The sequence below is a fragment of the Perna viridis genome, chromosome 7, assembly GCF_037379345.1.
Source record: "Perna viridis isolate PV_CMFRI_1.1 ecotype Kerala chromosome 7, ASM3737934v1, whole genome shotgun sequence".
In the NCBI taxonomy this organism is placed as follows: Eukaryota; Metazoa; Mollusca; class Bivalvia; order Mytilida; family Mytilidae; genus Perna; species Perna viridis.
Window position 1 is genome coordinate 9,355,342 of NC_142451.1, and position 144,179 is coordinate 9,499,520.

Here is a 144,179-nt window from a genome sequence, read left to right on the forward strand (position 1 = left end):
TGTATATATATTTCTTAACAAAAAGTTAGTCATTTTATAGCGTTATGTTTGCTCTATTTTATAGGAGAGTTCATTAGTGATGTCATATTCACTAATTTGCATATCATTAGGTTGGCAAATTAACAACTAAATAAACAATTGACAATTTTCAAAACTTTATAACTTTGCTATTATATATCCAATTTTGGTTCTATTTTTGTATAAAATTATGATTAAAATCTTATGTGTATATAGTCTAATTACTGAATATTTATTTAAAAATTCCATGGATAAAAAGAAGTTTATTTGCGATGTTGGGAACCAAAAGAATTTTTCAATTATCTTTAAAAATGAAAAAGTTATGATGATTTAAAATTGATGCCCCATGCCACTCAATGGATTTTTTGCCAACCAAAACCTAATCACAGGTAAGTGATGACATGAAGAACTCTCCAATAAGTCACTGTTCATATCTTTTGACAAAACAATTTGTATAGAGGCAAAAAGGAAACACTATTTTTACACCCTCCATGTTTTGACGTACACCAGCTCAGGGATATGCAATGAAAGACTGGTACCTAATTTCATTCTGTTGAAGTATTGAATTCTAATTTTCTAACTACAAACGAAAGCCTGCCAAAAAACCCAATTATTTTGAGTGGGAAAATACTGACTGAAAAACTTTAATAACACTCCTGCAGAAATGATGCAAATACACAGGAGAAATTCAGGTCATTCTAATTTAGCATACATGAAATAAATGGTTACACATCTCTGTTTCATAAATAGTAATGGTAACCATGTCTCTTGCCAGATGAGTATAACTGATATAACTTTCAAAACCAAATATGAAGTAAACCTGCTTAGTTGTTCCAGAGATGAGTTTTTTTTTAATTGCCACAACATAACATATGCCAGTAGCTCACATGAACCTTTGGATAAGATCAGCTAAAAAGTATAACCTTCTTCCAAATTAAAAAAGGCACTTAATTCAAAGTGTTTTAAGTTGTTTATCAGAAAGACTGACTGAAAGTAATATATCAGATGGGCATTTCAAAAGTTAATGTTGTGCTAACATTTTTTGTTTAAATAAAGTAGAATCTAAAATCATTTTTGTCTCCATTCAATGATACTGAACTACTAATACTTGTGAATGTTTTAATTACTTAATTAGATTTACAATTACATGACAAATTAAAACTTAACATTTTCATCATAAAATATATCTGGTTACAATAATAATTAATGTAGAACTATATCTTATTCATTTATAACATAAATATTCAAAAGAATATGTAAAACAGAACTTTTCTAACAACAACTATTATTTACATAATTACAATTACAATATATAAATTAGATTCCAGAAATAGTGTTGTAACTAAGAATTCAAGAATGTAAATCTTTAATACACAGTTTTGGGCATTTGTAATTACTTTCCCTCAAGAGCCTCTGAACCATATCTTAAAGGTTTTTTTCTCGAAATTAGCATTGCAAATATCAAACTAGTACAGAAAAAGGGAAATAACTCAATATGAGTTAACAGTTAAATTTAAGAAAACAAGGTTGATAGGGTAAAAATATTTACAAATTTCATGTATCACTAACAGACATGCAAATAAAAACAAAAGAAGGTTTAACCATGCTCTTAAAGGGTGTTATAAAGATTATCCATATGATACAGGGTGTAATGAAGGGTGCGGCGTCACAATGTTTGATACATGTCAAACATTTTAGACTTAATCAGATATTCAAAACCGCTGTATTTACTGCTAAATATATGATAAATAGGTATAAATATACATAGTTCTTTAAAAAAGTGTTTAATTAGTCATTTAAGTATAATTATGATAACTGAATATAAAAGTGAATTATCAGTACATTCTATGGTATGTTTATAGGTTTCATAATAAGTGAAAGTTGAATAGCACAAAATATACACTCAGTAATTTGGTTTCAACACCATAACTAACGAGTCTCAGTGAGTTTGTTATGAAGTTGAAATTGTATCACAACACTATAAAGTGCAAGTGTTTGTAAGAATCAGGCAAAATGGAAAAAATCAGGAAAATGCATGTCAAAACCCCCACCGATCTGACAATAAAATATCACTCATCGATGCTTTCTCTATTTGAAAAGACCATTATTTGATCTCTGCATCACTGGCTTAGCACAGAAATTTGTCAATAGACTCTTAGAAAAATGAGATTTTTGATGGAGTTATCTGCCCTTGAAATGTTCACTTTCAGTGCATTTTAATGAAATTGTAACTCAATGGTCAAGCATGATATGGAAAATATTGTCAGTTTTCCTTGATTCAGATGGTGCAAATAGTAAAATTACACTATCAAAATGATGGGTTTTTTTCACACCATGTTTCACCTACAGCCTGATTCTTACAAGGACTGATACTTAATATCTTTCCAATGTATCCTACAATGTGTGGACAGATTGATCAAATGAAATGAAGAAAATTAGTGTTCAAGTTCCTGTATTTCTCTGCTTGATCTTATGATGCTGGAGAAGATTACAGAAGACAGATGACATGTACTTATCAAAAGATGTCAATGATAATTAAATATACAAAATTTTTATGGAGTCAAAAATCAGAGGAACTGTGTCTTAAGAAATGACGTGTGAATGTTTAGATATCTCCAATCTAACACATGTACATGAAGTTAAAAAATAACAAAATCACTTTTGATTAAACCCAATAATCCACATGGCTATAAATGTACATTCATCTAAGATTTGCTGCTTAGGATATATTTTTTGGTCATGGTACTTGAAATGGTATTTTATATTTCAGTAAATGTTCACCTAAACAGTCATGCAAAAAAGAAAAAACAAAAAAAAACCGAATTGAGTGATTGTTTGAAAATAGTCACACGTATGTTGATGGAATGGAGTATGATTTTTTTATATGAAACCTTCTAGTAAAAATATTTGAGGTAAAGTGGTGGCAATATCAGAGTTTCTTTAAAAGTCATTGATTTATTTCCTGTCACTAAAAGACAGATTATATGAAATCATTAGTAAAGCATTCTTAACAACATATAAAGAAACACCACTATTGGACAGCTACTTAATGATTATATAAAACACAGTTCCTGTTTTTAAAAATGAAAAGATGTTTGTTTTGTGTGATGCTCTCAATACAAAATTAATGTCACATATCTGGCAAAAAATACATATAAGAAAACTTAATTAAAATACATCAGTAAATCCCACAAACTGATATACACAAAAGCCATTAATTTTACTGATAAAAAGCATTAAAATATGTATATAATGAAATAAAAGTTTGATTTTAAGCAAATAAATTATTTTATGAGATGGAGTTATCAAACTAACCCAACAATAATGAAAAGCAAAACCTTCATTTACAAATTTAACATTTTGAAGACAATGCATTTCTTTCATATTAAAAATCAAAATTAAAAGACTTTTAATACACTGATATTATACAACCTATGTTTTTCAAACAGATGAATAAGTCTAAAAATATGCCAAAATCAACTTTACATGTATATACTGGGGATAATTATTGAAAGTTTAAAAAAGTAAGAATCCTTTTAAGAGATTTACTAAAATAAACAAAAAGAATAATTATGATAATAATAAATGCAAAAAATTATGACTATTATACAAAAATATTTTAAAAAAAAACTGAAAAATAAATGTACAAATAATAAGCTCTCATTAGATTGAATATATATAGATTCACCTTCAGTCATGAGTGGTTTGTATAATTTCTTAACTCCAGATGGTAAAAATAAAATTTTCAACATGCAAGCATAGCAAGCATTTTAAAATCTTACTTTAATCATAGAGAGTGGAGAAATTATTTAAATAAAGAATATGCTACAGGAGAATCAGTTTCTACCATGAAATCTGCAGAAAGCTTGGAAAATGTGAAATGGCTGTAAAACTCTTGCAGAAATTTAAACCCTGTCTAATGGTTAAAAAGTCATATGCATTTTAACCACTGGCTATGAACTGGAACAAATTCCATTCTTTTCATTGCAAATTATAATATAATTGAATGCATTTTAAAAGCTGTACAAGTCAACAATTAAAATTCACATAAACTCATTTCTACAATTTGCAATTTTATATATTCTACCTAAAGCAAAGTTCTAGTATTCTGCCAACAGTTTCACAATAAAAAGCCTCACAGAGTGCAGCATGATATAACCACAGTGGTCATACCCTGAACAGTTGGGGCAAGTGTGGACACATTATTAGTTTTTGACACACTTAAGCTTAGGACTTACAATTCATTATGGACACGGTATAGCACAAAACTTTAAATTCAATTTCAGACCAAAAAACTGAAAAGTAATTTTTTTTGTGGTGTGGCCTCTTTGTCCCATTATGAGTCAAAAACCTAACAAAAATCTGAAATTTGGTTGAAATATGCAGGCAGGGATTTTAATAAGGAATCCAAGAATTTTTCTTTTTCAAATTCAGACTGAAAATAAAAAGTAGATTTTTTGGGGTGTGGCCCCTTTGACCCGTTATTACTCAAAAACCATATGAGGTATCTCAAATCTGATTGAAAATCAAGTGTCTAAAGATGGCAGACATCCGCAATTTTGGGGTCATAAAAGTCATAAGTGTAAAATTGAATGTAAGTTCCAATGTCACAATGCTATACTCTACTGTGATGTCATTTACTCAAGACCTATGACTTGTTGTGAAATTGATACCCCTTAATGTTGACTTGAGCAAAATTATGATTATCCCTTATAAATCTGGAAGAATTTCAAATTCTGTAGATTAGTATTTTCTGAACCATATGCAGGAATGTAAGTAGTATTTTAAGTAGCAAGTAGACTGATGGAAATTTTGCAAGAGTTCAATTATTTTTTGAAAAGACAGAATAGTCATCAAAAGATGAGCAAGTAGCCACCCAATTTTGCTGGTTGATGGCTTCTATTGACATCCCTGATATTGTGTGTAATCTTTGGACTATAAAGCATTGGTAAATGCCATGAGAAAGCCCTACATATATACAATGACCCTTTGTATTTTAACATTTAATGTATAGTATATACATGTGTACCTATACTTTTGACAACTTCAAAAACTTAATTAAAATTGAACATACATGTTCATGTGTATGCACATCTATACTTAAAAAATATTTAAAAACTTTTTTGTGACAACTATGTGCAAACAATTCAAGCTCAGGTACCACAAAACTTGAAAAATTACTTATGTTTGAGAATATTCTTAACTGTTTGTAATGGAATTCTAAGAGTTTTTTAGAAGTTACCATTGAAGTTGAGAATACTCTCAAACTTTTAAAAAAATTTAAAACTTTTACAGCTCCCATACCAAGTTATGATACATAAAAGTGGATTTAATGACTAACAGCATTAAGTATCTTCAGGCTCAACTTTTACTTGTACAAGAAACATATCATCATCATTTTTGCGATTTTTCATGCCGAGGAATTCACTATCAGATTCAACTTCATCAAAGTAGCTGAATTCAGTAGATGGGAAGTCTTCTGAGTTATTTTCTGCAGGTTTAGGTGTACTTGATTTCCCATTGTATCGCATATCATCACAGCCAGAATGATCAAACTCCAGGAGATGCTGTTCTAAATTTGACTCGGTGGGAAATCTGGCACTACACAAATGACAAGCAAAAGAGGCAAGATCAGAATGCTTGACAGCCATGTGTCTTGACAGACTGCTGCCATCACCAAATGAACGGGTACAATGTTCACATTTATGAGGTTTGTCACCAGTATGAGTTCTTACATGACGTAAAAAGTTATAGTTTTTTGTGAATTTTTTTCCACAGACGTCACATTCCAGTAAATTTTTCCCAGTATGCAGCCTGAAATGTGTGACAAGTGTTCCCTTCTCACTGAAAGACTTATCACATTCACTGCATTGATATGGTTTCTTCAGTGTCTTATCTTGCTTCTCCTCCTTAGTATGAGTTTGCATATGCTGCTTTAATATTTTTAATGTTGGGAATGGTTCAGAACAAACATAGCAAAGATGTGGCCCCTCTGCCTTATTTTGTAGTGAGTACACATTCAAAGAGCTCTCATCACAAATATTACTACTGCTGTCAAGGCTACTGTCAAAGCTCTCAAGATGTGCTTGGTCCTCAAGGCTTGTGTTACCAATGTCTACCATAGATGCTGATGATTTCTTATCATGTGACCTTCTGTGCTGTAGGAAGCCATTTTTACAAGATTGCATATGTCTCTTGTAGTTGTAAAGTTTAGGAAAGATTTTCCCACACACCAAGCATTCATGTACATTTTCACCAGTATGTAAGCGGAAATGTTCTGTAAGGGAATATTTGTTACTGAATCCCTTGTTACAGTGAGTGCAAGGATAAGGTTTGGGTTTTTTAATTGGCTGACCATTCTCATCGAAACTCGTTTCAATGAAGTCATTACTCTCATTTACTCCGTTTTTAGTCTCACATGACCTTAAATGCCTAGTATAGTTGTATTTTTTTGTGAAAATCTTGCCACAAATTCCACACTCGTGTAAATTTTCACCAGTGTGGATTTTGAAATGAGTTGTCAAACTACTCTTTAAATGAAAGCTCTTGTTACATTCGGTACAAGGGTATGGTTTTAATTTGATTTTCAACTTCAAACTGTCAAATGTTATTTTCTCCTTCAACCTTTCATTTGTTCTTTTCTGAACTATAGTAGTATGATTTGGAAGGACCTCATTAGTCTCATCTTGGTTAACTGAAGATTCTCCCTTCATGTTATCATATTCTTCAGGCTGAGAGGCACCCAAGGGAAAATTGTCAGTGCTTCCATGTTGGACATTGTTCAGATCAAACTGATCTCCAGCTACAAACTGTCTACCCATGTAATTTTGATTTAAACTTGTCAATGTATCAGACAATGTCTTTTCGAAATGGTCCATGTCAATATTTTGCAAGTGATGTTGATTGCTCATTTGGCCGTCCATATTTGGTAGTTTATCAAAATCACCAAATCCAGCCATTGGACAGTCATGCTGCTTTAGACTCTCCACATCTACAAACATATCACCACAGTTTTTACAAATTTCAAGTTGATCGTCTCCTATATCAGTGGCATTTTCTATTTCCGCAATTGAACTTTTTTCTCCTTTCATTTTATCAATTTTGTGAACCTTTAGGTGGCACTTCAAATGTGCAACAGTGAAAAAATTCTTTCCACAGGTGCTACATGACAGCTTCTTATTGCCTGTTCTATTATGTGATTTGTTGTGACAATACCAGTTGCTATAGTTACTGAAACGTTTGTCACAAATGTTACATTTGTATGGTTTTTCCACCATATGCTTTGTCATATGTTTCCTTAAATTGTGCTGAGAATGAAACTTTTTACCGCAAGTAGTGCAATCATATAAATTTTCATCTGTATGCATTCTGAGATGGTTTCTGTAATTTCTACGATAGCCAAATTCTCTATTACAAACTCCACATTTGAATTCTTTTGAAGTTTCACCAGTATTACCATGTGGCCTTCCAGCATATGTTTTGACATGGCGACGGAAACTGCTGGGATCATTAAACTGTTTGCCACATTCTTGGCATTGATGAGGCTTTTCACCAGTATGTGTCCTAATATGGACTTTCAAGTGCTGTCCTTTAATGAATGCTTTACCACAAAATTCGCATACATGTGTTCTCTCGTATGTCTTTTTGGGGCGCATCTTTTTTATCTCTTCCGGTGTTAACCCATTGATTGCTGCCTCTAGAATGGCAGCCTCTTCATCATGAATTTTGATGTGACGACGCATGCTGCTTTTATCATTAAATCCCCTACCACATCTTTCACATGTGTAAGGTTTTTCACCACTGTGTATTAGGAGATGGCCTTTGAGATGATGCCTAAACCCAAAACCTTTACCACAAGTTGGACATTTGTATGGTTTTTCACCTGTGTGTGTTCTCATGTGTCCGATCATCTCAGCTTTACGGTTCCATATTTTTCCACAAAGCTCACATGGATATGTCTTAGGACCAGTATGGATTTTCATGTGCCTCCTCAAGTCCAGTTTTTTAGCGAAGCTTTCACTACAGGTGGTACAAGTATGTACATTCTCCTCTCTATGTGTTCTAAGATGGCTTCTTAGAGTCTTTTTGTTTGTGAACTGCTCACCACAAACAGAGCAGATATGAGTTGTATCTTTAGTATTATGTATTTTATTATGGGCTACAAGGTCCTTTTTCAGAGTAAACCTGGCATCACAAGTTGTGCATGTGTAACTAGGGTACACTTCAATGCCAGTATCAACTTCCTGTTTTACAATCTTTTTTGGTACAGCTCCTTTTCTTTTCCTCCTATTCTGGTTTTGAGGTGGTTGTGCCTGTTCAATCAGATCTTTATCAATGTTACAGATATACATAACAGGTCCATCTTGTTCTGTTTCTGAGTTGTCTCTATTTATGTCCATTTCTTGACTTTCAGATTTTTGCATATCTGTTTCAGAACAAAAATAATTAATTATACAATAAATGCACTATCATTTTTAACATTTTAACCCTTCTCTAATTTTGTTGTAGGCAAATAGATCTTGGGGTACACAGATGAGGTTTTGAAATAAAATCTGTAATTGATGAAAAGAACCATTAGACTAAAAGGAATAAATTTATTTTATTTGCCTTCTTTGTCATAGAATGCTTGTTCTTTGTTTAACAAAGTATTTGAGTACACCACAAAAATTTTAATTTCTTGGTGCTGAATAAATACCCTAGTCTACATTGAAAAATGTGCATGTACTTAAATAAAATTCTTTAGGTCTAGCCCAAACTTAACTATGTTTTATTGAAGGGATCAGGTGAGGAAATCTCTATTTCACCAGTAAAAAGGAAAGCTAAGAATTTTACAATGTAAACATAATTCTGATCTATCTGTAATAAGTAACCTCTTTCCTTTTATAACATGTTGCCTGAACAATGTGGAGAAAGTGCATACTTGAGTTGATTGGATTGATTGTCTATTTTTTAGCTGTAGGCATTCATTTATGAATACCTGTATATGGTACTAAGTTTATAGTGTTAGTGCAGGAACCAGGCCTTAAATGATTTTCTCAGTCTTTATCCATTACTCTGCAATTATTACATGATTGATTGATTGTTGGGGTTTAACGCCTGAGCAGCAATATTTCAGCTATATTCAGGTAATGCAGTTATTACAAATGCCAATCCTAACTCAATAGAGCATTAATTAGGAATTCTAAATGCATTTGAGATAATTCTAGATTTTCTTCTAACTTACTCTGCTAAATCTCTATCAAAGGTTTATACTGTACCTTCTCCAAGGTCCTCAGTTGTCCACTGTTTAATTTCTTCCTTAACATTAAGGACTCCAGGATCGTCATCACTGTACTTGGCCACCAGTGGATCTCGAGATGTTTCATTCATTTCCATATCACTCTCATCCATTGTATTGGGTGTAGAAGCATCAGAACATACTGTCTCTGTACCATTTTGATAGTTAACAATTTCAACACCATCTTTAAATAGTGTTATCTCTGATTTGATTTCTGGAGTTGGTTCAATCTTGGAACTGCTATTTTTAACCTCTGAATTTTCATTGATGTTTCCTAAAACCTGTTTGTATCTTCTTGTTTCCTCTGATTCTTTCTCAACGTCATAGTTGTCTATTGGAATATAAGACTCAAAGCATTAACATCATAAAAACATCGAACAAAATATATTTTTATGTTCAGTGTTGGAAGTCAATAAAAAACATACATTTGAAACTATCCTAACAATCACCTACACTGAATGCTACTTTCTTTCTAACCTGATTGTTTTCCCTACATAGTTTAACTCTATTCAGCAGTCATCTCTCTAATGCAGACAGCAGTCAAACCTTTAAATGTATATAGAAAAAACCCAAACACAAACACTAAAATATAACAAAAAGTTTTACAATGGGAATATATACTGGTAATAAAGATTCTGTGAAAGTTTCATTCAATTCCATTCAGTGGCATAGAAGGGGTAAGGGATGAGATGGGTCCCCCATGTCCCAATATTCACAAATGACAAAGTCAGTGTTTTCTTATGTAAAACCTCCAAATTGGATCAAAATCTAACATAGGAGGTGCACAATAGGAACATACATGTAATAAAGATTCTGTAAAAGTTTCATTCAATTCCATTCAGTGGTGTAGGAGGAGTAACAGAAAAGAGATGCTTCCCCCCTTGTGTAACGAAAGTAGGTGGACACCTCCATCACTATATACCTCCACTTGCAGGAATTTAAAATTCATGAGTAAAATCATCAACAGATGTGAAAATCTACTAGTTGACAGGTAATAAAAAATAAGATAAAATTTCTTTGAGAAAAGATGTCATAGTCAGGTCAGAAAATATTTACTCTTGACAAATTGCACAACGTCATACCTGTAACTTTCTTTTGTTGAACAATATACATCACTATGAAAGAAAACAAAAAAGATCCACGGATAAAATTTGTGTTAGCCAACTTTTCATTATGAACTTAGTAGATCTGAGAATTTTACTAAATCTCTTTTGAAAGGTCACCTCTTTTAAAAGGTCAATTTTAACATTTCCCAAAGGTGACAGGTTAATAACAGATGTTGCATGGTACATTCTTTGTAAAAAAAACATACCCAAAACTCTTTGCTTCTTAAGTTTTCTGAATGTTCATTTTTCTTCTTAAGAATTGTTTTCATTTTCTTAATTAAAATTGTTAAAATGATTTTTAATCTTTAATTAGCATCATTTTGATTTTGATCATTTCAGTACAAATTTATATAAAACTCTGACACTGCCCATGGTTAACAGATAGAGGTGATTCACGGTGCAGAAAAAACATCCCAACAAACAGTGCTTTTTTAACTGTGCCAATTTCATGTACAATCTAAGTACTTTTTAGCTAACAAAGTGAATAAAAAACTAAGACTTGTTATGTGGTGTGTAACTGTTCCTAAGTAAGAAATAAAAGTGAATTTTGTGGGTTTCTGACACCCATAAATCACTTCTTGTCAAACTGTTATATTTATATTCTATTTAACACTGTATAGTGCCTAATTTGTAACTGCATGTAGCTATAATTTCAGGTGGTAGTCTGTCTTTCACCTTTTTAGAACTAATGGTGAAATTCTGAATATACAAGTGAGCTTCAGGAAATCTCACAAATCATTAAGTTACATGTTGTAATTAATCTAATTGACAAGCACCTCTTGTATTAGGACAGGCCTGGTCATTACTGATTACATGCATCTCCATGGTATCCATGCCTTTTTATCAGTCAATCAACAGAATCATGGGTTGAAATGAATTTCTCTGTCTTTATCCATCATTCTGAAGAAAAAGAAACTCATCTTACAATTTATGTAACAATTGTGATTGTAGTATTGTTGCTAATACACTATTGATTATTGCAGGAAAGGTCCCTCCTTTTTTTTTTTATAAATTACTTCTATACCGATGTGCAAAATTTCCCCTACTTTTTCCTATCCTAGTTCTGTTGGGCTGCTAGAATAAAATTGAAAAGAAAAATGCTTACTTTCTGTCCTAAGTGTGTACAATAGTAACATTTGCCTACAGAACTCTGCTTTTATCTTACTAGGTACATATGCTTTATTCAAAGTAAAATTAATCAGAAGCTATTTGGAAATAGCAAGTACACAAATGTACTTTAAATGGACAGAATTAAAGTGTAAGTCAATGATTTTTACATATTAGGTTCTATTGATTCATTAATACACCAATAGCAGTAATTTTTTTTTAACTCTTCAACAAGCCATGATGGTAAAATTGGCAATTTTCAGTTCCATTTAATCCTTTGAATTTTATGTTTTTTTTTCTTATTAACCAGAAGTAATATCTAAAGCCCAGTAAATGAGTTCTACAATACATTATTATAAAACTATAGGCTCTAGAGAGCCTGAATTGCTCACCTGGTTAAAAATAGTCTTTATAGCTTTCTAAAGCTGGACTCATGACCTTACCATACTATTGTCACAAGAATCATTTAATTAATACAGAGCATCTTAGATATCCATCCAGTTTTCATATTATAAGATAAATCTCTATTTGTCATTTTTTTTCCTTCAAGGAAAATAACTCCAACATTGAGCAACTGATCTTTATGAAAATCCTAACAAACATTCATGCAATGTTTGGTTACAATCCATCCTACAAGTTGTCTAAGAGGAGATTTAAAAAAAATCATTTCAGGACCCATAACTCATTCATTTGTCAACAGATCTTTCTGAAAATTTTGGCATTCACATACATGTACGTAATTTTATCATGCTGATTAATTTTAGTCCCAGCCAGATTTAAGCTAAACCCAACAGGTTTTGAGTTATTTGCATAATTCTTCAATTTGAACCCCTATGGTCTATTTTTAGAAATGGTGGCCATGTTTTTCATACGATCAAAAATCCATGCACATAGATTGCTAACATACTCAACATAATATTCATGCAAAAGTTTGTAACCCATCCAGTAATTTCCGAGGAGAATATTTTCAAAGTTGGAAATGTAAAATTCGGGGAAAAAACCATTTCACAGGACCCATAACTCATTCATTCGTCGACAGATCTTTTTGAAAATTTCGGCATAGGTCCATCCCATCATGCTGAACACTTTTCACCCTACCAGATTTTAGCTAAACCAAACTGTTATTGAGTTAATTGCATAATTCTGAAATTTGTTTGTGGACGACAACGACGACGGACACATAGTGATGGCAATAGTTCACATGGCCTTTCGGCTAGGTGAGCTAAAAAATGCTTGGTAATTACATTGTAGGGAGGCTTATAAATATTAAAAAAACTCAGTAAAATTATCATTATACTGTAAGTTTAACAGGTTAAAGTATCATTTCATATATTGAATTGATGTATCAAACTACTATTTCAGTTCTTAATAACATAAATCTTTGTTTCAAAATATTTTCTACAAACACCAAGAGACTTACATATCCATGTTACAAATAGGTATAGTTTACTTAAAATTTTTCTAAAATGTATGCATTTTAATGTTTTGCGGAAAACTCCGTTTTATCCAGAAACATTCCCTTTGTCACTGCTGAAAATATACACAGCACTCAAATAAAAGATGGTCTGGGTTATGGCATAGGGGCTTCCTCCCATTATCAAATATGTAGCCCAACTAGTATAAAAACACAAAAAAGGGTGATCCCAATTTTTGGTGTGCATGGCTTCAACTAAATTTTTTTTCAAATAAATTCCAACACATTGCTATTCATATTACTATGGCACTTATCATGTTGTTTGAAACAACACTAAGAACACTAACTTTCCCATGCTTTTTTTTCATGTTTATACAGTGTGTATACTTGTCGGGCTGCATATTTAATAGTGGAAGCAAGCTCCCATGGTTACCGTTGGTTACTGAATTTATTTGTGGGTAATCAGATATATAGTCATTAACAGTAAAATAACTTTACTCTTCAAGATTGTAAAAAAATTACAATAATGAATGTAAAATGATTTTTTGTAAAAATTAAGCATTTTAGCAGGAATAGAAAAGTACATGTATATATAGCAAGTCTATTGGCATTTGTAATGCATACTCAAATTTTGAAATAAATTAGAACTTAAGACTCTTTAAAAGATTTTTTTTTTAATTTTAAATTAAAAGAAGATATATTGTACATTTGTTGGTGCAACAGATTGAATTAACTTTCAGAATTATACATGTACATGTAGTATACCAAAGTTAGCTGAAAGTGTAAAAATTGTGTCAACTTTCTACACCTCCCAGATTTTTAAGTGTCATGATGTCTGGAAAAATTCAAAAGAGAATTGCATTGGAACATGTCATTCCAAAGCAAGGCAGGAATCTCTTTACTATTCTGGGAGAAAAATAAAAAGTGTCTCTGTTCCATGAAAAATGGCTTAAAGTCCAAAATTTGTAAATTCTCCATGTTGTTACTGTGTATAATGTTCATATGCCATAGGTGTTACATTGTACAATGTACATACATGTATGTCATCTAGGTGTTAACTATTCTGATTTCTGAACTGCCTCTCAATATTTCATAAAAAAATTCCTGTTCTCTGTCTTTTAGCAGTATTTTGACCAGTGTTGTCTCTCAACAAAATGGTGCCAGTTGAGAAAAAAAATTGTCAAAATCTTTGAAATCTATCGTATACTAGGTTACAAGCAAGTAATTTTATCTGTCGTTTGTAGCAATGGTTTAAGACATGATACAGAATTAATGTTCTTCACTCCAGCTTACAATATAATTGGTGTTTCATCGTTATGAAACGTGCAAAGTTGTTGTGCAGTGTCTTGGGTAAATTTATCTTAATACTGAAAATTCGATAGAAAACACAAACATTTAAATTGATCTTCTTGTATCGGAATGAAACAGTAAGTTTTCCATTTCAGCCAAACATTGCTTCAGCTTGAGACAAGTTTGTACTGACAGCTTCTGTAAGTGTCAACAAAGTTTCAAACTCGATTTGTCACTGAGTAATAAATTTTGAACATGATTATTGATACTCTTGATCAACTTATCAAGATACTTGATATTTGATCCAGAAATCTTTATAATGGATTGAGTAGACCAGGGAAAAAACAGAAACAAAATGGAAATACTGAAAGAATTGTCTCTGCCTTAACGCAGTGCTGTTAAAAAGGCAAAATCAATAGATCATACACAATGCTTTGCTCGTTCATATATAAATTTTGCTGTAATAAATTCGGCAAGGGTTATATACATAGAATTTCAATTACATGTTTATATAATACAGTCAATCATTCAGTCAGCTTTCATTTTGTTCAAAATACTAAGTTACTTACACACACATGTATGTAGTTCAAAGAAAAGGTAGAATCATATAACACATATTTTGCATAACTTTAAAAAAAGCATAAAAATGATGCATGCACACATTCACTTCTACCTGTCCACTCCTCACTTCCCACTGATGTATCCCTGAAAAAGAAGTCACTTCTGCCTGTTTTTTTCTCAAGTAATGTAGCTTGAGCCCTGCTTTTTGAATAATTTTATTACAAAAAATAATAAATAATATATGAAAATTGTTGTAACATCAAATCACCCTCTTTTGGAAAATTTAAACAGTGAGATCGGTCTCTATTTAAGTTTAGTTTCCAAAGATTAATATGTATATCATATGCTAGCTGAGCTTCAGTCATGCATTTGCCCTTACTGGCCTTAGTTTGTACCAGATGCAAAATTAGGGAAATAATTAGATTTACAACAGAATATATATATATATCATAAACAATAAAAAATAGTATTAATATACTGGGAATAAAATTAGACAAAATTCAACCTACAAAATAGTGTGCAAAGTCAAGTAGTATTCTTCCTGTTGTCGGGCAACACACAAGGGGAGAGAATTCATAGTTTCTTCAAGTCATTTTCGAGAATATTGATGACAAAACTTTGCAAAATTTGTAAAAATAGATAAAACATAATACAGTTCAATATACGAACTAACTAGAATGTCATGAAACCACAGGAAAATATGTCAAAATGACAATTTCTTTGTGATATCCCGGAGCAAGCATCAACCGGAAGTTCATAATTCAGTGTAAATGTCCGTTCGTTGTCGGACATTCCGGGTTTTATATATAGTTTTTGTTCGTACCTGCATAATGCAACACAGGGGGTGTACATGTATATAAAGTCCCCGTACTACTCGAAATGGTAATTATTTTGGTAAATATAATTTTTTTCATGAAATACAACCCATGGAATGTTATTGTAGTGTAATATGAAGTCACTGCTTAGGAAAGGCAGATTCTCATAATGAAACACACAAACCATTTAACTTTCTTGAGGGACGATTGAGCCTTCAGAATTTTTGTTATTAGATTTTGTATACTTTTCCAATTTACGAATAAAAAACTGATCATGGCCAAAGAATTTTATAAAATTATTAAACAGTATACTTAACAAACATTCTTTCATATCTTAAAAGACTTAATTGACACCCCCCCGCAAAAATAATATGCTCGGTGTATTAGAATCGCATAATGATATTTCTTAATTGAATTCAAGGGGTGGATCTAGACACTTTGAAAAAAAACAACAAACGTGCAAGTCGGGCTTCCTAAGATAAAGGGGATGGAAGGACATTGTTTGCATTTTTTTGGTCAACTTTACATATAAAAATGACAATTTTTCCAATAAAATGCACACCATCTGGATCCACCACTGAATTAATTTTCATAAATAGGCTCATGACGAACCAGAAATATTTTGTCAATGCAGACATGGAGTATTACAAGGTCTAAAGTGCGGGCGTTACAAAAAATATGTTAAACACATTTTATGCTTGCACACACACACACCAGAAAAATTTTGTCAATGCAGACATGGAGTATTACAAGGTCTAAAGTGCGGGCGTTACAAAAAATCTGTTAAACACTTTTTATGCTTGCACACACACACACACACACACACACACACACACACACACACACACACACACGTTATTTTCATAAATTTTCAAATTCAAATCACTGGGTCCGCCTCTGGTTGAAAATGGTTATAGTAATAATCATGCTATCTTTGTTAGGCTAGTAGACAGATAATTTTTCTATGCATAATTTTGGAAGAGGGGTGCTATATGGATTTTTTTTCAGGTATCTACATAATTGATTCAGGTGTGTGGTGACTGGAAAAGTGAAGCTTTAAAAAGATATCTGAAAATGAATTTAGATAACAAAATTTCGGTGGCAAAAAAATGAATAAACATATTATGATGCAGTTAAGTTAATTATTTTTAGTTTTCAGGGGTATTTACTGAAAAAGAGCTATTTTATTGTCAGCTTCTATACCTGAATATGTCAGTGGGGTGCATGGTTGTTCGGTTAACGCCTTTTCCGTGTGCTACTATTGACAGGCTTGTTGATTTAGTTTCTTCAGGGAGAATAGTATTATATTCTTTAGATTTTGTTATTATTCATGTCGGCATCAATAATTACAGGATACTTAATTGGAAAGAGTGAATAACCGAAATATTATCACGAGTACCGAAGGACGCCTAGATTTAACGAGTGTGTAGAATTTGTTCCGCGCACGAGTTAAAAACTCAAGCGTTCCTGGCACACTGCCACAAGCGATAATATTTTGATTATTCATGATAACAAATTGATTATATATTTATTATATAGATTTTCTTCATAATGTATCGATGTTTTCAATATGAATTTTAAATTCTGTGACTGGCAGATTGATATCAAAGTTGTGAAATTTCGGTGGGAGAAAGCGCGAGAGTGAAATTACCGAATTTATTTCACAGTGTAAATTATCGAAATTTATTACACTGGGATCATTCGATTAAACACTGCTATCTATATAGGCTAAAAACCACTAATTCCACTTTCCATAGGCTTCTATGCTAATTTCACAATATTCAATGGCTTCTCTGGACTTTACCTTAACTTTAACCTGCAGAGGACTATATATCAGCATGATTCTACATATGTCAGCTCACAATCCTCAGAATGGCATGTGGGGTTAGCAGACTTGCAGTGCAGTACTTGTCACCGGAAGTGAAGGGTCTATAAATAGCATGGGAAATCCCAGTGTTTTCACAAGATAGGGGTATATTTAAAATCATTATGGAGATTAGGCTTCACATCACAAGAAGCAAAATGCACCTATAAAATGTACAGAAATGTTTTTCCTTTCAGAAACTGTTTAAATTTTTTAAATAAGATGAGAACTTTTTTCACAGCACTATGAGGAACAGGGGTAATTTCTGCGTAGGACTATTTTTGCCTACGTTCCAAATGCTCATTGGTTGAATTGGTGGTCTGTAACCTAAATAATAACATATCTTCTTCTCAGTCACAAAACACTGTTATTTCATATCATGGTAGTAGTATGCATGTGGGAAACGTTCATCATTTTTCAGGAGGTGCACCCCCATGCGCACGCGCGTGACGCCACATCTGGTGGCCGTGGACCGGAAGTGACCAGTAGAGGGAGGGGGCCGGAAGTGAACCTTGGGTATGACCGGAAGTGGTCTTATATGGGGGACCAATAAAGGGAACATAGGAACCCACTAATTTAGGTAGGGAGGGGGTTGAGAGGGAGGAAACGACCACCATAGGTATCCTCATTAAGTATCCTAATTAGACAGGTAAGTATAAAAAAGGGGATGTATCATGACAAGAGTTATCTTTCTTTGTTTATATTTTTTTTTATTTCTACATTTTCATTAACGTTAATTGTTTTTTAATTGTTTTTTGTAAATTATTTGTAATTTCATTGTCTTTGTGTAATAATGTCAAATTAAATTGGCACTTTGAATGGATTTTAACTTTTGATTTGAATTTCTTTGTGTTCAATTGATTGTGTATATGGTAGACAGTAATTTGATAGGTTTCACTATATTTGTTGTTTTCGTTTTTATATTTTATTTGTAATTGCTTAGGCTAATAAAGATGGTTTCATGGATATTTCAATGGAACTGGTTATCAAATAATTATAGTTTATATTTAATTGACGATTTACGGTTATATGACTTCTTGACCGATGACTATTTCTGTGGTTCTGTTAAATTTTATCTCACTGTATTGAATTCAAAGGGTTTTCCATTTCATGGTTGATTTGACCGCTATCTTTCTTTAAATTCTATTGGATATATTTTGCAGGGCCTTTTTTTCCCTTGTAATATCCAGACATCCAGTGTCATTGTTAGAAATAAAATATGTAACCCTACCCTGTCTCATGATGTTTTGCGCCCAACTTTAAGAGCGATTACATGTAATTTGAATAGATGTCTCACGGATTAGACAGATGTTTTCAACTTCCCATTTTACTGGTGATTTCAATAGATATTGATTTTTAATCGTTTTTTATTCTGCTTTATGAATACATTACAGGTGTAAGGACGTGCTGTGCAATGTTTACCCCTCGGACATTAATTTTTATCGTTGTTTTAATATTTTTGTTTAATTATGTTTTGTATTTTTTGTATTCAGCTTGAAATTTTGACTAACCGCTAATGATTATCCTGACAATTGTAAGATTTACATTTGGAACGTTAATAGCTTTTGAATGGTGTATTACTTTTCATTTCTGATTTTATAGCCGACTATTTCATCACCTATTACAGATCCACTCAACCTTTTCATCGATTTTATCGAATAGGCCTGCAGCAGCGCTAAGCTTGTCGTAAAAGGCGAGTAAATAGTGCTCAGAAATCTAGCCGGGGGCTAGGGCGATTTGCCCACAGAGCTACTGGGTTGTGTGCCCCAGGTGGTGGAATGGGGTACCCCTAGCGTGTCACATGCTGGGGTTGTCAGGTTATAATACGGAAAACCTGACCGCAAACCATAGTGGTGCACCGTGTTGGGAAAGATGCCACGTTCCTCGCACGTTAAAAAAACCTTACTGTGGTATTCTCCCGGAGTAGGAACCATAGGGCTCCGCCACAGGAGGCTAAATTGCCCGACCCTACCCACCTCTCCCTATTTCCACTGGCAATAAAAATTTTTCGACCCCAATTGTCCTTGTGTTCCATCCCATTTTTCATTTCATCATCATTTCATGTTCATTGTATCATCCAATTCATGTTCATCGCCTGAATATTGCTGAAATATTGCTGCTCGGGCGTTAAACAAACATCGATTTTATCCTTGTTATGGGGCTCTATCGGGTAAATTCCTTTTTTTCAAACTTTAAATGTTTACATGTGCACTAGATTTGACTCGTTATGGGGTTCTATAATTGGGTTGACCATTGATTTGTTGATTTTTTTCTCTCCATATTTTCATTCGTAGTTTGTTTCCTACGCCCTTTTTGTTAAAATTTGAGACTTGTGTGCTCATTTAATGTTTTTCTTATGTTATTATAAAGGAGATTGAATTTTTTACTGCTATAGTATTTTCGATATTTGCATGTCGTGCACACCCTTTGAACGTGTTATGAGGCTCTAGTGGGTAAACCGATTTCTTTTTTATACTTTCAATGTTAACATGTCGCGTGTACTATTTATGACCCGTTATGGGGATAAACCATTGAACTACGGAATATATTTTTCTCTCCATATTTTCATTCGTGGTTTGTTTCATTCGTCCCTTTTTTGTTTAAGTATTGTATGATGGGCTTTTTATAAGGAGATTGAACTTTTTATTGCTATAGTATGTTTTCAAGTTCCTTACACTTAAACTTTGACCCGTGTTATGAGGCTCTGATGGTAAATATGTTTGCTATGCTGTCGCTAACGGGGTTAATAGGTGTTATCGGTTTTGAGCTATCCTGTTTTTAAGGAGGTCTTTCTTTATAACATGACACTTATATTTTTATGGTGAGAATATTTCGTGAAGAGATGCGAGATATATTCAGTGATCGAATTCATCATATCGTCTAAAATAAGCAAGTGTTTCCCTATGGGATCCAAGGTGTCACGGTTGGGGAGTCCTTGTACAAAGTCGACATCCTCCATGGTTCCATAAATGGTCTGGTACACATCGTAGCACCACGTTATTCGATGGGGTCTAGGCATCATTATGTGTTTCATGTTTTGTACGAATCGACGTACAAACATCGTTTTTCCACTTTCGGTGGGTCCTGCTATGACACTGGTAAAGGGATGGGCCCAGGGCATGAAATGGTCGTCCAAGTATCCTTTGGGTTCGTCGAAAGCAAGGAGTCGTCTGTCGGATGTATGAAAAAGTTTTCGTCAGTTGTGCCCTTTGGCAAGCTATCTTGAGTTTCATCCTGGATCGATTGGCGTAGCCCTTTCTTTGAAGTGTAAGGATCTTGGCGTAGTCCATTCATCAAAGGATCTTGGTTTTCTTTCCTCTATGAATACTAGTGAAGTCCGGTCATCAAAGTATCAGTCCGATACGTCGGTTTGACTGGGTCTTATCTATGGGTAGAGTCTGTACCTTGTCGTATCTGAATTTTTATGGTGAACTAATCACATATATCTGTTTAAACTATCCATTCTACTCAGAGACTTTGAACAGGTGGAACAGGGGAACATGTTTACGACAGTCTACGTACAACTGTCACTTTTCCGGGTTAAACTCGTTTTTATATGGTTTCTAGAACATTGTTTGTTTGCGTGTGTGTGTTTGTACATGTGTGTGTTTGTATGTACGTGTGTGTTTGTGTATATACGTGTGTGTATGTACGTGTGTCTGTCCGTATGTGTGTTCGTACGCGTGATTGAGGTCAGATACAACCTAACCCTAACCCTATCCCTGACTCTTACCCTAACCTTAATCCTTGTTCTGTATGTTATTCTGTTGTTTTAACACCAACTCTATCCTTAGCAATTTCCTGTCAACTAACTCAATTCGACCTCAACATGCATCTCCTTCTTGAACTGTAACTTAATCGATAAACAATGTCTCACATTTATGGGCCATAGCCCTAACTCTAACCATAGGCCAATACTATGGCTTGACTCCAACCCTTAACATAAACCTAAGCCTAACCCTTTGCTTAATCATACCCATAACCCTAACCCAAACCTAGATCTAACGTTTAACTCTAACTTCCTTGACACGGGACCGTATCTGAAACTAACCCTAACCCTAGTTCTTTGACCAGTACGCTAACTTTCGAACTATTTTCCTAACACTGATCCAAGTCATAACCTTGAACCTAAACAAGTAACGAGAACTGACCCTAACCCCCATAAAAAACTCTAGGTCTGACTTTCATAAAGTTTAAGACCTAACATAGACCTAACTCTAGGCTTAGCCATAATCCTAGACAAATAGTAACATTTGACATTATTAGTTGACACATATAGTTTCAATACAATATTGAATATATTAAAACAAACATCATCATTATTTCAGGAAACGGCTTATATTTCCGCGAAAAAAATGTATCACATTTTCTATTATACATGTAATACAGCTTGAAACGTAATAATGCGACAATAATTATTTTATATAAATGCCATGTGAAAGTCATTGCTTTTTGTCGTGGCATTTCCACGAAAACCTTATTTTACGTAGGATATTTTATGATATGTTGACTTATCCTACATGTATTTGGCATGTTTTTATTGATACTTTTGATAGAGTTGCTTTTTGATTTTGAACTTACAAAAAGCAAGTACTCTTCCGAGTTAGATACAGCTTGTTGTCTTTTGTCTCATTTCTTGAAGTGTTTGTACTCTGTATAGATCTCAAGACTTAATTAAGAAATAATTAATTCCGGGGATAGATTTGTACGTAACATGGGTACGGCATTTATAATCACATTTAACATAAATAATTTTAAATAATCGAATATAAATGCCGTATCCATGTTAAAATGAGTACAAATCTACCGCCTCCACAAATTATTTCTTTTCTAATATGACAAATACGGTAATTTTTGTGACAAAAATTTCCCTACGCGTAGCCAAAATAACGGCTGTTCCGTTTAATCTCCCCAGTATGGAAGTTAGATTAAAATTGTATATTTATGTCATCGTATGTGTTAAATGTGTGTATTCGTGTAATTGATTTCAGTTACATAACCTCTCAGCCGTTAAATCATCGCGTAAACGTTTTTAAATCAGTGTTTTGTCTCGAAGCGACAGCGAAAGAAAAGAAACAGTGCGCAGCTGCTAAAGATGGGGTTGTACCGATGTATACTGTTTGACGATATGAAGACGTCATATTAGAAATCAGAATTTAACAGGTTTATTGTTGTATTTTCCCAACACTGCCCCAGGTAAGGGGGGATTGATCACTCACAAACATGTTTAAACCCGCCACATACTTTACATGCCTTCATTCTAGACCTTTCAAAATTTGGAACCGCGATTGAAATAGCTTTCCGATTCATCAGAAACATTTTTTTTTCGATATTATGCGGAGGTATCATTACTTTTAAAAGGTAGTATTCAAAGTTATCTGCCAAAACAACAATGTATCAAACACCGATTCCCTATCACTTAGATCCATTATTACTTTTTAGCTCACCTGGCCGAAGGCCAAGTGAGCTCATGCCATCACTTGGCGTCCGTCGTCGTCTTCGTCGTCGTGGACAAAATTTAAAAAATCTTCTCTGAAACTACTGGACTGACAGGTTTTAAACATGGCATGATTGTTCCTTAGGATGTTCTGCACAAAACGACCGTTGGTATTTTTGATCCATGAAAAAACATGGCCGCTGTTACTAAAAATAGAACATAGAGGTCAGATTGCTGTTTTTTGCAAATAACTCAAAAACCGTTGCCTTTAGCAAATTTCTGGCAGTGTAATATTGTTCAGCATCATGAGATGGACCTATGCCAAAATTTTTAAAACGATTGGTCAACTGATTTAGGAGTTATAGCCACTGAAACAGTTTTTTCTGTGCATTTTTTGCATGTGCAACTTTGAAAATCTTCTCAAAATCCATTGCACAGAATTCAATGAAAGTTGGCATTTATGTTTCATAGGGTATTTCACACAAAATGACCGTTGGGATTGTTGATTTATGAAAAAACATGGCTGCCGTTACTAAAGATAGAACATAGGGATCAGATGGCAGTTTTTTGCAAATAACTCAAAAACCGTTGCCTTTAGCAAATTTCTGGCATAGGTACTATTGTTCAGCAACATGAGACGGACCTATGCCAAAATTTTCAAAACGATTGGTCAACTGATGTAGGAGTTACGGCCCCTGAAACAGTTTGTTTTTTTTTGCATTTTTCGCATGTGCAACTTTGAAAATCTTTTTCTCAAAATCCACTGCACAGAATTCAATGAAAGTTGGCATATATATTTCTTAGGGTATCCCACACAAAATGACCGTTGGGATCGTTGATTTAAGAAAAAACATGGCCGCCGTTACTAAAAATAGAACATAGGGGTCAGATGGCAGTTTTTTGCAAATAACTCAAAAACCGTTGCCTTTAGCAAATTTCTGGCACAGGATAAAATTGTTCAGCATCATGAGAAGGACCTATGCCGATATTTTTAAGACCATCCATTGACTAATGTAGGAGTTAAGACCCCTGAAACAGTTTTTTGTTGTTTTTTTTTTTACATGTACAACTTTGAAAATCTTCTTCTCTAAAACCATTTAAGATCATTGAATGAAAATAAGCATAATAGTTCTGTTGTGATTTTTAATCCGTGAATAGATATGGCTGCCTATACTAAAAAATGGAACTTAGGGGTCATAAGACAGGTTTTTGAAAAAAATTCAAAAATTGTTGCCTTTAGCAAAATTCTGGTTCAGGTCATGAAAATGCTATGAAAAGCATTTCTTGCATTTGATAATTAAGTTGATTTTAACTTAGCTTGTCTCATTCCTCAAGTTTTTCAAATAAGCAAATAGTTAACCAGGTGAGGGATTCCAGCTCTCTTGAGCCTCTTGTTTTAAAATTTCCTATAAAAGGTGTCTTCTCACAGAAAACTATGTTTCCATCGTAATTATAGCATGACAAGTCTCGAATGTAAAGGTGTACAAGCGAACGCATCGAAATTATTTTGTGATTTTTTTTCTACTTTGGTCAACTGGTTTAAAATTTATATTTTAAGCTCCTCTATTATAAATACCACTTTTGGGATACTCAAGGTTTTTCTTTGCAAAGTTGAACAAGTCATGAGCTAATTGTAAATTTGTTTTTCCCAGAAGCACTTTTTCCTAGTTCTTTTCGGCATGTACTGACATCACCCATAAAATTATGACTCTTGTACCGTGCACTACACCCATCCGTTAATTCGTGCATTACTTTCATATCCGTAGATATATATTCTAAATAATTTGAAATTCAGTTTGGATAAAATACTGTCTATGACTTCACTTCGTTGAAAATATGCTGATTGTATTTCGGTCCTTACGGAACACTGATAATTCTCGGAGTAATCATGAATGCATATAGCGTGGTCGGGTGGAAGATTTTTAAGGAGAGTGCGGTGCATTTTTGTTTGCCAATAAGCCCGGTGTAGGTGAGCAAGGAAGGTTTCAGTTAAAAAATGTCTGAACATTTCACCTTGCTTTGTTGTTTTTTTGTGTAGGCATTAGTTTGTTTCTTGTTTTATTATTTTTCACACGCATTTTAGAATATTCGAACTTTTCCCATTTTATGTTGGGGGCATTTACAGAAATGTTTAATTCCTTATCATGAAAAGATAAGTCTGAAGCTCCACAATCTTTACAGGCTCGATTTAAGCAACAAGCTTTCGGAATACCATTGTTAAACAAAGTTTCGGCACAAACATCATTTAAATGATCGAAGACAGGAAATTTTTCAAAATTTTTAATATCTAAATGGAAGTTTTTTTTTCTAAATGCCATGCCTTTTTTGAAGACTTATCGTGCCTCAAGCTATTGTCGACAGCAACAAGTATTACGATCTTTTCCTCTGACCAATTTTACGTAAAATTGTTTGTTACCTTCGAATAAACGCCGAGAAAGTTTCAAGTTTGTATGTTTTGACTTCAAGTCAAGAAAAACTTCGGTTTGCGTTTTTTCAGTAAATGTACTTGATGAGAAACCTTTTCTTTTTAACCTAATCGGGATCTCTTCAAATCGTTTTTGGTTGGACTTATTCTTGACAAAGATGGAGAAATCCAGAATTTTGGTTGAGTCAGATTTTATATCGGATCGCGTTTTGCTTTTGGTAGATTCGTCGCAAAACTTTCCAGAACGCAAGACAGATGTGCGAATCTTTTGGCCGCATGACAAACGACGAAGTTGTAGGCTTAACTTTTTTCTACTTTGTTTTTCTCCTCTGTTGACATTTTTTCGCCACTAACAGATGCTGACATATTATGCATTGAATTTCGCGCGTCCGAATTTCTTTCCTGTTTTTGGATTGATATAAAAAGTCCTTAATATTATCTAAAACTTCATCTGACAGAGATGTTTTTTTTTCTGCTGATCAAGTATAGTATTACGTTTCATTGTTGGGGAGTTCTTATTGTATTCATTTAATAATATTACTTTTTTACCAGGATGGCAAAGCGTCTTTCAGTTTTTTTCAAAGCCATGTACTTTGCCATTTTATTATGAAAAGCCGGACTTCTTTCTGCAAACTGTTTCACAGCAATTCTTTCACGAAGATTTTGTTGCGCTTTACGCTACCTACGTTTATACTCTCGTTGTGTTTCCTATTTTCCTCACGTTTACGTTGTTCATTTCTCTTATACAAAGCGCCTTTTTAAAACTTTTTTGGGCTGCCTTTCCTAAATCTATTGTATTTCTCAGCATTTTTCATGTAACTTTTTTCTTTTCTGTTCTTTCCTTGTAAGTTTCCTCAACTTTCCGCTCTAATCGGCTAATTCCTCTTGTCTAAAATAAGCGTTTATAGTAATTTTTCCTTACCTGTCTATTTAATTAATCGTTTGTTCATGAGGTACATTTGCCTATGTGTCTTCTGGTAGGAGGAAAACGTTTGAAATGTTCAATTGTGAATATTAGACAAATTTCTAGACATTTGTTTTACTCGAAATTAATATGTTTTAAACTTCTTAAACAAAGTTTCGGCACAAACATCATTTAAATGATCGAAGACAGGAAATTTTTCAAAAGTTTTAATATCTAAATGCAAGTTTTTTTTCTAAATGCCATGCCTTTTTTGAAGACTTATCGTGCCTCAAGCTGTTGTCGACAGCAACAAATATTACGATCTTGACACTCCTGTTTCTGACCCACCTCATCATTATACAGACTTGCTGCCATCATTTTGGATATTGGTTTTCACAGTCTCTTTAAACCAGTTTGTGTGAAAAGTCAAGATGAAGAAAAACGATTATTTCTTCCACCACCGTTTGTCAACAAAGGTATAGATGCAATTAATTTGGCTAACATCCTCCATCACAAAAACGTTACCAACAAAATTCCCCCATATTTCTAAGATAAATCCATACCAATTATTTCATATTCCTATACTTCACCCATTGCATCCAAAATTTTCAAGTATAAAAGGCTATTGCAGAACCTCGAGATTGAGGACTTCAAGGCTAAACCACCTGACTGTTCTTGCAAAACCTCTCCATTCAAATATGGTCCTTCTGGTCACGTCGTTACTGGAGGTTCAACCAATATCAAAAACGAATCTCTGCGTAATATCCTTTCTAAAGGTCCCAAGTACCGTGAACCACGCTCCATAAATTGGAATTATAACTTTAAAGTTCTTATGGATGCCGTCGAGGACTATGCAAGAAAATGGATAAAATGAGAACAAGAAGACATTGATTCTCTGTCAGAGTGGTTAAAGGCCGTGAGGTCTTTAACTTTGAAACGAATAAAAGTTTTAAGTAGGTCAATGAGTGCCAAGGCTACATCAGTTTTCAAAAACCCCGATGTAGCAAAAACATTGTCTACTATACATGACAAATATGTTGTCGTACCAGCAGACAAAGCCCAAAACAACATTGTTTTGTCTGCAAAACGTTCCACATCCAATGTTTCTTTATCAGAGGTAGACGTAGAAAATAATAGTAGTGATAAGACCTATACTGCTACCACTCTCTCCAAAGAAGAGATTGTGGAAAACCATAAATCTGTGCTATCCTCTTTTGGTCTCTCTACCAAGGACGATGATTGTGATTTACCGTCTATGTACTGGATTCCTAAACTCCACAAGAATCCATACAAACAACGTTTCATAGCTGGATCTGCAAAATATACCACCTAACCTCTTTCAAAACTTTTAACTTCTATACTCACAATTGTCAAAGAGGGTCTGCAGTCTTCCCACAACACTTGTTACTCCCGTAGTGGTATTAATTCAATGTGGATCCTGAAAAATTCGAAAGATCTTTTGGAGACAATCAGTTCAAGACTATTTTCTGAATATAATAGCATTAAAACCTATGATTTTTCAACATTGTATACTTCTATGCCCCATACTCAGTTAAAATCCCGACTTAAAAACATTATACATCGTTGTTTTTCAAAAAAAAAGATGGTATACCTAGATACAAATATATAGTTCTTGGTAGAGATTCCTCATACTTTGTAAGAATAATTCCAAATCATCTTCCAAATATACAGAGGAAGATGTTTACAAAATTCTAGAATTTTTAACCGTCAACATATTTGTCCAGTGTGGTGGACGTGTTGTTCAACAAACGGTCGGCATTCCAATGGGAACAAATCGTGCTTCTTTACTTGCTGATCTATTCCTTCACTCTTATGAGGCTGACTTTATAGCTGATCTGATCAGAAAGAAAGAATATCGTTTGGCTAGATCCATCAATCTCAGTTTCCGCTATATAGATGACGTACTATCTTTAAACAATCTTAGTTTTGGGGATTTGATACATCGCATCTTCTCAAAAGAACTTGAGATAAAGGATACTACAGACACTGTGAAGTCAGCCTCATATCTTGACCTACACTTAGAAATCGATGGTAAAGGAAAACTATTGACCAAACTTTACGACAAACGTGATGACTTTTCATTCAGAATTGTCAACTTTCCTTTCATCTGTGGCAACATACCTTCGGCTCCTGCGTATGGAGTGTTCATATCGCAACTCATACGTTATGCCAGAGCTTGCCGAAACTACGCAGACTTTTTGTATCGCGCTAGAACTCTAACAAATAGACTTCTGGAACAGGGTTATGTTGCTACAAGATTGAAGTCATCACTACAGAAGTTTTATGGTCGTCATCATGATCTCGTGGATCGTTATGATGTATCCATCAGCACCAAGAAAACTGATTTATTCAACGGGTCATAGTTTTCCTTTCCTCGTTTGTCTACCCCGGACTTGACTTTTTATAAGCAACTCGGCGGGTGTTTCTAGAAAAGCAAAGGACGCTTACCCTACCGGTGCACCTGGTCCATGCTCCCAGTTTTTAGTGGAGTCCGAGTTGCTCATTTACTTTTGTTACTTTGTATTTATGATTTTAGTTACTTTATGTTCTTTTTTGTGTATGTTTGTTTTCCATGTCTGGTCTTTGTCCCTGGATTACATTCTTTTGATTACCGCTATAACCTTGGTTCCCTTGATTACTCTTTGAAAATGAAATAGTTGTGTTTATAAGTGTTAGTACAATTACAGAATACCATTATTTTGTAAAAAGAAATTAAGAGTTTGTTGTTGTGCAACTTTGGAACACTTTCTCAAGAAATATGCCAAACGTAGACTTTCGGCACTTCACGAAACATTTCCAAAAAGCCGTAACAGTTTTGTTTATACTCCATTTTATATCAAATGCCGGTATAAAAATACTGGAAGTGTGCACATTTATGTTAAAAAAATATCGGAACAGAAACTGTTTATAACTGAGAGCAACTTAATAACAACATTCGTTTACTTAATATAGAAATCTGACCATTGTCAAACACTTCCATTTTTGCTCAGATTTTTTTTTTCATTTAAGTAATACTCCAGCTAGGAATCATGCAAAGTGTGATTCATGATTGGAAAGTCTACAATTTTTTTTTGGATATTTTATTTAAAATGCTTAGTCTTAGTCTTAGTCCTCTTCACTCCTTGTGGAGCATAGGGCTACTACAGTTGCTCTCCATCTCACTCTGTTTTGGGCCGTTCTTTTCGCTTCACCTCAGCTCTTGCCAATCGTCTCCAGTTCCTTCAGCCTTGTTCTTTTTCAGCTGTGAAGAGGTCTGCCTTGCTTCATTTGCCCTTGAGGATTCCAGTCTAACGCTTCTCTGGTAATGCTGGTATTCGGTTTTCGCCATGTGTGGCTAATCCATTGCCATGCCCTTCTTTTAATGTGGCTATCTGCATGATCTTGGTTGGTACGATCCAGAAGTTGTTCATTCGTAATTTTTCTTGGCCACCACACTTTACAAATATGTCTGAGGCATTTGTTGATAAATACGTGGATTTTATGTTGAAGTCCAGGTGTTAGTCTCCAGGTATCACACCCACAAAAGGACAGATTTTACATTGGTGTTGAATATTCTGACCTTGGTGTTTTAACTAAGCACGTTTTGATTTCCAAACTGGTTTTAACATGGCGAAGACTTGACGGGCTTTGCATATTCTGGCATTTATGTCTTCATCTGTGCCACCAGTCTTACTAATGACACTTCCTAGATATGTAAACTGTTCAACTTCTTCCAGTTCGTCCCCTCCAATCGTCACTGACCCTCCTTTTCTTGTTCGAACTTTCATAATCTTTGTTTTTCTGTAGTTAATTTTAAGCCCTATTTTCTTTCCGATGTCATTCATCCTTTTGGTTTTGTCTCGGATGTCTTTAATCTGGTGAGACAGTAGGGCGAGATCATCTGCAAAATCTAGATCTTCTAACCTTCTTGTCATAGTCCACTGAATCCCTCTTGGTTTGTCAAATGCCTGCTTTGTTATCCAGTCAATCACCAGTAAGAATAAGGTCGGTGAGAGTTAACACCCTTGTTTCACACCTGTTTTCACATGGAAAGGGTCGGTGAGAGATGTTTCGTGTATTCTTTGCACTGTAAAGTCTTTATACAGGGTCTTGATAATATTTACGATCTTTGATGGTATGCCATAGTGTCTCATTAGTTGCCACATTCCATCTCTGTTAACACTATCACAGGCTTTTTCAAAGTCTATAAAGTTTATATACAGGGATGATTGCTATTCTACTGATTGTTCCACTATTATTCTTAGAGTAGCAATCTGGTCAGTGCAACTTCTATTTGGTCTAAATCCTGCCTGTTCGTCACGAAGACCTTTATCAATAGCGTCTTTCATTCTATTAAGAAGCACTCTGCACAGAATCTTGCTTGCAGCTGGCAGAAGAGCTATGCCCCTCCAATTTTCACAACAGCTTAGGTCTCCCTTTTTTGGTAATTTTACTATTAACCCTTTATTCCATTCTGTTGGTATTCTTTCTGCCTCCCAGATCTTATTAATTAATTTCAGCAAAAAGTCAGAGATTTCTTCACCTCCATGTTTTAATTCTTCAGGTGGTATTCCATCAATTCCAGCTGATTTTCCATTTTTCAGTGATGTCAAGGCTTTCTTGATCTCATGTTTCTTGATGTAATCTACTCTGATGTTTAGTTCTGACCCTGGTTCTAATGTTACTGGCTGATCTGGTTCAGGTCTATTTAGTACATTTTTAAAATGCCCATTCCACCTATCCATCTGTTCATTTAATTTAGTGAGTACAATTCCATTTTGGTCTTTTACTGGCTTAGACTTGCATGTTTTACGTCTGCTTAAGGTTTTAGTGATATTATAAAGTGTCTTTATAGCACCTATGTATTCTGTTTGTTTTGCTTCTGTTGCCAGCTGATTTACGTAATCTCTTTTGTCTTTCCTACATGATTTTTTCACTTCTTTGTGCAGCTCTTGGTGTTTTACTTGGGCATCATTCTTTTGCGCTCTTGTTTTTGCAGTGTTAACTTTTTCTTTCATTTTACGTCTTTCCTCAACCTTCTTCCAGCTGTTATCAGACATCCAATCTTTCTTCTTCTTGTTTTTTTTCCAAGGACTTTTTCACATGCATTCTTGATTATATCCCTTCCTGCAGTCCATTCTCTGTCGATCAAGTTCTTGTTCTTCGTTGTGCAGTGCAGAAAATCAATTTCTTAACTCTAGTTGGAATTCATCTTTGTTCTTTAGATCTTTAAGTTTATCGACGTTGTATTTAATCCTCTTGGTTTCAGTTTTCTTTTTTTTTTGGTAAGTTCGATTTTCACTTTTGCCAGTAGTATGATGGTCTGAGTTGCAATCTGTTCCTCTTAAAACTCTAACATCCTGTAGTGAACTTCTCCACCTTTGGTTTATCATGATGTGGTCTATCTGATTTTTCGTTTTTTCGTCAGGAGATTCCCCGTTATGAATGTCCTTCTGTGGGAAGAGACTTCCTCCGATCACCAATTCATTTGCCTCACAAAATTCAACCAGTTTTAAACCATTTTCATTTCTTTCTCCAATATTATATTTTCCCATTATTTTCTCCCTGTTTTCGTTGTCCTCTCCGATCTTAGCATTTAAATCTCCCATCACTATCTTGATATCTCTCTTTGGTGTGTTGTTCAGAGTGTGTTGCGATTTCTCATAAAAGTTCTCATTTTCTTCTTCATCATCGTCATTTGTTGGTGCATAGCACTGAATGATGGTAAAATTTTGACATTTGGCTTTTAGTCGCACCCACATTATTCATTCACTGGTTGGTTCCCATTCCACCAGACTGCGCTTTGCTTTTTTGGATAACATTATAGCAACTCCTTTGGTGTGATGATCATTTTCATTCTCATTGCCAGAATATAGAACTTCTTCACCTGTACTCAGTGTTATCCCTCCACTTTCATTCCACCTTGCCTTGCTAAAGCGTAGAACATCAATACTATGGTTTCTCAATTCTTTGGATATTTGTGCGCATCTTCCAGTCTCGTACATAGTACATACATTCCATTGGGCAACTTTTGTGACTAATTTAGGCAAAAAAAAACAGTGGCTTCGGTCTATTAAATGTCATTCTTTGTTTTGCGTGGCGGTCTTTAGTCGCAGTTTGAAAAATATCAGCTCCAACCGTTAAAGGGCAAGCATGATTAACATCTGTAGTAGCTTCTGTAATCACAGTTTTTTTACAGGACAAGGTGATTAACCCGGTGCCTAACCACCTGCCAGGAGTGCCAGAGATTTTTTTATTAAGGTTTCCATCCTCTAGATGAGTTGCCGTCCAAAGTTAATGACTCCCATCTAGCCATTTGTGTTTTATATGAGAGTTCACTTCTCCTAGAAGAATTGTCATCCAAGACCAGCGACTTCCGTCTAGCCGGATATTTACCCATAGCTTGGGACTAGGTTTGCAGGCATCAGGGCATATCCGCACTCTGGTGGGCCTGGCATGCCATGCATTTCGGGGCCTAGTCTCCTTCTAGACCATGTGTTTTAGCCTGGGGCCGCAAGGTACCCAGTTACCATCTGCTTCCTCGAGGAGGATCCTATATCTGAGTCACATAGGTCTTACCGTATGAGAGGCTATAATTGGAAGGGAAGACTGACAAATTGCTTCATTTTCACGGCAAGTTACTACCCAAATGGCGTGGCTGTAAACAACACACACACTGTATGCATCACACAGTCATTTGACAGACTTAAAATGCTTAAGTAAAAAGAAAATATTATGAGGTATCTCATAGAAACCGTGTTCTTATAAGAGGAAAATTATATCGAATGCACTGAAGAATTCAAAAAAGGGAAATAGCTCTGTAAATAACACTAACATTCAATAGAGACTATTAGTTTTTCCATGTGGATAATCTCCTTAAAGCAGACATATTGGAATGAATGATTATACATTTCATAATATAGACATATAAAGCAACTAAATAACAAAAATAAAAATATGTAGACTTTTTTGGTATGTATCATATTACAGAATTTGCACGATTCTTACAAAGACTAATACTTAAGTACCAGTCCGCATAAAATTCAGTCACACCCAATGGTAAGGTGATTCATGGTGCAGAAAAACCACCAAACAAACGATGCTTTTTCAGTCTACGTATGCTATACTTTCACATAACTACAGTCTTTTCTGCATTCAGACATGCACCATTTAAAAAATCATACATTCACCTCCCACTAAAATCAACCAAATGCAGTTAAATCAAGAACGATGACTCTTCCAAAGTGCAAAGTCATGTGCAATCTATTTAATTTTCATCTCAAAAGCGCAACAACCTAATATAAAACTAAGACTGGTTATGTGATCAGTAAACGTTTCTGAACAAGAAATATGGCTGAATTCGGTGGGATTTTAACATGCATGAATCATCATCAGTCTGATTTTTAGAAAGACTGCTACTTAAAAAAAAAACCAAGCAATTTCCATAATGACAACACAAGGGACATTGGACGTAATATCTGCATGAAAGATTTCGCGAATTTCATACCCGCTGCAACAGCGCAGTCACTTTTTTTGTTTTTGTACCTACATATTTGTAAGGCCTGACAGGCGTAGTTTTGAAAGTTTTTCGGCATGTGTAGTTGTTTATCAAGATCAAGAAGGGTCATGTTTTATAGAGATTCAGAAAAAATAATTTGTGCCGGTTCTAAACTTGTGTATCTTTCATGTTTTTTACAACATTTTTTGTTTACCATATCCATTATAGTTAAGGAGGGTGTGAATTTTTTTACATGGTCGCAACAGCGTAACGTCTTTGTGGTATGGGCTTTGCCCGTCATAAACCTGTAGAAGTTTAATTGTTCGTTGCTAGACTTTTGGTGGATAACTGTCTCATTGGCAAACATATCTCATCTATTTTTATATTATATTTTTAGTGTTTGAATTTGCGCGGAAGTCCACCCTTCTGTAGATAGCTTTTACTTTGTTTGACTTTTCTCAAATTAATAGACAAGTATTTCAGTAAATGTGGACATCCGGGGTCCTGAATTTCAAGTTAGATGACGTAAATAGTAATAAAGTCCAGACATTTGTAAGGCCTGAAGTGTACATATGTTGTAATTCAGTGTATGTTATATAGTCGATTCGTTACGTTTTCGGATGATAAACTTTTCTGTATTTTATTTGAGTCTTAATGATATGGATAAAAAGACTTAAATATTTTCTTTTGCAATTTGTTAAGATTTATGGTAATATTTTGCTAGTTTGACTGGACTAAGTGAATTTGTTCCACGAAACCACATATGTAAAGAGCGATACAATATATAATATAGTTATGAGGGTTTTTGCATTGATTTGCGTTCTATATCCTTTGTCATTAATAAAATCCTTATATTACGAAGTTAAGTAAATGGTTTTGGGTTATAAAGAACCATATGCCTTGAATTGAAATCTACAACCGGGCTTCGCGATCACCGAAAAACATTGATATACAAGGGTTTACCATGGTGAATACTCAAATAACAGATATCAGCTTTCCAAAAAAAAGTTTGCTCATCGTTACCATTTATTTTTTTATAGTGCAGGATTTTGTTTTTTTTTCTACATATGCATGATACCATTATACACCTCATATTTTGTTTTAGCATCCGAATGACTTTTTTTTTGGTTACATATCATGGAATCAGTAATTAGTTGGCAAGGCAGGAAACCAACTTCAAATCCGCAACTCCTCTGAAACCGCTGAATTGAATTTGATGAAACAATTTTTTATTACAATTTTGGGACTTTGTAGAGAATGCCATGCTTTCTGTTTTACGGGAATTGAATGTAACGAGCCATCGCGATCAGACCACAAATGGATTTTGTTTAAATCACCGTTTAGAGTAACAGCAGCTCATTTTGGGTTGTCAACAATAAGATAAAGCCTAGTATTATCGGCTAGTAATTTAATGGTATCATGCAATCATGCAATTTCTGAAATATGTGATACGCCCCTAAAAGCCTTCACATTTTTATTTTTGTTATTAAGTTGCTTTATAGGTCTATATGATGAAATTTATAATCATTCATTCCAATCTGTCTTCTCTTAGGGGATAATTCACATTAAAAAATCCAATGGTTTCTACTGTATTTTAGTGTCATTTACAGAGTTATATCCCTTATTTTTTAATTTTACTGTACATCCTATATAATTTATATCTTTTATGAACACGGGTTCTATGAAAATCCACGTTATTTTCTGTTTACTTAAGTATTTTAAACAAAATATATAAATATGTAGGGTTCCGACCATGTATCACATTTTGCACGATTCTTGACTTGAGTGCTACTTATAAATAACAAAACGTTGTTTCCTCGCTGTAAGTAGTTAGCAAACCATTCAAACAACTCATTTCAAATGCCAATATTCCTTAATAAAAAATCAGTCCACGGTGCCAAACCTTATCAAATGCTTTACTAATACTCTTATTCCTTTACTAGATCGAGTGATTTACCAAATTCATTTTTATATTTATTAATTGGCCCTGGTGTAAAATCCAGACTGGTTGCAAGTTATTTCGTTTCACCGAATATAATTATATAGATGATTAAAGACATCTTACCATGAATTTCCCCACGACTCTTATTAAAGATATGGGTCGGTAATTATGTACTTCGTTTTGAGAACCTGATTTGAATACAGGGTTATATATTTACCAGTTTTCAACTTGTAAGGAATCTACGTAAACACAAGGACATGTCACATGACTTGCATAGAAGTTATTTCACAACAGAAGATGATTGTTTTAGAATTCTTGGATTTGTATTGTCAAGACGAATGGCGTTACTTGTGTCTTATTTAAAACAAAGCCTGTTATGTAAGCCAGTACACACTGACTACAACGTGAGTAAAACAAAAGTAAAGCTTATCGTTCACAGGGTTTAGAACCAAAAAAGTGCTAACATGGAGACAAAAGTGTTTTTTACAAATCCTTTTAATGTCACGGAGATATCAGGTATCCCTTATGAGGTACTATAAATAGTTAAACATTTAAAACCCATTTCATAGCTGAATATTTTGTAGTTCTAAGCTTGAAAACACAGACATGGAAGGTATGTATTAATTTCTCTTCATCGGCGTTGATACACCGGGTAAACAGTCATGTAATCATTTAAAATCGAGCTGCAAGCTGTAAGAAAATCGGACATACTCAGACTTTTTCGTTGTTTTTAGACAAAAGGAACAAAAGCAATCTCCACCGTAGACGTACAGCCGCTTCTTGATATACATCACTGATAGCTTACAGATTCTTCTATACTCATAGGACATGAGCACTACTCATCATAAATCCACGAAGCTGAAAATAGTGGCATGATTTAGTACAGAGCATGGCAAGGGTGTTAAAGCTTTGAAATAACGAAAGTATCCACATGGGTTTTATTTAATTAGGCGATTTTTTAATCGTTCGTACGATCTTATAATTCGTTTTTTTTTCATCTTAAATTTCGCTTGGCTTAAAGTTCACGTGAGTAGTGGGTATTACTTACATGTGGTGCAAATTATTTGTTTTTGCATAACCAATTTTGATGAAACAGTTTACCATACCAATCAGTACCGTTTTACAATTTCTGGTAAACTATAAAGTGATTGTACAATACTGACTCGAAATGGTTTTAGACTACACCATAATGGTAGAGTAATGGCTTTATAGCGACGGTAAGACATATCGGAAATGACTTTGGGGGGAATGCAAAGCATGCTCACCTTATATCGGTTTATAGTTTCAGTGTTCTTGTACAGATCTAGGCAAAATGGTAGAAATTCACATTTCTTGTTGGAAAATGTTATTAATATGGTACAAATTCTGGACCAAAATGAGCTGGATTGGAACACACACACTGTCGAAGTTTCTGGGTCCCATGCTTTAAAACTTTAAGTTGCTTGTAATTTTTGTCTTGCCTAAATGTTCTTATTCTGAATTTTGAATATATCGCTTTTATATACTGAATTTAACGTCAAAATCTATATCACTAGCTATATCAACCCGAGACTCCTATATAACACAAGGGCCACCGGCCCGCGGGGTGATAACGGTCGAGTTGATACCGAATGTGACACAGGTTTTGATATGTCATGTTCAATTTAACCTAAATTCAAGTATGGACAATAAAGGGATGCGATAGGGGGAATGCAATATAGGTCTTAAGGTGTGATATTGCGTATAGGGTAGAAGATAGATGGTTTAAACAAACATCTATAATGCATTTAAAAAAATGTATTTAGTATAAATATATGATATATTGCTATACCCCATTGAATAACAAATTGTTCCTAAAATTTAAGGGCAATTTATCTATCAATAAAATACAATAATATGATCTTAACATATTTTTCTTTTATAGAAAATCCACTTTTGTTTCAAAAATACAAAAAACTCTCATATTATTTCAAATAATTTACAGGAAGCATGAACGATTTGTCAGTTGATGATATCAATCAGCACTTATTGGAGATAATGCAACGGAAGATGACCGATAAGAAAAACATTCACCCTCGTAACATCATGCAACCAAATATACTAGAATTCAGTATCTACGTTCAGCCAGTAATTTTCTTGGTGTCTTTTATACTACTGGCTGTGTTACATTATCTGCTTTGGGGACCGAAATTTTTCCATAAGTATGGTTACATGTCCGTCTATACAATAATAGATTTGACGAACCTATTTCTTCAGAGTGCTATCCTCATCATTACCACATTCCAGAACGATGATTATATTATATATGGCATGTGCTATCCGTTTATAATATTTACACTTGTGACACCATATGCATTGTACTTCTGCAGCCAGTGGGTGAAAGTTATACAAGCATTTCATAGATTTTTGATTGTACACTTCCCTATGTCCTACAGAGATTATTTTGTCAAGAAATTGATTATTTTAGCGCTGATATCCGTTGTCTTTATATCTATCGTTTTGTGTTCTCTCAGCGCTATGGCAACAGCTAGGCCAGAATCAGTGATCATATTTGATCATTCATCTAACAAGTTAGTTGACGTTTGCAGATTTTCACAGACTCCATTGGTTTCCGTTTCAGAAAATGAGATTACCCAACCAGTTAGCACAGCCCTATTCGTCCTTGGTGAAGTTATACCAGCGTCCCTTATGTTATTTTTCTGTCTTGGTTTGATAAGAAAATTAAGAGTACAAGATCGTTTTCGTAAACAATTCAGTCAAAATGGAGATTCTGATGCCACGAAAGAGAGCGAAAGGCTAAGTGTAATCGTGTCAATTACTACATTTTTTTATATTATATCGACCATACCAAGATTTTTTGAAATGATTTATACGCAGTTCAGCCAAAGCTACACTTGTGCTGTGTGTGAAAGGGGAGGAATGTCTTATATTTTTATTATAGACAAAATTTTTAAATGTGTAACCCCCATTGCGACATTTTTTCTCTTCTGTTGGCTGTCTGTATCATTTCGAAATCTTTGCAAAAACATGCTTCCACGTTTCAAGTAACTACGTCAGACAACTACAAAAAACAACTTAACAGTCATTAGGGAATACGAACCTTATCTACCAATTCAAATTTAAGCTTGATCTGAATTGGAAGTGAGAGTGTATATTGTCCCTGATTTAAAACATAACTATGATCATTCGTTGAAACTTGCTAAGCTGAGCTTTGCCGAGGTACATTTTTCAATTTGCATATTAATGACTTTAATACACGAGTAGCTTCTTCTTCTGGAATGTTATTTTAATTATTGTTATCTTGACTTCTGTATAAATAAATAATATAAATGGGTCCATAATTTGAAATAATTAGGTTTCAAGAAATTTATTTTTCTTCCTGCATTTAATTTGACATTTTCGTCACTTTGCAATCGGATACGACCCCTTTTCATACGAACACAATGCTGTCGTCATCGTCAGTATTCAGTTGGTCTTCAAACTTGAGTATAAGTGTACGGATTTCTTTGGTATTGTTCCATAAGATGTCAGACCACAAACAGAAGGCTGGGATTGATTTTTGGGGGGTTGCGACATAAATCGTTTAAGAATAATGATCGAATTGGCCAGAAACAAGCTGATGTATGGACAATAACAAGACTGTAAGTGGAAGGGTCTCTTTGATATTGCATCACAAGATCACATATCACAAAAGGTTAGCTAGGGTTGAATTTTGGGATTGCGACTAGAACAATTTATGGATAAGAGGCCAAAATGAAAACATTTTGAATCTGGTCATTTTTTTCCCGCGCCAAATAGTATATTTCTATTAAATTTTCAGAACTGTATCAAGCTTGGATGGTGCGTCTATAACTGTTCCAATGGTTCAGGGTTTGACCTCTGCGGTCGTATCAACCTGCATCCTGCAAAGCTTTTTATTGGTAATAGCAAAGTTATCACCATGACACTAATTGTACTATTTAACTTGAATCAAAGTGCTGTTATTTTTTTTTTTTGGTTTTTGGTGCTTGTGAAAATTTTCATTTTCCAAATTATTTAGAACTGTTTTTTTTTCTTCTAAAATGTATAAACTGTAGGTCAATTTTCCTAGTGAATCGATTATAGTTAAACAGTATCCAACACACATTTACAAATTTTTCATTTCACATTTTTATGAATTTCCAAATCTGTAAAAAAATAAATAAATAAATTTGCAATTACATTCAAAAACTATTTCAACACTGTATTTATTCTTATACCTTTATTATACTCAAACAAAAAAAAAATCAGCTTAAAGTAATTTCATAATGTACATATTTTCCAGAAACAGAATTTTTTTTTTTAATCAAATTGAGATTTCCCGTCATTTTCATTGGTTAAACTCATAAAATATTGATGAAAGGATGAAGAATTTGACAGACAAGCATGTTAAACGGGACATGTTTAAAACATTTAATGTTCTTGACAATTTTTTAAGAACTGAGTTTTCTTAAATGCAATTGTATAACTAAACACCTTTCAAGGCAAAATTGGGGTTCCCTCATATCTTCGTTATATTTGAAGACTAGATCTTAATTTTATTTGCAGTAATGATAGAATATTACTAAGCTGTAGTATAATTGGCTAGGAATGACATTTGGATAATTTTGTGTAGTGTTCAGAAATAGAAGGAAAGTTTTTGAAGAATTGGTGTTCTTGAAGGCTCAAAACCCTGAAATAAAATGAGTTAGCCTGGTACACGCATCCTAAAATCCTAAACACACCATTGACTTAAAAGACCTCAATTTTTTCCTATTGCTATATTTGTCCTTATCTTTTAATTTTGTATTCAGCAAAATATGTTAATACATTTTGGACTAATGCATGTTTGATACTTTTGCAAAGTAAGCTCATTGTATGATTCCATGAAAGAATTGACAAAGATGGTGTACACCTCGCATTTTGAATAAAAATATAATCACTGATGCAGAAGTCTCTAACTCTTCGCTTTAGTCACATTGATTTCATGTCACACAGATATAATAATCTTGGCAGAATGTCCTAACCATGAAGATGCATCAACACTAGCCTATAAGCCAGGGAAGCAGTACAGTTCATGATGGTCCACTGTATGTTAAACCAATTTTAGGATATTGCCCAACATTCTCTATATAATGCATTCAATAATAATCGGATTATTCAAACATTTAATTTTTGCAATTTTAATAGTAGCTAATTATAAACAAGCAACTCGTGTGCAAAAGTCCCATAAGTCCTGTAAAATTTGTCGAATCGAACTGGTGGCGCACTATTATCAACTACAAATGGTGACTAACAATCTTACAGCTTCCGAGGAGTTATGACCACAAGTGTGACCGGACGGAGGGAAAACACTTGTATTTCTTTGTCCCCTACAGCGTAGCAGCAGGGGACAATTATCACATTAAATTAATTCAATTACGGTAATTTAGCCTGCTACCTTCCCCCTTTAATACCAAAGAGTATTCAAGGATTCAAGGGAACCAAGACTCTAGCGGAAATCAAAAGAATGTAATCCGGGGACAAAGACCAGACATGGAAAACAGACAAACACAACAAAGAACATAAAGTACTAAAATAAAACATACAAAGTAACAAAAAATAAAGGAGCAACTCGGACGTAAAACCGGGGAGCATGGACCTGGTGCACCGGTAGAGTAAGCGTCCTCTGCTTTTCTAGAAACACCCGCCGAGTTGATCATAAAAGTCAAGTCGGGGGTAGACGAAAGAGGAAAGGAAAACTATGACACGTTGAACAAATCAGTTTTCATGGTGCAGATGGATACACCGTAACGATCCACGAGTTCATAATGACGACCATAAAACTTCAGGATTGGTGACTTCAATCTTGTAGCAGTATAACCCTATTCCAGAAGCCTAATGTAAGAAGTCTAGCGCGATACGAAAATTCTGCGTAGTCACGGCAAGCTCTGGTATGAGTTGTAAAATGAAAACGCCATAAGCAGGAGCTGAAGGGATGTTGCCACAGATGAAAGCAAAATTGTTAATTCTGAATGAAAAGTCATTACGATGGTCGTAAAATTGGGCCAATAGTTTTTCTTTACGATCGATCTCTAAGTGTAGGTCAAGATATGAGGCTGACTTCAGTGTCTGTAGTATCCTTTGGGGTAGATGCGATGTATCAAATCCCCGAAACTAGGATTGTTTAACGATAATACGTCATCTATATAGCAGAAACTGGGATTAAAGGACCTGGCTAAACCATATTCTTTCTATCGGATCAGATCAGCTAAGAAATCAGCCTCATAAGAGTGAAGGAATAGGTCAGCAAATAGAGGAGCACAATTTGTTCCCATTGAAATACCGACCGCTTGTTAAAAAACGCGTCCACCACACTGGGCAAATATGTTGTCAATCAAAAACTCAAGCATTTTGAAAGCATCCTCTTCTGTATATTTGGAGGATGATTTGGAATTATTTTTTACTAAGTAAGAGGAACCTCTACCAAGACTATATATTTATATCTAGGTGTACCATATATTTTTTTTTTAATAAACAACGATGTAAAATGTTTTTAAGTCTGGATTTTAACTAAGTATTGGGAATATAAGTAAACAGAGTTGAAAATCATAGGTTTTAATGTTATTATATTCTGATAAAAATCTTGAATGGAGGGTCTCCAGAAGATCTTTCGAGTTTTTCAGGATCCACATTGATTTCATACCACTACGAGAGCAACAAGTATTGTGGTAGGACTTGAGACCCTCTTTGACAGCTGTGAGTATAGAAGTAAAGAAGTATAGAAAGAGGTTTGGTTTGGTGGTGCATTTTGCAGATTCAAAACTTAACACTGTTTGTATGGATTCTTGTGGAGTTTAGGATTCCAGTGCATAGATGGTAAATCACAATCATCATCTTTGGTAGAGAGACCAAAAGAGGATAGCACAGATGTATGGTTTTCCACTATCTCTTCTTTGGAGAGTGTAGTGGAAGTATAGGTCTTATCACTGCTATTATTTTCTACGTCTACCTCTGAAAATAAACATTGGATGTAATAAATTTTGTAGGCAAAAAATGTTGTTTTGGGCTTAATCTGCTGGTACGACAACATAGAATATGTATAGTAGACAATGTTTTTGCTACATCGGGGTCTTTGAAAACTGATGTAGCATTGACACTCACTGACCTACTTAAAACTTTCATTCGTTTCAAAATTAAAGACCTCACAGCCTTTACCAATTCTGACAGAGAATCAATATCTTCTTGTTCTTATTTTATATAACTCCATTTTTAAAGTCCATTTTCTATTCGTGACATCCTAACACTAAATACTCCTGATTTCATGTTTGCTACCCATTTGAAGCAGATGAAATTCAACAGTACGTCAAAAATCAAAATTTACTTAAGAAAAAGGTACAAAAATGTCCAGTACACTAGTAATTTTACTGCAGAGTCGTTGTGCTTTCAACAGTAGTACTTTTGGTAAATATCTCCGAGTATTAAGTATTGAAACCTGCAAAGGTGTATGCAAAAAAAAAACCCAACAACAACAAAAAACAATAAATCTATCAACTCTCACTCCCACACTTTCTTATACATGTACATAATATCATCTGAGGACTTTCCATTGTTCACTTTTGCCCCTTGATGAGGTACATGTATGCCTCCCAATGTCAATTTTTACCCATCAATGAATTGCACTTAGGCTAAAAAAGTAATAGTCTTGTTTCCTGCTACCTGACTTACCTTACTGTTTTGTTGTTAACTGTTAATGTTTTTTGACTTAATTGGTAAAAACAATCAAATATTCTGGATGTTTGATGTCTTTACTATCTTCGGGTTCAGGCACTGGTACTTTTGATAACATGGCAGCAGCCATATTGCCCATCAGTGTACTTTTGATACTGTGAGAGTGTTGAATGAGTGCACACACAAGGGAAGACAGTTTTTTAAAGGATATTTTTACATATGACATGTCAAAATCATATCACTGAAGAACACATGTATAACAAGAGGCTCCCAGAAGCCTGAATCGCTCACCTGATTAAATTTTTGCCTTTCAAGGGCAATAACTCTAACATGAAGTTGTCCAACAATTTTGACTCCATGAAGACTTTGGTAGGACTTATCATGAGAATCATTTCAATCGAAAGTTTCATTCTATCTATTACAGTTTTTAACATATTGACTGAAAACTGCCAAAAATGTAATTTTTCGCCTTCAAGGGCCAACATGCGTCAGCAGATTATCACCCAAATTTGTCCACAGATAGATCTCATCATGCTGAATACTTTTAACCAGTCCAAATTTGGCTAAACCTAACAGTTTTGGAGATATATGCAAAAATCTGCTGTCTAACCCCTATGTTCTATTTTTAGTAACTGTGGCCATGTTTTTTTACTGATCAAAAATCTAAACGGTCATTTTGTTCAGGATACCCTAAAATACAGAAATCCCAACTTTCAATGAATTCTGTAGAGTAGTTTTTGAGAAGATTTTTGAAAGTTATAACATCAAACACAGCAAAAAATGTCCAAAAACTCCAACATTGGTAAACAGATTTTCACCACAATTTGACTACAAATAGATCTCATCATGCTAAATACTTTTCCCAGTCAGAATTAGGCTAAGCCTAACGGTTTTGGAGATATATGCAAATATCTGCTGTCTGACCCCTATGCTCTATTTTTAGTAATGGTGGCCATGTTTTTTAACTGATCAAAAATCCAAACATTCATTTTGTGCAGGATACTCTAAGGAACAGTCATGATAAGTTTCATGCAAATCTATTCAGTAGTTTCAGAGGAGAAGATGTTTAAAGAAATTGTTAACGATGACGACGACGGATGCCAAGTGATGGCAATAGGTCACATGGCCTATGGCCAGGTGAACTAAAAATGTGCAAGAAGAAAGAAAAAAATAATTTCCTACTGACCTAATTTTTTTCTTCTGGCTGGTAGCAGGAAACAAGACTTATATTTTTTTTTTACCTTATATATAAATGTAGTACTTCCAAATGTTAACGTTTGCCCCTTGATAAATTGCTGGTGTGTATACTTTCAAATGTTCACTATTGGTCCTTGATGAGATACTGTTTTGAGTTTCACTAATATTTCGACTAATTGCTTTTGGTTAAAGCTTTTTTTTCTTCTTCCTACGAGAAACTTTCACTAATAAGTTTACTATTCTCATCAATATAAGACTAGTCAAACAATTCCAACCATACTAACCCAGCTAAACATTGCCTAGATGGGAAGCTTTTTATGGCCTGTTTCTAGCAAGAGGCTTTCCATTATGACTTCACTACTGTCCCCTATGTAAGGCTGATGTAACCAAGACGATGTGTAAAACATCATAGAATTACGATCCTTAGCATGACAGATATTTTGGTAAATAAGTTCCTTCAGTCGAAGTTCTTCCTTGTACATATCAACAAGATTTCGTCCAGATGTAACTAAAAGAGAAGAGATTAAACACTTTTTAGATTTATATATGTCAAATATAACTGCCAGTCCTTTTAATGTCATATGGACCGGTAGGTAGTTATATGGACTACCTTGCTTTCAAAATAAAAATGCGACGTCATTTCAAATGAATGATCTAAAGTAAACTATATATAAACAGTACAATATAGCAAATAGTTGTTGTTACTTTGAGTCAAATTATAATATATGGACCGATTGGTCGCCACATTATCACCAAAATGTACAGGATTCAATAGGGTATTAGTCCTATTAGGGGCAGTGTTAACTTTCACCCATTATATGAAACCTATAAATTTACAATTGAAAAGCTATGCTTCAGCCCATATTATTATTTTGGGGGGAACCAACTGGTCCATATACTGCAATTTGACCTGAAGTAACATAAACTATTTGCCATATGACACTGCATCATGAACTATTTGCTTAATAAAACACATAAATATATAATGTTATTCAACCAATTATCTACCAGTATTTCAAGGACCTTTTCAATTGTTAATTTATAGGTTCAATATAATGGATGAAAGTTAAATATCACAACTCGGCACAATGTGTATGGATCTGCCTTTGATATGCTGGAAAAACCTAAGCACTAACTGAACACATGTAGTAACAAAATATGTGAACTTTAGCAAGGATTCATGGAGATTAAGATCACCACATATTTTACTATGGACTGGCAATTGTATGGATTTCTTTACCCTTAGTGATAAAATAACCACCATAAATGACCAGTCTGCAGTAAAACAATAATTAGAAAAAGTGTGAGCAAAGCTCATTAGGTGATAGCCCTCGCTCCTCTCCCACCGAAAGCATATAAGAACCCCATAAGTGATTTAAGCATTCAAACAGAAAAAAAAAAATAAAGTGCAAAATGGCATCATGTCATAAAGAATCTGTGAAAGTTTCATCTAATTCCATTCAGCAGTTTCAAAGAAATTGCTCACTAGAAGATGGTTCCCATTTTGTAGACAATAATAAAATTAATGTTTTGCATTAGGAAACCTAAAAAGTCCTTCTGATGGAAAAAACAAAATTGGAGGTGCACAATGGCATCATTTAATAAAGAATCTGTGAAAGTTTATTAAATTCCATTTAGCCGTTTCAGATCTAGAGGAGTTGTGGATAAGAACTTAAGACAAATGGACAAACTGATTTACAGACAAATGGACAGTTACCGTGATCACTACATGAAAAGCAGGAGGTACAACTAGACACTGCCTCTAATGGGACTAAATACCCCTGTTGAATCCTGTACATTTTGGTGACAATGTGGACATAAGATTCATATTGGATACAATATTTATGGTGGAGAGACTATGCACTTTTAATTTTGACACACAATTTGCTGCTATTTGCCCTAAGATTTTTCCATATTTTTGGTTTCCACCGGCAAACTCTAAATGAGGGTGGGTGGGCCAACACAGTAAAATGGGTCGGTCACTCAAAAATGGTCATTTTTGCCCCTTTCTGGACATTTTTTGCTACATGTTGGGTTCAACAGTAGTAAAACAGGAACCAAAGCACATTCATCCTACAGCCTGTTACCTACGAAGGACACTGAAACCAAATAAGGTTCGTTGCAGTCATGAGTGGGGTTCATGAGTCCCCTGAAGGGTCACTCGTGTGACAATATGAGGATTTTTTTCAATTTTTTGCCTTTGTTTGGTCTAAAACCAGAAGTAGTCAATACAAGGGGTCCACATAGAAATAGTGGTGACAGATATCATTCTTATTTAGATTCCAGGCAAAATAGAGCAATATAGATTAATTCTGCTCTGGCAAATGAACCCTACTCCCTAAAAAATCTCACTTTTTTGGGCAGTGGAAACTCATGACCTCTACTTTTAGCTCTCAAGTCATTACTTTCTATCAAGCTCTACATCAGATAGCCTCATTTTAAAGCACAGTCACGCGGCCTGCAGATGGACACAAAGTGAGCTTTCCTAAACAAAGATTAACACTGCCAGAGCTAATAAAGCTGAACCAGGGCCAGTCCCGTATAGATCTGGGCACAGCACGACAAGGGTTAACATAAATGGCTTGCCTAAGTTTAACAATCTGTGAACAAAGCTAAGAGGAAGATTACAGCCAACAAGGAAATGCTGAGGGAGATAAACGGACATGCTGAAGAAGATAAATGCTAAGGACAAGAAAGACATGCTTAGGAAAATAAGAGAGATATGCTGTGGAAAATAAAATAGAAATGATGAGGGAGATAAGATAGATATACTGAGAAAGATATGAGGGACAAACTTGAAAGATAAAAGGGGCAAGGAAAGGAAAATAAGAGGCATGCTGAAGAAGTTAGAGATGCATGCTTTGGACAACAAGAGGGACATACTTAGGAAGATAAGAGGGATGTACTAAGGAAGATAAAAGGAACAGACTTAGTTCATCTGTCAGGTGACAGGCAAATATGGAATAAGGTCACAATAAAAAAATAAAAAAATCCTAGATTCTCATCCAACTTTGTTCAAAATTTCAAACAGGAGGGTGAATAACTTTTTATTTCATATTAATTTTAGTGAAAAATGCTGTCAATTGTAAAGAAATTTATCTAAATTGGACAAAAAATCAAAATAAAATTTCTTGAGGTGAAAAAATCAGGTTAGGAGGGGGTGAGAATCCAGGATATTCTTTTTTATTTTGGCCTAATAAATATTTTTGGTCATGTGGAATAATTGAATATGTATGTGAAGACAAGTTGAGATACACGATATTGTCAGTATGTGAAAACAAGTTATTCTACACAATATTGTCAGTATCAGTATCCAGATATTCTACATGATATTGTCAGTATCAGAATCCAGATATTCTACACAATATTGTCAGTATCGAGATATTCTACACGATATTGTAAGTATTGAGATATTCTACACGGTATTGTAAGCATCAAGATATTCTACACAATACTGTCAGTATCAAAATTGAAAGTAACTAGTATTCTGTTTATTAGTAATCCATTTATAATCATTTTTAATCACTTAAATGTACATTTAGTTTTTGGACTACTTTTGTAATGCACTAAATCTAGTAGTACATTTATACACTGTTAGTGTAACTCTGAACAAGGTATGATGACATCACAATCACTCCCAATGCTTTGACAGATTATATCTTTTCATGTCAAGGTATGATGTTAGTATTATATGAACCTTGTTCTGTTGGGCAAGTTGATGAAAATTCTACTTGCTCAAACTGAAATCTAGGTTGTCCTTCAGCAAATGATTTGGTTGAACTCTGAGCAAGTATAATATAGCTTTTACTTGTCTAAAAGGGAGTTTCACTTGTCCCAGGCAATTGGACAACATTTAATGTCATTCACTACATGTACAAGATTTAGAGAAATATCAATTAAAAAGACCAAAGGTAAAAAGTACATATTACCAATAAAATTAATTATTATTAATATTAAAAATAACAGTTTATCCAGTTTTACAGCTATTATTCTCAAGGAAAGATCCAGGATTTCAGGTAATGGGTGGCTTAAATAGAATTAAAGGCCAACTGAAGTGAGGCAAGATAATTTTTGTTGTAAAAAAAACCCAAATTTCCCAATTTTTAGGAAGTAGGTACAACTGGTACACCTTTCCATGGATTCAATCCTGATTCTTACCAAAATCATCTATTGTCCAAGTCTGAAATAAAATGGTGTCATCCCCTAAATGCTGTTCAAGTTTTCTGACACCAATGAACATGCTGCCTACCAGTTCTAACTTCATAATAATCTTTTCCTACAAATTATACATAACATTTTAAAGGGGATGATTTTTGTATTTACATTTGTTTGCACATAAAATTCATGAAAAATATTGTTAACAAAATATTGTAAAAATAAGATATAAAGAAACTAAGTGGTAATTTAAATTAAGGTAGATCATACATACTAATTCTAGTAGTTAAATTTTCCTAGTTTTTCTCAAAGATGATCCTGAATGAACATACTTAAGAATTTTAATGTAAAATACATAGGTCACTGAACTTGATTTAGAAAATCAAGCCTTATCAAAGACAATATCTTACTATATTGTATATGAATTCTGTTAGGAATTTTCAATATTTCGCAAACTTCTAAAAAACTGGTAGATAGAATTTCTTGTAACTTTATAAAGGACATCAAACTGACATTGGGGGTCACCAATCTCTTTTTCTTGCAATATTAAAAAAAAAAATCCCAATACATTTTAATAGATCATTTTCCCACCAATTATCTCCCCTTCTTAAGAATTTTCCCAAAAATTATCTCCTCTTGTGAGAGGCTTTTCAAAAATATAGTTTCTAATTTTACCATGTTATTTTTACATCATTTCAAACATTATTAGTTCATATAAAATATGTGTTTCTGTATGACTTTGCAAGATGACAGAAAAGAATTATCTACTTTAGCTGTAAGTTTTGAATCAGAGCAAACTTAGGTAAGGACTGCTATAGTGCTCTGAAAAATAATAAAAAAATGTGTAAAAAAAGAGGAAAATTTTTCAATTTTATGAAAGATGGAAAATATATTCCTTGTTCACCACTTTTAAATTTAACTCTACTTTTAACAAGTTTGCTGCAAGTAGCCATCTACATCTAATTCATTGAGAAATGTTAAATAATATACAAGTAGTCTAAATTCCATAATTTTATGAAAGATGGAAAATATATTCCTTGTTCACCACTTTTAAATTTAACTCTACTTTTAACAAGTTTGCTGCAAGTAGCCATGTACGTCTAATTCATTGAGAAATGTTAAATAATATACAAGTAGTCTAAATTCCATAATGCCTATGGAAATTGAAGAATCCAAATCACATAATGTAGTAAATCCATTTTAATTCAAAGTAATTTACCATGGGGGAGACAATAACAATCTTACCAGTTTTTGGATAACAGTTTTTAGTTCACTACAAGGGTGCTCTAACTCCAGGGGAATCTGGTTTTTACTCTCCTCATCTTCATTGTATCTAAAATAGCATTGAAAAAATATCATTGAGAGGCTCTTAAAAGCAGGAATGTCTCATCTAGAAAAATGAAAAATCTGGTGGTCATTTTACTTGATCAAGCAGGTCAAATCATTTAAAGATGCCGCTCTTAACCTCATTCCTGCTAGGTTTTACATCAATACAAAAGTTTCATTCTACCTATATATATTTTTGTGTAGTGTTAAGAAATAGTAGGGAAGTTACTGTGATGGACTTGTGACATATATACATTTAAGGCATTCTGATCCTGAAGGATCAAAAACCCAAAAACAAAATGCTTTGCAGGGTCAGCTTGATTATACTAGTGATATAATCAGATCTATACAAACCAAAATGGATATTGTGGGAGTGAAAAATGTTAATCACATATAAATATTATACAATATCTTACAAGTGTTGTAGCTTAATGTTAGCTATTGTGTTGACAATATTTATGCCAGATGTGTGAACATTTTTCCATTTCTGAACACCATTGTATAAGTCAGCCACTCCATCCTTAATTTTTCTCTCACTACCAGTTAAATTACCACTTCTATTCAGTTCTTTTGGACTTCCTGTAAATTAAAGAATTACTAACAGTAAAAAATCATAGTTGACTCAATAGAGCTTTTAACAAATTTATGATCACTTGGCAAATAGGAGCACTCATACAATTACCGGGCTTGTCACGCTTGGAAAGTATATAAAGGATATGGCCAGCCATAGTGGAACTTATGTCATATTGATTGATATCAATCATTCAAGGCTTTCAAATTAAACCCTAGAAAGCTCATATGCTTCACACATCATTCCTAATGACAGAGAAACTCATGACAAGAAAGACAACTCTGACTTCAGAACAGAACAATTTAAATCAGAGATTAAAGTCTTCAAAGTTGCTTATTGTCAAATATTCAATATCACTGATTTTGGTTTACTTTCAACAACCCAAATGGTACAAATGTGATATGCTCTAAAATCGGGTGACTTATGCCAAATTCTTGGTTCCCTGGATACTTTTGGGTACTCTTTCACAACCGTTATGACCCTGATGTTTTCAATCATCTGGAACAAGATTACACAACTGGCAATGGCTATACATAGATATCGGTGTTCTGATAATGTATATGATCTTTATATAATCAATTGTAACAAATGCCTGTGTTTGAATTGTAAACTGGCTAATATTACATAAATTCAATACTAACAAATCATTTTATCTTTAATGTAAACTTCCCGTTCTAATACAAGCAAAAAACATGCACAGTCAAGTGTATTATATGTTTTAAAAAAGGTATGATGTAAATGTCTTTGGGTCGCTTATGATTTTGACCAGGGAACTAGTTTAGGAACCAGATTAAGCAGCTGGCAATGAATTTTCATAAATATTGGGGCGTGCTAATGTATATGACCTATATAGTCTTGTAATCAGCCTCACTGACCGATCATTTATGTTAACTTCCCATTTTCGTACAAGCAAGAAACACACATAGAACACACGTGTATGATACTTAAGAGGTACATTTTTTCCGTATGAAGCTAGAACTATGACGCTATGCCGGTAAACACGGCGAGGATCTGCAACATTATGTGGCGTATAACTACATATTTATGCAAATCATATGCTAATATTAAGTACTGAAATTATGAGTGCAAGAAGTCACTAACAATATTAGTGACTTAAAAAGTAATGCTTTTATAATACATCGAGCTGGAAGTTCTATATATATGTAATTCAAAAATAGGTAGGTCCACATGATTCTGTTTTTATTTCAAATTTGAGTAGGGTTTGTCAGTCTTGATCTATTTTTGTTTTTTTTCTAACTAGAATTTTCCAATATAGAAAGTATTTAAATCTGAAGACCCATCTGCATTTTACTGTTGACTTCCAGGATCTTGCAGCGCTGCATTACAATGCAAAACCCTTCCACCAAGACATTCAATAATGAGGAAAAGAGGGTCAATTGGGAGAAATATATATATATATATATATATATATATATATATATATATATATATATATATATATATAGATATATATATATATAAATAGGCTTCTGGAACAGGGTTATGTTGCTACAAGATTGAAGTCATCACTACAGAAATTTAATGGTCGTCATTATGTACTCATGGATCATTACGGTTCAGTGTGTCATAGTTTTCCTTTCCTCTTTCGTCTAATCCGAAGTTGACTTTTTATGAGCAACTCGGTGGGCGTTTCTAGAGAAGCAGAGGACACTTACCTTACTGGTGCATCTGGTCTATGCTCCCAGTTTTTAGTGGAGTCAGAGTTGCTCATTTGCTTTTGTTACTTTGTATGTATGATTTTAGTTACTTTATCAGTTTATGTTCTTTGTTGTGTATGTCTGTTTCCCATGTCTGGTCTTTGTCCTTGGATTACATTCTTTTGATTTCCGTTAGAATCTTGGTTTCCTTGATTACTCTTAAACATTTTGTGCCTGTGATAGGAAAAACAAAACAAAAGGTACCATCCTCAACTTGGTAAATCGGGCATTTTCAGCATGAAAAACATAATTTGCTGAGAACTTGAATTTTGATACTGCTGCAATGCTTTTGGCTCATTTCTGATGACAAAAGATGTTTAGCCTTTTACATTTGTATGGTGGGAATAAATCTATTACAGGCTGAACATAAGTACGTCGTGATTAAGCATATCCTAGGCTATAGTATAGTATAAACCATTAAATGTCACGTGCGTCGACATCCTTACGATTACAGTAACTTAACTTTTACCTTTATCAGAATACATTTAAAAGTTGAGTAAATCGTAAAGAAAACCAATTAATGTGCATGTAGCTAGAAAACTCACTTAACAAATGACTTGCAGGAGAAAATCTACTTTCGTTTTCGCGGTTCATTTCAGGAATGGCAACTCATTTTAAAAAATGTTTTTCAAAGAGATACCAAGGCCAAACCTGTATGAAAACAACAGAAACGTTTTCAGTACTAAATTTCTGTCAGACAGTCTTTAATATCGATTAAATGGGAATAAATTAACAAAATTAAGCAAGAGCCATTCATTTAACGGAGTTCATATATATTTAAAGAGTACCTTTAAAATAGACGATATTTGTAAAAAATCGTTTTCAACTTTCACTTTTACTTTCACTTAAACAACTATTGTGCCAAAGGGGCTTTTTACTGACTTTTTGCTCTCGAGCATGGATGTTACTGTCGTTGGTAGCTGCAACATGGATTTGTCAACGTAAGTTATTTTTATGTGCGTGTCGTGTTTGACCTACGTATGCACAATAAACTACTTCAGAAGCAAAATTATGCTGTCTTGCAATTTGGAGGCTATTATTGGTTGCCTCCATATATATGACGCTAGTGAGGCATTAACGTCAGATTTAAAAAAAATGCCTCATTCAACATCAGGAATTATTCCGAATTCCCTCTGACCCAGCGACTCTTTTATCGAATATCCAAATATCCTGGATTGCATTCTTTTGATTGCCGCTATAACCTTGGTTCCTTTGATTACTCTTTGCATGATTCGTGAGCAAGTACTTTAAATAAGTTTAATTAGACAATGAAATAAAAGCACAATAAAATCAGACCAATTTCCTCCAAATAGCTCTTTCATTTTGTATCAGTGTATTTCTCTTCATTTCTAAACCTTTTCAGTGATTTTCAAATCTGAAAAAAGTGAGCATCCCACATGACTTTAGTTAAGTCTTTAAAGCACAGAATTTCCATTGACAAGAAACTTGTAACTTCTACATGGAGGTTGTCAATTAATTTTCCAGAGTGTTTTTTTTTGCCCCTCTTGTTTTAAGATTACACTTGCTATTTATTTTATATAATCATACAAAATGGAAATTTAATCATATCAAGCAGGGCTTTCATTATCTTTTCTGTGAACAGGCTTAATACAGAAAATGAATGGTCTACACCAAAATGTATCAAAGGTGGAATGGGGCCCATTGTGATTTGGAACCGTCCGTTTCCACTTTTTGAACTGTCTACATTTTGACAGTAACCGGTTCTTAATATAACCTCTGTCAAGTAGACAATATTGCTCAAATAGTAAATGCTGCTGCATAATGAATTTATGACTAAATAATACTCAATGTTGTATGTGCAGACAATTTTAATTATATTTGTAGTAACTATCTAATAGTGAGAATTAAGTATACTTAAAGAAAACTTGCTCAAGAGAAATCATATGTCTTGACAGATATGCAGACAGATTCCCCAAACCCGGGGAAACCCTGACAGGTCACAAGTATGTTGTCGGTTTTGGTGGGAAAGGAGCTAATCAGTGTGTAGCTGCTGCCAGACTGGGCTGTAAGGCGGCAATGGTTGGAAAGGTAACTGCTTTATCCGTCCGAATTCGAATGTTACTTCTATCCATATGGTAGGTCATTAGAGTCTTCAGAAATCCTGACACATAGTTTTTTTTCAGCTTTAATAGGTAGAGGTGTATATGTCGTATTTATTGTACACATCGACCCATATGGGGAATTATTAAGACTCAATAAAGGAAATTAACAGTATTCTGTCTTGACATTAAACCAATGCATGCATGTGTGAGGATTATAATCGCGGAAAAATGCAAGGCAGTACAATTTGTATATCAAAAATCTTTTTGACATGTCATGACATACACACAAAAAGTGGATATACATGTATAACAAAATATCAAGGTGGAAAAAAAAAAAAAAAAAGAAAGAAAAAAAAAAACGATTTAAGCCAGAAAAAAAACAACGATTCAGTTTGAATCAACATGGGAGATATCCCAGCCATGTAAAAAAAATAATCATGAAATGCCATTTGTGGTATGACAACAAATTTAAGTTAATTTCAGCATCAGTTTCTAAAACTTTTTGCCAACTCAAATGGTATGATTGTACTACAGTATGCTTTTTTTGGATCAACTACGAACTGTTATTAAAAAAAAACTAACTCGCTTTAAGAGATCAAGCTAATCATTAATCTTGTAGCCTATCAAATCAATTTATTTTATATCCGTAACATGGGTGCATGAAATAAGGAAATGAACTCAAAGGAAGTCAGTGACTCCTTGATTTAAAGCCGATTTTTGAATTTACAACTCTTTCCTTTTAAAGTTGCAAAGAGATTAATGTTGTCATCACAATTATGCATTCATAAGCGCGTACATGTAACACGCGAATCATGAAGACACATACGCTATCTATCATTATGATTGAAATCCAATTCGAGTACAATTGTAGCTCTATGTGCTAAAGAATTCTCACAAGCACATCTCCCCAACATTTTGGTAAGTTAAAAATACATAAGTTACAAATTTTACTAATTTTGTAAACTTTATAGACATGTGTTTTTAGGTTGGGAAAGACAACAATGGCACTGCTACAATTGATAACTTTAAGAACAACAACATATTCATAGGTATTTATTCTAAGGCTTTGTTTTGTTTACATGTATTTCATTCCTCATTTAATTGAGTTAGAAAACAATGTAGATGCAAATGTTAAAAGAGTTGAGTCTTTTATACATTGCAGAAGGTGTAAGATAACATATTACAGATTGCAGTCATAACTCCGAATTAGTTTTCTATTTATGTCCATGTTATTTTTTTTGTATTAAAATTAAATATATTTTTTTTTCTTTTTTCCTAAAAGCTATGATAGTAATTGATCATGAAATTTATTCATAAAAAAAAAAAAAAAAAAAAAAAAAAAACAACAAAAATTCTAACCTGACACACAGAAATCATTTAAATTAGAATACGACGTATTGCAATATTTCAAACAATTTGAACACAGTTTTACAAAAAAAACAAAAAAAAAGTAATAATAAATAAAAGGGGAAATGTACATATAGTGTAAAAATAATGTTTTAGATCACATGTTACAGACGCACCAATCGGATACAGGCATTGCTGCTATAACAATTGCCGATACAGGTTATTATCGACTAGGATTATATGACTATCACAGTTATTTCTTTACTCGGGATAATTGTTAAACGATAAAATGACAAAAACAATGAATGTACACAAAATGAGAAATCTCTAATGCAAATAAAAAGAAAAAATAAACAAATTATAGTCTTGTTTCCTGTTACTAGCAAGAAAAAAATAGGGTAGTAAGGCAGAAAATTATTTTATTTTATTTCTAGACAGTTGCCTCTGGCTGCACATTGATAGCTGTGGGAGCAAGCTAATTCACTATTCAGGCATTAACAGAGCATGCAAAAATCTAACTGATTCTAATCCAACTCGTGATTTATATAATAGTTCGAATAATATAAGTAAATGTTTTGCATTCTTACACTATAAGTAGGTCTCTTGTCTTTTAAACTTTGTAATCTCTATTCATCAGGTGAAAATTCTATAATCATCGTACCAGGGGCCAACTTGCTGCTTCAGGGCGATGATATCTTAGCTGTTGAAGACCTTATAAGGAGCTCTAAAGTTGTTGTTTGTCAGTTAGAAGTGGGACTATCTGCTACATTAGAAACATTAAAACTAGCGAAGAAGCACAATGGTAGGGACATTAACATATTTTGTAGAATGCTGATAGTACATGTACCAGCATGAACATTGTAAAGAATGAATGGAACTCCCAACCATGGATTGTTAATGAGATCAAGAAAAGTATAAAGAGTTATCTACTCTTAATATACTCTCTCTTTCAAAGCAAACGAAACAACGTAGCTGCTTGTAGAAGTTTGATGAAGCGTGAAAAAGAAGTTTTCACTCAACTATGGTTTTATTTAAAAAGTCTTTTGTAAATGTGGATGTGTTTGCAAAATGTGATGACAAGTGCCTGAACATGATGTGTATGACCAATTTATATATATTTTAGTAAGAAGCATTTTCAATACAGCACCAGGACTGAAAAATCTATCAGCTGAATTCTTTGAAATGTCAGATATCCTCTGTGCAAACGAGTCTGAGGTGAGACATATCAGTTTGGCATCACAAAGTCTTGGTTCTCAGGCTCCTCCCTCGTCTCTTCAGAGGGTGCCGCATTATCCGTTTTTATAGCCATATAGATTAATCTAACTTAAACAAAATGCACATTTCTATTCATTGTTGGCTATGAACAATGTAAAAAACTCTTTCATCCCTTTTCCAGGGCAATAAAATTGTAACACAATGTCTCCACAATCATTAACTTCATGAATAATTGCCTGAGAACAAATATAATAGTATGAAGGTGTGTTCCTGATACCTTCCATGGCCGTGATCAATAAGCAGACGTACGACTGGTTCTTTTATTATTCAGCAATCACAATACAACAGCAACGTACAAACAATAAGAAGAGAGAAAGAGTCAGAAGACTCCCTTTTTGAACTTAAATCTCATAAGTTCTCTCTTTAATAAGTTCTTTCTTAGTCCTTTTTTAAGTTCCATATCTCCCTATATATACTAACGATTATGTAAAACAACTATGTATTGGTCAAACCCCCTGTTCATGTCTATGTTATGAATAATTTATCATGTTTATTTCCCCACTTTTAATTTGTCATTAATAGTACCCTATGTATTTGAACCTGTTCAACCACATTTTTCCTCAAGTTCCCTTGTCACCTTAATGGTTGTATTCTTGTTTATGTATACAGGTATGTTATATGTACATGCAACACCTTTTTTATTGTACAAGTATGTTGTTAATATTTGTTTTATTATCTGTTGTCCACATTGGAATTTCATTTTGTATTGGGAGTTATTTTGTACCTATTCTCATGTTTTGTATAGTTGTTTTACCCCTTATACATATGAATTTAATCAAAAGTTCACATGATAAAATATTAGTTATAAGTCTCAAAATATCCATACACTCTCCTCTTCTCAAAGACTAACATCATTAAATCAAGAATGTCTAACCACTGTCCTATCACCCAAGGAAGGATCACCTGTATTTTATATACTGCTTACTTCACATAGACACGAAACTAATAAAAAATTGATAGTTATTTAATGCTTTATAGTACAAAATCTGCCCTTTTCACCTAATTAAATACTGAAATGTACATTGATAACCCTTAAGATAGCTATACAATATATATCCATTAAACATGACTGTTCTTTTCACCCTACTGGTGCACCTGGTCCATGCTCCCAATTATTAGTGGAGTCTGAGTTGCTCATTTACTTCTGTTATTTTGTATGTATTATTTTAGTTACTTTATGTCCTTTGTTGTGTTTGTCTGTTTTCCATGTCTAGTTTTTGTCCCTGGATTACATTCTTTTGATTTCCGCTAGAATCTTGGTTTCCTTGATTACTCTTTCACCTAATTTCATACTTGAATATACAGTAATAACCTTTAAGATAGCTATACAATACACAGCCATTAAATATGACTGTTTAAATGAAATGTAAAACAATTGTAAGTAATAACATCACAATTTATTCCATATTTGCAGGCAGAATTATTAACAGGTATGCCAGTTCAAGATGCAAGTCAAGCTGAAAAGGCCATTGACAAGCTATTCGAGAAAGGCTGTCAATGTGTTATTCTCACGTTAGGAGAAAAGGGTTCGGTATTTGCATCGGTGGAGAACAAACGCCCAGTTCACGTACCTGCTGAGAAAGTCAAGGCTGTGGACACAACGGTAATAATGATACAAAAAAATTGCAATTCCATCCAGCAGTAAATTGTTGAAGTTAGAATCAAGGGCGCTTACAACAAACGCTATGCAGACCACACAAGGAAGTAATATTGTTTGATTAAAAAAGGCCGTGTTAGTTTTTTTAGAAACGCCAATAATCTCTTAAAGCTTAAAGGAATCTTAAATTTTAAAGTATAAACCACTAAATCATGTTAGTTGAACGAACTTAATCAAATATATTATCCAAACAGTTGAGCGATGTTATCTGACATTTTGCGACTTGTCTAGAAAAGTGAAAATATTAAAATTTTTCTTTTAGGGTGCTGGAGATTCTTTTCTAGGTTCTCTTGCCTATTTTCTATCATGTAGGCCTGATCTGACCTTGGAAGACTGCATTAGAAGGAGCAATATAATTGCGGGAATCAGTGTACAGTCACCAGGTACCCAGTACAGCTACCCGTGGAAGAAAGATCTCAATCCTAGTTTATTTCAATGATACATGTATACATAAAAATATATTTCACATGAATTTCACATGACTCTCCAATGGGTTGACTCAATGAAATTTGTTATGCACATGTATATTGTAAATTGAGCCTTCCACATGAACTTGTCATGTGAAGTTCATGGTAATGAACTTAATGAATATCATGTGAAAATCTAAAGAAATTTACATATGAGGTTCAGGTATGATAATTATCATATCAGGTTCAGGTATGACAGTTATCATATGAGGTTCAGATATGACAATTATCATATGACGTACATATGAGGTGCAGGTATGACCATTATCATATGACGTACATATGAGGTGCAGGTATGATAGTTGTCATATGAGCTTCAGGTATGATAATTATCATATGAGGTGCAGGTATGATAATTATCATATGAGGTTCAGGTATGACAATTATCATATGATGTACATATGAGGTGCAGGTATGATAATTGTCATATGAGGTTCAGGTATGATAATTATCATATGAGGTTCAGGTATGATAATTATTATATGAGGTACATATGAGGTTCAGGTATGATAATTATCATATGAAGTACATATGAGGTTCAGGTATGATAATTATCATATGAAGTACATATGAGGTTCAGGTATGATAATTATCATATGAAGTACATATGAGGTTCAGGTATGATAATTATCATATGAGGTACATATGACATTCAGGTATGATAATTATTATATGAGGTACATATGAGATGTAGGTATTATAATTATCATATATGGTTCATATGAGGTACATGTGAGATTCAGATATGATAATTATCATCCTATTATTTTTTTTGTTTCAAGTTTATTATCTGTCAAATCTTATTTCTAAAGTCATATTTAGTATTTGAATTTGATAATAAGTACATGTGGCACAATGGTTAATTATTTGGACACTATCCTGCAAACGGAGGATAGAACGTCAAGCATTTGTTTTTCATTCAATTATTAACTTGTGTAGTCTTTTCATTTTAACATTTAACCTTTGATTATTGAATTGAATGATTTGATGCAACAGAGAATTTGCCATTCTTGCAGACCTATTCATTATGGCATGAAATGAAATGATTTTTATCACTGTATATATGTTTATAATGTGTAAAATATTAGCTTATATCACTAAACTAAGCTGATGGTCAATAGGTATATTAAGACCAATAAGCATTGTTGTGCCACCTTCCATCTGAGATATGTAAATCCTTTTAAAACAACATTGATATTTTTGAAGTTATTATCTGATGTATCGCTATGAGGTATTGCGAGTAATTAAGAGTTGAGTTCCAGATGCTGAGAAAACCACTAGTTATTGACGGTTTAATAGAAAACTGAAAATATTCTTTGTCTGTCGCTCTTTTTATGTCCCTTTTTTATTATCAATTTCTTCTCTTTGTAAAATATTGTATTTGTCTCTTTTTTCATTTTTCACGGTTACTGGAAATATTATGCATTCTGACCAGTGAGTTATAATACATTTGTCCGATTTTTGTTATACTGGTAACGTTTTTTGTTCTTTTTCAAATCCATTTTCATAGGGCCTATATGTACTTGTGATCCTGTTCAAATTGTGCTGAAATGTCTATAACCTGCATTCAGGATGTACCATTTTTGTGAGCTTCTAATAAGTTTCATTGATGATTTTCAACCATATCAATTAATGTTTATTATAATATATGGCTATTACAAGATCATAAAACATGTATTCTACGAGGGGTATTTTCCAATTTTCATGCAATAACTTTTTGTATTGTATAGCAAATGCTACAGTTCACTTACTTTAAACGTGTGGTTGGTGCTGTCATGATATATTGCACTTAGTACAATATGGAAATTCATTACAGCTACTTGACCTTAATATCTATGGGTAAACTATTTTGCAATACAATAAATAGTTATTCTGTTAGTACATTAACTGTTTACTGTATTATTCTAGGTGGTCAGTTTACCTTCTAGAAAGCTATCAGGTATATATCTGATTATCTTTATTGTATACAAATAAGTAATTCAATTGCTCACATATAATCAGGGAGATTGGCTAGTCATGAAATTTTTTAATCTTGTATTTTGATTATAATGTATTGAATGGTTACATTAAAGAAAATAATTAAAGTATGTGCATTTGAATTAAGAAATGCAAATAATAGAGATACAAACAATGATCAAAACATACAAACTGACATAGAACTGATAAAAATCTTGATAAACACATACTTATTATAGTATAATATATTATAATTTGCATCGCAAATTTGACAGTTTGAACATCGTTGGGAATTGTTCAGACCTTCTGTAAGTTTACATTATCTTCCCTGTATGAATTTGATCCGATGGAGCAGTGTAGCGGATAGTCGTCACATTCTGAGACACTTATATATAAGTATACCTTTAGTTTCTTGTAGATGATTGGCATTGGATTCGGTCCTGAAAAAAACACTTTTATAGCGGTAATCAAAAGAATGTAATCCAGGGACAAAGACCTGACATGGAAAACAGACATACACAACAAAGAAAATAAAGTAACTAAAATCATACAAAGTAACAAAAGTAAATGAGCAACTCAGACTCCACTAAAAACTGGGAGCATGGACCAGGTGCACCGGTAGGTTAAGCGTCCTCTGCTTTTCTAGAAACACCCGCCGAGTTGCTCATAAAAAGTCAAGTCCGGGGTAGACAAACGAGGAAAGGAAAACTATGACCCGTTGAACACACCAGTTTTCATGGTGCCGACGGATACACCATAACGATCCACGAGTTCATGATGATGACCATAAAACTTCTGTAGTGATGACTTCAATCTTGTAGCAACATAACCCTGTATGGAGTATCATCAAGTCCAGGAATATTCCAAAGGACACTTGAAAACTAGTTCAAGGCACACCGTAAGTGATGATGGCAAATTGATAAATGGAAAAAACTAGCTCTAGAGGATCATAAAAATAACCTTTGTACGTATTGCTAGAGAGGCTTTGAAAGTGCGGAATAAAGATTTAGACACAAAAACTTATTTTTCTGACAAGAGATTAGGTTTATCTAAGACTTAAGATAAATAAAGAACGAATCAAGTCATTAGACAGCATTGGAAGCATACGACAAAGCTCCTAACCCAACAAATGTGTCCGAACAGAAAGGATTTCATGCACCTATTCAACTCATTTTTTTAAAAGGCAAAGGAAAAGGAGAAAAAATGGTTAAATCAGCGTCAGTATTGGTTCACTTTGATAAAGCTTCAATGAATGGAGTAGGTGCTATATAACCGCGTATAACCGACCCAAAGCATATACATTGAAAACATTGACAAAAGCCGAAAAAAATTCTGTTCTAAAGAAAGCAAGTTTAGCAACCATTTTTTGCCATTAGAAAGTTTCATTAGTTCCGTTCAAGGTTAAACTGACAGATGAAATAACAGATGGCACATTGATCACATTAGGAAATGCAACAACAAGATAGAATTAGATAATGAAAAAAGATTATGAATCAGCAATTGAATTTGCTATTAGACAACTAAACCCCAGCATGATCAACCAGTAATAAGAAACATTTAGAAACAAGGAAATGCCACACTACTTCGAAAAAAATCAAAAAAATAAACAAGTCAAAATGTTAAGACACCGAAGTATTCAAAAAATATCTGTGTTAAGTTACAAATATTGTATTTTGTGCTCAATGGGGCACAATAAACCCCTGGTTACTATGAAGTAAATTCAGTATGTACTTCACTCTAAACGAAGTATATATTCTAGAAGGTTAGGAGGGATAATAATGTGTGCGATCTGTATTTTTGAAATTTCATTTAAATTTCTTTTAGCATATTATTAATATAAGAGTGTTATAAAGTGACTATGCAAATAATAAGTAGATTATTTTGTTATCTGGGCACTGTGTGTTGTATTTAGGCTAAAAACCACTAATTCCACTTTCCATAGGCTTCTATGCTAATTTCACAATATTCAATGTCTTCTCTGGACTTTACCTTAACTTTAACCTGCAGAGGACTACATATCAGCATGATTCTACATATGTCAGCTCACAATCCTCAGAATGGCATGTGGGGTTAGCAGACTTGCAGTGCAGTACTGGTCACCGGAAGTGAAGGGTCTATAAATAGCATGGGAAATCCCAGTGTTTTCACAAGATAGGGGTATATTTAAAAATCATTATGGAGATTAGGCTTCACATCACAAGAAGCAAAATGCACCTATAAAATGTACAGAAATGTTTTTCCTTTCAGAAACTGTTTAAATTTTTTAAATAAGATGAGAACTTTTTTCACAGCACTATGAGGAACAGGGGTAATTTCTGCGTAGGACTATTTTCGCGTACGTTCCGAATGCTCATTGGTTGAATTGGTGGTCTGTAACCTAAAGAGTCACTTTTTGTCTTAGAAAAAATAAATAACTATACAGGTATCTTCCTACACACATACTGAATGCATTTGCAAAGTTTCAGTGAAATGTGACAAGCACTTTTTTAAATATTTGATTTTTAAATATAGGGTAACCAAGTTGTGCGAGCAAAAAAGTGACAATATTCTACCATACTTAAATGCATTAAATATTTGCAAAGAACTTTTTCTGACTTTTCAAATAAAAAATATCAATCACAATTTGTTTTTTAACAATATCAATGAAGAAATAGTTTTAAAAGTAATCATTTTCTGAGAAATTGGTCTATTTTTAAAAATTTATTTCTGACATGCCTCCCCCTTTTTCTTGATCACATGTCAAAAATCCTAAATCTTTAAATTTTCACAAAAGGTGATATATTTGGCTTTAAATTTGTAAATACAGTGTTTTCACATTAAAACATGACCAGTAAAGGGCACCTAAAGCAAAAAAAGTACTCAATAATGGATTTTCCATGTTGCCATAGGGGAATGCTGATATGGCCTTAACCGCAGTAATGAAAGTGAGTTTTTCCTCATTTCTAACCTAATTTTTGCTCAAATCTACACAAAACTTGATTTCAAGTGCTTACTACCACCATATTTAGGTAAATATAGCCCTCAAAGTTTAATATTTGATATTTTTACTAAATTTTCTACACTTTTTACAAGATAGGACATAAAAATCAGCCAAAAAGACCAATTTTCCATAATTTGGACCTATAACTTAAAAAAATGCATATTTTGAAGGATTTTTGTAGTGTATTCCTCTCATGGCAAAGTTAACAAGATCTTCAAGTAGTTTAAAGCTATTTCAAGAAACTTTTCATTTTGCCATGGCTTCATCTTAAGGCTAAAAACCACTAATTCCACTTTCCATAGGCTTCTATGCTAATTTCACAATATTCAATGGCTTCTCTGGACTTTACCTTAACTTTAACCTGCAGAGGACTACATATCAGCATGATTCTACATATGTCAGCTCACAATCCTCAGAATGGCATGTGGGGTTAGCAGACTTGCAGTGCAGTACTGGTCACCGGAAGTGAAGGGTCTATAAATAGCATGGGAAATCCCAGTGTTTTCACAAGATAGGGGTATATTTAAAAATCATTTTGGAGATTAGGCTTCACATCACAAGAAGCAAAATGCACCTATAAAATGTACAGAAATGTTTTTCCTTTCAGAAACTGTTTAAATTTTTTAAATAAGATGAGAACTTTTTTCACAGCACTATGAGGAACAGGGGTAATTTCTGCGTAGGACTATTTTTGCGTACGTTCCGAATGCTCATTGGTTGAATTGGTGGTCTGTAACCTTTACAGTACAGGTAAATCATAATTTGTTTGTTTAAGTGAGAGATTGTAGACAAGAAGTCGATGGATTTGGTAACTATACTTTAATTATCATCTTTGGTAATCGGATATCTGGCCCAACTGGTTAGCATTCTGTGTTTATTATTTTTTTTTATAAAGATTAAAGGTTATTAAATAATATTTATGTTATATATCATGTTATATATTATGTTATACATTATATTATGTATGCAAAGTTGTTCCATTAAGTAATCGGAAGTTTCTAATTTGGAAACTAGCAGGCCATAAATGTGTACTTAGATGTGCACTTTGTAGCTTAGGTTGTCTAATGAATATTGGTAATTAAAAGTGTACCCCCCTTTTTGTTTCAATTTACAGGCAGAAACGCTGCACGGCATTATATGGGTTAAATTTCAAAATATAAAAGCTAAATCGGTGTATTTTAGCAACTCTATCTAAGATTAGAGAAATATCATCTGATCTTTTTTTAGATGAAATTAGATTCGAAATAACATATCGAACATTTGCGCTCTTGCTACTTCTATATTTTTTATTCAACTTGCAGCATCACAAAATTCAAAATCCCTAAAACACAGTCTTCACTCCATTTTTTAAGCATTGAGCTTTAATATAGTAGTTCCTTTGACATGTTCTGGTAGTATATTTGAATTTAGAATCCACTGCAGGTTCACTTAAGAATAAACACCAATCCAAAAGTAAAACTTGTCTTACCACGGACTTCATATCATATATCATTTACCAGAATTTTCTGTAGCACAAAATTCGAAACCCATAAAAGATTGAAGCATCATTTTAGTTATTAAACACGGGGCTATAAAAAAGTAGCCCCCTTTACATTTCCTGGTAGAACTTATCATTGCTGAATTTGGCTTCCTATTTCGAGATTTTCTTTTTTGAGTACTTTTTGTATACAATTGTTTTTTTTATCAAAGAGTAATCAAGGGAACCAAGGTTATAGCGGTAATCAAAAGAATGTAATCCAGGGACAAAGACAAGACATGGAAAACAAACATACACAACAAAGAACTTAGAGTAACTAAAATCATACATACAAAGTAACAAAAGTAAATGAGCAACTCGGACTCCACTAAAAACTGGGAGCATGGACCAGGTGCACCGGTAGGGTAAGCGTCCTCTGCTTTTCTAGAAGCACCCGCCCAGTTGCTCATAAAAAGTCAAGTCCGGGGTAGACAAACGAGGAAAGGAAAACTATGACCCGTTGAATAAATCAGTTCTCATGGTGCTGATGGATACATCATAACGATCCACGAGTTCATGATAACGACCATAAAACTTCTGTAGTGATGACTACAATCTTGTGACAACATAACCTTGTTCCAGAAGCCTATTTGTTAGAGTTCTAGCGCGATACAAAAAGTCTGCGTAGTTTCGGCAAGCTCTGGCATAACGTATGAGTTGCGATATGATATACGCAGGAGCCGAAGGGATGTTGCCACAGATGAAAGGAAAGTTGACAATTCTGAATGAAAAGTCATCACGTTTGTCGTAAAGTTTGGTCAATAGTTTTCCTTTACCATCGATTTTTAAGTGTAGGTCAAGATATGAGGCTGACTTCACAGTGTCTGTAGTATCCTTTATCTCAAGTTGTTTTGAGAAGATGCGATGTATCAAATTCCCGAAACTAGGATTGTTTAAAGATAATACGTCATCTATATAGCGGAAACTGAGATTGAAGGATCTAGCCAAACGATATTCTTTCTTTCTGATCAGATCAGCTATAAAGTCAGCCTCAAAAGAGTGAAGGAATAGGTCAGCAAGTAAAGGAGCACAATTTGTTCCCATTGGAATGCCGACCGTTTGTTGAAAAACGCGTTCACCACACTGGACAAATATGTTGACGAATAAAAATTCTAGAATTTTGTAAACATCTTCCTCTGTATATTTGGAAGATGATTTGGAATTATTTCTTACAAAGTATGAGGAATCTCTGCCAAGAACTATATATTTGTATCTACATTTTTTTGGAAAAAACAACGATGTATAATGTTTTTAAGTCGGGATTTTAACTGAGTGTGGGGAATAGAAGTATACAGTGTTATTTATAAATGAAATGTGTCAACTCTTCCAATTTTACAATTTGACCTGAAAACTTTTTTTAATGAAATTTTTCCATAACTTCCATCACAAGTCAAAATTGTGTAAGGAGATATTTTTATCAAATCAAAAAAAAATTAGAATTAGAATAAAAAAAATAAAATGTTTTTTTTTTATATTCTGCAAAGACGATAACTTTTTTATTTAGACTGATTTGAAATTCATATAACTATTTTTGCTGAATTCGCATGAAATATATTTTCGTAAAGACAGAATTGGTAGCGCATTTGTTGTTGTGTGTCGCGTGTTTAAATGTATCAGTGTTTAAAGCTTAGTCTTTTGACATATTTCGGATTTAATGATGGATACATCAGATCTGACATTTATCTGGTTCATTTACAGTTACAATGATTATATATTATATATCTTCGTGTAAATTTGTGATATAATTTACAAGATTTATTTTAATTATCATCTTTTAGGAATGTTCTTTTTTTTCAAATTAATTACTAAAGACTAATGTTTCAACTTTGTAACTTCAATGTTTCATTCTACTATTGTGTTATTCCTACTGCATATTTTATTCATATAGATAACTCAGAAAAATCAGTTACGCGCTTATTTCTTGAAATATCAAACTTGTAAGAAACATTCTAAAAAGGAAATGTTATTAAATGAAAAAAGTTGCGGACTACGATAAATACCCATTTCTTAGGAATATTTTTAAAATAATTTAAAAAATAAACTATGACTCACTTTATTTTTTTTTAATCATTTTATATTATAGTTACATTATATTTAATGATAACCCGTCATAAAAAATACGATTCAACTTGTTTATGATGTTTATCAAATTGTTTGCTGTTATACAATATATCCCTTGTTTTTGATCATTATACGACAGCTTTTGACTTAACATTATATTTATTGTTAAAGAAATTGCACCGAAGTCGGAATACCAGTGGCTGTTAACAAGCCAACCAGATAACTCTTGTACAAAGATGCTTACTTGGCACTATATTTATAATGTCATATCTCAATGATACATTATAGATAATTAATGTAATAACGTGCCTTTTGGATTCAATCAACCGTGAAATTTGGTGGAAAATTTGACTGCATTTTTCTTTTATATAAACAAAATTTCTTTTAAAAATAAAAAAAAAGAAGAGATTTGTTTGTTCACCAATTCTTTTGATGTTTAATTTTATTTTGGTCTACTTTGTTTAAAAAATAATATAGAAAAGAAGGTTCTCCTTGTACCTATACCAGTAATCAGAATGGCGTTAAATTTTATTGACACGTGGTGGTAATTATTATAAAATTACTTTATATAGTTTGACTGGAAATTAGTATCTGTTTGTTGAACTCTTAAATGTTCTTTGATTTCTTTTCAACCTTTTCATTTTTTTTTGTTAATTGCTATTTTAGTAATTTAATGCAACCTCGTAATGTTTCATGCTTGACGATCAAACAATTTTGTGACAAACCAGAATGAAGCCAATAAACTTCCGAATACTAGTTCCCTTGATTTCTCATAGCACAATTACGCAGTTTATAATGACACACACTTCTTTTTTTCAACTTATATAACAAATGTGGTGTTGATTTCATAATTAAAAAAAAAATTTCTCGTATTATAAAACGCACGAAAGTAATGGCTTCTAAAATAAAATGCAAATTTTCAAATTTCTTTAACCGATATATTATTTAATACAAAAGATGAACAAGACAATTTTACATATGATCAGACAGAATTATTAAGCATGCAGTCACGGGTGGTGTTGGGAGCAGACTTAGCAGCTGATATGATGGTATATAGAGAACACCCATCCATCAAATCTTAGAATTCTGACGCTGAGATCCCTGATTGTATAGTCATCGAGTGAGTACATTTTGTCTCATGTATTTTTTTTAATTTTTCACATTCACTTGGTTATTTTATATATCAATTACTGAATTATTCATGTATAATTTTAAAAAAAGTGACGTCTTGATTGAATTTTTTGATGGTCTTCGAGGTAATGTTTTTATATATGAAGACTATAAGTATCTTAAGATTTAAATGTAGTTTTCCTGGCACCAACTTATGGAATAAGTAAATTCGGTTCTCAATTTTTATCCGATCTTGTGGTTCAAACCCTCTCAAAAATTATGCAGGCAAGCGATAATTCCTTTTATCTGTCGCAAGAAGAGAACACGTATTCGTACAATATAGTTTGATACACCAAGGATTGTAAACCCATTTACATGACAATTCTTCTTCAGTGTAGTCAAACTATCACGATGTTCACATTTAAATGGAAAATGTTCAAAAATACAAGTCCGAAGGAAAGGCTTGGTAGTGTCCTCAAGATGTTGGGTCTGATACAGATCTTACTGGGTGTAGCGCTAGCAATCGCAAGTTTTACTGCAATAGATATAGATAGGAACAACATGGTCGTCATGGAGGCAAACAATAAAACAATTGTTGGTCAAGTTATTATTGGTCTGGATGCAGGTTCTATTATTTCTTCCATCGGGGTAAGGTATTCTAAGTGATAATGTGCTTTTTTATTATAACTATACCAAATGGTAAAACCCCACTTTGTGTCTTTCTTAAAAAAAAATTCTATTTCTATTGAATTTGTAACTTTTCGCCAACATAGTCGTTTTTTTTTTGCTTTGTAATTTTTCACATATATATAAACGCATGTGTTTTGATTTGCGTTACAAAACTAGTTTAAACACTTTTTCTTTTGTTGAATTACGGATGAATTTTACTTTGTTATTGTATGTAATAAATTGTGTTATTTCATTATTCATTTTGTTGTTTTCCTTTTTTGTGTTTTATGACAGGTGTTTGCTACAGGTATTCTACCATGCTGCATGATGTCTGGAACAGAATACAATATCGTTAGATCTGTAAGTTAAAGTCTGAGTACAACATCGTAAGATCTGAAAGATAACAAAATATAACATAGTTAGGTCTGTAAGATGATACATCAAGCTAAGTGGCATGAAATTTATCTATAGGATTGTTTTACTGTAAACTCAAATTGCAGCCAACGCTAATTCAGCGTACAAGATAACATCACAAACATTATTTGCCACGACTTCGGCCCATTTTAAGGAATACTTAGCGGGAAGAGAATTATTCGTGATGTTAAAAATGCCGTAAAATTATGAAATGAAATGAAAGTATCGCAAACTTTGCAGCTCATGTTATGTGCACGTTTAATCCGTACTATGAACCTTGCACATCAAATCGTACATTGCATCATTGATATTACTGAGTTTTTGATAGCGATTCAGCCAGAAATTATTATGACACTATTCTTTTAAGCAGGTTGTTTGAGAGATTTAATGTCTGTTGGTGAAGGAACTTAAGTGTGGTCTTTCAATAATTTACTTTACACACCACATTATCTGTTATCTGTTTGGTCTTCGTTCTTTTGTTAAGTTTTAATAAACTTAATTTTTTTCTTTTTTTCTTTTAGAAAGTCCTTGTAATGGTGTTTAGTATTGTGAGTGCCTCCTTATTTGCCCCTGTCATTTTTGCTTCTGCCTTGGCCGGATTCATCATGGTGAGATTTATCTGCACTGTTTACTTACTGAAATATGTCATTTTAAATCTTCAAATAAATTTTTATTTTCTATTACAAAATAACATATATCGTAATGTACTCTCATAATGTATTTCCTCAATTACTTGAAAGTAAAACATTTTCACAAAAATATAAAATACTCCTTAAGTTATAATTATAAAACAGTTGCATTTGTTTTAATATAAAATTAATGTCTGTTTAACAAGTATACTTGTGGTCTATTTGATAAAGTTAAGAATAAAAAATAAATATTTAAAAAAAATAATTATTAAAAAATCATTAAGGAAATTATTTTAGACTCTGGACAAATAGAGAAGAGTTCAACTCAACTACTACATGTGTATCTAAAAATCCCATTATGAAACAGTTGCATCTGTTTTAATATAAAATTAATGCCTGTTTAACAAGTATATAAAAATAAAAAAAATACATATTTTATAAAATAAATTATTAAAAAATCATTAAGGAAATTATTTTTAGACTCTGGACAAATAGAGAAGTGTTCAACTCAACTACTACATGTGTATCTAAAATTACAAATTGATTTGAACCATCAAAGAAAAGAAGCGCTGAATGAAAAAAAAAAAAAAACAAAACATGAAGATGTTTTCAGCCAGCGTAACCGGATGCATATTTTATGTAAATACTTCGCGACATTACTACATTATTACTGGTTTTAAAACAAAAGCGTTAAAATATCTCTCACTTGCTGTTTATGATTTATTTTTCCTTTGTTTCTTTTTTTCCTACAGCGTAACACTCATGTCGAATTAGCGGTTGTTACGGGGGTTTTGACAGGAGTTGAGTTTTTCGTTGCATTCATTATCTCGACGTACTGTTGTTGCTCACCATGGTGGTCAGGACAGGCCCCTTGTCAAATTAGGGTAAGTATTCCACTCATGTGCACGTTAGTGTAAACAATGTGATTTGATAGATAGATTTGAGACATACACAACAAAGAACATAAAGTAACTAAAATCATACATACAAAGTAACAAAAGTAAATGAGCAACTCGGACTCCACTAAAAACTGGGGGCATGGACCAGGTGCACCGGTAGGGTAAGCGTCCTCTGCTTTTCTAGAAACACCCGCCGAGTTGCTCATAAAAAGTCAAGTCCGGGGTAGACAAACGAGGAAAGGAAAACCATGACCTGTTGAATAAATCAGTTTTCATGGTGCTGATGGATACACCATAACGATCCACGAGTTCATGATGATGACCATAAAACTTCTGTAGTGATGACTTCAATCTTGTAGCAACATAACCTTGTTCCAGAAGCCTATTTGTTAGAGTTCTAGCGCGATACAAAAAGTTTGCGTAGTTTCGGCAAGCTCTGGCATAACGTATGAGTTGCGATATGATATACGCAGGAGCCGAAGGTATGTTGCCACAGATGAAAGGAAAGTTGACAATTCTGAATGAAAAGTCATCACGTTTGTCGTAAAGTTTGGTCACTAGTTTTCCTTTACCATCGATTTCTAAGTGTAGGTCAAGATATGAGGCTGACTTCACAGTGTCTGTAGTATCCTTTATCTCAAGTTGTTTTGAGAAGATGCGATGTATCAAATTCCCGAAATTAGGATTGTTTAAAGATAATACGTCATCTATCGCGGAAACTGAGATTGAAGGATCTAGCCAAACGATATTATTTCTTTCTGATTAGATCAGCTATAAAGTCAGCCTCATAAGAGTGAAGGAATAGGTCAGCAAGTAAAGGAGCACAATTTGTTCCCAAAAAAGAAATTAAAACTGCCGTTATGATGCGCCGTGAAGCATCACATTACCATTATTTGCGATGAAAAATGATAAATATGATAAAAGATTTGAATGTAAAACGTGTAGAAAACCTGCATTTTCAAACAATCATTCTAAAGTAATGTAAGAACCTGAATAATAGTTTGTATTAATTTATATAGAAGAAAAGGAGAGAAGAGCTCAAAGAAGTATTCGTCCAAAACGCTAAAAAGGAGATGGAAAATACCCCCTGATTACAAACTGTAACCTGCTGATCTAAAAGGGTGGACAGACAAAACGGAATGGAATCTGGCTACGAAAAACGAGCTGCTGACTGTTTCTAGAATAATTTGCTTATATAGTATTTTTGTTTTGCGTTCATATCTAATAGATGCTGAAGTAATATTATTGTATTTTTGTGCTTCTGTAAACAAATATTTAATGTTGCAATGCCATAATGCAAGGTCCTAAATGTTTTCAGTTGTATAAAACTAGTTCAGTAAGGGTATCAACCAACGAAATAACGAAACACTAATCCGATCCAAATCAAGTGCAAAATCAAATCAAAGTTTCCTTTCAATTACATATGAGTACAAAACAAATAACTTAAAGTTAAAGTCACCCCATACATAAAATCCTCACACATTAGCTTTTTTGACAGTAAATAAGATATTGTAGTATTAAACTTTGTACGTTCTCTATTTCTTATTTTTTCAAAGCTGCATTAGCTATCATTTTCGTCATTGTTTTGTTTCTGTTGAAATATGCCTTAACTGAACTATTTCTACTAAATGGTACCTTTCCTGTATAATTTCATTCGATATCCACAAATAAAATGTGTTAAATACATGAAATAGGTGTCTATATATTTATTGTCTTGCAAGACAAAAAATCGACCGAGATAAATTCGTATGCATGTGACTTCTGGTGACCTCAATCCACGCATGTGCTGTAAGGGTCGCGTTGTTTAAAAACAAATCTGATTGCAAATCGAAAGTGGTAATCAATGGCAAGGAAGACCGTCGGAATCAAGCCGTAAGAGGCTAAAGTTCGAATATAATGCAAGGGTCCTTTTGTAATTTACGTATTGTGATAAAATTGATTTGAAAACTAATAAAGAAATAGATGAAATGAAAGGTAAACAAGACATGTGCTTACCTATGCATTCGTTATTGTTTATTTTTTTAACCAAGGTTGAAGTATTTTAAACCCAGGTTAATGTCCTGTCGGCAATCTTCGGAAGTAATGGCGAAAAATAATTAAATCAGAGCTGTCGATCTTCTTTTATTAAAAAGTATTGTTTTCAAAATATTCTGTAGGTATCACCGACTTTTATTGCTTCAATTGTATTACTACAAACTTATTTCATTTTATCAGGAAAATTCAGTAGAATTAAAACTGAACAAATTTGGCAGCTAATGCAGCTTTAATAAGACGACAGTGTGAATAAGAAAATAAAAATAACAGATACTTTCTTTACCAGTGCCCAATTATTTCAGACTCTAGGTATGAAGTTAATCATGTCATATATAATAGTGCATGATTATGATCAAATGTGAGTAAATATTGTCAAATATTAATCTTTATGTTTTGTGTTTTTAAATTTGTATACATGCTTGCGGAAATGTTAGGCTTTGTGCGAAACCTATAAATAATCGTTGTCTTCAATCGAAAGCTGAACTGTCAATACACACGAGAGAATAAATAAATATATTTCGTAACACCATTTAAAAAATGCCCAAGTAAACTGCTGCACGTGTCTTGCTGTTACGATCAATATCATAAGTTAGTTTATAAATTTACGTTTTGTGCACGAAATTGCATCGTGATCAATTAATATTTATAAATTCTCAGTGCATAGTAATTCAGTGATACGAATTGAGACGGATAAAATGAATACGAAAGTAAAAGGGGTTTGGGTATGTTGTTTCCGAAACAGTTCTTGTATTTCTTGCCTATCATATTTTATTATATGCATTCTACAGTATATTTTTTGTATTAAAGCTTGATTTCACTATTATTTATGTTTGTTTACTTTATTGTTTAACTGCAAAATATGAAGTATGCAGTAATGATTCAACCAACAACATCTAAACAAAGACAAATGAAACAGAACGAATTGTTTTACACATGTAAAGACTAACTGATGATATGAGAAAGTTTTAATGAATGTACATTTTCTGTTTTGTTGTCTATGCTTTTTTTGTTTTCGTTTGATTTAATAAACTGTTTATAACACCAAAAATGTTCAAATTAGACGAACTTCTATAAAAATCGAAACATCTTGACTTTTGACAAGTAAAAATGTCATGTTTCATAACCATTTAATCCAGAAGATATTGTAATGTCTAAAATTGTTCATTTTATTGCAAGGTGGCTAATGTGACCATAAATATCTGAGTGTATTCTTTTGTTTATATTCTAGGGCTGTATTTTATACAAAAAAAAAATGAAATATTTCCACAGAAATAATGTTTCGAACTATGTCAGGGCTGAATATCGGGACTTAATACATTTTCAATCCAAAACAAAAAACTATCGGTCACCTGACTAACGCTTTTAGCTTTATTTGCATTTGATAATAAATGTGAAGAATATGTTACCAAAAACGAAAAAAAAAAGGTGCGTTGCATTGGAAGACCCAATATAATACAAAATGCACAGACCAACTAATTAAATTATTTCTTTTGAAGTAATAAAGTCAGCTCAATATGGTTTCAGAGAAAAATTATTTAGTAATTGTTATCTGTTTTTTACTAATGTTGGTTTAATGCATCATATGTCGACTTGTCATGAAATATTATTTTGACATTCCTTGCATGTCACTCAGTGCTATCATATTCACAAAGGTACGATTTTAAGCAAAAAAATAAAAAAATAAAAAAAATAACTGAAAGTGATAGTTAATAAAGTATTGTACTGTTTGAAAAGCCGTTAAAGATCCAAAATTCACACAATTACTTAATGAACTCAAATACATATTACAAACAGCAAACAAAATCAATGTTTCATTTTGCGAAAAGTCATTTATTTAATATGACCATATGTAAGACTAATATGACCATATGTAAGACTAATATGACCATATGTAAGACTTAGTTTGTCATATTTGATATAGATGTTTTCTATATATGCGTCTAGGGTAAATAACACTAGCTTATTCACAATGTCGTGATTTCCATTTCTTCTCCCAACTCTACGGACGTCACCAGAAAAGTGGAGGAGGTTTGTCCTATCTGTGAACCCATTGTTGAATGCAGTCCTTACTCTTGAGTTTCTGTGTTTATTTTTTTAGTTAATTTGTGTTAGTTGTTTTTTTATGTTAACTGTGATTCGTAGTTCTAGTTGTTTTCTCCAATTCGTCAACATCTTACTTCACTTCTAATTGGGGTCTTTGCCTTACTTTACTTGTCATTGTTAAACAAATAAGATATTTATATGATGTCTTTCCATAAAATGGGGAGGAACCTATAAAGCGTGTAAAATGAATCCAACCATGAGCTGTATAAATAAAATAAAAATTCATATTTCCGATTGGTCGAGAGGAAATTGGTGCAATATATTAATTTCCAGTACCAGTCAATTTTTTCTGATAAATCGTAAAGAGCCCAATTACATGTGTCTGACCACGCCCATTTAATGCAACAGATTTATAATATATAAATTTACTCATTGTGCTTCTTTCCATCAATGGGTGCACTTTTTTTTTCGAACATACAAAAGAGGCTATCGACCCATTTGATATTTAATTTGTTTTTGTTTCGTTTTTGTTTAATTGTTTATTAGGTTTTTTTGTAAGCTGTAAACAATATAATTGTTTACGGATTATATTGTTTACGGATATCTCTACGTAACCTATACTGATTAACACGTAAGCTTTAAGTAAATGTCTTTGTAAGAATCATGCAAAATCTGAAAAATGTGATACACCCCAAAAAGGCTACATATTTTTATTTTTGTAATTAAGTTGTTTTATGGGTCTGTAGTATGAAATGTGTAATAACTAATTCAAATCTGCCTGCTCTTAGGAGATAATCAACATTGAAAATCCAATAGATTCTATTGCATTTGAGTGTCATTTACAGAGTTATCTCCCTTAATTTTGAATTCTGCTGTGCATTCTATACAATTTTTATCTCCTATGAGCACGGGTTATACGAAAAACCAAATGTTAATTTCTGTTTACTGAAGCTTTTTAAACAAAATATCAAAAATAAAAATATGTAGGCTTTCCAACCATGTATCACATTTTGCATGATTCTTAGCTGGAATGCTACTTAATTTTTACTAGCAGCTTGTTTTATTATTTTAATTTCTTCGTAGAGCCCATTCCATTTAACTTTACCAAATCTCTTTTTGTTAAACTATGCAAGAAGTTTACATTGTATGTTCTCATTGTTAACTTTATATATCTTCTCCTTTTAAGTAATTAAACTCAACATCCTAATGTTGCATTTTAAAGATCAAACGATTGGGCGACAAATTCTAAACCCTCTTAATGATTTGAGAGTTAAGCGCCATAATAAGAAATTACGATAAATTTGATACTTTTCTCGAATATGTTAATGCCTAACCAAAAATAAATAAATAAATAAATAAAAAAAAAAAAAAAACAAAAAAAAAAAAAAAAAACAAAAAAACAAAAAAACTATAATTATATTGGTAGTAGATATTTGTAAATATCCTGGATAAGAAAAGTCTTCAATGGAAAGACAAATAGACAAGTGACTAACTTAGTTTCAATTTGACGACTACTTGGCGTTTGTTTTATCATTAATTAAATTCAATGTATGAAATCTTCTCATTCATATGAGCCACAACTCTCTATATAAGTATTGGTATACATTACCTTTTCGCGAAAAAAAATATTGTTTGAAGCTTGAAAGCTGTGAGAGTTAATAAATCTCGCAAACATTTGCGGGAACGCCGTAAATAGTATTTGTTAAATAAGTTAATATGCAGGGTCTACTTAAATGTATCGTACATGTACCGAGCATCGAGCGTTAGTAAATAAATTCATTTTGTGAATCCTGCATGTCCCAGTTCAACTTGTTGATGTGTAATTATGATGATGATCTTATTGTTTATAATGAAAGGAAAAAAAATAAAAGAGTAATTAAAGAGCCTAATATCGGATGTATGATACATGCAGTGATTTTTCGAAAACGTATCAGGAATTCAATAGAAAATGATTTACAGTAAAAGTAAACATTTCCGACACATTAGGTACAGTGCCGCCTTTTAACCTTTGACCATAAAGACCATCTTCTATGGAAACGCAAATCATATCATCAAAATTCTGTCTCCCAACTGGCCGAAAACTAGTGGCGTTTCCAAAACCTGCATTGGGTAGAAAGTTATTACTAATTTTTTATTGTGTCGGTTTTCCATTTTCATATATTTCAAATTAACTCATGTTTTTTCTTTTTTCTTTCATCAACCAGGTTAACAAATGTGTTTGTTCCATCGCAATATAATACAATACAGATTTTAGATGTCATAGGAGGGCGGAGACTAAGTTATTTGTTGGAAATGCCGAAGTTTAACGACACTGAGTAAATCATCAAATTAATTTTGCTCGGAAAAATGGATAAATCATTGTTTTATATATATATATATATATTCCTAGAACATATTTCTACAAGTTAATATTCAACAACAGAAGTACCTGTCAGATTATATAATGAGTTTGCCCTAACAGTTTAATCAATGCATAAGAATAAAAATATCAGGGGAACGAAAGTTTTTTTTATACTAGATTACATAATACTTTACTTGAACATGACAGAAATATGATTTTGTGGTAATGATTTATGAGTACAAAAATTTAGATATTTTCTTAAGTTCTGTTAACCGTAAAATTTGACGGAAAGTTGTTTCGCATTGTTTTTTTTTTCATTGCCGCATGTAGAAATATCAAAATATGAAAATATGCTTAATATTCCGTTTGATGTTCAATTTTGCTTTATTCTCGAAAAATATAATCTTAAAAACCAGAATATATTTGTGTAATCTTTACCAATTAGCATGGTGGCGTTCAATTTCATCGATAGTTTGTGGTAACTGTTATGTGTCTGTTTACTCATAGTGTTTTGGAATTTTTCATATATTCCCTGATAAATTTGAGTGAAAAACAAATCCAAATCTTTCCGAGAAAGCTAAAACTATAAATATAGAGGACAGAAAGAGCTAGCAAAGTCATTATACTTTAATAAATATTTGTGTTTTTTTAAATTAACATCCGAAAGTGTACAGATATAACACCTTATAAAGGACTGTAAAGTAAATAATATCACATTCTTAGAACGTAAGCATCTGTTTATATGCATTTGATGTATCACTAGAATGTAAAACCTATATATAGATCAAGATCACCATTTTCTCGTATGGAACCCAGCATTGTTGACATCATTTTTATAGAAATGATAATGGCATTCCAAAATTGTTAATAAATTGTTAATACCAGCATAAAAATAAACATACCTTTTCTTGAAAGAGTAATCAAGGGAACCAAGGTTGCAGCAGCAATCAAAAGAATACAATCCAGGGACAAAGACCAGACATGGAAAACAGACACACACAACAAAGAACATAAAGTAACTAAAATCGTACATACAAAGTAACAAAAGTAAATGAGCAAAAAAAATCATTTTGTTTAGAAGAGTGACCAGGTTTCGTTCATATATATTGTGCACTCAAATTTTCATTATATAAATATCATTTAATAAGAAACAGTTATTTAATTGTAGAACCAAAAGATATACTTTTAATGAAACAAAATAAATAAGATGTAAATCAGATTGATTCATTGCGATATAAATACACAGATATGTATTGTGTTTATCTTGCATCTCTTTTTCGCAGTTAAAACTTTCAAATATAACCAGAGAAAATACGACAAATTGCTTCCTTTTATGTCAAACCTTGAAGGCGGTCGTATTTGGAAACACACATAAAACTGGTTACATTTTTTTTTGTTTACTTGATCGCATGTTCTTATAGTATGAAGCCCAGTTGAAGGACAAGTGCAAGATTTCCTAAAAAGCTTCTTCGTTTCTATTTTGTTTATTTTATTTTATTTTTTTTTTTGGTGCAGTATTTTTTTTTCGACCTGAGGGGATTTTACTTTTGTAGGCCCTATGAGCATTTGCTGGTCATTTTATTTACCAAAATCATATATCAAACTATTGAAAAAAATTAGGATACTAGTATTCAAAACTTAAGATTGTTCATAAAAACAACAGCGAACAATATGGCTATAACCTTGGTTCCCTTGATTACTCTTTCATCTGTTATGATTGATACCAATGGCTTTTTGGCTTTCCTGATGCGAAAAATGGACTTAGTCAATGGTCGACGAAGGCGATAACAACTCCTCTCAAACTACAAAATGGAATTTCATGAAAAATTTTTAAAAAATCTTTATCACAAATGCCAACGCGCATCGCCTTTTTTCTGAATTACTATAAAGGTTTCCTGATGCAAAACATTTGCATCGCCTATTAATCGCTGGAGGGAAATAGGGTAAACTTCCACAATTCTTTATCACATGATGTTATTTTGTGTTTCCTTCTTCTTGCACCAAAGGATATTCAAAATATCACTTAGTGAACTAATTTTTGGTAATTAGATGAACGAAATATAAGTAACTGGAATGAGAACAGTCACATTACAAAATTTTTAAAAAAATTCAGATTTAATAATGTTTTTATTCTACAACAAACATTATAAGAATAAAAAATATACGGATACAGTTTATTACATTTGATACACAAAGAAGTTCAACCCAAATTGCCGATAGATTTATTGTTGGGTAATTTGCACTGCAGTTTTGTATGTTTGCAACTGGTTCTGGTATGGGGAAGTTTTCATCATCATGAAAACTTATTTACTCAACGGGTCATAGTTTACCTTTCCTCGTTTGTCTACCCCGGACTTGACGTTTTATGAGCAACTCGGCGGGTGTTTCTAGAAAAGAGAGGACGCTTACCCTACCGGTGCACCTGGTCCATGCTCCCAGCTTTTAGTGGAGTCCTAGTTGCTCATTTACTTTTGTTACTTTGTATGTATGATTTTAGTTACTTTATGGTCTTTGTTGTGTGTGTCTGTTTTCCATGTCTGGTCTTTGTCCCTGGATTGTATTCTTTTGATTGCCGCTGTAACCTTGGTTCCCTTGATTACACTTTTAAACAAATTTAGATATTCAACAGCGAACCAGTGCATGACTTATGTAGTGAATCTAATACTGCCCGTCGATCTTATCCAGTGAGCAATCAAACAATTATTGGAACAAAATCAAAATATTTCAGTTAATTGATTGATTGATTGTTTGGGTTTAACGTTCTAGCAGCAATATTTCAGCTACATTCAGATGACTAATGTTTCAGCAAAGTTTTGATATCGCTTTAAGTTATTGTTGCACATGTTATGCATTTTATGCCAAGCTGTACATTAAAACGTACAAACACATTCAATCATGTATAAAATTCACGAACTAAAAATCAGATATAACCTTCTATATTTAAATATAATCGAAGCATTCATCAAAACTAAATACCGACGCTTTTATTGTTGAAGGCTTATAACCGACAAATTTTATTCAAGTATTAAAATGCTGTTAATTCGAAAATTTAATGAGATGTTTTCGCCATACTGGTTTTCATCTGAATTTATTCAAATTTACAATAATGAATAATGAATCGGATATTTCTTTACTTAACCTTAAAAACTATGAAGTTTAAAGAAATGACCAATTTTAATTTTAAAAATGACAGCATCCAGATTTTAACTTAGAGCACTACGACTCACAAATATTGACATACACAGATCTTAGTTTTTTTTGTTTTTTTTTTTTAAATTTCATATTATTTAAAATAGGTTTTTCTCATCTTGAGTCCAGCTACGCTCACTTTTAGTCATTTAACATTAAAACATCTTGAAAATAAGCAACAAGGAAAGTCTTACAATAACTTCTTTTGTTTTTTAATTCTAAATCTACAAAATATCTTCGAAAAGAGCGCATGTGTTTCCAAAACCCATGTGTTTAAATCATTTTTTAATGAAAGAGAAAACTTAAAATCATGCTTTTGCTTTTAGTTATTGGTTTTGTTTTTGTTTTTTTTTTTGTTTTTTGTTATTGTTTTTTTCTTTTTTCCAAATTGCAACAATTGTCAAATATTAAATTGGTGATGATTTAAGAAGTTTACGAAGATGTTTTGTAAGCGCCAGTATTAAAGGGTAAACGCATTTATTTTACTTTAATTATTTTCTATAGTGAATAGTGCATTCAGTTTTGTTATTTTGTTAAGGAGGTAGACGGAGGGTAAGGGACATAATTCTTTAAATCAGTGATATGTCTATAGCATATTCAATATCACCAACGCCTTCCAAGCTTTCATTTGAAACAGAATGAAATCAATCCAAGTTATTTTAATGCTTACATGAGATTTATATAAAGAGCCTGAATACAAACGTTCCAATGATTTTTAAGAGTTGTGTCGCCTACCTTAGGTCTACCTCTTTAAATATTGAAAACAACATCGACATAAACCTATAGTAAAAACTGATAGTTAGTCCCATCTACGCATGGCCAAAATAATCACACCGAAATCATGTCACAAGCGATTTCATACTATAAAACTCATAATCATGCCTTTTTAGCATTGCATTACTAATTCAAGGGAAACAGGAACAAAAACTATGATACTTTGAATGCAATATGATACCTTTAACTATAAAAAAAAAACAAAAAAAAAAAAACTAACTATGTTTTATTTCATGAATAAAAAAAATACGTTCATTTCTCAAATGTGACCGCATGATTGAAACTTTACTTCCGTCTGCTGTTATCAAAGAATAAAATATGTGTATTCTCACATGTTATAATCAAGACCTGCAAATTAGCACGATTTTATTCATAAAAAAAACGATTATAGTTTTTAACTATGAACAGTGAAATAATTTATACAAAATGAGTAAGAAAATAAGGGACCGAGACAAGAACGAGGAACAATAAATTCATGATCCGGAGACAAATACAATACCACTAAAACACAAAAAAGTGTATATAACGCTAAATGAATAAACAAAGAAACATCCCCCTAGACTTAACTTTCTATTTACGGGAAAATGAGATAATTGATGCTTTTGCAATACCGATAGACAATTAGTGTTCATAAGAACAATGTAATAATGTTTATAGATCAGAGCCATACTTGCACAATTTATGCTGACTCTGAGCAAACCAGTTGTTATTCTATATCACAAGCTTTGGGTATCACCGCTTGCCAATTTTAACATTTGGGTGTGGCTCGCCCGGAAATCGAACCCACGAGCTCCCACATTTTAAGCGAACATGTCACCTGGAAACCACGGAAGCGGTCGTTACCAGTAATTTTCATTGATATAAGTTTTATGCTTGATGCAAATATTTAACGTTTACATTAAAATATGAATAAATTTAAATTTTAATTTTCAATCACTCTTTTAAAATAATGACACTAAATTGTTTGATCTTAAAGCATGTTACATTAATTAAGAAGATGCGTTGAATTACTGAACATGCAACCTAACAATATACGAAATTTGAAATAAGAACATAAATGTATTTTCCCTGTTGAGTCTTTATCACGGGGGGGGGGGGTAACTTAAGTACAATGGGTAGGTACAGATGTGCGGCCCATATTGGTCTACTTTTTATGATTATTAATGTATAAAAAGGGTAGGAATTTAGTTGCAATATATGTGTTTCGGGTTAAAATTTACAAATTATAGCCTATATATTTACACACGGTAATTGATTTGACATCAATTGAATCATCCTTAAATTCATCGAGGTAAATAAAGATAAACACTTGACTGATAAGCAGGAATGGATCCAATTAGTTTGGACATGAAAATGTCTTTAGAACAATGTGAAGTGTTCTGATCAGTATCCTGCTGTGATAGGTAGATACTAATAAACACCATGCATATAAATAAATGGGTTACATAAATGCATGTATATGAATGGGTGTCTTTATTCGTGGAATCATTTTATTTTTTCGCTCGAATATTGCTTCCCTTGATTTTTCTTGAATAGTTTAAGTCAGATTCTTAAATTCTAACTAGACTTTAACACGAAATACCACCAACTACCAACACGATTTACCGTTAACATGCTACATGTGCTAGTTGGTAAAGGTTACAATGAGAAACCCAAAATGTATATAATAGTTTTTTTTCCCAATTTATTAAACGAGTTGTCAAAAATATCCTACTTTTTTGTAAAGTATAGTCAAACTTTACGGTTATCAGAATGCAGAAAGATATAATAGTTATTAAGTATGGAATACCAACGAAGTCAAAATGTTTAATTCGTAAATTGTTAATTTGTAACTTCTTGATTTGTAAAGTGTCAATTTGAAATACGTAAATTGTCTGTTTGAAATTCGTAAATTGTCAGTTTGTAACTTGTTTGTATGTAACTTCCCATTTTGTACATTGAAAATCTGTATTTGCAACTTTGAAATACAACTTTTCTAATATTGAAATTCTTCATTTGCAACTTCTCACTTCGTAATGCGTTTTTTCGAGACTTGTAAATCATCAAAATATTCTTAATTTATAACTCGTCATTTTAAACTTTCTTTGAAATAGCGGACAAATCGTGCTTTGTCATTCTTCATTTGACAATGTAATAAAACACGTAAGATTGGCAATTGGTAGTTCGTACTCTGGCGTTTTGTGAGGTGAAACATGTCTATTCGTGAAATGTCAAATTATGCTTAGTTGCATTATATGTTAACGATCATTATGTCGACAGATGGCGCTCTTGATTGGAAGACAAAAGGCGGCGCTGTTGTCCAGAACGGAAATTAAACGGGTTGGTCTTAAAACAGGGCGAGCATTTTTTTTATGCATTTTTGCTATTACTTTAGTTTCACTCTGTGAAATTCAAAAATTTTAAATGATATCTAAAGAAGAATAAAAGTGCTTTAAATTTATTTAATTAAATATAAAAAAAAAATAAAGCGAAAATCTTGACGAACTTTTTCCGACAAGAAAGAAAATAACGATAAAAATGGGGGACATGCCGATAAACAAAGTTCATTATTGATAGAATGTGTCACGTCTGTCAAAAAATGTTACGTATTCCTAAGTTTATAGTAATAGGCACATTTTGATATAAAAAGTATTTCATTTTGAGTCAGTAAGAGTGGGAAAATCTTGACAAGACGGACTTATTCTGTTACGTGATTTGTGTCATTTCTTTTTACATTTTTTCATTTATTTAAATTTAGGTTTGTTTGTTTTTTTTTACTATTACGACATTGTCAATTGTGTTTTAACTGTTGTGGGTTGGGGAGCATTACATTTGTGAACTTTTCGTAATTAAGAACTGTTACATTTGCAAGCTCTTTACTCCTACGATTGTGATCTTTTTGTACTACATGTGTAACCTACTTTCATCCCACTGGATGAAAGCATTGTAAAGGTGCAATAATTTTCAAAAAGTTCGCTAATATTAAATTATAAAATAGTTTGCGAATATAAAAAAAAGTTTGCAAACGTAATTAAAAAAAGTTCGCAAATGTAATGCACCGGTTGTCTTTGAGTTAATGTGTGTCACAAGTTAATTAAAGTGACATGTTATTTTAAAAGATTAACTAAAAATCAGTGTCTGTTATATTAGTTGTGCGGTGTAATTGTTTGATGTACATGTACATTTAAGTAGGGCTGTGTTTAGTACAATATTATGCTTTCTCATGTTCAGCATCTGCACAAGATTTGTGTTTCCAAACACTGCAACTCTTAACCCCATCTTTTTAAATAGTCACAACCTACTCTGTCCTCAATACCATCGGCCTCACCACAATCTTAATTCATTTCTACAGTTGCAGGTTTTTTTTCCATTATACCTACTTGACCCATTAGTAAAAGAGTAATCAACTGAACCAAGGTTATAGCGGTAATCAAAAGAATGTAATCCAGGGACAAAGACCAGACCTGGAAAACAGACATACACAACAAAGAACATAAAGTAACTAAAATCATACATACAAAGTAACAAAAGCAAATGAGCAACTCGGACTCCACTAAAGAAACGCATTACGAAGTGAGAAGTTGCAAATGAGGAATTTCAAAGTTCGAAAAGCTGTATTTCAAAATTGCAAATACAGATTTTCAATGTACAAAATGGAAAGTTACACACTTACAAGTTGTTACAAATTGACAATTAACGAATTCCAAATAGACAATTTACGAATTTCAAATTGACAATTTACAAATTAACAATGTACAAGATTAAGAATTTTGACCCCGTTGATATTCCATAAATAAGCCATATGTATATATAGTAGTTATAAGCCACACGTCACATTGCGCCTATAAATTACATAGCATTGTGTTTAATCCTTAATGTTCAAATGTATAATGGGCAGAGGTTTAGTGCCATAGCTGTCAAAACCTCATGCATTTTTAGTCAGTTGTATTAATACGATTGGTCGAGTACAGTCAGACACTGTTCAACTGATCCAACAGCAATCTTCCTTGTTCGAAAAGATATCGTAATTTTATGATAACCAAGTTTCATTAATTTAGTTATAAAAGTTATTGTATTATCTCTGAATAATCCTTGTTTCAACACACATCATACATCTAATCTACCCAAATGAAATTAAATTAAATAGATAACTAATAGTCCTTCGTCTGTCTCATACTTAGACCTTAGTTTGTATATAGATCAAAAAGGAGTTTGAAATCAAAAGTTTATAAAAACCGTGATTATTTTGACTTCCCAATAGTAAGTGGCAATATACCAACATCTCCAGCCTATGGAGTATACATCAATCCGAGTCTGTGATCTATACACGGACTTGCTCTGTAGAACGCGGATATTGTCAAATAAACCATTTTCAGCCTTTGTTAATAGCATCACTATAAAAGTATTACGGTCGACATCACAATCTGATTGACAGAGATGAAGTTTCAATCTCCCAGATGAGGCAAGATATCTTCAATCAGATTCGACGTCTTACCGATCTTGACAACTACTAGACGCAGTAAAGTAAGTAGCTCCTCTGACTCAAGTCAAACTGGCTAGGTTATATGATTCACTATGGTTCTCTATTACAATTATAATAAATCGCACTGCTATTCTAAGAGTACGTTGAAATAACCACAGGTTTTATCAAAGTTCACATGCCAATATCCGGAGAGATAAGATATCCTTTACCGGAAGTAGATGTGTTTGATATGCATTTTTTGTTCAAATCAGCACACGTCAATATGATGATGACTGTGCTCTTGTCATGGCTTTGCATTTTTAAAACGCTTTTTATTTCGAGATTTAGTCTATACTTTATCAAATAAAATTATCTTAAAATTTGTTCTTTATTCGAATATCAATGCGTAAGTCCGGCTGAAATAAATATTTATATTTTCGATTAAACGCATTATATTATTTGGAAGCGTCGTGTTGTCGTGTTAGTGCTTTCAGAGAGATATCCATTTTATTTCTTTTGAAATTTTTACATTTGCTACCCTGTGTTAATTTCGGATGTTTCAACTACTTCCAAGTTATTTACTACGTGTACATCATGACACTTAATTGAAATGAATGATTTTGCCCTAGTGTGAATAGTGTTTGACACCTGTTTTTGTTGCTCGATTATTACCGTATTATACTCACTTGCAATATGGCGGATGCCACTGCAGCGCAGGATATGCTTACTCTTCCAGAGCACCTGGTTTCACTCCCAAATTTCATATTAGGTTTATCACAGGAAGCATTTTCAATTTATATTACATCTAAAACGATATAAGATTTTATATAACTATAGAATTGAATCGACAGGAAAACACCAATTCTATTTAGATCTTGATTAAAATCTCTATAATAGTTAAAAACAGTAAAGCTAATGAGAAAGTCAATGATTGATCTATGCCTATACTTTTATCGTTATCGTTATGAACTTTAGAAATAATATAAAATGCATTAAAATATATAAAAAAGCAAAATTGAAATAATAAATGCACGCATTTGTGTCTGAAGTGAGAATATTAAGATATTGACCAAAGGCCAAAAGATATTCCTTATTCCATATCAAATAAAACCATATTTTCCTTATTTAAGAACACTGACGTATTTAATCATTTTGTTTGGGTATTAGTAAAACGCTTTCTTATAGAAATTATATTGGAAAAATTTTCAACTCATGGATCAAAAATTACTAATTGTTGGTTTTTGATTTCAAGATTGTGATAATGCATGACTGCATTGTAAAATAAAATAAGTCAAATATTTTCTGACTGTCAAGTGGCTTCTACCACCTGTGTTGTAGTTACTAAAATCGACAAAACTTGTACTTAAACGCTTTCCATTTTGTATAGCATCTTTTATCATAGTTTGCCAAACGGACAATTTGGTGGAAAAATAAACACCAACATGCTTTCAGTACAATCTGTACTAAAATGCATCTTGGCGTTAAATTTCAATGATAGTTTTCATTATTGTAGTCTCTTTAGCATTTAAGTATCTACAAAAATAATTTAGATTTCCTCGTTGTTAACTTTGTAAAGATAATTTATGGTCCCTTTTTTAACTTACATATTGTTCAATTTGCATGCAAGTAATTTTACGCAACTTGCTCTACGCTTTAAGATCATACATCTTTTTTTTATTTATTATAATTATTATTGAAAAATTAGCAATTATAAATATTTCTTCATTTTAGGTTCTTTTCATCTCAGTTTGTGTTCTTGCCCTTCGATCTTCAACAATAAAATGTACAAAATTCAAATCTTCATCAAAGAAAAACAACATAATTTCACGTGAATGAAACATGTATTGAGTGCATTTTGCAGGAAAAGCAAGAAGCATGCAGTCATGAGGGGTGCTAAATGGACTGACTAAGCAATTTCTGTCATGGTATATAAAAGAGGAAACTTTATAATCCCCCTGTAGTATCTGATTGTAGGATTAGTAGGTAAGTATTTTTTGTCAAATTCAAATTTTCAAACCAAATAACTCTGTTAATACTAGAAACTTTAGCAAACTCAACTTTTATGTGTGCGATTCGTTTTTGTTGTTCTGAGTAAGTAAAAATATTGCGAATATAAGAAGGGTTTTCATGATATGTAAGTTAGAAGAAAGTTAAAGCAGTTTCTACGTTTTCTTTGTACAGAAAGCAAATTTATAATTTATTATAAATTTTGGCGTTTCTATTTTTGGCCGATGTTAATTCTTAGTGGTGCACACAATAATTGCTGTATTCATTTTTAGACAGGCCGTTGATGTCACCAGTACACCGCCAAGTTACTCGCTGTACGATATATAATATTCCTTTTGCTTGAGGACAGACCATTGAAATTCTTTTTCACAAATAGATTACTTCAATGAAATGAAAAATGTAATGTCAAAATTTACAGTTAATGCATTAAAGAAAATTCTTTAGGGTCAAGCGTTAGATATATTGTGTCCTTATCAGTTGTTTGACAAATCAAAATGGTTCATTTTTAAGAATATTAGTTCAGAGAAAGGGCGAACTATTTCACTACCAACGTTTCGATTTGAAGACTTGTTCGTTTCCGAAAAAAATCTCATTAGCCCTGTAGAGATATATTCACCTCCTCTTCAATGACAGTTCTATTTTCCATTGAAGATTATGGTTCTCACGAAATCGTTCTTCTATAGAACGTCATGTTTTATAATGCATATGTACAGTATTTATTTAATTGTTTTATTATGATTCTCTATTCAAAACCATAGACAACAGATAACCGCACCGTGTTTTTGTTTTGTCCTTGTGCAAACTGTCGTTAACTTGTTGCAGACATTCTGCAGAACAAACTATAAACGTGTGTACTTCCTGGCCTGTTCTTATGCGACACAATGTGTCGTGTGACATATATGTTTTTGCTATTGTAAGAACTATAACTTTGCATAAACTTGACATTTGTAGGCTTTACACACTGACTGTCAATATGTTTGCATTTGAATGTAAACTCTCCAAAGATGGAAGTGTGAAGGAAAAGATTGCTGGTATCCTTAAGAGGTTAGGTGCGGTACAGCTCTTACTCGGTGTAGTACTTGCAATCGCAAGTTTTGCCGCAATAGATATAGACAAAAGCAATATGGTTGTAATGGAGGCATACAATAAAACTATTTCAGCTAAAGTCCTTCTTGGTTTGGATGCAGGGTCTGCTGTGTCATCAATCTGGGTAAGAAAAGCAATTGTATTGCAAATACAAAATATCTTCATTATTTGAAACCAATGTTTGTTTCACTTTTGGACGCAATTCAATATTAGTCTTTGTCCATCGATACGTATGAAAACGCATGCAAGACTAACAAGGGTTGACGTTTGATACACTGAAATTATTGTAAACGTATTAAATTTCGAGGTGGCTATTTTAGGCGGATTTTATATTTTATATAGTGTTAAAAATCAATCTCGCAAATAATATTTTTCGCGCTTTTGCGTCCACCGCTAAAATAAGGAAAATTACTAGAGCTCGAAAATTAATACGTTAAAAGTAACCTGTTTAAATTAGAATTAATTCTACATTTTTTTTTCTTTTTACAAGTTTGCACTACAACGTAACCTTAATTATTAAGACAAAATATCCTGTCTTCGAAAAAACAGAATAAGAAAAAAAATGCCAACTCTTATCTAATCTGCATGTACTTATCATCTAGCAGTGTAGATACAAGTATTGTTTTCAAAAATTATTTGGTTGTATAAAAACTATATAAATAAGTATTGGAATGCATACAATGTAAGTAACACTTAAGTTTGTAGTTTGGCGCATCAGCGAAAACAAGAATGTTTTATTAAATATTTACTGGTGATAAAAAGTTGTCAATATGTTGATACTCTCCTGTACTTGTGGTGTTTGCGTTCAATTTTTGAGGTGATTACGACATGTTTGTATTACTAGTATTTGTTTGTAAGACTTTGTACAAGTGTTTATACTCCTAGTATGATGCAGTACACAATTCTGTATGTTTCAATTGAATTGTAGGTGGTTGTTACTGGTATTCTACCATGCTACATGATGTCTGGAACAGACTACAACCTCCTCAGATCCGTAAGTACATTTGTATTTGAATAAAATGTAAAACATGTCATCTCGGATATGGTATCAAATTCAACAAATAACAGTACTGCCTTAATTACAGTTATGTCTATTTTTTATTCACTCTAGACTCCACATTTATATTTTATTTCTGTATATCAAGTAATGCTAGGTTCTAAATACTACTATATGAATTACTTTACACAGCTTAATTGATAGAATAAACGTTTTGATTTATTGAATTTGAATCGATATTTTCATCTAGTCACTAACAAGATATCATTGTTTCCTGTCTTTTAATGATATCTCTCTTTTTTTATTTCCAGAAAGTTGTTTATATGGTCTTTAGTACTATTGGTGCCTCCTTCTTTGTCCCCGTCATTATAGCCTCAGCTATTGCCGGATATACCCTGGTAAGATTCGTCACTTCTATATAAATCAGTTCATAAAGCAAACTTTATTAACAAAACTTGTTATAGTCGTAATCAGCAGTACAATTGAATATATAACGCTCACTTCTCATTATCAACAACTGTCACTTCATTTTCAGTTACACCTTTCACGCCTTTTTGGAATTGCAACCCAATTGTGGCTTATCGCATTTTCTTGACTGTTAATTGAACGGGTGCTATTAGTGGAGCAGTACATGCTTACATGTGTCATTTCAGTATTATTTGGAGTTCATATTGCAAATGCTTTTTTTATGTTAAAGAAATGAAAAAGGAAAAGAAAAAAAAACAATTAATGATATCGATGTGAAACAATCAATGAAACTGATAAAATGCTTGACAATGACAATTTTCTATTAGGAAAGATGGTTTCTATTTACCTCTGTTGTTGCGAATGTGTCTATCACAATCCATTTTATAATTCATACTTTCTAGCGTAACAGCCATGTTCAATTAGCTGTGATCATGGGGATATTGGCGGCAATCGAGTTTTTGGTAGCTTTCCTTGTCTCGGTGTACTGCTGCGCTTCACCGTGGTGGTCAGGTCTGGTCCCGTGTCAAATAGAGGTTAGTACTCCACTCACATATGTATTGCTAAAGAAATATTCAGAATAAATAAATAGATATAAAAATACCAATCAAATTAATATTGCTAATTTCGTTATGCTTTACACGTGTTTTAAGGAATAACCTTTCATCAGTAGCATTGAGATCAAATACAAGGGAAGATTTTAATCCATAAGTGATTGCAAACAGGAAAAAGGGAGCCAAATCTACACTAAGAGGTTCCACCTTGTGCAATACATATATATATGTAGATTTAACCTGCTATGTTTTAATACGTGTTCGTACGTATATACGTCTTTTATATAAATACTAGGGATGGCAAAAGATATGACATTTTATACTCGAGTACGCTGTCATAATACTCGCAAGTACTCGAATAAAACATCATGATTTGGTGAATAATATAACTTTTGTTGGGATACAGTATTTTATTTTTCTTATCACTTGTTATACTCTAAGTTAAATTATAAAGATATCGGGTGACATCTTATCGAAAAACATACAAATTATGCCAGACCTCGTATTTTTATTATTTTTGTGTTTATTTACCAAAAGAGATATGTAAACAATCTTCGAAATTAATGAAGCCCGAATTGATAAGCACGACATGTATCATTTGTTTACCTGAAGTTAGTAATTTTGATTTTGACATTTCCTGTAAGTCAACAAAATATTGGACTTAGATTTACGTGTACAAAACGATATTTCATCATAAATTAGCGAACAATGATTGTTCATTATATACCAATCTCGTTGATTAGCAATCAAAACACAAGTTTTTCGTTGATGAGTTAATGGTCCGTGTATGTGCAGATCCATGTACAAACACCCATATAAACAGTTTATATGTTGTTAATATTAATTGCAATCAAAATTACAAGGAAATGTTGCAACGTGAACTTAATTGGGGAATTACTGTATCAAGGTGTTTTAAACGCAAACGAGTATCCGAATAATTGAATTGTATTGGAGTAGTCGGTCTTTCGGGCGAGTACTCAAATATTCGTTCCCATCCCTAATAAATAACCATTCAGTTTTCAATTATTATTTTAAATGAGTGCAAAAACGATTCATAACCATTATCCAATCAATCATTTAAATTATTTATATAGAAAAAAAGGAAAGATGACCTCAAAGATGTATTTGTGGCAAATGCTAAAAAAGAGATGGGTGAGAGCCCCCCTGAATATCAACCTTAATTGGCTGCTCTAAGATGCGGAACTGACAAATGGAACCCCACTGGACACGGAATACGGACTGATAATTGTTTCTATAATAATTTGCCTTTATAGCATTGTTTCCTTTTCATCTTATCTTATTTTTTTTTGCTTCCATACACATTAATTTTACTTATATACTGCAATGTAAACTTTGTATCATGTTTTTAACTTACTGGCAAGGAAAAGTGTTTTTCGTGTAACCACACAGAATTTTTTTCATAAATTATTCCTTGTGTGCATTGTACTCTTTCCTTGGTATATTCACAAGTATGAAAACGTGTCCTTATAAATGCCAAATGTCATTGTCAACTACCAGTAATTTATTCCTTAGATATTCATTCGCGACACCAATATTGAAATTACTGGCAGTATTCTCACTCTAACGTGAAATGATAATGTGCGCAAAAGAATTAATAAACTTGCGCATTATCGTCAAGTGATATAATGGTGGATGCAGTGTATTAGTAAGCACCAGTTCTAGAAAGTTTGAAAACGTGTCCTTATAAATGCCAAATGTCATTGTCAACTACCAGTAATTTATTCCTTAGATATTCATTCGCGACACCAATATTGAAATTACTGGCAGTATTCTCACTCTAACGTGAAATGATAATGTGCGCAAAAGAATTAATAAACTTGCGCATTATCGTCAAGTGATATAATGGTGGATGCAGTGTATTAGTAAGCACCAGTTCTAGAAAGTTTTGGTATATTGAATAAGTAATAGGAATCGCAAACATATTTTGCTTTACCTACTTTCATATTGTATACGTATATTCTGTCTGTACTTGTAGTGTTTTAATTAAAGCGTGTAGCTTAACTGTTTCATCTATTCTTTGAACACAATGAGATAAACGGACACCAAGAAAGCAGAAAGAAGAATCATGATTACTTACATATTGCGCGCTTATACAAAATCAAGATATAAAACATGAACAGATGTGTCATGATATGGAGATGTATTTGCGACAAATACCAAATTTGAGGACGAGACTGGTATTTTTGTTTTGGCAAAATACCCCTCCCTATTATGATATATGTTAAATTACACCGAATACCTGTTTACGTTTATTTGAGCAATGGGACAAAAGAACATCCGAATGAATACATTCGACAGGGTAAAAAAAGACATAAACGTTTTGGAAAATACCAAGGCTAAGGCATGTTTCCCAGCTGCTGTAAAAATGACTAAAATTTTGAAAATTATCATTTCACCTTATATAAGAATCCTGGATTCTGATTGGTTGATAACCGGTGTATTTTAAAAATATTTTTACGATTTGAGTTATTTTTACAACTACCGGTGTATATGCATAAAAATAAGCCGTGGTATTTTGCCAAAACGTATATGACTTTTTGACCCTCGCGAGCATCATCCCGGCAAAATTAATTCGGAAGTAATTTCATCTCATCGTTCAAAGAGTAATCAAGGGAACCAAGGTTATAGCGGTAATCAAAAGAATGTAATCCAGGGACAAAGACCAGACATGGAAAACAGACATACACAACAAAGAACATAAAGTAACTAAAATCATACATACAAAGTAACAAAAGTAAATGAGCAACTCGGACTCCACTAAAAACTGGGAGCATGGACCAGGTGCACCGGTAGGGTAAGCGTCCTCTGCTTTTCTAGAAACACCTGCCGAGTTGCTCATAAAAAGTCAAGTCTGGGGTAGACAAACGAGGAAAGGAAAACTATGACCCGTTGAATAAATCAGTTTTCATGGTGCTGATGGATACACCACAACGATCCACGAGTTCATGATGACGACCATAAAACTTTTGTAGTGATGACTTCAATCTTGTAGCAACATTACCCTGTTCCAGAAGTCTATTTGTTAGAGTTCTAGCGCGATACAAAAAGTCTGCGTAGTTCGGCAAGCTCTGGCATAACGTATGAGTTGTGATATGAACACTCCATACGCAGGAGCCGAAGGGATGTTGCCACAGATGAAAGGAAAGTTGACATTTCTGAATGAAAAGTCATCACGTTTGTCGTAAAGTTTGGTCAATAGTTTTCCTTTACCATCGATTTCTAAGTGTAGGTCAAGATATGAGGCTGACTTCACAGTGTCTGTAGTATCTTTTATCTCAAGTTCTTTTGGGTAGATGCGATGTATCAAATTCCACGAAATTAGGTTTGTTTAAAGATTACACGTCATCTATATAGCGGAAACTGAGATTAAAGGATCTTGTCAAAGTAACATAACGTGATAAATCAATTTTGAAAAAAAAATTGTTTCAAGTATAGATCAAACGGTTAAAATTGCAGACAACAACATGGCTGCCGGGAAGTGTTTGGATATGCAATTGACTGAAAACAAGAAAAAGAGCAAAAAACCTGAAAGCATGCACTTTTTACTTGACATTCGGTGTAATTAAACAGTAATTGCACCTTATATAAGAATCCTACATTCTGATTGGTTGATAGCCAGTGTATTTTAAACTTCAACGTATATGCCCTTTTTACCCTCGAGAGCCCTATACCGCCAAAATACATTCGGAAATTCATTTTTCTCATCGCTTAAAGTTTCGTAATGTGATTAATCAATTTAGAAAAAAGTGTTTCGAGTATCAGTCAAACAACCAAAATGGCAGACAACTACACGGCTGCTGCCTGTCGTATGGCAGAAATGGCAACGCAAATTGGGAAGATATCGACGACTTTATGCAAGATGTGATGTCGGCTCAAGAAATGTTTTCCTCGACTGTTGGAAGACAAAATAGCATAGAATTAAGTTTATGAAACTGTGAAACATGTGGAAAACACCACCTATATACCTTTTGTTCCTATTCGGCATTCTGAATTATTTTTTATCATTTCAATTAGTCAACGTTTTCTTTAAATCAAACTGTCGAAGTAACATGGGCTTTTGTAATAAGCTTTTTGGAGTAAGGCTACATGACGTATGTTGTATAAAACAAGGAAAAAAACAAAAACGTTTTGTTAGCAATAGACTTACTTTTCCTTTTCAAGATTTTGTATAACGGTAACATAGCATTTCACTGAGGTGTCCACAAAAGGAATATGTTTTTAACGGAAGATATTTAATTTGTGTGATAATTTTCATGCTTTAAAGTTTTTGGTATTGAATTATTTAATTTTAAAACACTCAGTCACATATCAAATAAAAAAATATTCTACTTTGACTTTTTTGGTTATGACCTGATGAGTTTGTGTTTCATTTTGTTTGTTTTTTACTGTTTGTTATTTGTGGTAGCAAAAATGATTTATTACGAACAGTACGGGAGTTATGTACATTATTTTCTACATGAACACGTTAATACTATATTGCGTATTGCGCCGATGGGGTAAAAGCTTTTCATAGAAAAAAAAACACGATGATTTCCTTTTTTGTGCTTATGCTTATATATATACATGTAAATGCACAATTTTATATCCCTGATTACCGATCATATAACTTATTCAAAGAGACAAAATTATCATCAGTGGACGCCAAAATTGGTTATGAATAGTATCTGTATTATTCAAATTGATATGTGTTCTCCCATAGCTAGTTTTCAACCATTTATGTATTATTTGCTTTTATGTAATGAACTTTATTGAATTAAATGATATCCCCCAAGTCTGAATTGTTTTTATGGGACCCTTTGCGACTCGTATCGAGGAGCTGCATAATTTTACTAGACTATTACCAGAAAAAAAACCATTAGCAATATAACGGGTGCTGTAGGCGGAGAAGTACCTGTAAATTCTTCAAGAGCATCTGATGTCACTCTCGGCATTTTTGTGGGAATTCATATTGCTAATGCTTAAGTTACGTCATGTTTTCTGTATCTTCAGTTTTTATATGTAATCTAGTTTGTTCGGTTCCCTATTCTGTGTATGTAGATCCTACTTGTTTCCTGTTTTCACCTTCTGGCCATGTATTTTTGATTTTGACGTACTTTGACGTTGTTCCATTGTTGACGCTTCGGTACTTTTTGTAGATATTTGAAAGAAAGTATAGCAGCGTTACCCCATAATTAGTTGACTTGATATTTCATAATTTAATCATAGCAAAAATGAAATTTAAAAAAAAACATCTTTTTGTAAAGTATTTCTGACATGGTTTGCTGACTTTTTATGCTGTATTTTCATTTTAACATACAGTGCAATTTTATTTTTTGCGAACTTTGTCCATTGTACAATTTGTTGAAGTGTAATTTTTTAAAAGAAATAATTAGATTTCAATTATATATTTTCTGAATTTTCTACATAACTTACATAACACATAAAATTACCAGATAACACCTCTAATTGTGGTGTAAATGTAGCACTTTATCTGATGAATTATTAAGTAAATAACCCTAAATCTGCGAAGAATGCACAGTTTGTCATAAAAAAGATACAAGAGTAATCAAGGGAACCAACGTAAGAGTTTACTTTACATGTGAAGTTTACATTTCTGTTAAATGGAATATACACAAGATAACAGTGGAACAAATCAGGCATAAATTTAATATTTTCAATTCAAGTCATTGACTCTGCTGATGTATAATATTTTTCTGTACATAACTAAATCATGCAAAATATACATATGTTTCTCTTAAGTTTAGAGACCATTCAATTGAATTGAAAACAAGTCAAAAGTTATTTAAAAAAAGATTTAGAAAGACTTTTTATTACAAATTGAAGAAGTTATTATTCTTGAAAATGAATTCTCATTTTTATTTTTGTCATAAACAAGCTATACAATTGTAGTATTATTTACATCTACTTTTTGTCTGATGACCTTCTGTGTTGTCTCAAATGATATTTAATTTAATAAAAAAAAAATTTTCAATTCTCAGTTTTTTCTACACGTAACGTTGATTTTTTTTTTAAAAACAATTTCATGTTTTGGTATTTTTTTATTATACATTTGCTTTGAATTATATTTTCTACTTCACACATATTTTGTTTCTTGTGTTAAGATAAAACATAACATGATAGTACTAGGGAAGGATTAGTGGCACAGTCATGTCATAACCGTGATGCATGTTGGAATAAAATGTCAACCTCCTGTGTTAATGTTTATCAATTAATGAAGACTAATAACTAAGTCTTTGAAATTAAAGAAACACATTTTTATGCATGTTTACATAGATACTATAAAATCAGAGTAAAACACTTTTGGGGTCCTAGTCCCTTTAAATCAATAAATGAACATTCCTTTATCTGCTTCATTTATAAAATTAGCATTTTTACATTTGAAAATATAGAGATATTATACTAAGTAGTAAAAGTAAAAAGTCTTAAAGTCCAAGCAGTTACAATTGTATGTACTGTTCAAAACGATATGTGTTCTCTCATATATGGTTTTCCGTCATCCATTATATGTGCACTATAATGATACATTAACATCGAAAATAGAAAGAAATTATGCTTGGTTGTATAAATTTTATTCCACCAGTATCGCGGTAACATGTGTCTCGTGTATTGTTAAGTCTCCAAAAATAATTATTATTTCTTAAAGATGTAAAACATTTTGACCAGTTCACTGTTGTATAGTCATTTGCCTATTTGTCCAAATGTCAAATTTGATTTTATGAATCTTAACTTATCTCTGAAATTTCTCTGGTATGCAGTATTTTGGTGGTTTTATAGTATTTTATAGGGTTTTATAGGTATTGTTCAAATTGATATGTGGACACTCATAGTTTTCAATCATTCATGCATTATTTACTTTGTTTACATCACGATACTTTATTGAATTAAATGATATTGCCTAAGTCTGCATTATTTTTTTATGGATCCGCTTTGTGACTCGTGTCGGGGAGCTGCATAACTTTTACCAGATTATACTCACTTGTAATATGTTGGATGCTGCAGGCGGAGCAGTACATGCTTACCCTTTCATATCATTTGATGCAACTTCCGGCATTTTTGTGGGAGTTCATATTGCTAGTTATCTCCCATCTTTATTGTATCAAGAGACCGTTCATTGTCTGTTATTGAATTTCATTGTATACATGGTCAATAAACATATTTTGGACATTGTCACTTAAGCAATTCAATCGGAAAACCATTTTTTTTTTTATCGAATAACTAATTTATACTTAATTTGAGTATCGCGATTGTATACTTTTTATTCCAGAATCACTCACAATTTCAAAATTTTAAAAAATTATTCTCCTTTCGCAATTCATAATTATAGATATTCCTCAATGATTGATTTTGGTTACTTTGTCGTATAATGCAGTATTCACTTTCCTTGCTGAAGAAACAGATCTTTGCTGCCTGACTTTCTGTTTTACATTCAGCAGTTCTTTGGCAGATTGTTTTTGCTCTTATATGATGTAACAAATTTATAGTTCTCTTACAATATGTCAATAGAACTTCTTCGCTAAGTTATTGATAACATTTTAAGGTGATACAGTGAATTCTTCGTTTGGAGTAATTAAAAAAAAAAGATTTATGAGACATTGATTTAATTAATATAAATATATATATATAAATATTTTATATATTAATGTAAAAATTTAATAATTCGTGATACTTGTGTTTTCAAAGAAATCAATGAACGTAAAATAAAAAGAAATAAAAAATAACGGGTACTTACATGTACAAACTGATTAATTGGTCGTTTTTGTTTTTGTTTTTTGTTTTTGTTTTTGTTTTTTTTTTTAATTTTTGTTTGTTTGTTTTTTTTTTTTGAATTTTTTTTTTGTATTAGATAAATGGTAATGGAATAAGTACCATGCGATAAAGGAATAATAGTAATAATGATAATAATAACAGTAATATATTTATTTAGAGAGAAAATCTTATTTGGATTACACCAATTCAATTTACTAGAGTACGCGTTGGCATCCGTATCACGTGATTATAATTTATGAGTAAATATATGACTTACACATAATACGTAATTGACTGTTTATTCATTTTTTATCGTTTCATTAACCATAAAATTTGACAGAAAATTGTGTTATTATATCTAGTCAGTGAAATATGCATTTAAAAACATATACAAAAAAGTTTAAACTCAAATCGTTTGATGTTCATTTATTTTTTTAAATAATTTTAGGAGAAAAAGTTTTGTATAAAAGGTAGTTTTCATTAGATCTTTGCCAATTAGCATGTTGGCGTTAAATTTTGTCGATTCATCTTGTATTGTTGTCAAATTGTGTCTGAAGAATATACATAAATTGCATTTTATTAAAGCCGGAATAAACGTCACATAGTCTAATTTAAATCCTTAAAATTGTTAGGTGGGGTTGTTCTGTAATTTAACGCAACTTCTAAATGTTCCATGCTTTGAAGATTAAACATTAAGGTGAATAGTTCATCATAAATGGTTAAAGGGTTTTAGCATCAATATAAAATATATGTTCTTCATCATTTCAAGTATAAAATGTATTTAAACTCATAATGTATTCCTTATAATGTTATTATCATTTTAAAGAAATTGCTTGTTTGGCGCTTAGTGTTATAGGAGACTAGATCTATTTTAGTTGTTTTATCAAAACAACCATGTATCAAATAGTAGACAATGGAACATGGCCGAAAGAATCATCGATTAGAATGAGGCATTGAACAAAGAAATAACCAGATTCTTATGTAAGCATTTGGCATATATTCTTCATACTTTGTAAAAACGATTCTAAACCAGTTACTTAATATATATCGAGGAAGATGTTGCCGAAATGCTAATTTTTTTTTATTGACAACATATTGTCCATTGTGGTGGACGTGTTTTTCAACAGAAGGTCGGCACACCAATGTGAACAAATTGTGTGTCCGCTACTCGTTGACTTACTCCTTTTCTCTGATGGAGCTGACCTTATATAGCTGATATTATCCAATAGAAGGATCATTTAATCAAATTTACTTTCATTTGTGGCAACATAATTATCACTTAACAATCCATAGTTTGCCGAAGTTAAGCGACCAATTGTAGAGATCTTGCCTCGGGCAATTAAGCTTCTAGAACATGGTTATTTTGCTACAAGATTAATGTCATCACTACAAAAGTTTTGTTTTTTGTTTTTTTTTGTTGTTGTTTTTTTGTTTTGTTTTGTTTTGTTTTGTTTTGTTTTTTTTTTGGTCGCCACCGTGAAGTCGTGCATCGTTATGGTGTATCAATCTGCACAATATGAAAACCGATTCGTTCAACGAATAATAGCTTCCCTTTCCCGGACGTGGCATTTTATGAGCAACTCGGCTGGTATATCTAGAAAAGAAGAGGTCCCTTACCCTACCGGTGCATCTGGTACATGTCCCTAGTTCAGTGCTCGTCTACATTTGTTCCTATGTGTGTGTTATTTTGATTATGTTATTTTCATTGTTGTACATTGTTGTACATTGTTGTACATGTGTGTCTATTTTCATTGTTGTACATTGTTGTACATTGTTGTACATGTGTGTCTATTTTCATTGTTGTACATGTGTGTCTATTTTCATTGTTGTACATTGTTGTACATGTGTGTCTATTTTCATTGTTGTACATGTGTGTCTATTTTCTAGTCGTTATCCTTGGATAATTGTTCTTTTGGATTACTGAATGAATCCTGAAAGAAATTTCGAAAAAAAAAACACAAAAATAATGAATAATGAATAGTTTTTCCTCAATAAAATTTGTTTCCAAGGTAAATGTACATGTAATTTAACTACCTAAATATCAAAATATCATAATACGGCTTTGATATTTAAAATATATATCACGTGTTCTTTTGTAAAGCTGATACTAAAACTATCTGAAAAAATCAAAATACTCAGATAACAGACTGAATTAACTGTTGATTTTGTTCAAAGACTTGTACTGGAGAGTGGAAGTTGTCTTACTGAAAAGCAATACATGTATATGAGATGTACTGCTCAATTTCTTTTGAAAAAATGAAATCCCAAAATATGGAAACTTTAAGGAATAAGAATAAATCTGGTTATCAAACTGGAACGAAATTAGAAAATTAGTATTTTTTAGAAAGATGCGCTGATGGCTGAAAATTAAAAGACTTTTGGCAAACAATCAAACTATTTTTCTTAAAGAAAGGTAAAAAATCAGACTAAAAATAATCAAGGAAGGAAATTATGATGTTAATATATAGAAATTGAAAAATGATATTTTTTTTTTATTTTCAACCCACCAGTGAAGATAAAATAAGCAAAAATGATTCATAAATTTGGTGTAGAAAAGGATACAAGTGATGATAAGATATCTGTAAAATTAATTAAACGCTCTAATTCATCAGTTGTAAAACCTGTTACTGATATGATTTTTTTTTTCAATTGAAACTTGTTCATTTCCAGGCTAAAAGAGACACATGTTATTTTGAAAAAGTAATCGGAATTCTTGGGAAATATTTTTTGCTTGTAAAGTTTGATTTATTAATTCATGATCGGAGTGGCGCGCCTAAAACCCTATTTTTTGGTTGTTCTTTGTCTTACTGGTTCCGTTTATGTTACGCTGCTGTTTTACTTAACAGGAAAAGTCGAAAAAAAGTCAAAATTGTAATTGGGTTCTTGGAACTAAATGTGGTGTTTTAATCCCTCTAGTAGTGCACCTTGATGATATAAGCACGCTAAGACGGATTTAAAGCACATTTTTGAAAAATTTCAAAAATTAAAATTTTTCATCATCAACCCTTGTCGTGCTGCGCCCGGACCTATACGGATTGGCCCTGTTTCCGGTTTATTGGTTTTGGCAGTGTTAATCTTAGTTTAGGAAAGCACAATTTGTGTTCATCTGCAAGCAGCGTGACTGTGCTTTAAAATGAGGCTATCTGAGTCTGTTAAAAATTAATGACTTGAGAGCTGAAAGAAGAGGTCATGACTTTCCGCTGCCCAAAAAATTGAGATTTTTATGGGAGAAGGGTTCATTTCTCGGCCCCTCGCCAGAGCAGAATTAATCTATAGTGCTCTATTTCGCCTGGAATCTAAGTAAGAATGATATCTCTCACCACCATTTCTGTGTCGACCCTTTGTATTGACTACTTCCGGTTTTTGGCCAAACAGAAATGACCATTTTCGTGTGACAGACCCATTTTACCGCGTTGGCTCATGCGCCCTCCTATCACCCCCACACCCCATCCACTCCACCCCATGATCACTCATCTTTAACTTGTATATAACAATCAGCATCAGTACCATTATGCAACTCAATTTGCAAAATATCGAAATCAAGACTTTTTTTCAGAAATAATCAGCACGACAAGGGTTAACTTGCTATTATCTTAATTGCGGGCAGTGTTAAGCTACGAAACGAAATCGTAACGCAACGCAGCGAAACGAAACGGAACGCAACAATATAAAACAAAACAAACGAAACGAAACGAAACTAAATTTACTATTCTACGAGACGAAATGAAATTTACTATTCTATGAAACGAAACACAACGAAACGAAATTTATTAAAAAGATAAATGGTAACAAATGTACAGTGTGCGCTCGAAACAAAGAAGCTACGAAACCAAACGGGAACACGTACAGAAAACGATAAATTCATTGGAGAATTCATGGGGTGCAGTGCAATGAAGTTTCCGTTAGCGTCGAAAAATAAATAAAACATATGGGGGACAACCAATTCTGTGTAAACATAACAATTTTCTACCCTGCTTACTTCATACTATACGGCTGTGGAGATTTTATATGCGAGTTTTGCTCAACATAAAACAAGCATGGACACACACTGACATATGAACAGGTATTGGAGTCACCAATTTCGTTGCCTAATAAGGCGACAGGGAAACATGCAAGAGTGACCAACGTCATTGTAGGCGATTTTTCTGTAGCTGTATTCAGTACTCCTGGGCTGTTTTATTATATGTAATGACGTACTAAAGTTTATATAAAGTGTAAGTGGTGATAAATACTAAACACTAATGTTTCGAACACTGAAAATTCTAGCTAGTCACCATAACCAATTAGATGGTTAAAATCGCACTGATGAGTAGTCATATGAGATAATGACTAATCTTTCAGTCAGCATAACTATCAGGATAGGTATATGATCTTAATGACTATGCAGGTTGTCCAAAACCACATGGTGTATAGTATCTTATTACACGTGCATTCGTTTTCGCGGGTGCTTTTATCCCTTTGTTTCAAATAGAGGAAGCTGGATATCGATGTTTCATCGTTTAAAAGCATTGAAACTCGTCATCTGGAATTACATATCAGATGTACGTAAATACTTTAAATATTTAAATTTTATTAATATCAAACATTTTTGTAAGTTTAAAATGTTTCTTGCCTCTTAAACAATGGATCTATGAACTACGTAATCCTGACTGTAAGTTCTAAGAAAAGAGGTAACTACTGTCTTATGCGATTTTTACGATTATGTTACAGGTTTTAACTGTAAGATTTCATTACCATAATTTTACCATTGATTGTAGTAGAATGCGTTTGAGCTATACGTATGTCGGCTATAATGGCAGATTTTGGTACACATATGCAGACACCCCTTTAAAGTTTCTGCCTCTATTGATAACTTTCTATATAAAATAGTTGTGGGACTTGCAAAGTGTATATTCAAGGAATGCCATAGGAGAGGACTTTAATAACATACTGAAATATCAGAACCGGAAGTTGCACTGCAATTGACATGAATATAATACGATACGCTACATAACAACTCAATTATCTATTTTCATGCTTGTACCACAAATTAAAAACAAAACAAAAGCAAAAAAATTTAAAACAGGTTGAAAAAAAAATATTGGAATTTATTTTTGTATACGAGATATCGGATGTTATAGAAAAAATCCTGGTGCTTTTTATGTATTATGGCTCTGTGAGATGGGTGACTGCCAAGATGTCGGTGCTTTTTTTCACTGTATTTGAGTTAAAAGATGAGTGACTCTCAAGATTCTGCTGCTTACATGGTAGTTCATCAAAGGCTGTTAAGTACTATGACGCAGTAGACGAGCTAATCAGAGGACATAGTCTACACTTGAATGAATGGGACATTCAGCAAAATACAAGCCTTGGGGTAAGATTACAAGTTTCTTGTTGTTTATTTCCTGTAGATAGAGATTACAAATTGATGCGCTATATTAGATTATTTACTCAATATTTTACCCACGCCATTAAGCATTATGGCCAGCATCTGGCTATATATGTACATGCATTAAGTATGTATGTATTTTCTCTAAAATCCTTGAAATTCCACCAAAAATGGGTAAAAATACTGTAATATGGCTTTATAAAACAAGTCCGACCGAAAACCTACCAACTGTCCTGCAACTAACTGAGGTTAAGTATTTTATCTTCAGCAAAACATTGAAATTTATGTTCTGAACAAAGACTTTCGAAACGGCATCACTTTATATGAGTATTTCCGTCATGGTTGTGTATGCTCTTGCGCTAATATTAAAGTACCAGTCCACATAAAATTCAGACACTACCAAAGGTAAAGTGATTCATGGTCAAGAAAAACCCACCAAACAAACGATGCTTTTTTAGTCTACATATGCCATACTTTCACATAACAACAACCTTTTCTGTATTAAGATTTGCACTTTTGAGAAAATCATACATTTATCTCCTACTAAAATCAACCAAATGAAGACAAATCAAGAACGATAACTCTTCCAAAGTGCAAATTTCATGTAGAATCTATATAATTTTTATCACAAAATCGCAACAACCAAATGACAATCTAAAACTGGTTACGTGATCAGTTACTGTTTCTGAACAAGAAATAAAACTGAATTTGGTAGGTTTTTGACATGATGAATCACCTTCTGTCTGATTTTTAGAAAGACTGCTACTTAATTATTCAACTAAGAATTATATTCTTTATTTTCAGGACCTTTCGAACGAAAGATTATAATCTACATTTCAGAATAGTGGGGAAAATCTGTTGAAAAACAACCTTGAGGCATTTCTCTCAGCATGTCCTCCTTAGTCTATATACAACTGAAAGATATCTCGAATTGTTAACCACTTAAGACAGCTACAAAAAGAAAGAGAGGCGAGATATTGTCGTGGTTGAATAAAAAAATGAATGAGAATGATATAAATATTGCTTTTTATTAACTACCAATTTACCTAGAATTTTGTCTTTATTGTTTTCTGAATTTATTTCATTCAATATGAAAGTTATACACGAATGTATACAAAAAAAACTTTGAATGACAATTAATTTTGTCAAAACTGTTGTAATAATTTATAATAACTATATATTCTAATATTGTCAGTAAAATAAAGAAAAGTAATATTTTCTTTTTTTTAAATTGAGGTTGACCTATAAATTACCTTTATACCCACATGCCCTTAGGACCAGAATTTTTTTTATCACAAAAAATACCATTGCATTATTTTGTTTCCATATTTCAGTTATAATGTGTGTTCTCATGCATGTTCGTTTGCTATTTAATGCTGCTTATACTATGTCCAAATTTTCGAGAGAAAAATCCTGGTCCCATGGGCCTGTGTTTATAATATCAATAAATTCAAGGTATCTTTTTTTATGTATGTAGTTCCATGGTTTAAAATACTTGTAAACATGAATCTCCAAAAGAGTGAAAGCGAAGAAGAGTCACCTTAAATCTACTTATGTTGTCATTGTGACAAATTACATAGTCATGATGGTCGTGAGAAAAGAAGGTGGTATTATGCTTCTTATTTGTGACCGTCCGTGCGAGACCCTACAGATTAGTCAAGGACGTTAATAGTCTTAGTAGTAGTTCTTATTTATTTCACTCAAGCCAGTTACTCTTCATCAGTTCATTTTTAGATTGATCGATAGTTAGCTCTAAATTCGAAATATCTCTAAATTAAATAAGGAAGAATTTAAAAGAACATCGAAAACGACAAAGGCGTTATCACGGGACAATGTAATGTAATATAAAACTTGTAAAAGCATAATAATCTAAATGAGAGAAATCGGCAATGCAAGTTGTGGTTTGTTTTATTTCAGTGTTTCAATTCCAATTTCTCTGAGTTTGTTCAATGTGTCAACTGGAATGATGGATTATTGATGCTTAGTGTTCTTTTGACCGTGAAGAACTTACAAGTAGTCTCTCTTACAAAAAAATGCCTAGTTATTTAAAATGTGTTTTGTTCCGTTTCACGAACAAATTTAGCCCAACAACCGTAACATAAAGACGCCCGTGTCTGATATGATAAAGGTATATCAGCTCAAATGGATGGTTTTCGTCAATATTTTCAAGGGAATCGATTGTTGCTTTAATGAAAGGGTCTGCTAATATTTGTTGTCGTTCAATTTCCTGTTATGGTTTCTCTTTTTCAATTGGTACTCGACCCCCTTTTCGAGGTTTTGCTACTTTTTCCCGTTATGACCGGACTTAATGTCTCCCATGATGACGGATGTGATGTTATTTTATTTCGATTTCTGCCTTCAAACCAAATACTTTTTTTAAACATTTCCATTTTCTCTGCGACACAAACAAAGTGGGACGTATCTTAAGTCCTTTATAAGTGACACAATCCTTACATGTGACCTTAATATTTATGCCAAATATCACAAGATGCGGCTGTGAATTTTTATTCGTGGAGTGTCGAACAAAGTAACCATCAAATCCAGGCGCTTTGGCAACGGGGTCTGGTTCCATTAGAAGCGCTTCTGATTTCGGCTAAAACAGGTTATCAGAAAGTCCTTCTATATTAACCGCATTATGAGAAACCAACAACTTCGGTTACACGAATTCAGATAATTACACCTTCGTTTTCCTGTAACACTTCTGTGTTTGTGACACGTGTTTATTTTGGAGCAAAACTCGCTGAAGAGGTGTTCGGTTTTTCACCGCCAATTTCTGCACTCCAAAACTTGTCCAGAGATTTCTGTCGATCAAAATATGACAAGCCGTTCCAAATATGCCTTACTATCCTGAAGGGCAAACAACTATATGAAAGTTCATAGGGCCCACTTGCATAGATACTCATCCCAAATTCATGTCGTTGTGGCTCAACTACTTTAATCTTGTTGTTGAGATGTGGACAACTTAAGGTTCCCGTTCTACCAATCCAATCCTTTATATTGTTGTTAATGCTTTCTGTCTTGTTATTGAAAAATCGTTCTTCTAATCTCGCAGACCTAGTTTGCTTCCGTATTAAGTGCGATTTGAATTAAAAACTTTGAAAAAAAATGAAATGGCACCAATTTTATAAACGTTTAACTTTAAAAACCTAATTAAAAAGAATAGGCTGTGATTTTATCTACCTAGACAATGCATATTCTGAACAAAATGTATCCGTACACCTCCACACAGTGATCTCCTATCCCCCGGACTCAAAGAGAAGGCTTCAGTATATAAGGTATAAAAATCACATATAAATTATTTTATTACTTTGAAGTTATCTTAGTGCCAACAGTTCCCTTTTAAAATCTGATTCAATCGTCCACTGCACGCTAGTACATGAGTAACAATATATTTTTACTGTCGGTCGTCAGTGTGCATTGCGGTAAAATTATATATTTAGAAAAGCAACATCAAACCATTGGTGTTTTCGACTGATCCGCTAGATATCAATCGTACACGTATGGTAAAGCTCGCGGTGCTCGCTGATTTAGGCAATGCCTACCCCATATTTTGTTTGTTTGTTTGTTGGGGTTTAACGTCCGAGCATCAATATTTCAGCTATATTCAGACGATCCTACCCCATATTAAAAAAAAAACACTTTAAATGTTTCCATGCTTGATAAGTTTATTTACCTTATTGTCTAGTTGAATTTCTCACAAAGTCAAAAAAAGATCATCTCAATGTTTTACTTTCGATATTACATGTAATTTTAATACGTCACAGGTATTCACTAATTGTGTTCACGTTATTTACCACCCTTCACACTCAGTTTATGCATATTGTTAATATGAAACACGACTATAAATAATTACTTACTAGGGCGATAGGGCGAGGGTCACCGTGATACGTGTACCATCAGTGCGAGACTGATAAAGGACATTACATAGAGGGGGGGTCAAAATTTTTGCTTCGCAAGTGCAATATTTTTATTTATATTTAAGCAGCAAGCTAAATATGTTTAACATCTCCAGAAGATGGTAAATTTTACATTGAATATTTCGGATAACTGATATCCTTCTTCAACATAAAACTCATATAACTTTATGAGCATAAAACTCACAAAGTTCAAGACAGTTTCAGAAGCTGAATCACGTACGCTGTGGGTGATTGTACCTTTATCAAAGGCACACATAAGCAAATGGTAAGGAGCCTGAATGAAAATAACAAAGGGGGTCTTTTTATCAAAATTAAAGGTAAAAATAAACTGTGAAAAACAATTTAAAAAAGTCAAAATATAGTAGTACGGCGTATTGATGTAGTGCTGCACTAGCCTTAGACCAAGACCTAAAAATGAATTATTTTTTTCTCGTTTATTCCATCTGGAGAAGTTGTTTGTAATTTCTTCACCCAAAAGCTTTCCCGAGATACTCTTTTACATTTTGACCAGTTTTTATTATGTTCTATGATCGTAACAACAATGTTGTGGAGATCCACTTGGGTGTGTCCGGCGGATCTAAGATGGCGACTTAGAGTGAGGTCTGGTTTGCATTTATAGGCACTGCGATGACCATTCATACGCCTGTTGAAAGGTTGTTCTGTTTCGCCAACGTACTGCATACCACATACCTGCATACGTTGGGGAAACGTATATAAACAGAAAAGGGTCGAGTGGTTTTAGGGTCGATTCATATAGGACTGGTTAGTACTATTCTACATTGTTTAGCAAAAAGTTAAAAACGAAAGTAGAGTTCTGAAAAGAGCTGTATGTGCACGGGTAAACGTCATTTAAAGTTAAGTATAGGTTTGCTTGGACAACTATTACTATTTTACATATTTCCAAATAGGATATCAATATCCTTTTGTCCTACTTAACAAACGATGAGAGGGAAATATCACTATCGTTCGAATTGTAGTAAAAAAAAGCGCAAAAAGACAGTTAAATAAAGTTAGGTTTGTCGCAAAAAAGAGAGAGTTAAATGCAGTCATATATTTTGCAAAAAAAAGAGTTAAATATAGTTAGATATATTGTATACATTTAACAATTTTTAACTCCTGTTTTTTTGCTTTTTTCACTGATATTAAAGCAACTATGGTAATTTTAAATACACTCCTTGAGAGTTTAGGTTTCCCACACACACAATACCCAAACGCATGCTAAATGCTCACCAAACACACGATAAACGAACACTTCTAGCATGCGTTTAAACACACGATATACGAATGCTCCAAGTGTGTGTTTAAACGCACCATAGAAGAGCGATGAAAAATAATAATATTGACATAATGAAGACAGAAAAAAATTGATGAAATTATATAAATTAATAATAGCAAAAAATATAAAAATAACAGTTTAATCAAGGAAATAAAGTACAAAAATAAACGAACGCTTCTATCGTGTGTTTAAACGAACGCTTCTATCGTGTGTTTAAACGAACGCTTCTATTGTGCGTTAAACAACGCTTCTATTGTGCGTTTAAACAAACGCTTGTGTTGTGCGTTTAAAGCAACACTCCCAGCGTGCATTTAAACGTATGCTCCTAGGGTGCATTTAAACGAGCGCTTCTATCATGCGATTATCATGCATTTAAATGAACGCAAAACGATGTGTAAACACGCGATGAACGATGCACAAACGCTAAAATGGGAAATGTGAATGTCTCAAGGAGTGAATGATTTACATTATGCCTATGACCGACAAGGTGTGTAGAAAAACAGACCACCAAAAAAATCCAAAAAAAAAAGCAAAAGACATAAAAAGATGCATTTCCCTGGTAGCAGGTTGATCTCTCCCCATATTTTTCGTCTCCAAGTTGTTCTGGTCCCAAGTCGTTCCCAGAAATCTTGATTAAAAACACGTAAATGGAAAACAATAACCCTTTCATGATAAAAAATGACTTAAACTTAAAATTTTCTTTTTGTAATGTAAGAATCATATGTAATTACTGTCAATTGTACCCTTTTAGGTCTTTTACTAATGATTTAATATTATTTTATGAACTTTAATCTTTTCATTTTTTAAATTGTAAAATTTAAGAAAATACATATAGAAAAGGATAAAATAATTTTGTTTTCAATATTTACGTTTAATGTTTTAATTGTATGAATTCCTAATGCATAATGCATTGAGTTTATGATTGAGGACAGGTAGAGTTTTAAAAAGGGGACAAATTCACTTGGGGACAAATCCTCTGGGGATGGATTCACTAGGGGACGGAACGACATGAAATCCATTTACTTAATTTTGGCTTCTGGACTTTATTTCTACCCACCGCATGTTGCTCTGGGCATATTCTCATTCTGTGAGGAGAATGTGTGAGAATTTCTTCTTGGAAAGTTTAATATATCTCTACACAGGCAATAATTTCCAAAGTATTATTAAATAAATAAATAAATATAAAATTGTATCCATCGACGTATTAATCAAAAGACAAAAACACTGCCTCTGCACTTGCGCAATCGTCTACTTCCATGTCAACAAATTCCAACCTCTGTCAGAATATTTTTTAGCCATATTCATAGTTCTGGTCTTACATATTGCTGATGCTCTGTCCATATTGTTTAAAGTTGACCATTGGTGTTGGTTGGTTGAAAACGATGCAGAGCTGTCAAGGTAGACTCATGGAGTGAGAGGGGGCTTTGGAGCTCCCAAGATGCTATAGATTTTTCAATTTTCAAAATATTTTGATGTGTTTTTTGCTCATTCCCCATTGCTTGTTCATGACAAGGCAGGTCAAGAAGATTATACCATTTGAAACTGGTTTTGTTAAAGTATAGGAGGTACCAGTTGTGAAATAACATTCAGAATAAGCAACCTTTGACTCAGGTTTCAAACAGGGAAACATCCATTTTTTATTTTTGAATATTAAAAATCTGAAAAATTTAATAAGTGTTACAGTAAAGATAGTGAGCCTGAGGGTGTGATTTTGTGCTTGAAGACATAACTCTGACAGATTTGTTTTATGTTGCAGTGTTTTTATAATTCAGTACATAATGGCTGATGTCAATCAGTCTAATGAAAGAATCTTTAAAAAAAAAAAAAAAACAAGCATTTAATAGAATTTAACTATATAACTCCAGTAAAAGATTATGAATGTCTATGATTTTGTCCACAAAATTCCATACCACAATAGTCAGACAGGGGCAGATGCAAACACTTTGAAAAGAATGGTGCCAGCCAGGGTCCCTTAGAAAAGGGTGGGGTGCTGGGACATTATTTAATTTTTTTTTGTCAATTTAAGTTTTGTTACTTTGTATGTAATATTTTGGTTACTCTATGTTCTTTGTTGTGTTAGTCTGTTTTCCATGTCTGGTCATTATCCCTGGATTACATTCTTTTGATTTCCACTGGAATCTTGGTTCCCTTTATTACTCTTTTACACATGACAATGACAAATTTTCTAATAAAAGGTGGGGGTGCTGACCCCCCCCTTTTTTGGATCAGCAACTGAAACTGGTATTGATTTTGGAGGTTGATACTTAGGCATTTTAGAAATTAGAGGCTAGAATTGGGGGCCAGAAACATGCATTTTTCTGATGTCCAGACAATGACAATTAGTAAATGGATTGCTTTGGAATTGTATACTTGTAGCAGTGTGCCATACCACCAAAGCAAGGCTGGGGTTGATTTTGGGGGTTAAGACTTGAACTTTTCAGAATACGGGGCCAGTAAGGGGTCAGGTACAAGTATTTTCCTTATGTTCATACATAACTTGAGTAAAAATAAATGGCTCTCATATAAATGTTACTACAAGGTGCCATATCACCAAAGGAAGACAGGGATTGGATTTTTGGGTTGTGACTTTAGCCATGTATAAATAAGGTGTCACGCAGGAGCCAGAAACAAGTTTACATAAATATATATATTTCAGGGTAATAACTTAAGTAGAAAGAAAGGGTTGAATTAATTTTGGATGTTACAAGTACAACTGTTAAAGGAGTAAGTGGCCAAAAAGTGTTCACTTCAGTTCTAGTCAAATTCTTATCATGTGTCAAATATCTAATAATTATCACGTTTCAAAGCTGTATCAAGTTTGAGTGTTTTGTCCATACTTGCCCTAACTGTTATGGTTCATAGTTTGACCTCTGTGTTGGTATTAAGCTGTGCCTTGTGAAGCATTTTATTTATGTTATTAGATTTATATTTAGTAAAAGTGACCTTGACCTTTGATCTGCTCATTCCAAAATCATGTGTCATGTTTCATTTTCAGTGAGTATTGATATGATTGAGTTTCATTAAATTAAATTAAGTTTTTAAGAAAACTATTTTCTGCAAGACTGATGTGTTTAATACTCGAGGCTCTAGCCTTTGTCACCTTAAAATGGGCAATTTGAATATTTTAAATTTTTGGCAATAATCTGTTGCAGTACAAGTTTAAATGAACTTCCTAAATTGGCTTCAATAAAAATATAGATTAAGGCCTGTTTTTGACCATTTGAGGCCATAACCACTTTAGTATTGGGTTTTTGGTCATCCTTCAGGACATGTAGGTTCAAATTAACTTGTGTCACTGGTTCATCATGGGAACTTCCCAACTGTTGCCAACCACTACACAAAATATAGTCCATATTTAATTCCTTTTATATAAAATCAATATCTCTTTCAAATTCAGTAAACATGTTTCAGTTAATTACTCACCTTAATAGTTGCTGCCAATAAAATTAAGATCTAGTCCTCAAACCAAGTGAAAATTTGAAGGACTCATTTCATGCCTTGAAAGATGTTAAATAATAAAACCTTGCATTAAGGAAATTTAGCTCACTGTGTTGATTGTTTATTGTTACATATTTAAGGTACTTTTGTGCTTACCAGGTCCTTACATGTATTGTTCTTGTTTTTTTCAGCAAGGGAATATATAATTGCATGATAACTACTGGTTAGAAGGGTGAATGCAATAACATATGATAATTGAAATCATTGTGAATAGGTCTAGTACAATGTTCGTTTGTCTTTTTCTGTTCTAATTGGTTGATTTAGAAATTATCAAAGTACTCAAAAATACAAAAATAACAAATGGCAATCTTATATACACGTAAATACCACAAATTTCATTATGATGTACATCTGTTTTATTGAGTAGCCTCTCATCATCAGCATTAAAATGATGACTAAATTTTGCATGTTTTAAATAGTCACTCTTAGGGTTCAATTTCTGTCATAGGAGTCAGTCAAAATAACCAACTTTGAAAATATTCAGGCCACTTGACTGATTCACAGTGCATGAGGAGTCTACCAATCCACAATTAAAACAGTAATGTCAAATTTTATACAGCAAAATCTTTGAAATGAAACCCTGAAAAACTGAAAACCTTTGAAACAAAACCCTGAATAAACTGAAAAAAAATGCATTAACCAAACTGGTAAGTTTTGAAACCAGACCCTGAATAAACTGAAAACCTGCATAAACTAAACCTTGAATAAACAGAAAACCTGTATAATGCAAACCTTGAATAAACTGAAAACCCTTAAAAACCCTGAACAAACTAAAAACATGTCTGAACCAGATTCTTTGGAGTTCTTTCATTTCAGTTTAAATGTACAGTATTTTGTAGTGTAACACTGACATTATTTTTTATATCTCTTTGTAGTTGAAATTAAAGATGTCATCATATAACTTAAGGGGGAAGAAATCCCCACAAAAATCTCCAGAGAAGTTTGAGTCACCAAGACAAAGAAAAAAACTGAAGAATGTTGAAAACAAAAATTGCAATACTGAAGATGAAGATGACTCTGTTGATACTTCATTTGAAGAAATTGGTTCAAAGTCTGGTAATGATACCACGAATACTTCTAAAGAAGATGAAGATCAATATTGTTCTGATAAACATCAGAAAAGAAATGATAATAACAATCCTAAGCCAACTTCTAGTGCATCATGGATTACAAATTTTCTTTTTTTAATGGTGTTATTTGCTCTCATGGCAACCATTGTACATTTAGCTATAGAAAAGCAAAGTAGTCTTTCAGAAAATAAACCTGATCTCATAAAACAATTTAATGAGCAGATGAAAACCCTTAAGAAAATGTTCCCAACTCAGACTTCAAGATTTTGGAAGGTTTTGAAAGTCAGTTTGAGACGCATTATAGTCGAAAATCAACCAGAATATCCTTCTGTTCTACTGCTAGTAGTACCCTCAGGGTCAAAGTCATCAGAAACTGGTACATGTGTAGCCAAACATCTTACTAGGACCATAAACACACTTTTTAATGTAACATCTGCAAAGGTAATCAACATTCTAAAGGACATCACCCATAGCAACCCTGATGCTGAGAAGAAAGACTTGGATGATCAAATACGTGAGAGTTTTGAAAAACAGCAGCTCCATAGTATTGCATTTGACCATTTTGAACAGCTTTCACCAAGAGCCTCACTTCTGTTCCATGGATACTGTGATGGTGATAACGCTCCATTTAAAAATGTTGCCATTGTTTTTGTTCTTCATACAGACTATGACAAAAATGTTTTAGAAAGTGACAGAAATGGCCAATTTATTGATAGTCACTTACAAGATTTGTGGTCAAGGACGAGTAATCCACTTGATCTGGATAAAATTGATCCTTTAATTGCTAGAGTAGCTAATAATCCCGCTATTGTAACTGATGAAAAAGATTTAAAGTGCAAGTAAATAAAGATATCAGTGTTCATGTGTAAACAAGACATCATTTCAAACATTCGTTTGAGAAAACTCATGATACATTCTGATATGTATTGTTTTACCATGGGCTGGCCACTATTGTCGCTATTTGACCCCTCATTGTCACATGGGGTAAAACAATGCAACCTAAATGGCCAGCCTGTGGTAAAACAATGCTAAAATGGAGTTTTTGTGATTTATATTTCCTAATAAAACTACAATATTCAGACCTTTTTGAACTGATTTTTAGGTGTCTTGAATGGTGTTATATGTTTTCTGCAATGGCCAGATTTTAAAGGGGGAGGGTTGTGATCGCGCCAAAGTACTTTAAAGTTGCATTAGCTGTCAAATTCGCAATTTTTTTTTCTGTTGAAATATACCTGAATTTTGAATTATTTCTACAAATTTGTACTTTTCCTGTATAATTTCATTTAGTATACACACATAAAATGCATTAATTACATGAAATAGGTGGCTATATATTCATTGTCTTGCAAGACCTAGATAAATTCGTATGCATGTGACTTCTGGTGACCTTAATCCGCGCATGTGCTGTAAGGGTCATTTCTTAAATAACAAATCTGATTGCAAAGCGAAAGTGGTTATTCAACGGCAAGGAAGACCGACGGACTCAAGCGGTAAAATAAAAAAGTTCGAATATAACGCAAGGATCCTTTTGAAATTTACGTATTGTGATATAGCGTGGCTCAAATATCGTCATTATTTATTTGGAAACTAATCAAGGAATAGATGAAATGAAAACAAAACACGTGCTTACCTGAGTATCCGTTATTGTTATTTTTTTTTACCAAGGTTAAAGTATTTTTAACCCACGTGTATGTCCTGTCGGCAGTCTTCGGAAGTAATGGCGAAATATAATTAGATTAGAGCTATCGATCTTCTTTGATTAAAAAAACGTTATTTTCACAATATTCTGCAGGTATTATCGACATTGATTGCTTCAATTGCAATACTACAAACTTATTTTATTGATCAGCAAAATTCAGTAGAATCAAAACTGAACAAATTTGACAGCTAATGCAGTTTAACCCTGCCAGTTTTTTTTTGCGCTTGTGCAAAATTATTGGCCTCTGCATGTCTTGTTTTGTTTTGTTAACATCTTTAGTTTAATTTTATATATATATATATGGGGATAACTCTTTCGCTGTACTTGTGTACATGTATAATGATGTTTTTTGGGCCAGTTGCACCCTGCCCTGTGGTGTGAGGGTTCCTCGTCGTTCATTGAAGATTAATAGGTGACTGGGCTGACATTTTCATCCAGGTGGGGTTGTTGTCCTCTTTACATATTCACCATACCTATTCTTGTTATATTCTGTCCCTTAAAAGTTGGAAGTAAATATTCTGGCCTGTGCCTCCCATAAAAGAAACAAATGTTCTTACCTCAGTCCTGATACTTTGTGTAGTGTAATGGTTATAAATAATCTTGCCCAGATGTAGTTAAAAATAAATTTTCTGATGCACAGAATTTCAAAAAAATAAATATTCGGACCCCACAAAATTTACCAGGCCCCTCAGAATAAAATTGTTGTCCTCTAACATGGAATTCAATTTGGAATTTAATGATACAGTCTATGTATTTATAAGCACAAAATAATTTTTTGGGGTGGGATTAGGATCAAATGGGTTTTTTTTCTTCATCTAACATCTTTATTTGCTTCTGTAAGTTTTCTTAAGTTTTAGTGCCAATTGCTTGGTCTCAGTTGATCATAATAAAGTGCTAAAATTTCAAACAAAAATCCAGAATGAAAGCATGGTTAAAAGGTTTGGTCCTAGCCTTCATTGTAATTTACAGATAGAATACTGGTAACCCCTGAATTTCTATATAGTATCTTGCATGCAAAAATTATACTATCGCATTTGTATCGGACCCTATTGGAAATTCTTTTCAGATAGCATCCTGGTAAAAAATGAACTAACATTAGGGCAATATGATGTATATTGCCCAGGGAAGATCACTGCATTGTTCCATTTAAAATTTCGTTATCATAACATTTTTGCATACAATATATTTATTGTATATCCGTCATTTTTTACTACATATATTAGGTATACATAATTTCTAGTTTGTGTAACTGACTAGTTAGAACTCTGAAACATTTTACCTGGAACGTCTGAAACATTGCACTGTTAGTTTTGTAGACGTAGAGGATGTTGCCCGCTCATTTAGGGATCATTGATCATCATCACTTTTTAACATATATCTTTTATGGGTACCGGTATATAAGATGCCGTGAGCTAGTCAGTACAATTCATAATTCTTACATCTTTAACCTGGCAAAAGGCTGCAAGATTTGTCTCGTGTTATACTTGAGTGATGTTTGTCAGATTTGGTAGGATGTGTTGAAGATGTTGAATGGCCTTTGAGTTGTAAGATAAAAACCATCAAATGCTAAGGGCGGATTTAAAGTTTAGAAAGGGAGAGGGTGGTCTATTGGGTGCCTGTGAAAAGGAGAGGGTTCCAGGCTATGATTTACCCATTATTGCCAAATATTTTGCACAAGAACAACAATTTTCCAACTGAAGAATGGGGAGGTTTCAACTCCCAAGAAATCCTAGGTGTAGTCAAACTTCTATTTTAATTAACAGTTTTGGAACCAATGTTATTTGTTCATTAAGAGGGGTTGATGCAACAAATGCATACTAAAAATACAACTAGACACGGTTATTGATCAGCATTTGGGTTTGAACAATGGACTATCGACTTTGGTCCCTCTAAGTTCACATTGGAAACTAACTGCAAAGAAACCTCAACAGAAATGTGCATGAATTTCCATTAAAAGTCTCCTAGACGTATATAAATAGGTTTAATAATAATATTTGTGTCTGTTTAAAAAATCAATTGTGAATATACGGTTTTCTTTTATGTAATGCAAATTTATAATAAATTGCGAGTTCAATGATGGATCTCATAAGATTACTTACAACACAAGGAAATTTGGGTTTGATTGACTGGAATTGGGTCAGAAACGAGCATTTTCTTGGTTTCTTTACAAAAACTGTAATAAATGTGTACGGATCTATTATAAAATTACACCATACACCAAAAATTTCATGCCACAAGGTTTTGTTGGATTTAATGGTTATGGCCGTATCATTTTAAAAATATAGGACAAAACGGGATAAGTATTAATTTATTATATATGTATAAACATTTCCCACAACTTAATATAGCCTAATTGCCAATTTAATTCTTTCACTAATTCATTTGGTCAGAATACTTAATCAAACTGTAGTCACGATCAAAGTTAAGAGCTGTGTCAAGTTTGAATTATTCACTGAAAGTTTGATTTTGTGGTAACACACCGCCCACAAAAAACACGAATAAAAGTACCCCACGAATAATGAAACCACAATATACATATTGAAAGTGTATCCACACTTGTCCGAACTGTTCAGGGTTCGACTTCTGCGGTCGTATCAAACTCTGTCTTGCTAAGCATTTTATTTGTTTACTATAGACTGCTGCTATACTAAAAAGCTCTGGAAAGGTGAACAGTTACTGCTTCTAACAAAACAGTCAAAAGCCAGTGAAGGAGAAAGAACTTACGTCGTGCTTAATAGTTGTTAATTAGGCCATTGGTGACAAATACAGAATTAACGAAGCGCCGACCCCAAGCATTAGATTATATACTTGTAGTTCTGACCTTGATACACTCGGTAGTACCACTATATGTATGTTAGACAATATATTGTCATATATTGTAGGGTTCATTTAGGGATTATGACTGGGACCATTTGGGTGTTAGGGGGACAAAATTGGGCCAGAAACATGCATTTGCATGAGGTTCAAACAACAACTTTATAAGTAAATGGATCTATTTGGAATTTTTGAGAAACCGATTCGTCATACCACAAATGATAGGCTGGGATTCATTTAAGGTTGTGACGATTCATTTTTAGGGGATTTTGATTCTGGTCGACCTCGTATTCTGTGTCAAAAAGTTCTTAAATGGCAATCCAAATTCAGATTGTATAAATCTTGAATGGTGTATCCATTCTTCGACTGTTCTGGATTCAAAGCATTTTGCAGAACGGAGTTGTTCACATCCTTGAGGTCGATGAGAGATCGATGGTAAAAGAAATCTTGTGATAAAACTACGACAAACGCGATGATTTTTCATTTCGTATTGTCAACTTTCCTTTCATCTGTGACAACATCCCATCAGCACCTACGTATTTATTTTTTATATCCCAACTGGTACGTTATGCCAGATTTAGAGCTTGCTTTTATTACGTGTATTTTTGCCCGAATTTTCGGCATTACGGTCTTCGTCAGGGGCAAAAACACGAAGGCCGGAAGGCCGAAACTTCGAGTTTACATTTATCACTTTGTTTTTACGTTTTATTCATATTTCATTTGTATTTAGTTCCTATTTTATCGTTTTAAAACGTTATCGTTTACAAATAATTATTCTTGTTTATAAAAAGGCAGAGGACGCGGGCTTACCTTAATCAGTCGATAAACCAATCAAATTTTTTAAGGCAACATGAATTATAATTATAATATAAAACAGATATCAGCAATTTAAAAACTGTCTATATGCAATATTATCCTATATAAAATATATACATGTAAAAGTAACTATTCAAAAGTGAATCGGTTGCCTGGGATAACACATAAAGCTATATATGATTAAACGTAATTCCAATGGGTTGGGGGTGTTCCCCTATCTTTAATCAAAGTACTTATGTACTGAATCAATTTATATCGATCGTTTGAACTTTTACGCCTCAAATAATCGTCAAAGTGCAAAAATATGGGATAATAGGGAAATACGGGGATCGAATTCAAACGTATCTTAACAAAAGCTTATTGTTATAAATATGGTTAAAATTGAACTCTGTTTTACTTTTAAGTTCACCATTCTGATTACGAAGGACATTTAAAGAAAGTACACACACCAAAATTCATGATGCATTGTAGCGCCATTGGAACACCTAGACGAAGGATTACAAAACTCTCCAATATAGTGCATAATTGAACTACAAACTATTAGTTCACCATTCCTTGTTTTTTTAAATATTCTGGTCGAAATTCAATTTATCGACCTCCAGTCCGAAACTGTCTATTAAATTATTCAAACTTAACCCACAATCATTGAAATAAATCATATCAGTGCCGTAGCCAGAAATTTTGAAAGGCGGTGCACTTGTATACAGTTTCATCTTTCAAAGGGGCATGCGCATCCAATTTTAGTTGATTTTGCTCTAGGAGTATTAAATATTTTAAGCAATAAGATGGTGCACTTGCACCCATGACACCCCCTATGGCTATGGCAGTGCATATTTTTAGATATATGTTCCTCTAAACTAGCTACATTTCTCAGTTGATAAGCTTCACATCTCAAGTGCTACAAGTTATTCCATAGAAACCAACGTATCATGTAAAAGAGCTTAGTTTCTGGGAACCTAGTTCCGGAGACACGTACATTGACATAAATGATAAAGTCTCAGAATAATTGCAAGGCCTTGAAGCATCTACAGCTCTATTATAATTACAATTAGGTCGCTCTTTGGTTGCCTTGTTATTAGGTTGGCTAATTAATACGAGTATTGTTTCAATTCTATGTTTAATAAAGCTACTTCTACATGATACACAAACATATTGAATTCAATTCACACAGGTCACATACGCGGCAGCAGTGCGCTGGCTGATTACTATTTTTAGCGTAGACTGATAAACTGATTTACAGTAGAATCTTCATTATGGCCAAAGAGAATGATTATTGCATAAAGCAATAACACCAGACCAATAATGCATTATCGAAATTCCAATGCCATCGTCTATGCAAAGTTTTATTTTTATTTGTCACCTCCAGGCTTCGAATGTCACGAGGCGGTAACCATTATAAAATATACGATACAGTGGGTGATACATCTGAATGGTTTCAGGGGTCATGCTATTCTTTTGTAAAATGTAAAATGGCCAAAAGATGAGCGGTAAATAATTGCCTGAAACGCCCTTTTTAATGCAAGTTTCTTGATCGGAACTACTGCCAGTTTTACCCAGCAGGGCCCGCATGAAATATCTGGAGACAGCTCTTCAAATTGGTACTCAGCTTTCCGCTATATAATACAATTATATAATTGATCACAATTGATAAAATATCCAACCATAAATTTCAATAAATACTATCCTAAAAATAAAAATTAAAAACAAAAATGAATAAAATTCAAATTACACTCTGACTAATATTAAATAAATTCATCAGCCTCATTGTTACGTGCAATTGCAAGTGTTGTTTTACTGCTGTTTTGTATGAGAATTTCTCAGAAATATTTTCAATAGAAATTAGCAGAAAATTCTAACCTTACCGGTGCACCTGGTCCATGCTCCCAGTTTTTGGTTGATTCCGAGATTCTCGTGCATTTGCTTTTGCTTCTTAGAACTGTTATTGTTGGTTATTTCATGTTCGCTGTTGCATATGTCTGCTTTCCCTGTCTGGTCCCTATCCTTGGATTATATTCTTTTGATTTACGAGCGAATTTGTGTTCCCTTGATTTCTCTTTCGTAAACCATATGGGCAATAAATACTATAATGATATTTCCCTTTTCACAATCTTAATACAGAGTATCAATCGCTCTTAATATTGTTCTGTCAGGTTACCTGACATATCAAAGTACAATATTTAAATCAAGTCGCTAATCGTCAAATAGTCTAAGCCACTGATTTTGCTTACTTTCAACATCTGAAATGGCGCGAGTGCGATATACTCTAAAATCGTTTTGTTTTTTTTTGTTTGTTTGTTTGTTGGGGTTTAACGCCCGAGCAACAATATTTCAGCTATATTCAGGTGATGAACATGAAGTGGATGATATAATGAACATGAAATGATGATGAAATGAAAAATGGGATGGGACACAAGGATAATGGGGTCGACAAATTTTGATTGCCACTGGAAAGAGGGAGAGGTGGGTAGGGTCGGGCAATTTAGCCTCTTGTGGCGGAGCCCTATGGTTCCTACTCCGGGAGAATACCACAGTAGGGTTTATTAACGTGCGAGGAACGTGGCATCTTTCCCAACACGGTGCATCACGATGGTTTGCGGTCAGGTTTTCCGTATTGTAGCCTGACAACCCCAGCATGTAACACACCAGGGGTACCCCATTCCACCACCTGGGGCACACATCCCAATTGCTCTGTGAGCAGAGCGCCCTAGCCCCCGGCTAAGGTTCTGAGCACTATTTAGTCGCCTTTTACGACAAGCTTAGCGCCGCTGCAGGCCTATTCTTTTTGACACCCGGACCTTGGGTGACAATACCTATTTGTACACAGAATATTATTTCATACTACAGTATTAAATAATATCCAGAAAATAGTTCACATAGTGTGAACAGAATTCATAATTGTAGACAGGATATCATTTCATACTATTAAATAATATATCATGAATATATTTCACATATGAAGGGTGAACATAATTCATACCCTTGATGAAATGGATAATATTTATCAATTAAATAATATCCCGGATGAAAAACAATGTGTGTAAAACATCGCATTAAATATCATCCAGGATACTTATTAATACAATGTATGTGAAAGCATCCTGTATGAAAATTAACATCTAAAAACATCCTGGATAAGATGTTCAAAAACTATCCATTTGTTATATATATAATTTATTCTGATAAAACCGATATAGTACAAATGTATGCAGAAAACATATTATTACAAATTGCATTGAGTTGTACAGTTGCGGAGTGAAATACAATCATAGTTTTTTTTAGAGGTCAGAGAGAATCCAGAGTGTCATTTATAATTCTAATGAATTTGCACAATTTTCTTAGTTTGGATTGCTGTTTTTGATTCATAACAGCACTAAATTTTAAAATATTACAGTTAGATATGAATGATGATGTTAACACCTATAACACTGTGAACTATTTTTACCCAACAACAAACCATTTAGCCCCATATTTTTTTTTTTTAGTTTTCCTAAAGAAAACCTTTTCAGACACTTGTGTGTTTAATCATCATTAGGTTGAATATGGAAACAATTTAATAGTTTGGGAAAATATTTAATTATTATAAAATATCCTCGGATTAAATTTGATATTATTTTTTTTCCGGTGGAAAGTATTTCACACAGGATACTATTGGATGTTACACAAACCCGATCTGCTGCTTAATGTGGAGTAGTAATATATAGTTATGCAAATAATATGCTAATGTGATACTGAAATTATGTGTGCAGGAAATCGTTAACAATACTAGCGACTTTATATAAAAGAGGGGGGTTTCACTAGTCCGGGTTGTGGGGTCAGAGAAAATTCGGAATATAGACTTTCCTGGACTCGCTGTGTCACACAAAAAGTTCAAAAGCGAGAAACTGTCTATTAATTTAGTCGTTTATGGTTATTATTATATCATTTTATTTATTTAATCATACTTGCTTCGTTCAAAAATTCAAGGTTCGTGTGTGTCTAATGTCATAATAATGGGTTATTTGGTTTATAGCTATATCGTTCCCCTGAACTCTATCTTTTCATCACAGGGTTCTCATTCATAATTTATTCTTCTGCCGGCGTGAAGGTACGCTGATTTCACTTAAGCTTTTACATCAATATGATTTTGTTGCTGGAAAGCGAAACTATTAATTCCTATAACACGAAGGGAAATTGGAGATTGATTTATATTTTCCATAAAATATGCAGTGCATCTCAAAACATGTAGAAAGGACCAGACACATGGTTTACCGTAGACGTAGTCCACATAAGCTTGAAGTTCGCTGATGCATTTTTAAGTCACTAATATTTTTAGAGAGTTTTTGCCCTCGTAATTTCATAACAGTACAATTGTGTATGATTCGTTTAATTATATATTATTAAACCACCTTTTGATCGGTGCCATAGTCGTAGAACCGTCAAATTCTAGCTTCATACGATATCAAAATGTACATGTGTTCTACGTGTGTTTTTACTTGTATGAGGGCGGGAAGTTTACATTAAAAGATGAAATAATTGGTTAGCATTGAATTTCCTGAAATATAGCCGACAAACACCTATTCTCCAAGTTGTTTTGATTAAGAATCATTTGGGTTCCCACTCGTGACTCGATTGTAAATAGAGCATATTGCTACTTCGCTTGAAATTTACTGATCTTAGTGATTGGAGAACTATATTGTGTTACACAATATAGTGTTCAAAAGTAAAGTCTGTACATGTAAAACATTTCAACATAATCTCTGAGTCTAAGGAGCTTCATGTAATGTTAAGTAAATTTTCGAAAAATGAGTACACTTACATGTATTTTGCTAGCAATGTTCAAATGTACCATACAAGTAGTTGTGAAATGGAAAATAACATGAATGCTTATTATCAATTGACCTAAAATCTTCAAGTTTCAGCTCACTAAAACTTGTGACTAAAATTACATACATGCCAACCCTACCGCTTTAGGCGATAGTCTACCGATTTTCTGGTGTTTCTACCGCCTATCAACAACTTCAGAAACTTTTCTACCGATTTCAAAAATGATTACCAATTTTGTTCATCTTTACTCAATTCAACTCTACGTTATGGTCGAGTCCTTAATGTGATGACTTTGCCATTACTTTGGAAGGTTAATAAATGGGAGTGAAACTCATGTCCAATATAGTATATATCCTGACTTTTGCATTGGCTCTTTAAGGTGTCATACCACTATTTCTGGTCTCCGTTACTTTTTATGATAAATTCAGCTTTTCATAAGGCTCAAATTTTTTTTTTACATCAGTACAGATGGTGTTGGAGGGCTATCATGATGATGGTCACCCTTTACCTTAACTCTCATAAAAATATCAACATACCTTATATGCCTTCTAAGCTAAGAAAGAACGGTAAAGTGAAAGTAGACAGGTGCAGAAATCGCTACTTTCGTTTTGAAATTTAGCCATATCAAGGGGCCTAGAGTTTTTGTTTGTAATTGTTTTACCCTACACGAATAAAGAAAATGAAGTTGTTAGTGTTGCTGATTCATTCAGCTTTCAGATGACACCATGTTTGTATACCTCTGCTAAACAATGAGAATGATAGGGTGCAATATTGGGACTACTTTGTGTCATTACGAACTACTTTCTTGTATGTGTAGGCGACTGGTTTCTGAAATAGTGGTACATGTATTACACCTTTAAATACACGTGCACCAATAAAAAAAATTTAAGTGGTGTGCTTTCTTTCAAAAATATGCCCTGCTGGATGCAGCATTTTTCTTCATTGTAAAAAAAATTGGGGAGATGGGCAAATATTATGAACAAATGGTAAGTTTAGTTTTCACTCCCCTTATCAGGTGTCTTTTATCCTCCAAAATGTGCCCAGGATGCAGCATTTTGCTTCCAAGATAAAAAAAAAAAACTTCGTGCATTTAATTACCCTACAAATGTATTATATATGTTAATTCTGTTAGTATTTACATTTAAGTTATTCAATTTCATTTCATCTCCATTTTCAGTGCTGTGAAACATAATGTACAAACTTTACATGTATCTGCAAACATCTAAACACTTGGAGTTGTTTTGTTTTGTTTTTTTTGTTGTTGTTGTAAGAGTACATTGTAAAATGTTTTGGTATTAATTTGAGGAAAATACAAACAAATCATCTTTTTATATATTTAAAACGACCCAAAAACCATAAGTTCAGGTATTCAATGAAAAGTTTATTTTCGTCTAAACACGAAAATTGATTTCCAAGAAATAAAGAAATAAATAAAACCAAAGTAATCAACCAGACTTGATTTTTTTCTGGTTCTTTATTTTGCTTCAAATCCACCCATGTTATTTTCGACCATATTAGTACATGAACATGCTCATGTATAAATATGTTTTATGACCACATTCATTCTTTGTTAAGAATGTACATGTATGCTGTGTCAAATATGTATTCACCATCTTAATTCAAAAAAATGTACTTGGTAGTGCCAATACATGTACTTGCCACAACTGTTCAAGATTTGACCAGTGTGGTTTTATTAGCTGCACCAAATGGAGCATTTTATTCACTTTGTTTTCCTCTTTTGCTCCTTAATTTCTAAGATTTTCCTCAATCATAGTTTCCATTTAATTTGATCATGCAGACAGCCAACTGGACTGCTTGTACAAATGTGAATGAAGTGGGGACTTCTATCTTGAGGTTTCATAACCTTGTGTAGCGGAAAAAAAATACCCTTTCTGAGTTTTAATTGTCTTAACTTTATTTTACCCTTTCTTTTTCAGCTATTTCCTTTCCTGTTTGACATCCACCATCAGGTACTTTTTACTTGTGCACAGTATATTAGTTTTGGATTTGGGTATTAACTTATTTTAAAAATAGGAAACAGGCCTGGTTTACGATATAGTTGTAAGTTGTACAGTACAATGTGTACTGCATAATAATATTGGAATTTAGTGCCTTTACTAATACAGAATGTATTTTAGAAACCATGTGGAAATTCCTTATCAAAATATTTGCATATAAAACTGTAGATTTTCATTAGTTTAAAAACTACATGTATATTTTATCTGCACACATGAATGAGTATACTTGCATTATCCATATTAATGCATTGTCATGACTGTACTACCTCTTCCATTTCCTAGATGGTGACTTTCCCTTGCTTCAGACTAAATACATCCAGCACACAAACAGAACCTATTTTAATATACACACATTTCCTGCCAAAATGATTAACCAGTTGAAAAAGATAAATAACCTTGTGCAAGAAAATGGGATTGAGCCACACTTAAGAAATAGTTGTATACTGTTTTATCTTGTTGATCTTATTGTTTTCTTTTTATTTTACAGCATTCTTTATTTTTTTTTCATTTTATTTTCTCTGTTGTTTTTATTTTATTACATTTTTTTTCCTTACATTTTAATATTTGTTTTTCAATTTTTTGTCTTTTAATTTTTTTTCCTACCATGGCAAATAAAGTGGGACATGGCAGAAGGAGAGCAGAAAATGAAGTGGGAAATGGGAGAAGGAGAACAGCCAAGTTCTCCCCAGGGGCATACAAATCTCATCATCAACTACCTTCCCCAGTCCCTTACAGATGAGGAATTTAGATCTATGTTTCTTAGTATTGGACCAATCAAAAATTCTAAAGTGATCCGAGATAAGCAAACTGGGTACAGTTATGGGTTTGGATTTATTGATTATACAAATCCTGCTGATGCTGCTAGAGCTATTGAGTCACTGAATGGGCTACAGTTGCAGAATAAAAGGATTAAGGTGGCTTACTCAAGACCTGGTGGGGAGGAAATAAAGGGAGCTAATCTCTACATCACAAATGTTCCAAGACATTGGAAAAATGAACAACTGCAAGAATTTTTCAGTCAGTTTGGAAGCATTGTCTCGTGTCGTGTGATCATTGATGACCGTACTGGGTTCTCAAAAGGAATAGGATTCATTTTATTTGACCATAGAGAAGATGCAGAAAAAGCTATTGATGCTATGAATGGTAAAATTCCTGATGGTGGAGAAATGCCTATGCTTGTTAAGAGGGCTGATGACAATGCTAAGAAAGTTCGCCCTCCTCCAGTTCAATTTTTGCCAGCACCACCTATGGCCGGGCGATATCCTCATGGACCTATGCGTAACATGGGTAATAGATTTTCTAGATATAATCCTATGGGTGGTTCCAATTATAGTGGTGGACCACCTATGGGAACTGGTGGGCCTGGAGGTCCATATATTCTCTATGTTTATAATATTGGTGAGAATGCTAATGAACAGATGCTCTATCATATGTTCAGTGCCTACGGAAATGTGCAGAAGGTGAATGTTATCTATGACAGTCAGAGGCAGAAATGTAAAGGATATGGTTTTGTTACCATGACAAACTATGTAGAGGCAGAAAATGCTATAAGTTGTTTAAATGGCTACAGGTTGCAAGGGAGAGAACTCCAAGTGTCATACAAAAAGTAATAGAAATCAGCATTTTCATTCAGCCTAATTGTAGTGTTTATTGTTCAGTATTTTGTTGTTATGTCTTTTTTATTATTGCTAATTTTGTGGATTTACAACCCATTTTTGTCTATGATACATCTAGAAGTAAAATGAAGAATGTGGAAGTGCACGTTTCAGTTATGAAGGTTATTGGAATCACAGTAATAGTTTTTGCCTTTTTAAAATTGTTCACTACTTCAGCCTTCAAATTATATAATTGTTTATAGAATTAAGAACCATATTTTGAGTGGAGTCACCATTTCAAAAACTGTCGGAAAATAACTGAAGAGACGAGAAATTGAAATAATTGGTTGACTGTAGTGTACATCTACATATTAATGAACTCTACAGTGTATAAGTATATATATGTGAAATTCAAAGTCTTCTTTATTAAAAACATACAATGTACTAAAAATTCAATATAGACTTCATGAAATTCAATAATATTATTGTTCCTATCAAGATGAGAAGAACTGACAGTATTTTTAATTATCTTAACAGAAAGTTCAATATCTACTTTGATTCATCCCAAATTAGAAAATTTTACTTTTACTAGTAAACAATTGAATATGTATCTGCACTAGGTGACATTAACATTCACTTTATCTTAGATGTAACATGCCATCATTGTAAAAATTTGGTTGGGGAGGGAGGGGGTGGAAATCCAGAAATAGGGGATGAGAACTGGATGTAGTCTTATCTTTATTGTTATTACAATTAAGAGTGCAATCTTCTTTTGGTCCGCCCTATGGAAAGAGAAAGAACTTTGCTAAAATGAATTATCAAATATACAGGATGTGAAGGGTAAATATGTACATTTAGTAGTAATAATATTTAAAATAATCAGTGTAAGAGGGGCAATATTCAGTTGATTAATTTGTTGTTTAGTGCATTAAAGCATTTTCTCTGCTGTATGTAGACCAAAAAAAAATATTTTCCACGTAAAGAGTAACAGCTAATCCCAACATATATATAGATCAACTCTACATACTTTAGAACTGTGGCTTCAGTGTTCTTTTCCTCAATTGGTGATAAATCTTTAAACAGCAACGAAAAGTTAGATATTGTAATGTGTTTTTTAATCAAAGGACTCAAATACCTTTGAGTAATGGTAATTATATTACAATTAATCGCTGGCATGAAATATACAGATATCCTTCACATGTCTATTTGTGGATGTCACAGTGGTGGTCTTGTTTGCTATTGAAAAAAGCTTAGTACAATAAAAAAAAAGAAGACGAAGATGTTTTTATTCTCATATTGTTATATTGACAACTGTCAGAAATTGGTAGAAAATAAATGCTTTATGGTTTCCATGGGCAGGGTGGGGTGTGTGGTTTAAAGAAAAAAACACTGGCCAAAAGTTAAGTTTTATACATGTTCATATATAAAAGTAGTTATAAGATGGTATTGTAGTCGTCGTTCAGATACATTTGATGTTAAGACAATATCTTTAAGATAAAGTGTATAGATCTCTATGAAATTGTACCTCAAGGTGCTACACCTTTCAGTGGAACCAAGATTCTAGCGGAAATCAAAAGAATGTAATCCAGGGACAAAGACCAGGCATGGAAAACAAACACAACAAAGAACATAAAGTAACTAAAATACATACAAAGTAACAAAAGCAAAAAAAGCAACGCGGACTCCACTAAAAACCGGGAGCATGGATCAGGTGCACTGGTACGGTAAGCGTCCTCTGCTTTTCTTGAAACACCCGCCGAGTTCCTCAGAAAAAGTCAAGTCCGGGGTAGACGAAAAAGAAAAGGAAAACTTAGTTAAACAAATCAGTTTTCGTGGTGCAATTGGATACACCGTTACGATCCACGAGTTCATGATGACCAAAAAATTGCTGTAGTAATGACTTAATCTTGTAGCAACATGACTGTTCCTGAAGCCTAATTGTAAGAAGTCTAGCGATACAAAATGCCTGCGTAGTTACGGCAAGCTCTTGCATAAAGTATGAGTTGTGATATGAGAACTCATACGCAATCGCTGAAGGGATGTTACCACAGATGAAAAAAAAGTTTGACAACTCTAATTGATTTGGGGGAGGGGTGACTTTAACTGGAAACAAAGTGGGGGCAGATGCAAGCATTTTCATGGTGTCAGGACAAGTTGAGTCAAGGTAATTTGATCACATTGATATTATACCACAAGGTGTCATATTACTTAAGGGAATACCGAGATTAATGTTGGGGATTGTGATATGAACGGTATAATATTAAGGGGGCAGAAACCAGTATTTTCCAAATGTCTAGACAACAACTTCGATGTCTTTTAAATTGTGCCATACTGTACCACAAAAACAAAAGCTGGCATTGATTTTAGAGATTTTGACTTGAATCATTCAGATTTGGTGTGTCAGAAACAATTATGTTCGTTATTTCTGGCTCTGAAATTGTATCACAATGTACCACCAAAGGGGCATGCTCCCACTATCAACATGCAGCCCCAGTGGTATATAACCACGAAAAGGGTGATTACAGATTAGAGGGGGGGGGCTCGCTTCAACTCAGTTTTTTTTTTCAAATAAAATCGAAAATCTCACTATTAACTGCTCATCAATTACATAACAAATGATGAATCTAATGAATAAACACGGGTATAACTATCAACTTCTAAGAGAATCGACACAATTCATGCAATGATTTGAACATCAAACTCTACATTTCTACAATCGCTTGGATCGAAGTGAAATTTCTGCGACCTTAACATCGCTAGAAAAATCCTTAAGTACCTTTTTGAGTAAAAATCGGGCAATGGATGGAACTTCATTATTTTCAACTTTGTCTTTTTTAACTTAAATATATTCAATACATCTAATCACGATTGAGCATCTGCGACTTAGATATTTCTTACTGCTTATAGGGAAAAATTCTTGGAAAACTCTAATACCATTTATCCGTAGTGCATTTCAACTACACTTTGCTTATCAATATCTTACAAAGGCTAACTTTACAAACACTTTGGTTATTTCTGGAGGATGTGAGGTATAAATACTTGCAACAAAATCTCGGCGTTTTTTCTGCATATACCACAACTTGTACACATTTTGCCTCATTCTTAGATCGAGAAGTACATAATTGCGATAGCACTGGGAACACAAATTTTCTTGCGCTTTCTATTGTCTGTCTAACAATTTGAAGGTCGCAGTAGTTTCACTTTCGGTCTAACCGATTGTAGATGGAGTTTGAATGTTGAAATCATTGTGTTGATTTAATGGACCTGTAAGTATTAAGGACCAAAGAGACTATTTCAATTCTGATCGAATTCTTATTGCGTATCAAGCTTTAACGTGTGTGTGCTCAGGGTTCGACATCAGCGGTCGTATCAAGATGTGTTTTGTCAAGCATTTAATCTTCATTTGCTCATGGGTGAAATAATTTTCTTGTAATTTCAAACAGAAAAGATATTCCTGTCTCGTAAAGCGTGCGAAAAAGAAAATGTACTGCCTCTTACGAAAAATGTCCTACACAACTGTAGAACTCTCCGTAAAAATATCATCTAAAATTTGCTATGCAGCTTTACTGTACTGAGTTGTACCCTGTGAGCAATCACGCCGACTTCCTTAAATTCGATGACACCCATGGCCTGTGTGGATTAAGGGATACTGTTGAATTCATTTACTTGCTCATGGGTGAAATATTTTTCTTGTAATTTCAAACAGAGAAGATATTCCTGTCTCGTAAAGCGTGCGAAAAAGAAAATGTACCGCCTCGTATGAAAAATGTACTGCCTCGTATGAAAAATGTACCGGCTCAAATGAAAAATGTACTGCCTCATATGAAAACGCTGCCCATGTGGTAATAATTAAATTGTTTTGAAAATGTGGCAAACATCAGATAAAAACAAATGCAGCAATCGCACAACAGTCCAGTGTTAGCATACAACACTTAAAAATAAACAAAAATATACTTCGCGAACCTGAAAAGATACGTTTGCTCCACTTGTCTAGACTATGTTAACCCTTAAATTGGATTATCTTTGTTAGCATTCGAGGATATTACCTTACTGTAGAGCACACTTCTAAATTATACCATTTCGCACCAAGTTTAAGCAAAACCATATAGTCCTTTACTACCACATACGGACGGGCAGACATTTCGAGTACTTCGTAACAACTTTGTGGGTATTTTCAGAAATTAATAAGCTCCGTTAATAGCCTATAAATCAACATTTTGATTCATGTTGAGGTATTTTTTTCAAGTGTACATTTTGTATTCGTAGCATTTTTCACCTAACTTAAAAATTTAAGTATTTATTACTTGGACTCATTTGAACGCGAAGACACTATATAAATGCACTGTATCACACAAAAATTTGTTTATACGATGGTATTTTGAAAAAAAAATACAATTACGGATGATAAAGAATAAATTCTGAAATTCTAAAAATTCCTCATTTTTACGATTTTATAGTAATTGTGATAAAAAAAAGAAAATATAACCTCCTGAATTGATCAGATATGTTGGTACATCAATATTTTTGTTATGAATGCCTAAAATAAGCGTTTAACAGTATCGGCATGCTGTTAATGATAATTCTGTTTGATGCTGAGGCAAGTTCTCTTGGGGTAGGGGTAATATTTTTAATATATACTTTTTTTAAATTGGTTTTCATGTAGAAAAATCATCTATCGAATGATACAAAATTTAGACGTTTTAGTTAAGCAATAACTTGTAGGGTAGAATCTATGCGACTTTTTACGGGAAAATCGAAAATCCCAATTTTGGCATTTTTGGATAAATTCTGAATAAGAAAATCGCAACAAGTCATCAAAAGAACCCCAGAAGTATGTGTTGTAATAATATAAACAGAAAATACCAAATAAGACATTCTTTACACTACATTCTTTACATACACTTAGAAGTCGATGATATAGGAAAACTATTGACCAAACTTTACGACAAACGTGATGACTTTTCATTCAGAATTGTCAACTTTCCTTTCATCTGTGGCAACATCCCTTCGGCTCCTGTGTATGGAGTGTTCATATCACCTCATACGTTATGCAGAGCTTGCCGAAACTTCGCAGACTTTTTGTATCGCGCTAGAACTCTAACAAATAGGCTTCTGGAACAGGGTTATGTTGCTATAAAATTGAAGTCATCACTACAGAAGTTTTATGGTCGTCATCATGAACTCGTGGATCGTTATGGTGTATCCATCAGCACCATGAAAACTAATTTATTCAACAGGTCATAATTTTCCTTTCCTCGTTTGTCTACCCCGGACTTGACTTTTTATGAGCAACTCGGCGGGTGTTTCTAGAAAACGCAGAGGACGCTTACCCTACCGGTGCACCTGGTCCATGCTCCCAGTTTTTAGTTGAGTCCAAGTTGCTCATTAACTTTTGTTACTTTGTATGTATGATTTTAGTTACTTTACGTTCTTTGTTGTGTATGTCTGTTTTCCATGTCTGGTCTTTGTCCCTGGATTACATTCTTTTGATTACCGCTATAATCTTGGTTCCCTTGATTACTCTTTTACAGAAGCATAGCTACTCTAGGGTTTTTGACAATGGTTTATGTCAATATAAGCGATTTTCCGGTGGGGTCGAGTTCGGTAATGTGATCGAGGTATAAAGGTACCTGAAAATCACCAAAAAGTTGGGGGTACACGGTGGAATCCCCCCAGCCCATGGATTATATTTCCCCCAGATTTCATAGAAAACAACTGAAATCAAAGTATTCGTGTACTGAATCAATTTATATAGATTGTGTGAATATTTACGTCTCAAATAATCCGTCAATTTGCTAAGAAGATAATAGGAAAGAACTGGGATTGACCTCAAACTAACCAATATCAAGCTTGTTGTTGTCAAATGTAAACATTGAATGCTTTGATTTAGATTCATTATTCTGATTATGAACAACATTCCATATTTATTAATATCACACAAAAATCAGAGCGCTAGTTTGCGTTATATTAAGGTTCGTTGTCTGTTCGCGAAGGATGATTTAGATGAATAAGCACGGAACTCTCTGACGTCCTGCATAACTTAACTTCAAGCTACTAGTTGGCCTTTTTTCAGTTTCTTAATATTTTGTTCGAAATTCAATTTAGCGAACTCCTCGTCGAAACTGTCTGTCAAATTACTCGAACCACAATCGTTTCGTAAAATAAACCCTGTCCTTAGCATCTAGTTACAATTACTTCGATCTCAGCCCAAGTGCTACAAATAGTCGCATAGACACCCGAGTATTCTGCGCTCAGTTTCTGGGCACCTAGTTCCAGAGATATTAACATAAACGCCAAAGTCTTAGAGTATGATTTTATTAAGGTCTGATGAAGGAATTAATGTCTATAGAACACCTACGGCTCTATTATCATATACAATCCTAGATTCTTAACACATGGCCAAATAACCAAATGGAATGATTGCAATAATACCAGACCGCAGACTGACATCATTCCTGGGAAAATTGCTTTAAATAGCAAAATCAGTCTGCTACAGCTGTCTAAGTCGGGTTGTATTTTTATTTATCATGCACTTAATATGTCAGGGTCTGAAAAATTCCCAACCATGTTATAATTAGAACTGTCAAATTCGCGAAGGGTTAATCTAGGGTTGTAACTTAGTACACGATGTATGGTAGTACGGGACAGTTCATCTACATTCACAATGTTCAGGATTTATGTTATTGTCTTATTACTTTACAGCTAGCATTTAGAATATTTCTGTTGTCACCTCAGTATCAGTTATTAAATCTCGATCATACTTTCAATGATCATTAATTGGTACGGAGAAACGAAAAAAAAAGCAATAAAGCAAAAAAGCAAATTACTAGACACAGTACAGTATATGTACAATATATACCCAATGGGTGAGCTCGATTGAATTTAGAGTCAATGTCCTGAAGCTCATGGCTAAGTGGTAGTCGTTCGTGTTATAACACAAGCGTGTCACATTTGGCAATTAACATCCTGTGTCACCTGTTAATTAAGTAAACGGAAAAAAGTCACAGAAGAAAAGGTCACAATATATATTTTGTGTGGAAATAGTCAATTACATGTAGGAAAAAAGTCACAATATAAAATGCCAGAAAGAAAAAAGTCAAAGGAAATTAAAAAAGTTAAAATTAAACCTTAACTGTCTATGTAAATGGTGAAAACACTGCAAATTTAAAATAAAAAAATATGAAAGATGTAGCAAAAAACAAACAAACACAAATAGAAAAACTTTCTGGCATTTTATATTGTGACTTTTTTCCTATCAAAAGTGACAATTTTCTAGCATTTTATATAGTGATTTTTTTCGTACATATAACTGAGCATTACCCTACATTTTGTATGTAAATTGTACATTTTGACTTTATTTCCTGTGACTTTTTCCTGTGCCTTTTTATCGGTGACTTTTTTCCTACATTCTTTAATTAGTAAATGAGTGTATTACTAAGTGTTATCACGTAATTCATCTCTCAAGAAGAAATGAAAAAAAATAAAAAGGTGATTTTGATACAATAAATTTCTACACTGAGAAGCATAAAAAGAATTCATTGAAGGCTGATTTTAAAGTTTTATAATTTTCTGTAACTGAAGAGTCGGATCTTCTATGTACGCATATATCATATATACAGATTAAAACATACTACATGTACATGTGTCCATGTCGTTATCAAAATATTTATAAGTATAAGTAGATTCTATAAAATGCAATCATGCCAGTGTATTGAAATTGTTTGGGATTACAACAATCTTTTTATAGGGTGAATCAGATCTACTTAAAGTTTACTTGGTGTGTATAGACTTGGCTATGTTCGACCCACAAACACTTCATAAGATATTATGAACAGCCTCTTTGTTCCTGTGCTAGCAATGCTACCTATACCATGGAATATTAAAAAAATAGTAACTGTTCGTACGTTAAGCACATACAGCATTTATAGATGTTATAAAGTCCCGATGGCGGTTCAGGGTCAGAATTAAGTGTTCAAGTTGATCAATTAGTGTCCTAATAGACCATTGCTCTTGTGTGCTAAACCATGTCAAAGTGCTGGGCTAGTATACATCATGGTCTACTAAAGTGACGAATTTATGTTCTCGGCTAAAAACACGAAATGTCTCCCTAGTCCTTTAAAATACAATATACATTTATTTTAGTTTTTTGTTTCCATACTTATATATTTTCCGATATATTTGAAAACGATATGGCAGTCAATCTTATTGATCAATTTTCTCAAAACCCTCCTCATCATGTGCACCCAAAACGAATTATATGTTATTGATTTTAAGCACATAAATATATCAATATATTTTCAGCCATAGAAACTCAAAACCCGAAAAATATATTATGGAAACAACTTAAATGCATCATATTATTGATATTTTACACAAAAAAGTAAAATAAATATATATGTAAAGCAAAATATATGTTTAGTCTTGCGTTTGGTTTTCGTTTCTACTATTTTGGTCTTCATTTCGCAATATGATGTTTTCAGCCATAGAAACCGCAAACCCGAATTTTTTGTCAAAGAAACAACTTAAATGCATCATATTATCGATATTTTACACACAAAGTTAAAAAACCGTATCTTTATAGCTAATTTTATGTTTGGACTTCTTTGGTCTTCTTTAGACTTCATTTCTTCCCACCGAATTCGGACTATCGGGTCGTTTGGTGGTACTTTTTGTTATGTGTTAATTTGAAAAGAAGTCTGTCGGGGTGAGGCATTAGTCTATGGGATAACAGGAAAAGGGTATGATTTTATTTGGCCTAAACACAGATCGGTCGGAATCGGCCGAGTTACGAAAGGCCGTACGTGGTCATCAATGAAAAAAAACTTAGGTATGATCAATATTCATATCTATACCGGAAGTGAGGACCGGCACAATCTTCCTTTTATTCGTTGAAAATCACGCAGCAAGCCTGGAAAAAGACTTTGTAAGAATGATTTATTAATAAGCAACGACTATAAGCATAAAGCATTTAAACAACAAACAAACAAAATATTTTATTGCCAATTAAAGGCGCCCATGAAGGCAGAGCAATCATCAAGAATTTCATACATTGAGTTCCATCGTCGATAAAGCATTGTATGATTTATTGATGTGTTTTCTTATATTCTATGAAATAGTTAGAACATTTCAACCGTCCAGGTATGTCAGCGAGACCAGGATAATTCTTGGTCACCGGTGTGTGGCCAGGTCCATGTATCTCGAACACAGGCAGGCATGTTTGTCTAGAAAAAAACCTTGCATCTTGTTATTAAGTTGTTTATATGGTAATGGGGAGTAATTTCTCTGAGAAAAGTGCCAATGGTAGTGATTTAGCTAGCGCTCGTCATTTTCACATTTATGAAAGAATTTTGTAAATGATGAAAATGTTAAAGATCGTTTTAGAAAAGTGTGTAAAAAAATCCATTCAAAAGGTATTTCAGATAAATTTTCGTCACCTTAAAAATGTTGTTAAAAACTGTTAATCGAAAGTTACACAATTTCACCTGGCCTTACTGTCTGACAAGTTTATGTCCCCAAGCTTGGTAATTACCTGGTCAACCAGGTGTGAAATACATTTTATTGTTGTTAACCTGGCATCCCTGATATGTTCATTGATAATAATCCTTGAAAATAACAACAATTCATCAATCGTTTGATCATGAGGACCACCAAAGATGATCAGGATTCTCACTCAACTTCAGCCGGTCGATTTCGACTGCCGAAAAAAGACTCGAGTTGACTTGAGACATTTCTGCTTTTAAGTATGTTTTAAATATAAATTATATATATCCTTATTTTAAGGATTAGTCGTGTTAAACATTTTTGATCTTTAATGGATACCGACCGATTTTACTCTCATATAAAAAAAACCTTCATGAACCTCGCAACATATATACATAGCTATATTTAGAAATTTAAATGCACACAAAAACAATGTCTCCGATGTGTGATTGGTCATCTCATGGATTTCATTTACGGACAGTTAGGAAGTATAAATCAATGATAAATATTTATTTTACGATTCTCTTTTCTTCTTGAAACGAAATCACAATGATTACGAAAGTCTTCAATTCTACTCGTGATCTGGGAACAAAGGTCACTAAAAAATTACCACCCAGCAGTAAGATATCACGCAGCAACCGTTTACAGAGTGCAACATTCTACAGTTTACTATGCCAGTGTGGCCAACCTCCTTTCTATCTGTCTAGTTTCTGCGTTATCTTCTGTTGACTGTGAGGGGATTTAGTAGGTACTATATTTAAGGAACAGACTCAAAGTTTCATCAATCAATTCTCGTCTAAAGATCTGTCTCTATCCTTCTGATTTGAGGTGTTTTATGTTGAAGAGGGCTTTTGAGGTGTGGTGTTTGGCAAAGGACAGGAGGATTTTCTCTTATTAGTTGAGTGTCAGGTCATACCATAATAGTAGCTTATGTCAAATAGTAGATATTTTTAGACTGAATGCATCAAAGCTTTGTAATTATGTAAAAAAATTTCTATTTTACTATTTTTCTAATAGTAACTATTTTATTTCATTAAGTAACACATGTTTTCTTATAGAAAATAATAGTTATTTTGATGTAATATTTATTGTATTTATTGTTATGCCTGTATCTGTAAACTTAAAATGAATATATTAAAGAGTGTTTATGTCTTTAGTTTATAATACTACTGACTATTTACAAAATTCTGCTGCCCATAATATGTCGTTCATGCTCTATGCAAAAGTGACTAAAGACCTCAAAATCCTAGCTAAAACCCTGCAATGGGTGATATTAGATATTTCTGAAATAAAGAATCATAACTGAAACTTTTTGTATTTACTGCAGATCAAAATGAAATCGAATTGAAAAGAAACAGAATGTCAAATACAAAGCATAATGAAATAACAAAAATTAACCAGGATTTGCACTTTAAGGACAGTTCTGCATTGATATTAAGATAAATTACAATCAAGCTTTTTGCCTATTAAAAATGGAGGAATAATAACTCTCTAAGTATTAAGTAGCACTCCAGCTAAGGATCATGCAAAATGTGATTCATTGGTAAAAATCCTACATATATTTTGTTTGAAATGTCATAGTAAACAGAAATTAACATGTGGTTTTTCATATAAGCCATGCTCGTAGGAGATAAAAAATATATAGAATGCACTATAGATTTCAAAATTAAGGGAAATAACTCTGTAAATGGCACTCAAATACAATAGAATCTATTGGATTTTCAATGTGGATTCTCTCCTAAGAGAAGGCAGATTTGAATGAATAATTACACATTTCATAGTATAGACCCATAAAACAGCTTAATTACAAAAATAAAAATATGTAGCCTTTTTGGGGTGTATCACATTTTTCAGATTTTGCATGATTCTTACAAAGACAGATACTTAAGATTTAATTTGATTGAAAAAACTCTTGGACATGTTTAGCTCTAATACAGTGTTGTTTTTTAGGGGAAACAAATATTTTAAGATAGACATTCTTAAAAGGAAAGCCCACAAAAAATTACAAATAAAAGACCAAATAATGGGACAAAATTTTTGGCATAACAGCCTTTGTTGGATTATTGACCTTCAAACCCGAAAATAGAGGTCAATTTTAAATTAAAGATAATATCTTGTAAAATTGTCAAAAGGAACTGAAAAGGACATTGCATCATGAAATCACAAAAAGTTACATAAAAGAGGTCTATACTACCCTCACAACAGCCAGAAATTTACATTGAATGTATGTATCATAATAATTAGGGTCCTGTGAAGGTCGTTGTGTAGTGATCATATAGTATCATGTTCCATGAATATTGGCCTATGACCTTTATCTTTGACTTCAAATCAAATTCCTGTTTTCCACTGACAAACTTGTGTCTGGGCTGTAACTTTTTCGTCTTTCAATGTGGGCAGAGGATGCAGTTCAGTAGTTCGAATTCCAACCGAATATGTCAACTTAAAACTGACTTCTACATTTATAAGAGCTGAACTGGCCGAAGTATTTAAAAAAAATATATGATAGTTTCTTAGCCATTCATTATGATTACATTTATATTGGGGCAAGATTTGATTTTTATTTATTTAAGAATTGAATGTTTCATTTTTGATGTTTCAGTGGTATGTAAAAGTGTTGACTGTAGCACATTTTCAATGAAGCAGCGTGCTTCAAATCCAAAATGTGCCTCTGGCCAATGCTTTAACAAAATTAAAACAATATAGATATACCGGTACATGTACATTGAAAATAGGCAATACACAGCGATCAACTAAAGTAGTCCACTTAATTGTAGGTGTAACCTATATAAATGTGCATGTAAATAGCTCTTAAGGTGTGTTTCATCAACTCACCATGCTCATGAAACCTCACATGTAAAGTTGATTATCCAATGAGATTACTATATTTTAATGATAAGCATAATAAATGAAATTATTTTAATATCAATGCAGAACTGTTCTGTAAGTGCAAACTGTAGTTAATATATCTTCTTTTATTTCATTTTGCTTTGTTTCTGACATTCTGTTTCAATTTGTGAAGTCTCATTTCATTACAATTCACTTTTTGTTTCAATTTACAGTTAATTGGTACAGCTGCTCATAGAAGATTAGCACATCTCACATGCTCCAATATTTAAGTGCTTGTCTCAAATCTAAAATCTTAAGACTTTCTTATTCCTATGCTCACCATCGTAATTTCTCCAATGTAATGCAGCATCCAAATAATAGAATGTTTAAAAATGGCCCATTTGAAATTACTTTTTCCCAACCTCTGAAATGGGGTGGAGGGGACGTTTGCCTCACCTTAGAATTGGAAAAATACTTTTTTAGCATGAAATCGTACTTTTCCACAAACTCTCCCCCCAAATATTTTTCGCTTCACTCAGGTTTTCATTTTATTTATGCCCATCCTAAACTGAAATATTGCATCAGCCTCTGAAAACCATAAAAATGATCTGACATAAATTGATAGGACATTTACAGAAAACTTATTGATATAGATGTACAAAAATATGTATGTGACATTGTGTACATGCAGATATCAGCCATGTTCAAATTCCAGTAAAGTAAGTTCATTATAGAATATATAACTGGATGATTTTATATCTATTCTAATTCTGTTTTCTTTAATTTTACAGTGAATTTTTAATTTTTTTGCTTGTTTTTTTTCTCTCTATTTTTTCACCATGGGTTTTGAAGAAATCATCAGAGATGGATCTTCCCGCAGACCAACCATCTCCTGGCATGGAGAGCAAACTGATCATCAACTATTTACCACAGTCCCTTTCGGATGATGAATTCCACTCCATGTTTCTCAGCATTGGACCCATCAAAAGTTCCAAAATAGTTCGTGATAAAGCTACGAACTACAGCTATGGATTTGGTTTTGTTGAATACTTCAATTCTGATGATGCTGGCAAAGCTATAACATCCCTTAATGGCTTAAAACTGCAGAATAAAACTCTGAAGGTAGCATTCTCACGACCAAGTGGGGATCAAATCAAAGGAGCCAATTTGTACATTACAAACATTCCAAAACATTGGTCAAATGATGATTTAAAGAATGCTTTTATTAAGTTTGGAAACATTGTGCAAGCTAGATTATTGATAGATCATAATACAAAGTTGTCTAAAGGTGTAGGTTTTGTGTTGTTTGATCAGAAAATTCAGGCTGATGCTGCTATGGCTGCCATGAATGGGCAGATTCCTGAAGGCGGCACTGCAGCACTTGGAATCAAGAAAGCTGATGACAACGCAAAGAAAGTTCGAGCACCACCCCAGCAATTTAACTTGCCTCCTGCAGGTCGCAATACTGCTGGTGGTCCGATCCGAAACAATAGAATGGGTGGTAGTGGTCCGAGGTACAATCCAATGGGTGGTTATGGTCAATATGGTGGATATGGTGGAGGCGGAGGCATGATGGGAAACAGGGGTCCACAACATCAACAACAAGGAGGATTCACATTATTTGTATACAACATTGGAAATGATGCTAATGAGAGACTATTATACCAACTTTTCAATATGTATGGTAATATTGTCAAAGTAAATGTTATTTACGACAACCAGAAACAACAGTGCAAAGGCTATGGTTTTGTTACCATGTCAACGTGGGAGGAAGCAGAGAATGCCATCTACAGCCTGAATGGCTATTGGTATAATGGGAAAGAGCTTCAAGTGTCCCATCACACCAAATAAACTGACCATGCTGACTTTTGTTGTAGATTGTTTGATAATGGGATCATTATTGGTGCATTCATCTTGTACAAAATGTATTTCATTGACATCGCAGCTACATTGTATTTAGAACCAAAAGGATTCACATTATGTACTAGTACATGTATGATGTACACATATATATAATTTTATAGTTTCTCTTTATTTGAAAAAAATTATACAAGTGTACAATATCTGTTCAGTAGAAACATTAAAAGAAAAAGGCTTTTTGTGAAGAATAGGACCAATTTTTGTTTTATCTCCATCGTCAAGAAAATTAAGATATCAATACAGGTTTCTTCATCATTCCATATCACATGATACGAAAAGATATAACTATAATTTTGAAGTATAATTGTTGAGATGCTTAATATGTTTTACCTGTTTTGTGTTGACAAATTTGCAGTGACACCTGTATACACTGATCCAGATGCCACTGAATTACTATGTTTCATTTCCCTCAAAGATCATGTATTTTTTTTTTGGTCTAATTTGATTTTGTAGGTCTGTTAAACCTAAACACCTATTATATTGAGCTGTAGATTGTAATTATAATTGTACAAAGCATAAATTCACATTTTTTTTATTGTTTCGAAATTCAATTGTAAGGAAAAAAAATGAACACATTTGATCAGTAAGTGGCCTTTGATCTCAACTTTTTATTTCATTTATTTATTTAATGTTAAATCATCAATGCAGTTAAATTGTCATTACCTTGGAAGGTATCTATATTCCTATGATTGTAAAACAAATATGATGACCATTTTATTAGGCTTAATTTTACCCTTTACATGTAATGCATACATATATATATCATCAGTTTTAATCATCAATCAATACCCAATCCTTTGGTTTCTTTCCTTGTATCTCAATTTAGCTAGAAATTTCAAGATATCACAGTGAATTTTTTTATTCTCAAACATACATGTACCCTAGAGTTTGGTTTCTTTTGTCTGTTAATAAGAAAAGATGTATCATTTAAAGTACTTGTACCATAGCCTCAGTTAGTAAGTAACATTTGTGACTATTCATTGCCTCTTTATAAGCACCACTTCTTCAATATTTTTCACATATTCAAATTTGACATGGTTTTTTTTAAACTGGCAACATTATTCTCTATAGGGAAGGCTCCTACATTTTGTTCACTTCGTACATGTATAAACTTGTGTAATTTCACTTATTTTTTGTCTTGCCAAAGAATGGATCTTAAAAGATGTAGAAAAGATTCATTTTATTGTTATCAATTTCCTTGTTAGTCCCATTTTGTTGTAGTATTATAATAACATAAAGATTCATTTGTATAAATACCTCATTTTTCATAAGGTCACAGGTATAGTACATGTATGTAAATTAATTTGGTCAAATATGATCATAACAGCCTTGAAATATAAGATGGGTTACTGAGCCATTAACTGTACTTATGTTGTTGATATTTCTATTTGTTATTAAATTTCTGATTTCATGGAAAACATAATTTGTACTTGTCATCGCCTGCAGTTCTTTATTCCTACTGAACTTATCCATAAATGGAAAGATAAAAACAGAAAAAAAAGTTTTGTTGATGAAGCCATGAAGAAGTAGTTAAAGGTCACATAGTAAGAGAAAAGGAAATGTTGCTGTTTTTTTTTCTGTTTCCACATTAATTTGACGTCTTTGATATTCTCCTCTGAAGTAGGCACAATCTAAATATCTTATTGATAGGACAATTCAACATTGATTTACTCTGCTATTGTAATCTGGTTGTACTGTTTTACCTCCTTAAACGATATCAGCTGCTGTTTGGAGTTACATTTGTACATTGTTTCCGTCTTCCGACTTAATTGGGCTATATTTTGGTCTGAAAATTCTAAAATTCGCGAAACCATCATAGAGTTATTGGCCTTTGCACATTAAGTAGTGAAAGTTTAATGGAGAAAATAATGAAAAAGAGTAATCAAGGGAACAAAGATAAATCGTTGCCACATGATATCCAAAACCAATTACCAAGTTCAAGAGAGCTTAAATTTCTGCATTTTTATGCATTTTGGTATTAATCCATGGCAGATGTTGAAAAAAGGAACCATAAAGAATTGAGAAAT

The 144,179-nt window shown here is 33.0% G+C and overlaps 8 protein-coding genes and 2 pseudogenes across 23 annotated transcripts; 6 read left to right on the top strand and 4 right to left on the bottom strand.

The window, feature by feature from the left end:
• Positions 1 to 1,123: 1,123 nt before the first annotated feature.
• On the bottom strand, positions 1,124 to 15,538 carry LOC148611234 (uncharacterized). Of its 3 annotated transcripts, none has more exons than XM_088591554.1 (4): positions 15,447 to 15,538; positions 11,178 to 11,301; positions 9,276 to 9,626; positions 1,124 to 8,443 (listed from the first exon to the last, which is right to left on the bottom strand). In XM_088591554.1, the coding sequence occupies exons 2-4, from the start codon at positions 11,233 to 11,235 to the stop codon at positions 5,364 to 5,366; spliced, it is 3,489 nt and encodes a 1,162-aa protein (XP_088447680.1). In that variant the 5' UTR covers positions 11,236 to 11,301; positions 15,447 to 15,538; the 3' UTR covers positions 1,124 to 5,363. The 3 variants fall into 3 exon arrangements, with proteins under 3 accessions (XP_088447680.1, XP_088447683.1, XP_088447681.1); XM_088591557.1 differs by having other exon boundaries at positions 15,443 to 15,532; XM_088591555.1 differs by lacking the exon at positions 15,447 to 15,538 and adding an exon at positions 15,283 to 15,435.
• A 14,273-nt stretch (positions 15,539 to 29,811) lies between these two features.
• LOC148611235 (uncharacterized) lies at positions 29,812 to 30,153 on the bottom strand. The gene has a single exon (XM_088595232.1). The coding sequence runs from the start codon at positions 30,151 to 30,153 to the stop codon at positions 29,812 to 29,814; it is 342 nt and encodes a 113-aa protein (XP_088451358.1).
• A 1,248-nt stretch (positions 30,154 to 31,401) lies between these two features.
• Positions 31,402 to 31,980, bottom strand: LOC148611236 (protein CFDP2-like). Its single transcript, XM_088595233.1, has one exon. It carries the CDS (start codon positions 31,978 to 31,980, stop codon positions 31,402 to 31,404), a length of 579 nt encoding a protein of 192 aa, XP_088451359.1.
• Positions 31,981 to 42,215: 10,235 nt separating this feature from the next.
• Positions 42,216 to 52,934, bottom strand: LOC148611237 (cyclin-dependent kinase 2-interacting protein-like). Of its 2 annotated transcripts, none has more exons than XM_088591559.1 (6): positions 52,857 to 52,934; positions 50,439 to 50,601; positions 49,942 to 50,029; positions 48,700 to 48,817; positions 44,826 to 45,049; positions 42,216 to 42,627 (listed from the first exon to the last, which is right to left on the bottom strand). In XM_088591559.1, the coding sequence occupies exons 1-5, from the start codon at positions 52,903 to 52,905 to the stop codon at positions 44,841 to 44,843; spliced, it is 627 nt and encodes a 208-aa protein (XP_088447685.1). In that variant the 5' UTR covers positions 52,906 to 52,934; the 3' UTR covers positions 42,216 to 42,627; positions 44,826 to 44,840. The 2 variants fall into 2 exon arrangements, with proteins under 2 accessions (XP_088447685.1, XP_088447686.1); XM_088591560.1 differs by having other exon boundaries at positions 52,781 to 52,885.
• Positions 52,935 to 53,101: 167 nt separating this feature from the next.
• LOC148611238 (ribokinase-like) lies at positions 53,102 to 61,207 on the top strand. 2 transcript variants are annotated; one of them, XR_015924089.1, is made up of 9 exons: positions 53,102 to 53,252; positions 54,228 to 54,360; positions 55,360 to 55,423; positions 55,878 to 55,940; positions 56,359 to 56,523; positions 56,845 to 56,936; positions 58,411 to 58,599; positions 58,916 to 59,553; positions 59,619 to 61,207. XR_015924089.1 is itself a non-coding variant. In XM_088591558.1 (8 exons), exons 1-8 carry the CDS (start codon positions 53,209 to 53,211, stop codon positions 59,090 to 59,092), a joined length of 927 nt encoding a protein of 308 aa, XP_088447684.1. In that variant the 5' UTR covers positions 53,102 to 53,208; the 3' UTR covers positions 59,093 to 61,207. The 2 variants fall into 2 exon arrangements, 1 of the variants encoding a protein (XP_088447684.1); XM_088591558.1 differs by having other exon boundaries at positions 58,916 to 61,207.
• Positions 61,208 to 64,804: 3,597 nt separating this feature from the next.
• On the top strand, positions 64,805 to 74,211 carry LOC148611239 (uncharacterized). Of its 7 annotated transcripts, none has more exons than XM_088591563.1 (7): positions 64,805 to 64,915; positions 68,591 to 68,753; positions 69,137 to 69,391; positions 69,707 to 69,772; positions 70,348 to 70,434; positions 71,208 to 71,339; positions 72,374 to 74,211. In XM_088591563.1, exons 3-7 carry the CDS (start codon positions 69,155 to 69,157, stop codon positions 72,443 to 72,445), a joined length of 594 nt encoding a protein of 197 aa, XP_088447689.1. In that variant the 5' UTR covers positions 64,805 to 64,915; positions 68,591 to 68,753; positions 69,137 to 69,154; the 3' UTR covers positions 72,446 to 74,211. The 7 variants fall into 7 exon arrangements, with proteins under 7 accessions (XP_088447689.1, XP_088447691.1, XP_088447690.1 ...); XM_088591565.1 differs by having other exon boundaries at positions 68,620 to 68,753; XM_088591564.1 differs by having other exon boundaries at positions 64,825 to 64,864; positions 68,620 to 68,753.
• Positions 74,212 to 89,132: 14,921 nt separating this feature from the next.
• LOC148611240 (uncharacterized) lies at positions 89,133 to 92,969 on the top strand. Its single transcript, XM_088595283.1, has 5 exons — positions 89,133 to 89,393; positions 90,198 to 90,263; positions 90,578 to 90,664; positions 91,136 to 91,267; positions 92,380 to 92,969. The coding sequence occupies exons 1-5, from the start codon at positions 89,157 to 89,159 to the stop codon at positions 92,464 to 92,466; spliced, it is 609 nt and encodes a 202-aa protein (XP_088451409.1). The 5' UTR covers positions 89,133 to 89,156; the 3' UTR covers positions 92,467 to 92,969.
• Positions 92,970 to 109,103: 16,134 nt separating this feature from the next.
• LOC148611241 (torsin-1A-interacting protein 2-like) lies at positions 109,104 to 115,262 on the top strand. 3 transcript variants are annotated; one of them, XM_088591568.1, is made up of 2 exons: positions 109,104 to 109,175; positions 113,987 to 115,262. In XM_088591568.1, exon 2 carries the CDS (start codon positions 113,999 to 114,001, stop codon positions 115,022 to 115,024), a length of 1,026 nt encoding a protein of 341 aa, XP_088447694.1. In that variant the 5' UTR covers positions 109,104 to 109,175; positions 113,987 to 113,998; the 3' UTR covers positions 115,025 to 115,262. The 3 variants fall into 3 exon arrangements, with proteins under 3 accessions (XP_088447694.1, XP_088447695.1, XP_088447697.1); XM_088591569.1 differs by having other exon boundaries at positions 109,111 to 109,191; XM_088591571.1 differs by having other exon boundaries at positions 109,124 to 109,163.
• Positions 115,263 to 123,541: 8,279 nt separating this feature from the next.
• On the top strand, positions 123,542 to 128,943 carry LOC148611242 (ELAV-like protein 1 pseudogene; annotated as a pseudogene). Of its 2 annotated transcripts, none has more exons than XR_015924091.1 (3): positions 123,542 to 123,594; positions 126,251 to 126,283; positions 126,949 to 128,943. The product of XR_015924091.1 is annotated as an ELAV-like protein 1 pseudogene, transcript variant X2 (transcript). The 2 variants fall into 2 exon arrangements; XR_015924090.1 differs by having other exon boundaries at positions 123,554 to 123,594; positions 126,819 to 128,943.
• Positions 128,944 to 136,645: 7,702 nt separating this feature from the next.
• LOC148611243 (ELAV-like protein 1-B pseudogene) lies at positions 136,646 to 143,575 on the top strand (annotated as a pseudogene). Its single transcript, XR_015924092.1, has 2 exons — positions 136,646 to 136,664; positions 141,085 to 143,575. The product of XR_015924092.1 is annotated as an ELAV-like protein 1-B pseudogene (transcript).
• Positions 143,576 to 144,179: the final 604 nt, after the last annotated feature.

Bases quoted from the DNA above. Each gene is read 5' to 3' on its own strand.
- LOC148611234 (XM_088591554.1), bottom strand. From the start codon at position 11,235: ATGGATACCATGGAGATGCATGTAATCAGTAATGACCAGGCCTGTCCT. The intron at 9,627-11,177 runs GTGCTTGTCAAT...ATATTCCAATAG, and splicing joins GGCCTGTCCTAATACAAGAG to ACAACTATGACGTTGAGAAA. The intron at 8,444-9,275 runs GTACAGTATAAA...GTTCTGAAACAG, and splicing joins AACTGAGGACCTTGGAGAAG to ATATGCAAAAATCTGAAAGT.
- LOC148611235 (XM_088595232.1), bottom strand. From the start codon at position 30,153: ATGACAAGAAGGTTAGAAGATCTAGATTTTGCAGATGATCTCGCCCTA.
- LOC148611236 (XM_088595233.1), bottom strand. From the start codon at position 31,980: ATGTGGGTGCGACTAAAAGCCAAATGTCAAAATTTTACCATCATTCAG.
- LOC148611237 (XM_088591559.1), bottom strand. From the start codon at position 52,905: ATGAACCGCGAAAACGAAAGTAGATTTTCTCCTGCAAGTCATTTGTTA. The intron at 50,602-52,856 runs GTGAGTTTTCTA...TTTAATTTACAG, and splicing joins TCCTGCAAGTCATTTGTTAA to GAAGTCCAAAAGAACTGAAT. The intron at 50,030-50,438 runs GTAAGATATTGT...ATGCTATTTTAG, and splicing joins AACATTAAGCTACAACACTT to ATACAATGAAGATGAGGAGA.
- LOC148611238 (XM_088591558.1), top strand. From the start codon at position 53,209: ATGGATGTTACTGTCGTTGGTAGCTGCAACATGGATTTGTCAAC. The intron at 56,937-58,410 runs GTGAGACATATC...CCATATTTGCAG, and splicing joins TCTGTGCAAACGAGTCTGAG to GCAGAATTATTAACAGGTAT. The intron at 58,600-58,915 runs GTAATAATGATA...TTTTTCTTTTAG, and splicing joins TCAAGGCTGTGGACACAACG to GGTGCTGGAGATTCTTTTCT.
- LOC148611239 (XM_088591563.1), top strand. From the start codon at position 69,155: ATGTTCACATTTAAATGGAAAATGTTCAAAAATACAAGTCCGAAGGAA. The intron at 69,773-70,347 runs GTAAGTTAAAGT...TTTTTCTTTTAG, and splicing joins AATACAATATCGTTAGATCT to AAAGTCCTTGTAATGGTGTT. The intron at 71,340-72,373 runs GTAAGTATTCCA...TAATTTATATAG, and splicing joins AGGCCCCTTGTCAAATTAGG to AAGAAAAGGAGAGAAGAGCT.
- LOC148611240 (XM_088595283.1), top strand. From the start codon at position 89,157: ATGTTTGCATTTGAATGTAAACTCTCCAAAGATGGAAGTGTGAAGGAA. The intron at 89,394-90,197 runs GTAAGAAAAGCA...ATTGAATTGTAG, and splicing joins CTGCTGTGTCATCAATCTGG to GTGGTTGTTACTGGTATTCT. The intron at 90,264-90,577 runs GTAAGTACATTT...TTTTATTTCCAG, and splicing joins ACTACAACCTCCTCAGATCC to AAAGTTGTTTATATGGTCTT.
- LOC148611241 (XM_088591568.1), top strand. From the start codon at position 113,999: ATGTCATCATATAACTTAAGGGGGAAGAAATCCCCACAAAAATCTCCA.